The sequence below is a fragment of the Salarias fasciatus genome, chromosome 9 (assembly GCF_902148845.1).
Source record: "Salarias fasciatus chromosome 9, fSalaFa1.1, whole genome shotgun sequence".
Taxonomy (NCBI): Eukaryota; Metazoa; Chordata; class Actinopteri; order Blenniiformes; family Blenniidae; genus Salarias; species Salarias fasciatus.
Genome location: NC_043753.1, coordinates 9,501,013 through 9,629,370, shown reverse-complemented (window position 1 = coordinate 9,629,370; position 128,358 = coordinate 9,501,013). Strand labels below are relative to the sequence as shown.

The following is a 128,358-nucleotide window of genomic DNA, read 5'->3' as shown; positions in this document are numbered from 1 at the left end:
ACCATGAAAACTTTTTTTTTTCATTTTTCAATCACCGATGGTCTTACTATAGCCTAACCTCCTTAATAAAGTGAAAATTATCAAAAAAAATTTTTTTTTTCATTTTTACCAACCAATGATCTTACTATAGCATTACCTCCTCAATGAAGTGAAAATTATGAAAAAAAAATTTTTTTTTCATTTTTCACTCACTGATGGTCTTACTATAGCCTTACCTCCTCAATAAAGTGAAAATTATTAAAATATATATATATATATATTTTTTTTTTTTAATTTTTCACTCTCCAATGGTCTTACTATAGCCTTACCTCCTTAATACAGTGAAAATTATGAGAAAAAATTTTTTTACATTTTTTTTTTCATTTTTTATCCACCGATGGTCTTACTATAGTCTTAGATCCTTAATAAAGTGAAAATGATCGAAAAAAAAGTTTTCAGTTTTCACTCACCAATGGTCTTACTATAGCCTTACCTCCTGAATAAAGTGAAAACTCTGAAATTTTTTTTTTCATTTTTCATCCACCGATGAGCTTACTATAGCATTACCTCCTTAATGAAGTGAGAATTATGAAAGAAAAAAAAAAATTTTTTCATTTTTTTATCCACTGATGGTCTGACTATAGCCTTACCTCTTTAACAAAGTGAAAATTCTGATTTTTTTTTTCATTTTTCAATCACCGATGGTCTTACTATAGCCTTACCTCCTTAATGAAGTGAAAATTATGAAAAAAAAAATATTATTCTCATTTTTTATCCACCGATGGTCTTACTATAGCCTTACCTCTTTAGAAAAGTGAAAATTCTGAATTTTTTTTCATTTTTCATCCACCGATGGTCTTACTATAACCTTATCTCATGAATAAAGTGAAAACTATGAAAAAAAGTGTATTTTCATTTTTCATTCACCGATGGTCTAACTGAATAAAGTGAAAATTATCAAAAACATTTTTTTTTCATTTTTCACTCATCAATGGTCTCACCGTAGGCTTAAATCCTCAATAAATTGAAAATTATGAAAAAAAAAATTTTTTTTTCATTTTTACCACCCAATGATCTTACTATAGCATTACCTCCTCAATGAAGTGAAAATTATGAAAAAAAGAAATATTTTTTTCATTTTTTATCCACCGATGGTCTTACTATAGTCTTAGAGCCTTAATAAAGTGAAAATTATCATAAAAAAGTTTGCATTTCTCACTCACCGATGGCTTTACCTCATGAATAAAGTGAAAATTAAAAAAAAAAAAATTAATGTTCACCTACCGATGGTCTTACTAACCTCTTTACTGAAGTGAGAACTCTGAATTTTTTTTTCATTTCACTTTTCATCCATCTTACTATAGCCTTACCTCATGAATAAAGTGAAAATTATGAAAAAAACATTTTTTCATCCACCGATGGCCTTACCTCTTCTATAAAGTCAAAATTATCAAAAAATGTTTTCATTTTTCACTCACCGATGCTCTTACTATAGCCTTACCTCCATAATAAGGTTGAAATTCTAAAAAAAAAAAAAATTCACTCACTGACGGTCTTACTGCCATAATTAAGTAAAATGTATGAAAAAAAAACACTCACCGATGGTCTTACCCTTGCCTTACCATCGAAAAAAAGTGGAATTTATTAAATTCATTAAATTGTGTCACATTTAAAACTGATTGTTCAATATGGAAGTTTGTATCCGCAATGTGATGAACAAGATTCAGAGATTTAAAAAAAAAACAGATAAAAACAAAACATTTTTGTTCATTTGCCTGTAGATTCCACAGGTTTTCTTTCAGGAAGTGAAGTCATGTTTTTCTGGAGAGAAAATGAAACCTATCGCTGCCTGCCACCATGTTTTATGCCGTTTGACCCAACAGAGTTGGACTCATGTAGTTGTTTATTTGTGTTTTCCGGATGATAATTCAATACAGACTCACTTTCAAGTGTAAGACCGCAGCAGGACCTCACAGAGTGATGGACGAGCCCAAAATCCAGAAGAGTCCAGCAGGATGCGAGTCCTGTCTGACAGTGAAACCAGATATTAATGGTGTCAGATGTCTGCTTTTGAAGATTACATTTTAAATATTTAGCGTTCATTTGGTTGTTTAATGAAAAATTTTTGTATTTGTGAACTAAGAACTGAACATAGAGTCACTTTTTAAACGTGCAGGTTGAAATATTTTAGGTCACCGACCCAATCGAGCCTGTAGTCGTATGTCGCATTGGACAAAAGCTTCTGCTAAATGAAATTGTAGAATTGTAATTCCACTTTGTACCACCAGACGGCGTGGTGAGGCAGTTGAAGCATAACTTTACCTGCATTCAGTGTAGAAAACCACTTTTTTTCACTTGTATAAAGAGGAAAATATGTCTTCTCTGCATGTTGGGAGATTAGCAGGGTATATTTTTGTTTGGATTTTTTTTTTTCACGATTTTTGTTTTTTCAATAAAATAATCTATAAACTTCATCATGTTTTTGAGTGCATCTTCCAGTGTCTGTTGGTCAAACTGCAGTGTGTCCAAAAAGCTCAAACTGGAGAAAAGAAAGCCACATTTTTAATGAGATATTTTTATGAAACCGTCAGGCGTGTAAATAAAGCTCCAGATTGTGATCCAGTCACTCAAAAATGTGTTTTCTCTTATTGTAATCCTTAAAAATCCTCTCATTTTCTCCAGAAAGGCCTTGAACACTAATTAAAAGGGTTGAGTCAATTATTTTCAGCCACTCTTCAGTGTCAGCGTTCATCTCACATCTGCCACTCATCCTCTAATAATCAAAATGTGATTTTTTTTTCTTTTTTTACCTCCGAATCCGATTGGCTGTGGAGCAGATCTTAATTATAGATTGTCTAATTAACAATTTCCTAGGCTGCGTTGCCTCTGGATTGGAGGTATTATTGACTATCTGACAGGTGGAGTTATTCAGAGATTGGAGGGAGATGGTGCCAGCGTACCTGTGAGCCAGAGGAAGGAGGCTCAGCACTTATCTTCAGGCTTCTGTCACATTTTTCTGGTAAAAGTTTACATTCACCGCCATAACTTTGGAGGAAAGAAATGAGGTTGTTGAATTTATGATGGCAAAAATACACTTTTTTTTTTTTTTTAATCAATGAAGACAATATAGTTTTACGTTGCCACGAAATGCATGAAGGAATGAGTAAAGATAGTACAAAAAATTATGATAATCATGTCATCCACAATTTGAAATATTTACAATTTTTTATTCGATCTGCATTTTAAAAAAAATTAAGTTAGTAAAAAACATTTTTACATTATGAAATGTAATCTAAATTTCAAGAAAGCATTCAACATATTGTACCATTTATTGTAGCTGTGGGCTATATTATAAATACTGATAAATAAATCGTAAATATGCAATGTAAATTCAATTGGCATGTAAATCCAGCGAGCTGCAGCCATTTTTTGCAATTTTTCTGAAATGTAAGAAGGTAAAATGTAAAACTAACAAGAAGAAATGAAAAACCAATCAGATTTTTAAAGATATTTAATTGTGTCATATAAATATTCAGTACAAAATATCACGGTTTACAAAGCAGATCGATGGACGGCCGGTGACGTCGGGGCCCCTTTAACTCACTACCACAACCTCTCCGACTGTTTCTACACTGACATTGAAAACTCGACTGCTCAACCACATTGTCACCAACAGAATATAGCGCGGTGGAGGGCGGGCCGGGGGCCGGCCGCGTCTACACATCAACAACCACAGATCTATTGTATCTGGAGGAAAACGGGGGGACGGCGGTGTCGCTCCATCTAGCCTCAGCTTTAAAAAAAAAAAAAAAAAAAAAAAAAAAAAAAAGGGAAAAACCCAACATGGCGGATGAGTAACGTTTCCTGTTATCTTAGCGGAGTGCGGCCCCGGCGCTCGGAGGCAATTATATCCTCCAAAGGGAAACACAAACACGTCTCCGTAATGGCGATACGCTGACACCCCGCATGAGGACGGAAAATTGTGACGACTGAAGAGAGAGAGAGGAGAAAGCTTTCGGTGAGTGCTGCTGTCATGTCGATTTCCATTTGAGACCTCACGTCATACCTTGAGGCGGAGAAGCAGTTTTCTTAGAGTGAAGGGTTTTTAAACCCATTAAATGCTTATCGCGGCGACGCCGCCGCAGTCTGGAATGGCCACTTACACAACGAGCATTCTGGCAACAAGCTAATAAACAAAACGAGATGGACAAAAAAAAAAAGAAAAGAAACAACATATGTATAAACAATTTCCCAACCTTTGTTTCTGTTTCCTCAATTAGCTTCAACAGGCTTGGAGAGATGAGAAACATGGCCGCTGGTCCACGCCATGAATGAAAGGTGAAGCTCATGTTACCAATTTTTTTTTTTTTTCTTTTTAGTATTGATATCCTGTATCTGTCCAACCTCGGCTCTTTTCAAAGCTTTCATGAAGTCTTAAAAGTGCCCTCGGTGACATTTTTTTTGTAAAAAAAAAAAAAAGAAAAAAAGAAAAAAAATGAGGTAACTTTAAAATACCACTTTGTACCTGAAGATGGTGCAAATGAGCCAACCTGAAACAAAACGTGATTCCAGGAAACTGATGAGGAGGTTGTTCATTGTTTTGATGTCTACCGTTATATTCTAGTAAAAAACAAACCAAAAAAAAAAAAACACCCAAGTAATAATTGTGAATGATGAAAATTCTTCACATTCGCAATCCTGATAAGCCTTGTAATTCCACTTTGTACCACCAGATGGTGCAGTGAGTCACGACATCTACCTTTACAGTGATTAAATGCCTCTTTACGCTTTACTTTCACAGCTGTTGATTTACGAGGTTCTAAATAGCAGTTTGTGTCGTTTCTTGCCAGAAACAACCTAAAAATAATAAGAATCATCAAAATGTATCACGTTAAACAAATCAGCTGGTTGTGGCCATCATAAACCCATTGTACCTCAAGATGTTGATTCTACTTCATTGATTCCACCCTTTTGCCTCTAGATGCAGTTATTTCACAGCCTGTTTTAGCTTGGATTTATGCCTTCTCCTCAATTCAGAGCCAAAGAAAACCTTTAAACAAGTAGCTTGTTACACTTTCAGTCAAAAACAACTCCGTAGAAAAACTTGGTTTATCAGCGCACTGCAGCCTTGTAGTACCAGCTTATACCACAGAGGGTGCATTCAGTCACTGAAAAGACATTCAATTCAAGAACAAAAGTAAAGTAACTCAAAACGTTAGTAAATCAGTCTAAAATGTTCTCCCAAAACCTTAAATATTTTTCTTTTTACAATGTGTTAATTAAAGGTGCTGTCGGCAGGATTTTGCTAGTCATTGCTAATTTTTCTGTGTTTTCTTTGGATTAAATGTTAGAGTATCCATTGATAATCCTTTAGGAGTGTAGCATAATTGCACTACCGCGAGGGCGCAGCGTTTCCATCTGTTTCTGTTCTGAGCTGAAAAGGAATCTCGACAGCTCCAGGTATCTTTGACCAATCAGAAGAGCCCCTGAGGCTTTAACCGTGATTGGTCGAGGGGTGTTCGTCTCACGTTCTTGTGGGAGGGGCTTAACTTGCGTAAGGGCGTGATGTCAGAGAACAGGATTGGCTGTGCTGGGTTTCAAATTGCCATCTTAGATGGGTCAAATCGCCATCTTGCTTAGGTAACCCTAAGCAAGATGGCGGAGATGCGGAATCCTGCCTACAGCACCTTTAAAGCGCCTAGTTAAGAAAAAGATTTTTTCACACTTTTAAGATAAAATTTTAAAGAATAATCTACAAAATAGTTACATTTTTGATCTTCATGTGCAATAAATGTGGAATATTCAATGATGAATTGGATAAAGCTGTCAGAATGACTCACTGCTACCACCTAGTGCACAACGGTGACATTACTCAAATCTTTAATTTGCCCATTTACAATCATTTTTTTCACGTTGTTTTCTGTCTCTCTCTTTTTTTTTCCCCTCGGCCTTTCTTTTTAAAATTTAAACGCCCTCCTGTTCTCGCCGCGGGGTCTGACCTTCTCTCCGAGCCGAGGACACACCTCCGGGTTTAAGAACCTAATTCCACGGCGCTCAAAGGTCAGGCGCCCCCTTGATAAACATCTTTATGGAAAAGGCTGCTCGTCCCACAGGAAATCAGCCGCGCGGAGCCCGAACATTGGCCGGCGTACAGTCTGAGCGCGATAAAAAGGGCAGGCGGGGAGCAGACTGCGGCGTCGCTCAAAAGGAAATAACACTGCCGTTTCTTCGCTTTTTGGCACATTTCTCTCACTTTACTGCTGCGTTACATTTTTATACATTCGGCTGAGCGCTTCTGAGGACACACACAGGAAAACAACTTCACTTCAGCATCATTTCTGATGTTTAGAGAAAACACCGAGTGAAGCTGAAGGTTTTTCTACAAACAGGCATTTGGGACACATGAAAGGGAAGAAATCTGAGGAGGATTTTATGGATTTTCATGTATTTTGAGATTAAAGTTCACATGTTGAGGGGTAAAGTTTAATTTAACTTCAATGTTGCGGTTCAAATTGCTGAAATTCAAGGTAAAAGAAAATATTCTAAATATTGAGAATGAACCAAATAAAAAAAAATGACATCAAAAGTCAAGCTTTCAAAGTCAAAATATTAAAAATAAGGTGAAATATTGACAATAAAAATCTTAAGTAAGAAGCAAAGATATTGAGAAAATGCTACAATAGTAAAAAAAAAAAAAAAAAAAGTAAATTGCAGGAAATAAATTGGCAATAATAAAAAAAAAGAATATAAGTTGGAAACTGTTTTCGATAAACTTATGAGCAAATACAGTATGTGAAAGAAAATGCAATAAAAAAACTAATGTAAAGGTAAAAAAGAATTTTAAAGAGAATAGTGCAGAGATGTTGATTAAAGCCAAAAAAGTTTCCAAATTTAAATCTAAATGACAAAAAAATTAAATTCTATATGTACTTTTTCATAGTTTCGAGAGACAAATCAAACCAGGAATAATACTGTAATGCCATGAAAGAACTTTAAACATTCACATACAATTAAAATATGAGTTCAAATGAAACCAGATTATTATTTCACTTAAGTCAATGAAGCCAAGTGTTTAAATGAGTCTGAATTTTGAGATTTGACTGAAAAAAGAAAGAATAAACAAATATGCAGAATGAAGTTTAAAGTTTGAAATATCAGTATTAAAAGTGAAATATTGACAATATTGTCAATCAACTGTATTTTTCTCTAGAACTTCAATCTTAAAATACAAATGAACAGTTTTTTAACTTTCCTCCGTGTATTTCTTGCCCTTCATGTGACCTTGCTGCACATTTCTCTTGAAGGTTTAGTTGTTTTCGTAATTCAAGGCAACTCTTTTGATTCGTTTTGCAGATTTGCTTTGTTTGCATAAAAGTTTCGGTAGAAAAATCTTTGAAGAAAATTTCGACATCGTCAGACTCCGACTGGAGGTTTCCATTTGACCTTCGACCCCTGAAAACAATGAAATGTATTTTAGTGCTAACTCCCCATGATAAGTTGAAGCTTTCGTTTGTTGTTGAGTTCGTTGGATCTTTCCCAGAATTCTACGTAATCTGACGTGAGCGCGTTTGTCCAACAAGAACCAGTACTTTCCCCGGTGGAGCCCGTTAGCCCGCTGGCTGCTAAGGAAGTAACACTGCACCTGGACATTCAGCTCCTAAAGGAAATATTTGGTATTTCACGAAGCGATGAAAGCGACAGGGTGGGGAGGTTTCTGGGTCGTTTCTGTTGTGAATTTGAGCTGCAGATCCCACCGTCAATACTCTCCTCTTCGCTTCTTCACTTCAGTGTCGTATGTCGGTGGTTCCCAACCCTTTCTGTTCTCCGCAGAAGACGAACACTGGCGGACTCATCCACTCTCATTTACAGACTTTACAGGTGTTTTGACAAATCCTTCAAATCATGGACCCTGATATTTACGCCCCCACTGTCCCAGAAGGCTTCGCCAGAGCACCGTTCAGCGGGATCGCCTGGACGAAAGGCTCTGACTCTCCTTTAAAGTTTCTGATGAGCCAAAACGTTACGGTGGAGACCTGACACCACCGCCCTGGATGGCTGGTTCTAACAGTGGTTTCTCTGAATTCAATAACACACTTTGCCAAAACATGACAGTGAAGCCAAACACTTGTTGACACTCAAGAACCTACGAAAGAAGCGACGGCCTTGAAAATGAAACGTTTCCTAGCTATTCTTCACACTCTGGTCTGGTTTTCTTGAACATGTGGACATCTAGTTTGGACGGCAAAGCTTGGAGTTCCTACAGAGGTTCCCGGACCACACGTTGGGAACCCCAGTCGAATGCGACCACCCTCAAAAACGAGTTTCTTTGACTTCCCGCAGGCTCAGACTCGACTCTGCTTGAGTGTTTCCTTTGAGGCAACGGGAGCTGAAAGAGGCGGGGAAGATAGAAACTCCTAGAAAAACCCAACGACTGTACAGCGTATTGTATCGTAGTACCGTACATACACAAGCTAAGATAGAACTCACAATATGCAGCATGTTTTTCTTTTTTTTTTTTTCTATTTTTTTAAAGTCCCAGAAACACTGAAAAATACATAGGCATATTTCTGTTGGTTTACAAAACTGCTCGTTCCACATGTCCATCACAGGCAGCTTTGGAGAAAAAGTAAAGAAAACAAAGAAAAGTATGGGGATAGATATATCTGGGCCTCATGTACACCCCCGTATACACACACTTTAAAACAAACCAAAAAAAAAAAAGAGTCTCGACTCAAAGTTTTGAACTGTGCCCTCGCCAAAACGCAACTAACACTGACTGGACGCACAAAGCCTACGTGTGGTCACCAGAGGGACAGCTGTGATCGAAGGCGGCACTTGGACGAACGGCGCTCGTGTTGTCTCTCCTTCCCCAAAAAGTCTCACCCATCTTCTCTCTCCCCCTCCCCCCCTCCTCCTTTCTCCGCTCCCTCCCGTTAGGAATCCCTGTCGCTGTCGTCGCCGCCGTACATGTCAGCCAGTTTCTTAAAGCGCGGCCCCCACTCGCTCAGGTAGTTGTAGTCCTGGTCGCCCTCGGTGGTGGCCGACTCCAGCGAGCTGAGCGACTCGGCCACCGAGCCGCTGCCCTCGTAGGCGTAGGTGGCCAGGGAGTCGTACGGCGGCGCCGTGGGGTCGCTGTCGTTGTCCTGCAGCCGCTGGTTGATGAAGTCCCGCACGTCCCCGTTATTGTCCCGTGCCGGCGCCGGAGGGGGCCGCCGCACGGGCGGGTAGAAGGTCTCGGGGACGATGTCTCGCCGCTGCTTGCTCTCCTCGATGGCCTCCGGGTTGCGCAGCGTTCCGATGTCGAACGCCTGCGTGTCCTCCTCGCCGCCGCCCTCGTCGTTGTAGCTGACCACGTTGTCCCTGACGTCCTCCTTGGAGATGATCAGAGGCTCCTTCTTCCTCTGCCTCCTCAGGGCGGCGAACAGCACCACGATCACTACGGGAACACCAAGAGAACAAACAGGAGTTTAAACCACCTCGCCTGCTGTTGACTCTCCTCGTTCTGAAGGCCAGCCAGGGTCCGTCGGGAATTGTCGATGTTGCATGAGTGTTCACTGATGTTCAGGGACTTTGTCTGACTTTGTAGAACAGGCTCTGCTGCCACAAGGATGCATTATGTATCTCTGCCTCCTCGGGGCCACTGCAGCTTAAGAACATGAAGGAAGCCCGGCTTAAGAGCCCGAAGCCGGAGAAACACGACCTCTGAACGGCTGCCGAGACGCCTGAGTGTCGAGTCAAACGCTCACCTCCCTCTCTGGGTTAGTCAGATTATCCAGCTGGAAAAATCCGATCCTGGCATAACTACCACTGAAAAAATAAAATAATGTTCTCAGAGCAAATATAAATGGGAAAAATAATACATCCTTCCTCAGAAATCAGAGGAACATCTGGGCCACTGCACATTTCAAGACGATCTGCTTAGCATTTTACCTGCTGTCAAAAACGAAACAACGATCAAAGTTTGAAGCTTGGCTCTTCTTGAAGTTCACGTTTGTTCAGGTTTTCAAAGTAAGACATATTATACAACTAAATGTCTGCAAATTTTCATGAAACATTTCCACAATAGATGCAACATAAAGGCACATAATTTCCCAAATTATCACCTCAGTCAAAGTAATCTAGGAGCCGGTGGTTCTCATGCATTGTAACTTGTTCTCTAAACAGTCTTTCTTTTTTTGTTGCTTCTTACTCCACATGAATAAAGTCAGCGTGCCTCAGGGTTCTTTCACACCAGCGTAGCCCGAGGACTCGCTTCAGTTCAGAAACGTTGTTCGGTGGCGGAGGACGACGAGAGTCCTTTTAAACCAGCCGACTGGAGGACACGTGATCGACCGCCACCCAACGACATTTCTGAGAAAGACGGTAGAACCCCGTCGGAGTACCTCTGATGTATATTAGAAAAGAATACAGAAGTCTGAAGGCACGATAAGGTGCCTGTAATTTCTACAATTGGTGCCCCATGGTTGACCAAATTGCCAAATTATGGCTCGCTATTTAACGATAAAGACTTTCCCTATAAGCTTTTCAGACCAACAATTTCAAGTTGAAGCAAAGTGAGACGTGAGGCAACAAAACTCAAGTGCAAAATGTATCTGAGGTACATAATTCCCATACAAGGTAAAGTCTCCCATAAAGAAAACAGTCAAACCATTGGAATGAGCAGATTTCAATGAGAAAATGTTTTAATGTCCATGAGGTTTTTTTTGTGTTTTTTCATCTGAATGCAATTAAAGACATACTGTGTCGACTTCAAATCGGAACAAAAGTCCTTTCTGGCACAAATTAATTTGACCTTCCCGGTAGTGTAGGTGCGGCTTTTAAGACCTTTAGTAAATGCTCATAAAGGTCTCAACGTGACTCCTTTCTTCTGTGCTGGATCCACGAGGATGCAGAAATGGTATTTGCACATTTAGTTCATCTTACTGTAGAAGTCTGCAAAGTTTCTCTAATCTGCTTCATGCTTCACAAACTGTCAACGTATCAAACAACCCCGTATCAAACTGCCTCAGCTTTAAAACGAGGTCCTGATTTGTCCGAAAGAATGGAGCAAATTTTACTGAATGAAGTAATCAAGGCTGAAATTTTCTTGGGTTATTCTTCACCATAAAACTTTTGCAAAAGGTGTCCCATGGTTGCAAATTTGCCCCATTATGGCTCGATATTTAACTGAATAAAGACCTTTGAACTGAAATGTTTTGTGAAATCAAATGTATTTCAAGTGCTTGTTTCTCCAAATACGACAAAGTCTAAGAATAAAAACAGTCAGACTTTTGGAAGGAGCAGGTTTTGATTAGTGAATGTTCCAAACATGAAGGCAGTGCCTTGAACCAAACTGCAGGGTTTCGATGATTGTGAAATCATGAAAAAAAGGCCCGTTTGCCAAAACGGGCCCACAAGTGGCCCCAGCCTGGTTCTCCACTCCACCAAGCAAATTACGAAAAGTTTCAAGAATATAGAGAATTCTTTCTTTTTTCTTCTTTTTTTTTTAAACAAATTTTTTTCAGAAACACACTGAGTCTTCCAAAGGACCACGAGGATGCAGGAATGTCCATAATTCCTTCATTTCCGCAGCAGCTTAGCGTCTGTGACCGAAAACGCAGGGAAGCAGGGACAATATGTGCGAATAACATTTATGCGTCCCCACGGGTGGAGGGAATCGGTGGAATCTGGGCCCTGGTGGGTGCAGCCGGCGCCGGGGAGTAAAAGGTGTTACCGGATCTAATCCTGCTGCACTGGGCGGCACTTTGATGTTAAAATCTCTCTATCCTGAAGCGGAGATGTGGGTTACGGTGAAGCCAGGATCCCCGCTCAGCCAGCCGAGATGCTGCAGATCTTTGCTGCTCAAATCAAATTAAGATGACAGCTATGGTCACCGGCAGAATAATCCGCCTACAGGAAGCCCTGAATCAAATTAAGGAGTGAAACACAAAACTGTCTCTTTAACACCTGCGAGAAGCTTCTGAGCGTAAAATCGGATTCCCGGTTGAGTCTCTGTGGTGGAGAGAAGAAGAAGAAGAAGAAGAAGAAAAACAAACGCCGCACTCACTCAGCAGGATGATGACGCAAAGCAAGATGGCCACCAGGGCGCCAGTGCTGAGCCCCGCCCTTGCCGTCAGCGCCTCGGCGTTGCACAGCTTCATGTTGCCCTCGCGGTCGCAGGTGCACACACGGATGGTGAGCGTGTTGGTGCTGCTCTGCACGGGGAGCTCGCCGTCGGAGATGACCACGGGCACGTGGTACACGCTCTTCTGCAGGCTGTTGTAGCTGTTCCTCCGCGTCACGATCCACGCCGTGTTGTCTGCACACAGCAGCGGAGAGAGCCGCGTGACGGAGCGCCGCGGGACGCTAGAGCGCCGCCGGCGGGCGCCGGATCTCTGAGGCCTCACCTTTGTTGTCACGCACGGAGAAGTTGGCCTTCCCAGCAGCCTCCTGGGCGAGGCTGAAGAAGAAGCTGTGTCCTCCGGGCGGCTCGTCGGGGTCCGTGGCGCTCACCGTTTGGATCCTCTGCAACCACACACACACGCGCACACACACACACACACACACACACACCAGTTATTCATTTTAACACTACCAGGAAAAGTCTGTAGATTCACACCACAAAAGTTTATTGCAGCAAGAAGAGATTTCAAGAAAGTCTGAATTTCTTTTGCAGTCTGGCAAAACTTTTTAACTGTCTTCTAACTTCAGGAAAGCATCTGCTGCAGTTTACACTGAATCTGTACACCGAGGCAGATATGTGAAATTTGACACTACTGGAGCAGGTGCAAGCTCAATAAAGATCAAAGTGAAAAGATTTTACTACTAAACGTCAGAAAGAATGACAAAAAAAAAAAAAAAAAAAAAACTGACATCAAGGCCATTAAAGGTAAATTCAAAGGCACTGTTTTTGTGTTTGTAATTTTGCACCAGCTTCTTAATTGTCCACACATGTTGATGAAATTGATGAGAACATATATTAGAACTATTTCTGTATTATTTCTGTGTGTGTGAGTGATCATGCCTGTAATTTGGCACCAGACTCATTCTCATATACATTATATTGTTATACATACCATAAATTTGTAGTGTGTGAAACAATATAATATATAATCATGTAAAATGAAGTACATATATTTTGGTGCTTGTAATAGATAGATATTCCATTTCTTTTCGTGTGTGTGTGTGTATGTCTGTATTTTGACTTCAAGCGCTTTGTTGAACACACAAATTAAATACAATGATGGTTTAAAAAAAAAAAAAGGAAACAAAAGACAAGGCCCCTAATTTACAACACAAAGCTTTAATACAGCCAGCGCTATCAAAGCGATTCCATTCTATTTTCTGGTGATATACATCATCTGCGGAGCTGTAAATCATCTAATTAGATACCAGCAGCACAACCTCATTAGGGTTTGGTAACTGCTTCTTAATGTTAACACCAGCCGCTGTGATGAATAACCTCACAGTTAATTCAGTTTGAAGGGATGGTTTGATTCTTGGGGGAGTTGTTAAAAGGCAAAGAGTTAACAAGCCAGAAAATACCTCGAGAGCTCGTTCAGTAATAAACAGGTGCAAAGATACAAGAACTGCGACGACTGGCGAGACGTCGAAGTGACGTTTTTACATCCCAGACTCGGTCTTCGGCGTGGATGAAAGCGCCTTTCTTAAAAGCAGTTTTAAGGTGCACGCAGTTGACAGAAGTAAAGTTTATGGACTCTTTGTGAAAGTGTATGTGCAGTTTTACAGATTTATATGAGCCTTACTGTTAACCAGCCTGGTTGAAATTAATAATTACGCCCTGTTTGAGTTACATAATTTTTCGACTTTAGCACATTTTGAAACTGCTGTTTCCTGTTTCACCATTTTTTGTTTGGATGTATCAGGTCCAGTTTCTTGAAGGCAACACGGTGATAATAGAGTCTGCCCTCCAGTCCCAGCTCGGGGCCTCGTCACTCGTTTCTCTGAGCCCCGCTGAGCCCAGAACGGCTGTATTTGCCTCTGATCTGAGTGTGGAGACAAAACCTGCGGCTGATTCTGCAAGTCACAGCGAAACCCAGAGACTCGTGTCTGCATTTGTGTGCGGCGTGTCGCAGCGTTTAGCGTTTTCAACTAGAGACAAGCGGCAGGCAGGCTTACAGCCGGGAAGAAGACGCCAGCTGCGGCGGTATTGAAAGCAAACCGTGTTTAATGCGGCTTTTCCTTTTCTAACCTCTTCACAGCAGAAATAAAAGCTGCCATTTCAAGTTTCACCAACTTAAAAAGTGAAATGTGAACCTCCAGAAAGCAGCTTCTGCCCTCACGTAGCTGAAAGCACACCTGAGAGGCTTCCAAAGTCTCCTTCCTAATTACAAGCTGCACCGGGGGAAGTGGAGATGAAACCATGACGACGGCTTTGTGTTTGGTAATAACCAACCTGATTAGCCTTGGCGTTCTCGCAGACAAACGTCTCGTAATTGGTGGCAAACGTCGGAGCGTTGTCGTTGACGTCCAGCACTCTGATGTACACGGGCACCTTGCTGAACTGTCGCGGGTTGTCTAGGAGACACAAGAGGTGGACACGGAGAATTTACACCGCTAATTATTTTTTCCTCTGGGTAGCAAAGCGCATATGTGCCGCGTTCGCTGGCGTTACCGAGCGAACCGCGGCGGCTCAGACTGGTCGATCGTGCACGTGCAGGTGAAACGTGAGCGGAAATGAAAAGAGAAAAAACAGCATGGGTGTTGGTCTGTGACACGATGCCTCCTGCGAAGAGATTGTGTAGTTTGTGAGGCACTTAAAACTACGAATAAATCCCTCATGAGATCATGGAGGATTGTTCTTTGTGAATTAAGCTAAAAAATAAACCTCTGTCATTTTGGAGGTAAAAAAGTGAGTGAGGCCTCTTTTGTTATGCGTTTAAGTGATTCTTAAGAGTCGGAGAAGCTACCAGCTGGACATTCACGGATTACAGACGGCAGATAATCCGATTCATGAGACAGAAGAAGATGAGACGTGGACGGGGCCGTCGGCGCTCCGTCCCGCCGCCGCACTCACTCGACTCGATGGCGACGACGGTGATGTTGTGCCAGGCCTTCTCTTCCCGGTCCAGGTCCCGCTGGATGAACACCGAGCCGTTCCACGCGTGGATGCTGAAGATCCGGTCCATGTCGGTGTGTCGGTCGATGGAGTACCTGCGAAGGTAACACGCATGCAGATGTTCAGATTTCTTTTTTTTTTTTTTTAATGAAACAGTTCATTTTTGGGATGTCTGCAGGTCAAATGAACTTATTTTATTTTTTTCTTATATGTATTTGTAATTCTGTATCAGCCTCATTGTCACATGCATTGTTAAACACAATGGATTAATAAAAAATTACAATACATAAGCTGATGTAGAGACGCTTGTAATTTGGCACCAGCCTCAATATATCAGTATATCAAATCATATAAAGATATAATCTATTTGTGAAGATATATACAAAAGAATCAATAAATAAATAAGTATGTTGGGTAATTTGGCATCAGCCTCATTCCTCTGAACTTCAATATATTTGTATCACTATGGATAACACCATTACTGTGTTTCAAGGTTGTTTTCCTGTTTTTCATCTGGCAGGTGTGATGGACAACTCTGCACTCTGTCATCATTACCTTTTTTTATATTCCATTCATATTTCAACACAACACATTTGCTACGAAATCAAAAGGGCAACTTGGCTGAAGGGAACAAACAGCGTTCTCTACCTTCACAAATGAGGCAAAGAACAGGAGTTTAATTACACTCTGAAAAGAGGTCGGTGTGCAGAAAACGTTTCCTCAATTAGCCTTTGGTGTTATGCGAGCGTATAGAGTTTTAGGTTAATGTACCCGGGTTGGGAACATATCTGCCTCTGAAACATCTGCTGCATGGATAAACACCTCCAGAAAGCAGTGGAACAAAAAAAACAAAAAAACTTCCACAGATTGAAAACAAAGCTGTTAACAAGCACAGGTGCGAATAGAAATGTACGGACATACACACTTTAAACAATTAGTCAAGAAAACTGTAGGAACTTTTCTGTTCTTTAATGGAACATTTAGTTTTTTTTTTGGCCGATCTCCAGATTCTTGTATGATTTTAGTTCAGCTTCTTCACTGATTTCTTTAGAAAACTGCTGTTAAACTTCACTTTGCACATATTTCTTGTCAGTTTATGAAAATAATTAATAAATAAAAACCTTACAGATAATGAGGCATGCTGGGAAAAGAAACTGTCACCTCTGGTTTCTGGAAAAATCCCACAACCTTGACACAATCGTGTACTTGTATCGGTGATAATTCTCGTGCAATGCAATCACCGTGTATGAAAGAGACCGATGGTCAAGATAGTGAACTTATTTATCAACCTTGTAAAGGTGTCAATACAGCTTTACATTCTTGTGGAGAAGCGGAGGAAGAGTCTTCAGCCTCACAGATCGTCCTCAATAGCGACACAGCATTAACAGAAAACGGCCCATTTTTCTGGTGCTTTTAGTAAAGTGAGAGTATTACCACTGTTTTCTCTGCCTTTCTCCTAAACACACACACACACACACACACACACACACACACACACACACACACACACTCAGAGCCAACAGGTTATCCAGTGGTGTTGTTTTCCTCTGCCTTCCAGACTCCTGTGATACATCAGTGTGATTAATGGAGTAGCAGGCATCGGGAGGGCCGGCGTAAGAGGAAGGAGACCCCCGAGGGGAGACTATGAACCAGGTGGGGGGTGGGGGGTGGGGGGGTGGGGGGGCTCTCAATGCTCCGCCGCACCGCTCTCCTCTCCCCCCTGCTTCGCCCCTCCTTCCCCCATCAACCATTTCAGCGTCTTTATCTAAATGCTGCCTGCCTCCCGCCTCCTCCTCGTCCTCCCCGCTCCCCCCACGCTCACCGGGACCGACAGTAACTCTAACCTCGTTAAATCTCGCGTCAGCCGTGGGCTTTTACTAATTGCTTTTCTAATATTCCCAATAATTCAGCCGGCCGGGCCGGGCCGGGTCCCCCCTCTCGCACCACCACCACTCCCCTCCCCCCTCCGATCTGATTAATGACGGAGAGATAACAGCGAGCGCTCCGTCCTGACCGGGCATCCACAAAGTGCTGCTCTCAGCAGGCCGGCAGCTGGCTGCATGCGAGGCCGGGCAGAAGGACGCGCAGGGTTACAGAAATGTTAGTGATCAGCGGGACTGGGACATATTTCCCTTTGACTCGCTGCAGACGCTACATGAAGACCCAACAGCCTTTGACCTCCGATCACAAGGAAAACGCTCAAGCTGCATCTTACATGAGCCGGACTGAAAATCGTCCAAATCCAAGCACTTTTTTTTTTTTTTAATTAATCTGCAGCTCAGATTCAAAAAAGTCACCAAACTTGCAGATAATATGTTTTACATTTCACTTTAACTCTTCTCCAGACTCTTTATTATACTTTATTTTTCAGTTGTTTGGTTGGTCATGCAAGACGCAGAACTATAAATGCATCTTCTGTAATTTTTCTTATTCTTCTTCTTTACTTTTTTATTGAGATGCAAATTATAGTTACTATGAAGGGATTTGTTAAATGTAAAAACCACAAACTGATTTGTTATTTAACCTCGTCATGCAAACTTCTCACGAAGAAAACTCCAGCAAAACCAACAAAAAGCTGAGAAACGTGACAGTTACTTCTACCTCCAGTACACACAGTAATATTAAAAAAAGTCAGATATTGAATGTGATCTTGGAAAAAAAAGAGCTAGAGGCTCTCAGTGATTGCACATTTTCCTACAGTTCAACAATCACACAATCAGAATAAACCCACTTGTCCCTGCCATCACAGGGTGAACAGAAAAACCTTTTTGTTACCAAGACATGAAGAAAATTCTGCCATATTTTTAATTAAATATTGACTCCACGGGTTAACTGATTCTCAAAATAGTAGCGGGTTATTTTTTCTGCTCGATGACTCATTATCTAGTTGTTGCAGATTGATTTTATGATCTTTCATCGAATAAGGAGGCTGAAATGTTTTTTTTAAGGCCACGTGTTGTCCGTCGACTTCTTGTTTATTCATTTCAATCCTAACCTTATTAAATGTTTCATGCAAGACATTTTAGAAAAAAGGCTTACCTTCAATTAAACACATACAGATTTAGTCAGCGATCCCAAAACTTTTTGGTGGTATGGTGTTAAAAAAAAAAGAAGAAGGTGTTTTTCAAAATAAAACTCAATGCAGACTCATGGAAATTTAATTGCACACTTTCAAAATAAAAGTTTTGAAGCTCAGTTTTTACTGAGTATTCAACTCAGTGAAAACTCTGCTGATTAATTCACTTTGGTTCTCGTGCAGACCTCCACTGCTCTCAGAAGACACCAGTCCTACCCTGACTGACGAGCTAACGGCTAACGCTAAAAAGTCCTTGTTGCCGTGACAGCGACGCCCGTGTTTATTTGTTCTGCTCACGTCTCCACGGCACACAACACTTTCTCTTACTTAAAGACGTGTGTGTGTGTATGCATCCCCCGCTGATGCACGTGTCAGCGTGCGTCGTATCGAGCTAATAAAGATAACCGCCTCGGTGAGTTCCTCATGCCAGGCAGCCCCCAGGCATCCCAGCCCCACCTCCACCTCCTCCTCCTCCTCCTCCTCCTCCTCCTCCTCCTCAGCACGGCTTTAAATGCCACAGGGTAGCTACCTCCTTGATGATGGGCGATAAAAGAGAATGATATCGCATTTGACACCTGCAATAAAGTGGTGGAACTTCAACCTTGAGAGGCAACTCCCTCGGTGCATCATAAAAATGAAAAAAAGTCGGGAGTCGGAGTGGAGGAGCAGCCTCGCATTCGGCCTGCCGTTATTCCTGTTTCACCGAGCACTCGCATAATTTTGCATCTCGGGGTTGTTTTGAGTGAACTTCTGGCACATTCCGGTTTTTAGTAGCAGTTTTGAACAAAGCATCGATGTCAAGGCCTCGGTATTTCAATGCTGTTTATGTCGAGGGTGAGTAAAATACAAAAGCAGAGCGTTATTTACAACTGTTGGCGCTTTCACCCACATATCATAATAAAGTTAACATTCAAAAAAGGAGAAAACTATATTGACTGAACGGAGAAAGAAGCCGCACTCAACTCAAGGTTCACGCCGTTGTATCTCCTTGAGCTTTTCTGTCTCTTCCTTTCAGATATTTACCATCTGTGGCCACTGAGGCTGTAGAAAACGGCTTCGTTTCATGTTTCATCACAGAACAATTCACATTCTGATGGTTGGCGTACATATGGCTAATAATCTGAACACGCTGAGTTGCACGGACACTTGATTTTTGGATTTTTAAGGAGTTTTCAGACCGCAAATTGACATTGTGCTCCAACCACTCGGGTTTACTGTTTTGTTTAGATCTTCAATTCCAGGTTGATGCCTTGTAAATAAACATTATTAGGAGCTAAACCCGATGAAATGATGAGGTTTGGTTTTTCAAAAGCAGTGACCAATTTATTTTTTTTACAGCCTCATGACTTTTGGATGTATTTTCTTGAGAAAACTCACTTCACTTATGTATTGAAAGTAATTTAATTTTGCTCCTGATCAGATCATTGAAATCAATGTAACTAAACTGGTGAGTTGGGACTCTAAAAGAACATGTTCAATTACGCTTTTTTTACTCTTTTTGAAGCAAGATTGGCAAATTGGAAGTAATCTTGCCACACATTCTTTCAATAATTAACCACAAATGCAGAGATGCTGGTGTCAAATTACAAATACTGCGGTGTGGTGCTGCTCAGGAGATCAGTTGAGGTTTGCCTGATCTGAGATCAGCTTGTCATAGATCTCTTCATATACTTGTCTCTCAATTACAGAAGAAAAGATGAGGAGACTGGAGTTGAATTATAGGTGATTGGCCGATTTGAACCGGGTCTTGTAAAGTCTACAGAATAAAGTCATGCCGACTTGCAACATTGAACCCTTTTTTGTTTGATATTCTTAGTTGATAACTGCAGGAAAAAACGAGGAGGCTGGTGTCAAATTACAGTGTTGCATGATAGCTGTTGGTGTAGATTTGGTGGGAACACCCATTTTGATGCAATTTTCATTTTTTGTTTTTTTTCTTTAAAGAAAGCTCTTCAGCACCAACAACCAGCCGGATGAGTCTGCCGTACCTGACGGTCCAGTTCTTGTCGTCGGGGTCGGACGCGTTGACCGATCCGATGATTTTGTTCCGGGGCGCGTCCTCCCTCACCTTCATGGTGTAGCTGGAGTGCTCGAACACCGGAGGTTCGTCCACATCCTCCACCAGGATCTTGACGGAGGCGTCGTCCCTGAAGGGGCCCTTGGCGTAGAAGCGAGGGTTGATGTGGACGTTCTCCACCTGGATGCGGAGGCTGTACTGACGCTTCCTCTCGAAGTCCAGAGGCTGCGAAAGGAGGTGAGAAGACACATCTGTGGTGCAGCGCAATGTAGGAAACTTCCAAAATCTCGATCGATACTGAGACAAGAGTTTTCACTTTTAATGTCAACCTTCTGATATTAAACGTTTTGTTGGGTAAGTCGTAACATTTTGTAGCAACCAAAAAAACATTAATGGCCATGACAATGTTGGTCATTTTAACTGTAGTAAACTCATGGAATTAAACAGTGGACATCAAAGTTGACAAAAAACAGGAATATGTTACATTTTCTTGCCTCTAAATCTGAACAGAATTGTTTGCCGATGACATAATGTTTTTATTCCGATTAATATTTCTTAAGAAACAAGACAGATTTTGATTTTAATGATAGTTTTCACAGTAATTCAGCTGATTTCCATATCAGTTCATCTATTCAACAGAAACATTGGCCATTTTTGGAAGATATTCGATTTCAATTTTAGCTGTAGTTGTAGCTGTAATAAATGAGTTGTAATAATACTAGCTAGAGTGACGATTTTAATCATTCTAAAGATGGAACCAAACACGAAGCTCTGCTGTTCATCCCAAATGCATTTTCCTTATGAATGAGGCACGATGTATAAGGCCTACTCTACTGTTCAGCTTTCCGATTATATTAGATTTATTCCCAAGAAGTTTTTTGACAACAAAAGCAAGCACATTTTTTGTGTTTAGTTTAAATTTCCCACGTCCACAGTTTGACACACTGTAACTCAACATTTGTTTTCTGGAATTATAAAAAGCTCCTCCATTCACTCAAGCAGTTTTATCCATAAAAAAACAAAAAAAAACAAAACAAAAAAAAAAAAAAACACATTTAAGGATCCATTTGTACGCGGCGGCATGTTTGACTGCTGAATTCTTACAAAAAAATAATCTCCATTTTGAGCATACTACCATATTTAATTTGGGGTCAGATTGTTTTTTGTTTGTTTTGTTCTAAATTCACTCATCTGAAAACCTCTAATGAGCTGAAGGGTCTCAGTGTCTTCTTCAAGGACACTAACAAGCCCGCTGATGGACACACACACACACACACACACACACACACACACTGCTGAATAATGTGACATTTCAGGGGAAAATTAACATGACAACAACACAGATGAGCAGATTGAGGATCAAAGGCTGGAATTTTAACACATTTTTTCTTCAAAAGACAAACTTTAAAGGGAGAAAACAAAAACCTCATTTTTTTCTTGTAAAAGTAAAAAAAAAATCTTTATACCTGTTTTAGTGAATTATGTGAATATTGAACTAATACTAAACAAATACAAAAGTATAAGCAGTATGTGTAATTACAATATTTTAAAGTAAAACAGTCAATGCTCAAACTCCAAATAGTCATGTGACCACATCTGGATGCCAAATGTCTCTGACAATTAAAGTCTTGGTCTTGACTTGGTCTTGGACCATTAAAGTCACAGTCTTTTCTTGGTCTTGTCTCTAAGTCTTGGTCTTATCTAAAGACACACATACATCAAACGACCGCTGGAAAACGATCAGCTCACATCTAAAGGCAAGTATTTTTAGTCAAAGCACCTCAGACTGAGATTTTACAAAGACTTGTCATAATATCAAACACATTTCATATCAAACACCTTTGATATTATCCCAAACCCACGACTAGGAGGAGACTGGTATGAAACTCCAGTTAAAATCCTAGCTTCACAAAAGTGTTTTTTGTTTGGGAATGTGAAAATCTTTTGCTGTAAGTCCAACTTTAGTCTTGGTCTTGTCTTGGCCTCGGACCCTTAATGTCTTGGTCTTGACTTGGTCTTGGACCGTTCAAGTCTCGGGTTCAGTGATCGTGACTACAGGACTAGTTGAAACACATCATGAGTCACTGATTTGTGCCGCCGAGGCTTCGCTGCAGCAGTGTGTCTGTGGCTGTGAATGAGGGGGACGAGCGCACTTGACTGGGACAGTTAATTAGTCAGTTCAGAATTAGGGCACGCTCGCACCGCGCCGCACACGCTCCCTCCCACGTCTGCGCCGCATCCACTCCAGCACCGCCGCGGCTACAAAAGGCAATTATGTCATCTCCCACTTAATGACGGCGTGATGGAGGCGATCGATCGAAAGGCAGCAGAGAGGGCGCTTGATAAGGCAACCGCCAGATACTGTTGAATACATCAAACACGCCACAGCCGAATGCTCCGATCCATACCCGCCATCAATATTTCTGCTTTGGTCTCAGCTGAGAGGAAAGCTGGATCTCACTCAAAACAGAATGCACTGGAAGTGTGGGCAAGTGGAAGTTGAAATTTTAATAACTCTACTGTCCGTCTTCTGCCTGCCTGCCCGAGCATATGGTAATAAAAAGTTCATGTCACTTTTTTTTTTTTTTTAATTTTTCCCAAGTCGAGTTCAGCTCGTTTGTTGGAGCAAGAAGGTGAAACTCACATACAATAAAAGGCCAAAACTCAGCGTTTGGAAGTAAAATTACACTTACTGCTTCAGAAACGTGCTACTTTTTATTTGAAAGCAACGTTTATGTTGCTTTCAAATGTTCCCCCATTGAGATGTTTAGTTTAAAGATTAATTCACTGACTGAGTTACATCATTTAGTGGGAGGAAGATGCTCTACAGTCTTTTTTTTATGTGATCCAGTCAAGTTTGAGAAAACACAATTATATATTTTTTTTTAACCATTTTTCTGATTGTGCTGATGACAGAGTGGATGCTAGATCACTAAAAACAAAGAAACAAACAAACAAAAAAAACATCATTTGAATGACTGCTGTTTTTTATTATATTAAAACAATTGGAAATAAACCTCCACAGACTGGCATCTTTGTGACTATGGGGGCTCTTTTTGTTGTGTTCAGAGTGTTTTAACAGGTTTTTTTTTTCCTGATGAATAGATTGATGTTCTCTTGTTTTCTGCTTGTCTGTTTTCTCTTTGGATTAATTCAAATCACCATTTAAAGACAATATCTTGTTTATTTTGTTTGCTGTTTTGAATAAATGCTGACTTGCAGAGGAATAAAATCTCACTTTCATGGACGCCGGGGTGTACTTGGGAATGCACAACTGAATGATTCTGGTCTTTTTTTTTTTGCTTCCTCCAGAGAGCGTATTAGTTGAAAAATAGTGCACGCAGTAATGGATGAAGCAGCAGTTAGCTGTGTGGGAAAGTATTTCATAAAGTACTTTGTTTGACAAACAACTCCTTGACTTTGTTTCACTGCTCTATAAACAGAAAGCGAGGTGGTTTGCAAGTGTTTGCTGCAGCTCTATACCACACGTGCGTTCATCGGCACTGCTATTGGCAAATGAACGGAAATCTTTAGGCATCACATGAGTTCGATAATATTTAAAAGGGTCAATAATGACGTGTGCACCTTCAGCAGGTTGTTGTGTGTAGCCCCTGCTGCTGTATTGATTCAAATGTAAACAGATTTGTTCCATCAGGTGCTCCTCAGCCACATGGACTCTGTCAACACGCTTTTTTCATTTTTTTTTTAAAAATACATTTAATGCATTTTTCGCCCAGAGGGGGTTAAAAAACAAAACAAAAGCAACAACGTAATTGCCATAATTTCTTTTTCCCTGGTCTGTGTCTGCGAGGTTTCCTCCAAGGAAGCTCCAGGCCGATATAAACATCCACCAATCACGGTGTGAAGACACGATATGCTAGAGGTGCTTCTTTACCCCCCACATTTTTAACAAACTGTTTGGACTTTAACACCGAAAACAAAAAGGATCTTCGTGAGTTCTGCGTCACAAACAAGCACATGTGCCAATCATGTCATGCAAAATAGTTAAAAAAATTAGCGAATTCTATAAAGAAGAACTGGGAAAAATTCAACTGAATAATTATGGAGAAATCTTAATCTGGAAAAAAAATGCTAGTGTTCCTCATTTGCCTTAAAAAAAAGAATATCTCAAATGATTGTTTCGAATGTATTTTCTGTGCTGTTCTGCAACGAACAAAACACGTTTGGATCAATCGAAACAAAGCAATGAGGAATGACAGGTCAGAATACGTAATGTGCTGCATCTCCATCCAACCAAAGACCTGCACAGCGACAATGTCAACTTCTAATGAAAAAAAAAAAAAAAAAGAGCAAAAACTGCCTGTGTTTGAGCTCCTTTTTTTGAGCTTTGGGTTTCCAGAAGGCTAAGCTGCTTTTTAGAAACAATGCCAGACAAGAGACAAAAAAAAAAAAGGAAAAAGTTCTTGTCCTGATTATATGAAAGAGACGTTAAATCCCCCGAACTGTCCCAGTGACATCCTAAAAGGCATCTGAAGCTGGCAGCGGCGCAGCTTTAGTCTCATTTTTAGCTTTTTCTCCCCACAATCCATCAATCTGTACACATCTTTGATGCCGGTTTATATAACTCAGGGTCGAAGGGCAGCTGATCCCAGCTATGGGTGAAGTCAGGATACAGTTTGAACATATTCTGGAAATTTCGAGTCACCAGATCAAACCTGCACAATGTAAGGGGAAAACAAGCACACTCAGACTGGGTATTAATGTTGAAAAAAATCTGTCAGTTCAATTTTCAAAGCGCTAAACTTAAGGCACTTTAAAGAGATAAACTCAACAATCCACATGAGTGGACAGGAAAAACTCCTTTTTAAGAGGAAGAAACCTGCAGATTCAGACTCAAAAGTCACAGCTTTCTGCTGTTTTGGGGTTAAAGGGCTAAAAAGAGAGAAAAGAAAAAAAAAAAAAAAAAAAAAAAAAAAAAGAGAGAAAAGGACAGAACAGCAGACATATTGTGAGGAGGGATTTAAACCCTGGTTCAAATAGGGTGGAGGGATTATTCTATTAGTCTATTCAATTCAATGTTGCACATTTTCTATAGGTTAGAGTATTTCCTACACCTCAGAGTCATCCATATCTCTTACTAACGACTTTATGGTCCAATCCAGGGCAGAAAAAGCACAGCCTATTGCCTATGGAGCAGCTCACTATTGCTTATAGGGCAATAGTGGGCTGTAACGTAATGACCGGATCAATACTTTTATCAGCTTCTAGCATCTATATGAAAGTGGACACTGTTTAGAAAAAGAAAAAAAACTCAGACAATTAACTGAAAACGGGAAAAAAAAATGGCTTTGGGAAAAAGAGCCATCCATCCCGCTGTGGAAACTGCACTCCACCTCATGTGATCCCATTAACCCCTCCAGGCCCTCCCCTTCCCATCAACCCCTCCTCCCCCACCTGACAGGAGACCCCCAGGGGAGAGGCCTGACCTTCCTGAGCACAATGACGCCCTCCTGCGTGCTGCGATTGGTGGTGATATCAAACATCCCGGGGCCGTCGCTGCTCATGATCCGGTACTCCATCTCGGCGTTCTCCCCGACGTCGGCGTCCATGGCCCGGATCACTCCCACCGTGGACCCCAGCTCGATGGACTCGTTCACTCTGAACTCATACAGAGCTGCAAGCAAAGAGGCATGCGGTCAGTCTGGGTAACACCAAAAGATGTGCACGAGTGTATGTTTTATTATCGTATGTGAGGACATGCACTTATCTCAGACTGAGGCAAAAAAGACATTGAAATGCCCCTGAAAAGTGAAATATCACAACATGACTTTTCCTTTTTTTGGGTCAATAAACTTCGAAAACACAGACTTGTGGAGTCCTACTTGCATTATGCAGTGAACTATGCCTTAAGACTAAAGTTTAATGTTTAATTTTAATGGTAAAATATGAATAAGATCCTGCAAGATTAGGGCTGTTTTGTTTATAGCTGCTGTAAAAGTTTTTACACATTCACAACATTTTGTCATGCAGGGGCAAAAATCCAACCTCTGTGAAATAAAAATTATAAAAAGAACACAGGTTCGGATTCAGAAAGTCATCGTTATTTAGAGTAAGTTAATACAGTATTCCCCAGAGACAGAAAAATTCTTTCTAATTTTTTTCTCATTGTTATTTTTTGGGGAATTTCTGTCTTTTTGGGAACAAATCGGAACTCCTCAAAACAAAAGTCATCACATTTATTGTTTATTAGATTTAAGTTTAGACTTTCAGTAGTTACAGGGTTTTTCCTTTCCTGTAGGTGACCTAAACTTTATGACACATTAACTCAAGAGGACTCGTATGGCTGTGGTCGCAAACACTGATAGCCTCATTAGGGAAATTCAAAAATTTTGAGGTCAATCAATATTTATGTTCAAAGCATTCTTCATCCAACAAATGAAGCATAAAATGCTGTAAATGATTTAAACAGAGTGTTACTGTGCGCGCGCGCGCACACACACACACACACACACACACACTTAAAATCTATACACGCTTCCTCTGGCACATCATTGAACATTTCAACATCGCCTATCATAATATGCAGATGACACACTGCTCTATACATCAGTGTCAGTGAATGGCCACAGCCCCTTAAACATGCACCATTGGATTTAACGAGCGGATGTCTCAGAACGTTTTACAGCACTTGTGTAGCTCAGATATTTAAATATTGTATTGTTCTGTGTTATAAAAAATAAAAAATATAAACAGAGCACTAACTAGTGGTGTGGCATGAAAACTACAGGGAAGCTTTTCTGAAACTAGTCAGTCGTTGGCACTTTGATGTTGGAGGGTTGGGGAATGAAGTGAATCAACGAGGAGGCCTCACATCCAGCAAGCTTTCTGTGTGTAGGCGTGTGTGTGTGCGTAGGTGTATAGGGCCATGACAACCAAGGCCGCATCCTTGGTATCTCTTTTCGCGCCACGTTCCCATAAGTGGTGATTCCGTTTCCTTCGAAAAGATTTTCTTAACCTGCAATCGATCGATTGGGAAAGCGCCGCTTCACACAAACACCAACCCAACGCCGACGCCCGTCCTGACAGCCGGCGAGCGTCACAGCCCGAGAAATGTTTTATGACCTTGTTAGTGCAAAAAGAAAGAGTGTAAGTGGGTGAGTCAGAGAGCAGGTTTACAAGAGAGAGTGAGTCAGAGCCAATCAGAGAGTGAGAGCGAGTGTGTGTGTGTGTGTGTGTGTGTGTGTGTGTGTGTGTGTGTGTGTGTGTGTGTGTGTGTGTGTGTGTGAGAGAGAGAGAGAGAGGGAGCATTAGATTTAGTGCTGCAACATTTGTAGATCGGCTCTCAAACATCTTTCATTTCCCAAACAGACACTCGGCCTCACGCGTTAAATCGCCTACGAGCGCTATTGACGAACCACTTCAAGTTTAGGACGCCACATAAATTCTCGGCCGATTTTCACAACATAAATTAATTGCTTCTTCCTCCTTTTCTCCTTCCTTTCCTTCCTTTCTTTTCATGTTTTAGTAAGATGATTTCCCGGTTCGAGGCGGGTGAATTGATGGCTGCCTGTCGGCCGCGGCGTCCCCGGCTGCATCTCGTATGCTTAAATAAATAGCCGGACCGCAGGAGGCAGCGGGTGTGATATACACACAGCCTGCGGAGACAAACGGCACTGACACACTAATAAAACATGCTGACAGTGTTTTGGCAACGCCTGACTCGGCAGGTCTCGGTGACGCTGACACTTGCCTCCAAACACACACACACACACACGCAGAGAGGCAGGCATGCTGAAAGGCACCACAAGGAAGCTTCCCTAGGCTAACAGGTATTTAGCATTGGGTGGAAAAGAAGAGGCATCACTCCGGCAGACAACAATGATATCGCTTCCTGACACTCTGCCTCCTCTGGGTGTCCCATTACAATATCTCTTCCTCTTTCTTCTTCTTTCAATCTACCCCCCCACACCCCCACCCCCCACCTCCATCACAGGCTGTCTGTTCTGTCGTCTGCCTCACTCTTCGTCTTTCTTCTTAAATCTAACCCCCCCCCCCACCCGTCCTGTCACCTCCCGGTCTCGCTGCTCATTCATTGGGGGAGGGAGTCGAGATGACGGTGACCCCCCCGCCCTCCCCAACAAGCTCACCCCTTTGCCTCCCTCTGAGCTGGTATGGTGGATTCAGCGTTGTGCGCACGCGTCACTAAGTCGTACAGTTTTTTTGTTCTTTGTGTGTGTGTGTGTGTGTGTGTGTGTGTGTGTGTGTGGGGGGGGGGGGGGGGGGGGGGGGGGGGGGGGTTGGAAGTTGAGCCGGGGGTGGGAACACGGCGACACCGGTAATCTGTCAATCCGATCTGGCTCGGCGCCGCCGCTCTGCCAGATGCACGAGAGGGAGACGCAGCGCGTTGGGGGAGGGGTGGGGTGGGCGTCAGAAGAAAAGGCAGGGACTGAACCAGGGTAGGTAGGGAGTCAGGAAATCAAAAAGATTGATGAACAAGAGAGTTACAACAAAAAGAAAAGGGTTGTGTGTGTGTGCGTGTGTGTATGGGGGGGGGGGGTGAGCTCACCAAGGACAGTTTAAACTGAGAGAGTGCCGGTTTTATGAAGTAAAAGGCAGCAGGAGAAGGACTTAATAGTGGGAGATAGACAAAAGGGAGAGGAAGAGTCGGGGAGATAAAACCCAGTGAATGTACTTTCTTCATTTAATAGGGATTACAGAGCTGATCTGATGCACTTTGCAGGACCCTTCGCTCCGTCATGTGGCTCTATATTTAATTATTCCCTGCCTTTAAGAGGCACAAAACCCAGAGCTCCCTGCGATAATCCAAATTCATTTTGAAACTGACACCAGATGGGGGGGCCGCCTGCCTCGCCTGGCACCGCATCGCACTGACAAGTGGCTTTCACACGGGCCGGTGGTCACTCGGCGCCCGCCGCCAGAAGGACCGCGGCTACTCACTCTTGGTGAAGCGCGGCGGGTTGTCGTTGACGTCACTGAGCGTGATGCTGACCGTGGTGGTTCCTGAGAGTCCGCCCATCTGCCCGGCCATGTCTTTGGCCTGGATCACCACCTGGTAGTGCTCTTTCACCTCCCGGTCCATGTTGGCCAGGGCGGTCTTAATCAGGCCTGTGGGGAAGCAGACGGGAGATTATTTAGATTTATAGCACTCGTTATTTGCAGGTTTTACTTCGTCTTTATCACGTTGAAGACCGAGCCGACATCCGGTTGGAAAAAAAATTGAGAATAATGACACATAAATCATATTTTTTAAAGAACAGCTTTTACAGTCGAACCACTTCTGTGAGCTTGCTCGGAGAGAAATGAGCCGCAGAGGAATCGTAAGCCCGTTCTTTTCTCTCCCGTCCAAAACTGAAAACACTTCCTGAGGTGACCTCGGCGGGTGAAAATCCAAATTCAGTGCGTCCCTTTTTGACAAAAGGAGTTTTCCTTTGACTCATGAAGACACTGTTCCCAATGATCGATGGACCATGAGAGGCACCACAGACAATGACAGATCATGTTACTGCTATGCCACGTCTTGTCAATCGCATAGTAAAAAATAAGAAAGTAATTCCAAAAATATTTCTAAAAATTAAAAAAAAAAAAAAAAAATTCTTATAATATATTTAAAAAAACATGAAAATATCTACACGTATTGTACATTTTGAAAGGTGAGAGTGGTTTAAGTCCTGAACTATAGCTCATTTTATGTCAACTATTTCCCAGTATTTTCACATTAAAGCTAGGGTCGGCAATCTTGGAAAACTAGCATGTAGCACGAATGTAGCATCTCCCCAAGGCTCCGCCCAGCTCCCACCCCATTGGAGGACTTCCAGTTGGCAGCGAACGCACTGGACGCGGAAGCGCCGCGCGCACGGGCGCGCGGAAACGCCACGCACGGTGTTTGTGATCGCCTCCAATGTTATTAACTTTTCTGACTGCCCGCACACAACGCGCATAGGAGCGCAGCGCGCCCGCTCCGCTTCGTTCTATTTTTCACGCGAGCCATGAGCGCCCAGAGCGCCTTGGCAACGCGCGCGCGCTCTGAACCAGGGCCAGTGCAAGCCATTGAAATGTACACGCAGGGGGCTGGTAGAACGGCGAAGGGATTTGATTGGTTCCGTAAGAGCGGTCCGCGCCTTACGATTGGTCGGAGTTTTTACTGTCCTGTGGTCGCTACAGTGGTCAAATTTTTTCTGCACCTTTTTCTGTACATATAATGCATTGACTTCTCCCAGGGGGCAAGGAGCATTTCACTCAGTATGACTGAAAGTGCTTTTGGACAACATCGTATGCCCTAGCTTTAAATGTGACTTACATTCAAATTCCTTTTACGTTCCTGTCAGGATCACTCAGGCTTCATTTACCTGACGACATTTACAGTCAAACAGAATCATTTTGACACTGTTGTCACATAAACAGACAACCAAATGCAACAAAATTTTGCATTTTAACCTGAAAATGTTGGAATTTTCATGGTACTTGGTTGGAAGAGACAGCAGCTCTGCAACTTTTTTTCTTTTTTAAGTCCAACACAAATAATGAGCTCACTGAATCTTATATGACTGAGTATTATATGGAGCTAATTCCACAGGTGCACCGGCCACATCCGAAAGAGCAGAAATCACTGGGCTCACCTGACACATTGCTAAAAATAAGTGTCTGCATCAGCTGTATTGAATTAATGATATTTCATTTTTTAGGACTCATGCATGAACAGGCCAGATAATTAAACCACTAAGATCATTTTATTACTGAAAGGTCAGTGCACTTGCTCTGTATGCGAAGCAGCGCGGAGCTCAGCGGCCGCCCAGGAGAACATTTCGGTGTCTGCTTTCCGATGATTTAGACCAGCGAGTGGACCAGAGAAACCCTCCCCCCCCCCAAAAAAAAAAAATTGCCGTGCATCCTTTTAATTTTCTAAGAGCAATTGCATTCGCCGTCGTTTATCTCCTCCTTTTGGAATTAAGACTCCGCTGATGTTCCGCCTTTCAAGTGCCGTGCGGCTTGCTTACTTCTCCACTCCGACGTGTCAGATCTGCAGTTTGGAGTCGGGACAGGGAGCGAGTGAAGCGGTAATTGGCAGCAATATTCAAAAGGTGCGCCTTTTCGTCTCCCATCAGAGTCGGTCTTAAATCCTGTCTGCTATTACACGTTTGAATTTGAAGCATCATAAAAGAGGAGCAGGTAGGAGGAGGAGGAGGAGGAGGGAGACAGACGTAGTGGAAAGAGAATAGAGATGAGAAAAATAAATTTCACCCTAAATAAACTGCTTTGACAAACTTCACCACTTTCGGGCTGAATAGATGAATCATTGCATATCAAACAAAGAGGAAGGAGGGAGAGGCTGACGTGGCCTGTTCAAAAAGTCCTCCGACTTGCTCTTTTTTTTTTTTTTTTCTTGCCTCCCTCGTACATAACTTCGCTGGAAACAAACAAAATGCGCACAAAGTGAAAACTGAAATATTTACCTCACCGGCTAGTTAATAGAGCAGTGTCTGCCATTTTTCAGCCTGCTGCATCATTTCACATCACATATTGGTGAGTTTTGCATTGACATTACGATTTGGAATCAATACTCTCAATTAACAGTGCTCTTTCTCTTGCCCCCAATTTATACATCTGAACTTTCCACCAGCAGACTTTCAGAACCAGAGTTGTTGATTGTGCTCATTTCTCTTTGCAAATTGATGAAAACTTTCACAATATTTGTAGAATGATTGAAATTGATCATACTTCTCTCTCATATTAGAAATGATTTCATTTCAAATTTGAAAAACAAGTTTCAAATAGTTATTTTAAACATAATCCATCACAGTTGTTCAGTCTTTGGCGATTCGTGTTTATGTGGCATCTGTTCAAAAGGGCACAGGCAATCAACAGCTCCAGTTCATTTTTTTAGAAGTTGCATCTAAACTGCACAGAAAAGTAAAGAAAAGTGTATTGAGAGTCTGTTAAAGACCATGCATTTGTGGGATGAGCATTAGAGCTGAGTGTGTGGGCTGTGAAATAAAACAGCTCCCCATCGCCTTTATGCCCATTCACACTATTTAAAAAAAGAAACGAGCAACCTTTCCAGTGGTATCAGATTTATTGTGACTACAAAGAAAATAATCTCCCAAATGCACGTTTCCTCACTTTCTGTGGGTAGTTTTCTATCTGCAGCTACCTTTGTTGTCTCTTAATGACTACAGCACACACACAAGAGGAGGAGAGGAGAAACAAATCCTGCTTATGATGCGATGTCCAGGCATGTCTTTGTGTAAGAGGGGATGTCAGCTTACATACCACATGTGGGATAAACCATATTACTGTTAATCCCCTCTGCTAATCTGCAAATGGCTTTTTTTTGTCTCTTTTGTTTAAACAAAAAAAAAAAAAAAAAAAACCAAGACAGGAGCGGGATGCGTTCCAAAGCGCACATTAATGATTAAAAGTGGCACATTTTTTGGAGGGATTGGTGATTTGCCGCTCTCGACTACAAATCCCCTCCTCTCCTGACAGCGCCGAGAGAGAGGCAGACGTGGTCGGTGGGGAGGAAGAAAAAAAAAAATCGCAGCATTCCAGGAGTTATCTCCAGATGGATTGCTTTAATTCGCTTCCCCCGTCTTTCACTTTCCCTCCTCTATTTCTGCCCTGCTAGTGATTTGTTGTGTTTCCTGCTTCAGCCACCTCCAGGAGATGGGTGTAAAACCTGTTGCGTCAAGCTGTCGGGTTACGCTCGTAGGTGGAGAGTGCAGCGGCTGAAGCATCGTTAGAGCTCCTCCACTCTGGGAAGAGTGAGGAGAGCCGTGCACATTACTGGAGATGCATGGCACTGCGTGGCTGCGGGGTGTGCAGGTTTTTACCCAAGCAACACTTACCGCGGAGAAATGATGACCTTTGCCATTTCTTATGACACATTTCTTCTTACTCTGGTGCTAAATTTAGATTGAACACCTCTACATCAATAAGTAAGAATCTGAACATTGATGGTGCGAGACTGACAGCAGGTTTGAGAACTTCTTTTTTTTTTTGCAAAAAGAGATTCTGAAATGTCTCCTTAAGCTGTGAACATGAAGGCAGTAAATTAATGGATGAATCAATCTGCAAACTACACTTTAGTATTTGTTCCTTTATTACTTGAAAGTTGAAAAATCTCCCTAAATCAAATCATTTTGGTCCAGAATTCAGCCATGAACATGTGTGAAAGGTTTCCAGCAGTGTAATTATTACTACCGTTGTTTCCTCGCTTCAAGCTCATAAGAGAACCTTTGATGGCCACGAAATTTACAAGAATTGGCTTTGTATTGTCAATTATCTTGGAAGAATAAGACTTAATTTAATGATTTATAATTTAGTCTGGTGTCAACTTACAAGCGTCTATATGTCTGTCCGTCATATTACGTTCATATAAAAATTACCAATCCATCCATCTTGCATGAGTCATGTTCTCATCCTGTTTGTATCATTGTATTTATGTTTAGGATCTAAGACCGTTTTTATGAGGTGATGAGTATATGTCTCATGTATATTGATGGGCATTAAACATAGTCGATACTGATTTGTATGTTCTGATGTGGAGGTTATAACAGGTTAATAACACATGGAGAAGCCGGGGCGTGATAAAATAAGTTCATACTTACTCTTTTGAATGTGTGAATTATGTCTCTTGTTTGTAGCTTGTTTGCTTGTTCAGATCAATTCAATTTAATTCAACCCTGACATATGGATAATCTCAACAAATTCCAGGATGAAAAGTAGGCTAATAAAGCTTAAGTTTGTGAAATAATCTTGATATGACTTAAATATTCATGGAAGATGATCAGACTGCCACATTTATTTCAGTGAAGAGGAAGTAATAGTTGAAAAGTAGACAAATATGAACAACACTGATATCTGGGGACTGAAGCTATTACGCAGAGTTTTAGACACTGACCGGTTTCGGGGTCCACAGAGAAGTATGGCTGCCCCTCCAGGATGCTGTACACCACCCTGGCACTGTTCCCATAGGTGGCGTCGTCCGCGTCGGTGGCCGTCACCTGAATCACCGAGGTGCCTGAGGGAGGGAAGAAGGGAGATTCATGACAATGATTTAGATCAACTCTACAATGAAATTGCTTGCTGGATAATTGGTTGAGCTGATGCACCTTCTGATGAGGTGTCGGATCCTTTTCCAGTCACGCTCATGCATGCAGAATGTGACTGATCATTTCTGTCCCTTTGTGTTACCCAAGCCGATCTTTACTCCTCGGCCACTTACACCCTCATACGTGATTGATTTTCGCAGGTAATCGATCAGCCCTAATGTATTTTTCTAAGTATACCTCCCTAAGCATGCAAGCAGCACCAACACAGGCTCCTCGCACAAACCCCAAGAAACTTGAGTGTATCCGACGATCTGGGGGTGTCTAAGAAGCCAAAAATCTGATAGCAGGCAAATGAGTGTGATCCATTTCTCTCTTCCAGAGAAGCCGAAGCCCTATTTCAGTAGAACAAAGGGAAACGGTTAGCCAAGTGCTACCTCCCAAATGGCGCCTTGCGGGGCCAAGTGTTGCCTCATTACATGCAGAAGAAAATTAATTGAGTAGAAATATTTAATGGCAAAGAGGTATAAATATAGAATTGTGCAACGCGACGGGATAACGACCTCGAGAAACTTGATTTGATGTCAGTTTGAGATCTGGGTGTGCGGTGGGGGCGACAGCTTTACCCTTTAAAATCATTTGTTTGGGGGAGGGATGCTGTAGTGAAAAGGAAGAAAGGAAGAATGGGAGGACCGAGAAAGCAGACAGAGAATAGACCACGGCTGTCTGATTTGGTGTAAGTGACAGTTCGGGAGGATTCTCAAGCAAGTTCACCGAACCTTGATCGCTAATACCTTTAACTAGGGAATTAGACTCAAAGAGGCTTTTCTGACATGGCGGCTTTTAGAAAAATATCACTGATCCACATCAGCCCATCTCATCTTTGACTTTAAGCTTTTGAGAGGAGAATCTTCTGACAAACAAGGCAGGAATATATTCTCTCTGTGCTCATCCTGGGCTGGAGTGAATTACCCCGAGTGCAATCATTCAGTTGTCAAAGTCCGGAGAGTCCGAATGTCAGGGCCGTGAGAATCAAACTCGGAGTGTGTGTCACGTTTTTAAAGGGCCGGCGTCTCAACGCAGTCACTCGTGAACACATGCTCTGCCAAGCGGTGACATCACACCTCGGTTGTTGCCATGGGCACCCGTGCTGCCCTCAGATAAGTGCCGGCCGCTCTCTTGGGGTTGCTGAACCAAGTGACAACTCTGTCACATGTCCGGGCCGCGAGACCGATGTCCCCCTCCCCGGTCCCCGGAGCCCGGCGGCGAGCAGCTGGGTTCACCCCGTGCTTTTCATGCAGGTATTGATCAGGAGGCTTTTTACATTGTTGATCTATATTCACGAGGTTCTCGCTACGTACGGAAAGTACACGGCGCCGGATTAAAGTTTGAGCCGCAAATGGAAACGTCACCTAACAGAAACTGGCGCTGCAGATTTAGAGAACCACAATTACTCAGAGTGGTGACACAGCTGACAGTGCTGGTAATTAAATTAAATACTGTTTTAATAAGATGCAACACCGTATTTAAGAGATTATCTGCACCGCAACAGTGGCAGACACACTTTACCTTGTTTATTCGACGGCCATAAAACAGCTCCCAGTCTCTCTCATTTAATTAGTCGGCCCTTCCTTGTTGAGTTAACATCATTATTATGATTGATAAAGTCCCATTGATCCACTAAGGCTGGCATTTTAGAACGTCTCTATCCTATTTGAATTGTAATCCTTATGATTCAGCTCCTTGCACACACAACTGATTCGTCTGAAGTGTTTAATAGTGTGGCGGACGATAAATAAACATGTTTTGTGTGGAGTTTAACTGTGTGGAAACTCAGAAAGCAGCCAGTGGGAAAATTCAATTTTTTTTTATGCCAAATGCATCGCAGTCTAAATTTCATGTGATGTCAATATGAGGACTGTTTGTGTTTGAGACGCACCGATGTCGGACATTTCCGGGACGCTGGCGATGTAGGGGTCCTTGGTGAAGCGCGGCTCGTTGTCGTTGATGTCGTGGATCTTGATGATGAACTCGGACTCGCCCTCCAGCGCCTCGTTGGTGAAGCGGTTGATGGCTTTGGCGTGGAGGAGGTAGAAGGCCTTCTCCTCTCGGTCCAGCCTCTTGGTGGCGTGGATGTCGCCGTTCTTCTCATCGATCTTGAAGAGGGTCCCCGCTCCGTCCCCGGTGAGGATGTACTTCACGCTGCCGTCGCCTCGGTCTCCGTCGGAGTGAAGCTGTGGAGGTAGAAAAAAATCGTCTTTACTTGCGTTTAATTGGCACTGCACCAAGCCTAACAGAGCAAACAAGAACATTCAAACCTGCTTGCCTTCATCAGTGTGGAGTCTGCCCATTCTGCCTGATCCTTTATGGCTTTCCTCATACACTCTACAATTCCTCTTACAATTGAATCTAATTTGGTTTATGATTGAGTCTAAATTGCTCGGCAAGCTGTGTGATTTTCTGTTTCGTTCTATCCAGAATCAGCTCTGATCAGATTTAGCTTCCTCTCCCAACTTGATTAAAGCAGGTAAAGGAGGAGGAGATCTGTAGGTAGTTCTGCTTCTTCACAGTAGGAATATTTCAGGGCTGAAAATGCAAGTCTGAAAATCTGTGTGGAGTTTGATAAATATGTCTTTGTATGTGAAATTACAAAAACACTGAAAACACAAACATTAACAACGGGAGTACATGTATGACAAGACAACCATGACGGATTGCTGTTGTGACTCTAAACAGCAAAACCTACGAAGACTCTGGAGGCAAACTGTGTCCATATACTCATGTATGTGCAGAGGACTATTTACTACGGCCGTGGTGCACATGTACAATGGCAGCATTTCAGTACAGTTATGTTTTAATCCTTTTCCGTGAAGTGTTTTCAAAAAGAAAACCTATAATTTGCATTCTCACTGACTCCAGGCAGCAATGTCATGTAAACAGACACCCAAGCTGCAAAGGAAATGGAACCTTAAGCTCGGTAATTGGTGACTACAAACTGACCTTGTAGTGGACCGGTGAGTCTCTACCTTGCTTTTGTAGCTACTTTCAGTTGGACGCCGTCTCAGCTTTGACACTTTTGTTGGAAAAAAAAAAAACAGTAATGAAAGACAGTCCACTGGAATGTGATTGCAGGGAGTGTAGTGATTTGTTCCATCGCCTTAGTATCAGAATGCTCGCCAGTTTTCATGTGCCTGCATGTGTGGGTTTACTCTGGGTATTGCAGCTTCCTCTCAGAACCTCTTCGGTAATTGGTGACTCTCAAGGAGGGAATGTGTGTAGAAGTGGTTGTTTCTGTCTCCTCCACTGTATAACATGCCTTTTGCTGTGAGCAGGATGGGCTCCAGCTCCTCTCAACCCAGATGTGTTTAAAACAGTTACAGAAGATGGATGGGTGGCTGATTGGTGGGATCAGATTGGATGCTTTTTCTTTTTTTCCCCTGCGCTTTCGTGGATTTTCTCCCAGTGCCCTGGCTTCCTCACACAAGCCTTGAATTGTGGGAGCTTGTTAGGTTAATTGGTATCTCTAAATCGCCTGTAGGTACGAGTGTGTGATTGTCTCTGTGTTAGTTCTGTGTTGGAGAGGGCATACTACAAATCTTCTGCGATCCCTGCTTGGATAAAAGCAGTTTATAGCATTTTCATGTTAATAATTTCCACTTTGCTGCTCTTTATTGGTAATTTTCATTTCCAAAGCGAGGCTTAAACTGTTGCTTAAGAGAGCTTGCACCTTTGCTATAATCAAGAGCCTGATCTAGTAAAAGGTTGCATGCATAAAAATGATATTGTACAAACAAACATGTGGAAGCTGATGTACTAAGAGGACACAGGATTGAATCTGACAGGTATGCAAAATGCAATTAACATGTTTGCTTTCATGAATATGAAATATCTGCTGTTTCCCCCATATTAGGCAAAACTGTGAGAGATGTTCATGCTAATAGATTAATGTACAACAAGCAATTGGACTTCTGCCTTTGTTTTTAAACAGTCTGAAAAACAGATTCAAATCAGCTGTTATATTGGTGACAGTCATTTATTCAGCTGGCTCACCACGGCTTCTATTTGCAAATTTATTTCAAGGCATTTTCTGCGTTTTTGATTTTGTGACAGAACTATTTCTCAAATTCAGATTTATTTGCTGTCAGACTGTAATATGTTTGATACCATTCGTCATCAACACATCCAACTCCACAGTTTTCTGCTTCCATCTCTCCAAACAAACCAGCGTGAGAGACATTATGTTTCTAGCAGATCTTTCTGCAGCACACAATACACTAATCTAAAAGGTCTTGATTGGTTGTTGCATTATTCATGGTGTTATTCTAAGCATGCAGGCTGAAATCCTAACTGACCAATGATTTAGAACGGTAATTGCCAACCTTTTCATCATTTTAAACTTGGACAAGTTTCTTTTCTCTGAAGATAAATTCTTTGGGTTTGCACATCGTCTTGGGAAGTTTGGTGCTAATTGCTTCTATGAATTGTACGTAGCTCTCTTGGCACAGATTTCTGATGTGCTGCCATCACTTGTCCTGCTGCTTACTTTTTAAGCTTGCCTTTGTGTATATTACACATGTAATGTATACTAATTCAGGAATTATTAAGACAAATCAAATAAATGTTTTACCCATTATAATCAAGAGGAATTTGGGACCCTCCATGAACCTTTGACAGATGCGGGATCAAACCTGCAGACAAACTACCCGAAAATGCAGGCATTTCCGTATCAGCGTGAGCAGAGAGGGTGGAACGGAGCAGATACTACCGCTGCTGAAAGTGGAAGGGTGAAAGAAGAGCGTCACCGTGTGGGCTGCACTGTTTGACTGACAGCCGATCGCTGTGATGTGCGGTACAAAAACACATCCCGGCAGTGAACACTTTGTACCGAAAGACGTCAACAAAATCAAATTTCAAAGCAGAATCACAGTATTTCTGATGCACCGCGACATATCTGACCAATCTGGGCCTCTGGCAAACAAACACTGACAGCTTTGATAAGTGTGTTTGGTGTTATTTAACAGATTCGTATCATCTTTGAGTAAACTGTCATGGCGTTGTGATGATGATACACACCGGTGGCTTCACCTCACCTCTGTGAAATCGGCGTCCCGCCGCATGGGGTGAAAACGCACCGCTTGAAGAATGTGGCGTCGGCCAGCATTACAACGTGCAGGTTGTCACGCTCCCACCACCGCGGTGGGCCACGGTGGCATTTTCGCTGTGCTGTAAAACAGAATGCCAGTGGGTCGAAGTCTGTGAAGTGGCAGCATGAGTGTGCGCACGTCCGCCGCCTGCCAATCCCCGCGATGGATCAGCAGCACCAGCAACATGCCAGGAGACCACGAGAGTCCACTCGTCTGGTGGAAGCTTCTCATTACGATCCGGTCTCTCTCGCTCTCTCTCTCTAGCTCGCGGTTGATTTTTTTTTTTTTTTCCCCCTCCCACATGAACAGCAGCTTAGCATGCTCTGACATTTTAATTCCACCGCCAAATCCCCCCCCAAACATATTTATCTCAGAGAACTCATCAAAAGCTTGTCCAGTCGTTTCCCTCCAGCTTCCTGCTGCTTTCTTCCTCGCCTGCCCACTTCTCTTTCCCCAACGTTTTTAATAGCCGTGGACATGGTAATAATTGCAGGGGGAGGTAAAGGGCAAAAGGAGGCCGCATGTTTGTCGACGCGGGGCCATGATGTCGAGTACGATGCACGCCGCTTGAATGTTTACCCCGATAAGTGGGCGTAATTTAGAGGTCCGTTATTGACACCTCGTTAACCGCAGTGAGTTTTCGTTTCCCCGCCCTCGGAGCACAAGTTGCAGGCTGTAGCGACTCGCGGCTGCGGTGGCGGATAGACTGAAGGGGGGGAGGTATTGTGCGGCGGGTCAGGTGGGAGCACATTGCAGAGTCTCCCTTCTCATCATATATTAAAAAGCTTTTCATCCCAGGTGCTCGGAGGCTTTACTAATTCATGCTGTTTTATCAGGGGGGCAAAGCTGGCACATGCAAGACGAACAGCTTTGTGGATTAGCATCTTTAACACTATTTTGTTCCTCTGCTTGAATGCTGATTCAAAAAAAGAAAAAAGAAAAAAAAGACTGTGTTCACTGTTTTTTCCTTTTTTCATGGGGAGCCAGCTGAGTGCATTGAGGAATTCTGGTATCTTTGGATTAAAATCTAGAGTTTAGCTCTGTTTCACTTGAATTCTGGTCAAAACAACTCTTGTTTTCTTTTGTTTATTTCCTCTGTCTAACCAAGCCAGGATAATATTCTGCAGAATTTTTTTTTCTCTTTTATTATTTGTTTTCTCTTCTGCGTTACAGTACATGCTTCCAAACAGAGACTCAGTTGGCTGAAAACAATCCACTTCAACATTATTATCTTTCCCCCGCTGTTATAGCTGCAATGTCCTTTCCTATGATTGTCTATCAAGCCGCCTATCTCTGCCGGCATGACAATTCAGTTAATAACCGTTGAGTCCTCTCCTTTCGCCGGAGATGTGAGATAGACAGTGTGACATATGCTGTGTCGACTGTCATTTCTATGGAAACAGGAAGATCTTGTGCTAGTGAAGAGTTCCTCCCCCCCCCCCTCCGGAGGATATTACAAGGCGGCGCGGTATCGAGCTCCGGTGACCCCGGCCCTCCCAGTTGCCCACCTTGCTGGTGAGGAAAATTTACCGCTGCCCCTTCCACTCAAATTAAGAGGAAAGGGGGGAAGAGAGAAAAAAAAAAAAGAAAAGAAAACTCAGAAGGAAATCAATGTGGCAGCCCGACGTGCATTCACAATGGCCTTATAATCAATTTATATTGAAAATGCAATTAAACTGTCACGGGTTGGGGGGGGGGAGGGAGGGAGCCACATGTGCATTCAGTATGGTCACCAAGAAGCTCTGGCACATCGATGGCTCGCCTTTTCTCCTCTGCCCTCCCGCGGTACCAAATCGTAAAAAAGGCAGAGAGCATGACGCGATATCCATTAACACTGGGGACTTTTGGTCTTTCAGGAAAGGAGGAGGAAGAAAATCTCCATCTTTATCAAGTCATTCACTCCGTAATAGAGCCCCTGTTTTCTTAAAGGAATATACTGACATTTAGGGAAACGCTCCTAATGACTGTTGTCGGGTGGACTCAGATGAGGTGATTAACACTATTCAGACTGCAGGCAGTAGTTTTGCATAAACTTCTTGTTTGTTACTGCAAACAAATTAGCTTAAAGCGCGAGTGCATGTGGGTACATTTAGGTCAATACAGAGCATAAACTGCACCGCTCATGTCCTAAAGCGGTTACAATCGCATTCCTATCTAATCATGGGTCTAATTTAATCGCTTATTGGTTGAATAAATCTATCAGAATGCCATTTTTATCAGTGTATTGTGGTGTAGACTGGCCGTGTGGGATGTCTACATCATTATATTGTCTTTTGGATTTATTATTGTTCAAGATTTTACATGTATTTTATGTGTAACAGTGTTCTGAGCTTACTATATGTAAATAAATCAATGCGTTTCTTGCTGGTTTTTTTTTTTTATTAGTGACATCCCTACTACTGAGTACTAACTTTACAGATGAAATGACTTCTGAAGTTGAGATTCTAACTGATTCTACAACATTCTGCGGTGAGTTCATAATTGATTGAGGCGATTTCCCCCTCGGAGACACATGTAGATCCTGCTGCTGTCTGACGCCGCAGCTGCAAATACACTCTGAAAGTGCTCAAACAAGAATCTCTAAATAAACATGAAGTCAATGATTTGGAGCAAAACTACTGTACAAACTGCCTCCTCAACAGAGTTCTGCAAGTTATGGAAAAGTATGGATAGATTTCTAGAACTTTTTGCTTCTTTGTAAAAACTTAAAGCAACACTAAGGAACTTTCAGTTTTCGTTGATTTTGGCAGCGCCAGTGGACAAAAGCGGTAGCCTGACCGAATACTACAGTTCCCATGAGGACTAGCACGTGGCATCGTAAATTGCTGCTCCCGGTGACATGCTGTCGGACTGAACTCGCCTTCATTTGTTTCCAGTGGCTGTGTGAAGGACGGATAGCGACGAGGTAATGAATCTAAATTAATCTAAAGGTGGCTAAACAATGTTATATCGTGATGTGACGCATGCCGTAAAGCAGTCCGCACATTTGGAGCTTTTTAGTGTGCAGGGTTCCTACCACCCTCCTCACAGCTGTTTAGTCCAAGTGAAAGCAATACTGACGCCCTCAGCCTGTGACAGAGGGTCATTCAACTAGTTGTAAGTCGATGTATCATCACAAAAGATATTAAAATGTTTTATTAAGGTTGAAAAGTTCCTTAGTGTAGGTTTAAGGTCTCGTTTGCTTCACTGCGTTTTGGGTGTTTGTTTACATGAAAACAGTTACTAGAGTGGAACTTTTAGAAAAAAGCTCAAACGCCGGCTCTATAGAAATGGGGGGGAAACTTTATATATATATATATATATATATATATACACACACACACAAACACACACACACACATAGATGTATGTGTGTATGTATGTGTGTATGTATATATATATATATATATATGTATATATGTATATATATATATATATATATATATATATATATATATATATATATATATATATATATATATATATTTTTTTTTTATTTTTTTTTATTATTCTGAAACGATGCCACTGTGCATGCACACCACAACTGAGTAGATGGACAACAGCAACAATGGCGGCCTCCAGAGAGTCACGGCTCTGGGTTTACTCTCAATTGTTGCCTTCATTTAAAGCAGCCCAGAAACACCACCGAGCACAACACGCCAGACATTCAATTCAGGATCAACACATCCACGGGTGCAAGCAGAAAACCAGCGTGGCTTCTGGACGAGAACAGATGAAACCAGCTACCAGCTTCGGTGGCGCCTACAAAAGTGTCAAGTGTTAATAAGCTTTGGAGGTGAAATAGTCAGACGACTTGCTCCCATGTTCTCAGACTTCAATCTGAGCATGAACATCTGAAACTGTCCTTTTGTTGAATTTCCCGAATGTCAAAGTGCTCTTTTAAAACGAACCGTTGTCTCCGATTACTGTCATGTTTGTGGACGGACAAGGACAGCTGAGCCTACTGACGGCGATCACACAGGAAACTGGCTCTACAAGAGGATTCCTTTGCAGTAAATCAGCATTTATTTAATCCATTATATCACCAGTGACATGCTACATATTTCCAAACCTTCCACTCAATTAGTCTTCTCCATCTATCGGTTAGATTTTTTTTTTTTTTCCCTCATATTACAAGATATTTATTCCCCTCCCTCCGTGCTTCATCCACCAGCTTGAAGTGGGCTGAGAAGTGAAGTGGCACTCATCAGACATCTGTGCGTGAGAACTTATAAGCGAGCCGTCTTTGTTTGTGAAATTAATCAGCTTCAAGTGCTGCAAATGTTAGCGCGGACTCGATCTGGCCGCCATTTGCGCTTCAGTCGAGCCGGGCCAAAAAGATGGCACTGGAAATGGGCTGCTTAGGGCAATTAGCCAGTTAGCCTTTAAGGCCTCGTGTCCCGGCCTGTCGAGAACTGGCTGCCTACTACGAAGCCAGATGGTAGCCTCAGACTGTGCACAAAAATAGCCCTTCAAATGACTGTTGATGTGTAAACTTGAGATGTGCTCTCGGAGCTGCAGAGATTTAAAGGTGAAACGTAGCATGGCATGACACATTTGATATCTTTTCTTGTCTTTTTTTCTCTAATGAGTCACATGCAGAAGTCAGCGTTTTAAGTTGCGATTGTATTTTCCTCGCCAACAGTTTGTATCCAAATAGCCGGCCACGTGCAAATAACTGAAGACAAACTGTAGATATTGATGTTTTTAAGGGTCGGTCTTGTATTTTTTCCAGAAATATCACTGTGAATAAATGAAATAAAAGAACTTGCTAAATTTGGCTGAAGATTTTTTATTATTATTATTTTTTTAACATTGTTGAATATAATTCATGCTGTTTTCCCCCCTCATCTATCAAATTACACAGAATATTGTCATCACTGTACAGCCAAATTGTTTGAAATTTCAATACCGATGAACTTGGATTTTACTGTCTTTTGTTATTTTTTTTGCACCTTTGTGATAAGAATATCCACCTGAAAAGAAATGCAGCATCTATCGGCATTACAGAAATGTCTCACAGTTAACAAAAAAGAAGTTGTTTTGATTATTTGTGGGCTCAATACTGATATTTTAGAAGCTTTTTTATAGAAAATAAACCTGTATTCTGAATCCAAAATTGAAATCAAAGCCTTTCATCTTCAGTATATGTGTCCTTCAGTTATTTGAAGCAAACAATATTGTAAAAATCTGAATAACTGATGGAAAAAACTTTAATTAGTATCACATTAAAATGTCAATGCAAAAACTGAGAAATAAGTTGAGAAAGTCAAATTAAGGAGTTAGAATGTTCAAAGAAAATGCTTCATATGTTCACAATTTCAGCTGAATGTATAAAGTACCTTTTGCAATGTCTTGTGAAGATTGCAAAATTGTTTCTTTTCTTTTTCAACAAATAAGTACAATCAGTTACACAATTGAAGTTTAAGAGGCAGCCGAGAAAATCACAAATTTTACCAACTTGCAACTAAAAATGAGTCACTTCAAGCAAGAGAAAACTGGTTTCAAACTACAAGAAAAAAAGGCTGCACAATAAATAGATAGAGCACTAATATTAAAACATTTACTCTTCATTTGGTTCGGCAGGCTAAAACCAGATTGTGTGAACATAATGGTAATGCTGTCAACCAAGACAACAACAGAAAAGTGCTGAAGATCATCACACGTTCCTGCTGCCATGGTAAATGATCAGTTTAAAAAGCAGTGCAACATTTCCAAAAGGCTGCGTTTCCTCTGTGTGCATGGATTCAGAGTGTTTACAAAGGTTTCACCTTGCTGTTTTAAAAAAAAAAGTTGTTTCCAAAAGCTGCAAGCACCGTTGTCATGTAAACAGACACCCTCAGCTGATTAGTTTTCACTTAAAAACATTGTCCTGAAAGTCGGGATACTAAACTTTTGAGAACGAATTAAACAGAATTAAAAAAAAAAAAAAAGAAAAAGAAAAAACTTTTTGAGTTTAATTTCAGTTTTTTAAGTGACAGTAAAACAAATGAAAACTGAATTGAACTTACTCTTTTTTCTCACTAACAGGGCTTGAACGGATGACTTCATATTTTATTACGGAGGGGGCTGAATGTCGATGACAGCAGATTAATTAATCCCGCCCCGATAAAACCACCGGGTGTCCGAAGCAGCGGCAGGCGGGCAGGCAGGCGATAGCGTGGAGATAATTTGCGATGCTGTGGCCATGTTGGCGTATCTCGCTCAGGCATCGCTTCGCCCCTGTAACGTTGTTGGACAGATGTTTGCCGGGTCTCCTCGCCACAAGACCTCCTCACACCTTTTTTTTTTTTTTTTTTTTTTTAACTCTGTTGCTTGCACTGCAGAGCAGAGGAGCGTAATTGAAGTAATAACCCCCCTCCTCCGCTTTCCGGCGCACAAGAGGGAACTTATCGACTAATCAATAAACACTGCCAACGTCGGCTCCTGGGGGGTACAGCCGGGGTACAGCCAGGCCTGTTGCCCATATTGCTAACTCCTTGCAGCTCTGCCAAGGTGAGCAGCTGGTAATGAGGAGGGGAGCATGAGCAGGGACCAAAAACCACTCACACACACACACACACACACACACACACACACACACACACGCACACACACAAACAAACACACAAATCCCTGCACCTTTCCACTTGGCTGCCATAAGACGCCCGAGTCCTTTCCCCAGGTCGCCTCGACCGCTGAGTCACACAGAACTGGGAAGCAGATTATGTCCGTGTTCATCAGCTTTTCCCTTTTTTTTTTTTTTTTGTCTTTCCTCTGAGTTGGAGCCCGATCCTGGAGGCTACAGTTTGCGTGCGCGTGCGCGTGCACGCGCACGCCGCTGTGTTTGTTCGCATGCGGAGAGCAGCGCTCCGCTTGCTGGGGGGACTACATTGAGGAGTCTACCCACCAGGCCCAGAACCACTGGGGCTTATCAGGGGCTGTAAATACTTTATGAGATATGATAGTGCAGCACAAACACTCCTCAACCACAGGCCATTAACCATTTTCAGTGGATATGTGCCCTTTGGTAAAGTAAGAAATAATGAAATAAACAAACATCTTCTTCCCCCAGTGACAGCCCGGGCCCTCAGAGGCCTGTATGCAGCTCGCCTGCTAATGAGAGGCAGTGAGTGCACAAATACACCCCCCCCCCCCTCCTACAATCCTCCACCTCCTGCAAGAGAAAGGAAGGGGAAAAAAAAAATCATTGGCCAATACAGCAAGATTAGCAAGATTAGCAGCCAACCAGTTCCCCGACAAGACACCGCCAGACACTTCTCCTCTGCCTCATCTCGATCGCTCCCCTTAATTTCTTCCTGCTCCAACTGCCTTTGTTACGCTCGTTCGGGAAAGATAGCAATTTCATTTGTTAGCGCTCTTTGCACCTGGATGAAAAAGGAAAAAAAAAAAAATATATATATATATATATATAAAAAATAAAGGCGACACACTAAACCAGAGGGAAGATTGAGTTTAGCAAATAACTGGAGACGGGATGTTGTAATTCAAGTGCAGTTTCATCATTCTATCTTTTACTGTGTGTCAAGAGCAGCTCCCTTGTTTATAATAACCTGTCATTGTGCTTTTTCCAATTCATTTTTTTATTCTGTTTTTTTTTTTTTTTTTTGCAACCCCGGTACAAACAAAAGTGGTTTTGTTCCATGCTGCTGTTCTCTGCTTCGCCGTAATGTCACTGGCAGTGACAAAAGCGCCTCCGTCTTTTGTGCGTTTCGTTGTTGTTGTTTTTTCGTTTTTTTTTTTTTTTTTTGCCTTCCTTCCCGTGTTCAGGAAATATGGCCTCCACCTGAGGATACAGATGCAGATGGTTGTTCTGAATGTTGGGCCATGTGTTCGACTCGAAAGCCGCTCGCTCCCTTCAGGGCCTCATTCATCACTCGTACTTTATCAAGCAATTAACAAACAGTAATTGCAATCAGATAAGATCTACATACTGCGGTCCTATGTGACAACTGGCTAGTGAGCTCCACAATGAGGGAGAAGCAGCCAGCTGCATGTACCGGGAGTGTGTGTGTGCGTGGGGGGGGGTCTGCCAAGGGGGTGAAATAACAAGCGCTCAGAGTCATGATTAAGTTGGCTGCTCGGAGGTTGATGGTTTAATGGTGTCTTCAGGAGACGGGCTCGTAGGGGCCTCGGCCTCTGCCTCTCTAAGTGTGTACCATACTCAGATAATCCATTCTTCTACTGCTATTAGTCCTTTTACAAGCTAAGAGGACGAGCGGCACATCAATCACCACCCTCCAAAGACAAAGCGGTTTGATCAAGCTCCGCACTCACTTTTGATCTCCACTCGTTCTCTATTTTCTTTTTTTGTCCTTTTCAACTCTTTTTCTGTTCTTCCCCCTCCCCATTTGTCCGTCTGGTACCGTGGCGAACGTTGTAATCCTTTTAGGCCCGGCCTGAAAGTCAAAGCATCCCCCCTCGCCCCACTCTAACCCACTCACTCGCTCGCTCGCGGGAGGACGTATGTTGCGGAATCTCATTTGGTTGGACGACTCTATCCTCCGTGGATGCACGATAGGAATGCAAAGCAGCAGCCTCCCATTCAGCTCCGTGCACAAAACCGGCTTTCTCTCCCCCCCACAGCCGTCCTGACCTTGCCACGACGCTGCACAATCTCCTCAATTACAGTAGGTTGGAAGAGGAGACGGATATCTTGACTTCCGCTCCGCTGCATGTAAAGCAAGTATTATTTGGCCCGTCCTCTCGTATGCATGTGTCTCCCGCGTCCCTCCAATATTATCTGGGTCGACACCGTGTTTGCGTTTTGCTGCACAAATAGGACCTTCGGAGGAAGACGTATTTCACTGTAGGGCCAGACAGCCGCTTAAGGATGGTTTGATGTGAGCAGAATGGACATCACGCAAGCGGCAAACAGTAAGCACAAAGTATATCGGACAGCCGGCAGCACACGATGCCCCGGGATGGACGGATGGATGGATGCCTGGCAGAGGAACAGCACCCAATCAGAGCATCGTGTCATGTCAACTGCTGATGGAATTATTCCCATGATTACTATTTTTGAAGCAGCTCATTACCAGACGATCTCATGTTCGATTCTAGACTCTAGTTTACTTCAGTTTGGCCCGCGGCTCCACTGTGAGGAACCTGGGACTCATCTTTGAGCAGAACTTGCCCTCTAACCGACGCATTAAGCAAGTCTGCAGGACTGCCTTCTTTCCTATGCGCAGTATCATTAAAACCAGGAATTCATTGGCTGAAAATTAGGCCACGCATTTGTTTCTACTAAACTGGACTATTGTAATTCCCTATTATCAGAGTGTCCCATTAAATCTTTGAAAATTCTCCAGTGGATTCAAAATGCTGCAGCAAAAGTACTGACAAGAACGAGTTGAGAAAGAGATCACAGTTTTTACACAATGGCTTTGACTTGTTCTCTTCATGTACAAAGCGCTTAACAATCAGCGTCTACTGAACAATAGAGACCTCAGAGTCCAAAAGTGCCACAGCGGAACACTCAGTTCCCATAAGCACAAAAATGTGAAGTAGCACGTGTCTGACTGGAGAAAGTTGCAAAACATATTTTACCTTATACAGCGAGTAAATCTGAATGTGACAAACACACAAACAAAAAAGTCAAAGTAAAATCATCTTATAATAAAATGCACAAACAAAAGTCCTGGGAGGCCAGCTGAGGAAACGCCTCTTATCACAATAATGGCTGAGACAGTTCATACCTTCTTTCAATACAAAAACAGTGTTAACAACACAAGTGTGTTCAGAGGCAGTAAATGACACTGCGCTGTATATTAAAACTTATAGTAGTGTTTGGTATGATTGGGTGCACACACTGAATATTCTAAATATTCTTGATATTCTATTAAGCAAACATGGTAAATGGGTCGTCTGGGCTATTTTGCATGTCTGTCACACTCAATCTTCAGTGCGCTCTGTTGATAGATCATCTTCCACGGTGTGTGCATGCGTCATGTTTGCACTTTTGTACAAATGTTCTTCAGATCAGTTCCTGTATGTTTTTTTTATATAATCTGTGGCTCTCTCCTCTCTTTCTCTTATTTCTTTATCCCGCGTCCATATATGTAAAAAGAACCTTTTTAGACATTTCCTCCTGTTAGAGGGTCTTATTTTCTTTATGCTGGATGCCAGTGGCCATGAACTGAATTGATACATCTTTAGTGTTACTAACAAAGCCAACACAGGTGGTTAGAATTCTGATCCAGGAACTTCATTTTGGAAAATTTAGAAACCTTGAGGCTGGGATCTATCAGCTTTTCTTTCCTTTTTTGTGAATGACTAATATGCAAATGAAGAAATATCTGGTAAAAGTTGCATTAATTTGGAATGATGGATGTGTGTTACTAAAAGAAATAGAATGATTCCAGGCTTAATAAATATGTATTAACATGACAGCACCATAATGAGACGTTTTTCAAATGAGCAAGAATAGAAGCTTTTCAAACGTTGCCATGTAAAAGGTTCACGTGGTGTTACATTGACGCAAAACCAGGAGAGGAAAAGAAACCCATCCCTGGAGAGCAAACAAAGGCTGCAAGTTATAATTTGCGAGATGGAAGTTGTTGCTTTGTCTTTGTTGCGAACATCTTTGTCACTAAAGTGGTCATTACCGCAGTGTTTTCCAGCCCTGAGAGCCCACTCATCAACCTAACAGTCCCGGCCAGTCACCCGGAGCTTTTCTAATGACGTCTGACTTTCTGGACATGGTCCTTTTCTTTTCAGGTCCCTCTCGGCCGTGATGGGTGGTTACAGCCGAACACACCAATAACAGAACGCTTCCTTTATTCATTCGGAGGAAAGTGAGGTCGGAAATTGAAAAACTGCAGGAAGGAGCCGGAGACTGTGAGAACAGGATCGGCTGCAGTTCTATATCGCTTCCATATCGCTTTATGGTTGGAGGGGTCCGGAGTACAAGTTCCTTGTTACCCTCACAGCACAAATACAAATTCAAACTATCAGGCAATTTAGAAGCACAGTTTAACCTGCAATGCATGATTTCGGACTGTGGGAGAAAACCAATGCACATACAGACAGAACATCCAAACCAGGGGGTTTTCTTCCTTAAAAGCTGCTAATCATAGATTTGTAATACAACAAAATAACTCAAGACTCAAGTTAAACACATAAAATTGTTGAGTGGCACTCAACCACTGTGATTGATTTGGATTGGTGGAGCCAACGATTTATTGATCGTAGTCGTATGCGGCACTGAGACCTGAGCTGAGATATTGAAGATGCTGACATGAAAGATAGCGGCCTCGTGGTGATCAAAGTAGCCTGAAAGCCATGAGTTTGCAACAAGATGTGTTATACACTAGCTACAGGAGACGTTTTTTGGACATTTAACTGCATTTTGCACCAAAACGTTGCCAAGATTGTACTAATTTTGGTCATAACTGTTTGCTTTTGCAAAAATACAGACATCATCCTCATGTAAACTCTGCTCCACAACAAAAACAATTTAAATTTTAAATTCAAAGGTCATTATGGCACTATTTTGATGGTTCGTCTCACTCAAGATGAAACTGGACCCTGTGGACTGTGGGCCCTGAACTAAAATGTGTTTGACCTTCTGTGTTTCCCGTGACCTTGAGTTGGAGAACTTGGTGTGGAGGAGAATCGGGTGTGTAAAAAGAAAAGCCAAACACTCTGTCAAACATCGCGCCAACAGGTGAATCTGGAGTTGGAGCTCTTTGGTGTCCTCTGCACAAAACCTTTTTTCACTTCATAATACTCATTCATCGATGAAATAAACTGTACAATACCTTCAGTCAGTTGTTTTGCAAATTAACAGTTTTTGCGGTCGATAAGATGAATTGTGGTTCGTTTCATTTCAGTTCATTGAGCTGAATAGTGTAAAAGTGACTAAATCACAATGCATTTCACATCCTATTGTGGAAAAAAAAGTCTCTAAAGTCTCTAAACAGGATTAAATTCTCACTGAAGGCTTGAAAAAGCTTCAACAACCTTTCTGATGTGTTTTTTAGAGTTTTAAATTGATCATGTTTAGTATTAAAGAAGCCAGAAGAAGCTAGAAGTGACCAATTGTGGTGAGTGGCCCCATAAAGCGTTAAGATGCTGCACAACCATTCTTTTTGAATTTTACATCAGGCCCATTGTTTTAAAATGCATGAATTCAAAATGCCATTTGCAAGGCTTACTGAGTAGAAACCCATCCAACTGCACTCTGTGCAAAACTAACCGATTCCTGTATTTTCCTCCGTTTCAGGTGCTTTCATCGCACGGCGTATTGTTTTAATCTCCGTGTGATAATTTTTGTGTGAGGCTGCTTTTTCCACTGTTGGCGTGAAGCTGCTTTTCATCAGCGACAAGTTCTGGTCCAACAGAGCAGATGTGGTGCAGATGTTTCACTGGGTGATTTGTTTTTGTTTTTTTGTTTGTTTTTTTTTACCTTTCCGACGTACTGCAAGTCCGTCCCGGTGTACTCCTCCAACAAAAAGAACTGGTTCCACATCCAACCCCGCTTGGAGCGTCTGAGCGGCACCCCGTTGGCGTCCTCCCCCGTCAGTCCCGCGGACCCCCTCCGCCCCCCTGTAGTCCTCCGCAGGGCCCTGAGCCCCAGCCCCGGAGAGCCGAGGTGGGCCGAGACCCACAGCATCGCCAGCAGCAGGCAAACGCTCCGTCTATCCATGTCCACGCCACCGCCGGCACCCACCACGGCCTTCTGCCTGCCCCGCCTCGCCCCCCCCCTCAGCGGTCTGCGTCCGGTGGTTCGCTCGGGTCAGAGTGTCAGATCAGTTCTCATGCTGTAATCGAGCGAAGCAGGAAGTTCTCCTCAGGCTCACATGGGGCGGCGAGCGGCACCTGGAACAGGGAAACAGAGCGTCAACACCTGGAGGTGGGGGTGCGGCCGTTTGTCAAGACCCTCCTCATCTGGGTCGAGCCTCCTGAAGAGGCAGTGTCTTTGAGAGCGAAAGAAGACAAAGTGCATGAGAGGAAAGCTGCTTTCCCTCAATTGGTTTCCTTTTAAATAATCAACAGTCAATTCTCGCCCAAAATAAGCAGCGCGGTTTCAAATAAAACTCAACAAACAAAGAAATGTATGCGATAAACACTCCCTGATAGTGAGTTAGAATTTCAAGTTACGCTTAAAAAAAAACTGTGTGCAAAAGTCACTCTACTCAGAAAACCTTGATTTTAGTGGGAAATGACAACAAAGCACACTTCTCCACAACACAAACTATTCAAGACATTCTTGACCAAAAGAGAGGCCTTCATCTTTATTTTCTGGTGTGCTTCAGTAAATACTTACATAGTGGAGTATGTACAAAGATAAATAGGTGAGGGAATAAGTCTTTATCCAAGTTCATCACTAAGTGGAAATCTACTAAAAAAGTAAGTGAGTAATTCAGTACAGCCAGTAGTAGGACTGTGTGTGAGATTTCATGACGGCAACTCGTCACCCAGCATGCTCACGGTATCGCCTTCTGCATTTCTGTCATTTCAGTGGAAACAGACATCATTTTCAAAACATTGTCATGGTAAACGAGAAACTTTTCTGAAACCCTAAAACAAAAACAGAAAAATAATGTGTTTTCACTTGAAATGTCCAGTAAACATACTTACTTCTAGTTCATGTGTAACTCAAAAACAGCATTTCTTCAGTTTTTCTTTCTTTTACTAAACTTGAACTTCCAGATGATTTGCAATTAATTTCGAAAAGTCTTTCATGGGATAAAGCTTTAACGAAATGTAATTTTTTTTCATACTTTCTATTTGAAATAAAGTTTTTTCCTCTGTATAATAATCTGAATAATAAAAATGTACCAACGCAACACAAGAGTACTCCAGAAATTGATTCAGACCAACAATCTGAAAAATACTCCTCAAAAAATCCATCACAATCTGTAGAGTGGATGTAAATATGAAAAATATTGGAGGTAGAAGACTCACAGTAGTCTAATACGGGTCAAACACAGGCTTGAGACTGAAATGATAAAAGCGGCGTGTGAAGAAGAGACTCGAAATCACTCGACACTCTCACAGCCCCTGATATCCATCCATGTGAACACGTGCTGTATGTTGAATGTCAGTCACCTGATTGATGGGCGAGCGGTGCGCCGCCTCGCCCGATAAATATCACATTAGAAATTTTACACATGGATGTATAGGAGGCTTACGTCTTGTACAGCATGGGTAGAACCACTTTATCTGCATTAAGCCCCAGAATCAACATCTAATAGAGAGCGAGTCCGTGTGTGGAGCGGCCGTCGCTTCTATCTTTTTAAACAATCTGCTTCAGCACACTTTGTTATCGGACCCAGCAGAATGCCAATGGAGACCCTGGGCAATGTCAACCCCAGTTTATTACCTTAAGATCAGTGTAAAGATACCGAGCAAAATGACTGTTTGCAAACCGTGGAGAATGGCCCTGATGTGGGACGGCGGAATATCTCCGCTCTCCCGTCTCTCAGTCATTTCCTCCCCTCCCTCCCGTCCCCGTTCCTCTTGTCCGCCGTCCTCCAAAGGCCAACGCTGGCACATGTACGGAGGAACGAGAGGAGCGGCGCAGGACGGAGGTGGCGGAGGAGGAGGAGGGGGTGGCAGGAAGAGAAAGAAGGCCATGTATTATGCTTTTGTTCTCATTATTCCTGGGCGGCTGGGCGATATCCAGGCCGGCAGTGTTCCTCTGCTGGGGTTTGGTGGTGGTGGTGGTGGTGGGGAGGGTTATCAGCGAGTCCGCTGGGGAGCGTCTGCAGCGTTTCGCCGTATCGCGCGCCCTCAGAAGGCAGGAGCAAGAAGGGGAGAAGGAGGGTGGTGTTTTGGGGTGGGGTGGGGGGGACGAGACTAGACCCAATGTATGGCAGGAAGGTCTAGTCGTCTTCCCTCGCACGGTGTGTTGGGGATCGAGGAAAACGATGTCTCTGGACGTGAATTAAGTACCCTGACCTGCATGCAGGAGTGGAGCCAGACAGAGTGAAGGGAGCTGAGTTGGGGGGGGGGGGGGCGTGGAAGAAATGGAGCGAGAGAAGAGAAGAGGTGCCCGCTACAGGGAGAGGAGGCAGCAGCGCTGTCACGATACCACCGTTTCCTCTTGGATACCAGAGCTAAGTTTAGTATCTTAAAAAAAAAAAAAAAAAAAATCTGATACCGCAAGAAGTGAAGAAAAAACCATCAAGCAATGTCACAGAACAACCGCTGAGAGTTATACAAACAGATGCCTCGCTGCATCGACTGGGACCGCTTTGTAGCGACTTTTTGTGCAGGGGTTTTGATGTTGGCTGGGCGTCTTTGTTGGCTCAATAAACAAAATACAGTAGCTGCATATTTCACGACTGTGCCACTCTTGTCAAGCTGTTGGCGGTTGAAGAAAGATGCAGTTCAAAACATAATAGGGAGTTTGATACAATTGTGTGTTTCTCAGCTATTTGGTTCTGTCTGTTCAACTGGCAGAAGTTCATAAAAAAACAGCTTGACTGTCTTGTTTGCTTTCGCTCCTGCGAGCCCGTCGCAGAGTTCACCGAGGCCACGGGCTCCCGCGTCATGTAAAGATGTTTGTTGAATTGCGAGCAGTTTTTCTTAAAAAATGCCGCGGCACACCTTGCCTCGCCCTCCTTGTGTACGCGGCGAAGTGGAGAGGCTCACAGTAAACTGCAGACCCACTTTATCTATTGTAAGGAGCATTCTTCCCTCGCTCTCTCTCTCCGCTTTCCAAACGGTGGCTCGAAAATGCTTTGCATGTGGAAGAAATGGTGAATAGAAAAACAGACAGGAAAACATTCAAAACACAAAGAAAAGAAAATAAGCTGGGTTTGAGTCACAGATTCCTTCTACATAAATTGTACACAGATCCATCCTTAAGTGTGCTGACTGCTTTCGCATGGTCATCACGTTGTACATCATACACACAATTTAAATACTAGCAACTTTTTTGGCTTGATGTCTGACCAAACACCAGTCCAGCTGTCATTTATACCCTCTTTATATAGAGTAGAGTGACAACTAACAATCTGTCCATCAACTATTCATTCATCTGTTCGCTAGATAAGAGCTGCAACCAATAACCAATCCATCCATTTCATTCATCACTTCTCTATACTTTGTTCAGACTTGAGCCATACTTGACAAATCAAGAATAAATTAAGTACATTGAGAATAAAGCACCCTCTGTAATACTTGGAGTCATGGTCACATTGGGACTGATCTGTTGTATGCATTATGTGGCTTTTCACAGCTGTTCTTCACGCTGCTTCTTCATGCTACTAAAACTAACCTTCAAGGTTCTTGTAGTTGGTAAAACGATGGTATCAGTCAAGACATGCATGGATGGGCCAGTGGTTCATTAAATTGATCAAGAAACAAGAAAGAAACACAACCACATAACCTAACCTTATCTAACGTAACCAACGAACCAACCAACCATGTTTTATTTCTAAAGCACCTTTTGTACAAAAAGTACTTTAGGTCATTTAAAATAAGCCACTACTATATCAAAATACACAAAAACACCAACAACCTTGGGCTGGATGAAGAGTTGGATGGATGGATGAATAAACTGTAGGTTGAAATGGGATGGATGGATGGATGGATGGATGGATGGATGGATGTGACTCTTGTCCAGATAAATAGAGTGTCAAAGCGGTGGACAGAGGGATGATAAACAGGAAGTCAAAGGGAAATTGATAAATGACCCCCATGGGTCAAACCTCTTGGCCTGGATTGATGAACTTTTTCTCCTTAGTTTGGACTAACAGGATCCATAAACCGAGTGATGGATTGATAAAAAGACAGCTGATATTTTACCTGAAAAATGTATATAATCAATATAGGTCAATAGACTGTTAACTGAAACCCTCGTCTAGAAAAAGAAGCATCAGAGACAAGTGAAAATTCTGAATTAATTTCAGCTTCTGTACCCATATCTCTGTGGACAGAGGCGACACAGAGAGGTGAAAGTATGTTCCTGCTGACACTGTGTGAAAGGAAAAGCACATCTTATACAGTCTGGTAGTCCATCACAGTGATAACATAATGAGACAGCTGAGTTCTCATGCACACCTACAAGCAATGTACTCTCACAACAGTTCACACGAGTTTAAGGATGTCTTTGGATTATGTGAGAAAACTAGAAAAAATGTGTAAACAAGCCAACTCCTCACAAAAATACACAGAGCTTAATCATAATTCACATTTACTATGGGTTATGGTTGATATTGAATGTCATAATGTTGGACTTTATCTCATTTGTTGGATGAAAACTGTTTCCAAATAGTCTTTGGTTTGTTCTGACTGATGTACGAACGCAGCAGAAAATATCTTCAGTAGGTTTTGACTAACAGCATAACTGTCATCTTTTTACAGCTATATTACTGTGTACTGCTGATGGGATACCATTAAACGTGATGTAAGTGAGCTTTTAGCTGGTGGAAATACAACTACGATTATACAATGAGTGTTTTGAAAGCAGCATTTAAAGGGAGGTTTTAAATATCCGCACGATATTCTTCGTAAAAATGCGCTGTTTCCACCTTCGGAATTGGCGTTAGGAATGTGAGCTTGAAAGCAAAAGTAAAAATCAAAAACCTCACCTGCCATCAGCTTAAAAATGGAATGAACCCTCTCTACATTTTCTTTTTTGGGATATTTTTCATTGTACTTGCAAGCATGAATGTCCATCATCTGTATTCTTCAATGGCTTTGGAGTTTCTGAGCAACCCGGCTGACGTCTGACAGTCTTTCCAAACTTTCTCACAAATCCCAAACTTTGTGGATGCCCTCTGGATGCGGAGGCCAAAGTGGAGCGTCGGCATGCAGAACACAGGTGCTTAAAAAAGTTAGATATCAGATGTCGTTAACGTGACAACGCTGAGGGGCAAACGAGGAGAGAGAGAAGAGGTGAAGGAGAGGGAGAAACGTCCTGTCAGAGCAGCGTCAGCAGTCAGGCCGGGAGACTGGCCCATCCATTACGCTACCTGTCTTCCAGAGGCAGCCAAGGCATGCCCCGTTTTCCCCTTATGAGGCAAATTGAAGGTGGGGGTTAGGTCCCCTCTTTCTCTTTTCCCTCATGCGCTGCAGTTTATAGCACCCACCCGCACCCCCCCCCCGCTCCCCTTGCCTCTCCGCCTGCTTTGCTTGCACAGGCCCGAGCTGATATGCATTATCGTGGGGCTTTTCGCTGAAAGCCGGTCACTTTGCATGTGTCCTCTGCCTGGCTCAGCACCGGGAGGGCGAGGTGGGGGAAGGGAGGGTGGGGGCGGCTACCAGGTCAACAGTGCATGTGCTGATGGAGGCAGGTGAAAGCGAGATGGACTGTCAGGCTTCTTAATAATGCCCACAGAGAAATGGCCCGCCGCTCTTCACTTCCTCTAAACTGCAGCTCTGTTTCCCATCCAAATTTGCGAGATGACTGGATTATTTTTTTCTTCCCCCTCCTTGTTCTCTCTCCTCCCCCTCACTCTCTATTTTTTTCCCCCCTCTTTTATTTCCCTCTCAACTCCCAGCACACTCGACTTTATGAATTTACTTAATTGACGCTGGTGAAGAGCATGTGGGACTTTGAGCTATTGATTTGCTGTAGGCCTTGGCGTGGTTGGAAATACCAGTCGGTCTCTGGGGTGGACTCGTGAAGCTTTCTACCTCCAGTCCCTCAGCACCGGGAAGCCGGCCTTTTCAATAGATTTCTTCATAATGTCACTGTGGAAAGCTAATGCTTTCACTGTATGGAGGGCGCCGTCGTCCCCGAGGAGCGCTCGCCCCTTGACCACATTTGTCATACCCTAGAAGCCATATTGTACAGCTCCCTGGCCTGATAATTCTCTTGACAAGGGACCAACACCAGGAGTAAGTCAGCGAAGGCTTTATTTTGCTACGTCAAAAAATGTCACAGCTGGTTAAGAATGCTACGGTGCTACGTGCAGCCCGGTGGCGACAAAGTGCCTGCCTCTTCACATTTGTACAATTTGGGAGCGAAGCGGAAAGAGAAATGGAGGAATTTCTTACGAGCTGGTTTTTATTCAGCATATCGAGTTTCATATCTGCTACCTCAGATGCATTAGTCAGATAGCTGGATATAAGGAAGCTTTACAGGAAAAATGTTTTATGCATTTATCAGCTTGTATATCATCTGAATTAAGACCAATTCCACCTAATTGTGAAATATCAACAGTTGTCAGAGCCACTTTAAATCTCACGAGGTGCATTCCATATTTTAATGACATTCTCAGCAACTGCACTGAAATGGATGGATTTGATGCAGCCATGAAGGCTTTGTGCAAATGCCGTCTGCATTAATAACTGTATTGCTATGCCAAAACACAACCCCAAAAAAGGACCTCAAAAAGTCCCACCGACTTACTAAAAAAACTGTCTTCTTCTTGTTTAGCAGTGATGATGAAGGTCGACATCATTTGTCTTATTCCAAAGCAAAAATGTAATTGGACTCTTTATTCAACCAAATGATAAACGGACTTTCCATCAAGAGTCGCATTCATTCCTTCAGCAGATACTCACACTGCAAGGTGCTTGACCTCCACTGGAAACATCCGGGCATTCAGCGTCTCGCCCAAGGACATTCTGAACTATAGACAGGACGTAATGGGGAATCAAACTGACAACCTTTTCAACAAACTGATCCAAACTGACATATTCACCTTGCAACCAGTATGAATAATGTCAAAAAGAGGTGACTTGTCCGCATTTTCTCTCCATTTGTTGGGTTACATGGAATCCGATTTACGTGATCGACACCACGCAATCAAACTGTTCCCCGAGTCACTCTGTGAGTGCAGTGTTGTTAAAACTGCTGGCACTTTAAAACAAAAACTGTAAACACGGCTTGTAATAATCTATAATTTCCCTTTGCAGACAGGCGGAGTGGAACAGAAGTGCACAACTGCGTCAAAGAAAGTGTCATGGAAACAGCTGCAGCTGGCAGCCATCTTTTCAGGAGGTACACATTGTTGTGGCTGATTTTGTTGTGTTTTTTTGTGTTTTGTTTTTTTTTTTTTTTAAAAAGAGCCACAGGTCTCGTCTTCCCGTGTTCGCTTTCTCCAGGAGCGCCATCGTCATAATGAAGGTGTGTAATAGAACATGACACCATAATTATATTCTCCCAGTTAAGAGGCAGTGTTTACAACCAGCACAAGGCTGCCTGCCTTTATTTCCTCCCTCCTTGCTCTCTCTCTCTCTCTCTCTCTTTTGTCTCGCTCTCTCGCTTGCCCCGTCCTCACTTCATATCATGTGCCATTTAATTGCATTAAAAAAAAAAAGAAAAAAGAAAAAAAGAAAGACGCTTGATGAAAAAATGAAAAAAGTAAATTGCTTTAAATTGCCTGTCACAGATTGTGTGGAGTCGCTGTGGAGCAATAAGACCGATGCATTGTGGTGGGCGCTGGGTAAGCATGATTAATGTGTCTGCTGCCAATTTCTGAATGCACCCACGATTCCACGCTCAAAGAATTGCCCGGGATAACATTTTGAATCAGAACAATTAGTTATTAAATGTATCTATTGGCTTTATCGAACGTACCACCGTGCGGATAGAGACGGGGACAACGTGAGTCGCACAAATGCATTCATCAATACGTATCGGATCTGGATGGCTAATGGCCTTTCCCGCGCACGTGTGCTGCGGCGCACAATGGGCCTGGGTGGCATTTGGGGCTAATCTAGATTAGGTCTCTCTTTTTTTTTCTACCTCTTCCACTTCCTAGTCTTGTTTTTTTTTTTTTTTTTTTTTCTTCCACCCTCCCTAACGAGGGATATGAGCGACACGGCAAAGCACCCTATCGCGCCTGTTGAGCCGAAGACTTCCACTGCAACCCAGAAAACCCCCCGGGGTGCAATTAAAAGTGAGAGAGGAGAATGTCAGCTAGGGAGAGGGGCGAGCGGAGGAGAGGAGAGGGGGGGATTCAGGGGGAGGAACGGTTGGGCACTGGTGCCACAGGTAACGTGGTCACGCTACAACCCACAGAGGAGGCCCTTAAAGGTTGCTAATGTGCGGAGGTGTCAGCAGACGGTTTCTTCTCCGTGGCCTCCATGCTTCCTCCTCCTCCTCCTCCTCAGACTCACTTTGTTAGGAGGAAGCCGATTCCAGATAGGTGTCAGTCACCCACTATGTTACACCTCGCGCTTGGAGAAATTCACAACCGAATCCTTGCACCGGCGCACTCGACCCAAATCTGGAACCCCCCATTTGTCTTATTGCCCATGTGGGTTAGTGGTTCACCAATTTATTTACCTTTTTTTTTTTTTTTTTTTTTTTCACAAATGATCCAAAAATGGACTCCAATGTGTCTCGCCCTTGCAAAAGACAGCAGATACAAAAATGACCAAACAGGGAGAAAAAAAAAAAAAAAAAGAAAAAAAAATTACCCAGATCCTTGTCAATACATATTGATCTTTTGTTTAACTGAGAAACACTGTCTAGACACAGTGTCGCATTGTCTTGAAAACTAACTTCCTTCCAATCTGAGGCACAGACGCTCATGTGTCACAGATTAAGGCGAGGAAATTGATCACTAAAAAGAGATTTCAGACAGATGGGGGTATATTACCACCGAGAAAAGCAATAACAATAACACAAAGTGCACAGATAGAGGAGGGGAGAAATCATTAATAAAGGGGGGAAAAAAAAAACAAAAAAACGCTGGTGAATAAATAGCTCAAAGTCCACGGTCCAATTGGGATGCAAAGCTGAGGCTAAATTCCTGACTCAGGGCTCGAGTCAAAATTAGGATTCAACCTACAGCACTGGAATAACACTGAGATTTGGTTCACGCCTCTGTGAGCACCCTTTCTGCTTCCAAATAGCATATTAGCTTCCCTCAAAGACATGTTGGAGACTTACCCTGACCGATATCATTGGAGTTAACCCTTCCAAACCAAGCCTATTTTCTTCTTTTTTTTTAGGCTTGGGCTTGAGATTCTGTGTGAAATCTGTGCTTATCTGTTGTATAGTCCAATGTGTGTGTGTGTGTGTGTGACATAAAGTGTCAGAGTCCTGCCAAAATCAGGAAAGGATGCTGCTGGTACATGGATTTTCAGTCTCTGGCAGTTTATTTGGCTGGTGTCGGAGTTGTGTTTCAAGCAGGGGTGTCAAACACATTTTAGTTCAGGGTCCACATAAAGCCCAATTTCACCTCTCGTGGGCCAGAATGATATAAACCAGTGTCATAATAACCTAAAAATTTACAAATAATAGTTTTACTTTGTTATGGTGAAAGTACAATTGTCAAAAATATCTATATTACAAGCATAACATGACAACTATTTCAACACACAGCGGATTTTGATCAAAATTTTGGAGTAAAATATAGTGAAATTGTGAGCCAATTCCGGCCCACAGGCCTTATGTTTGATACTCTTGGTTTAAAGCGTGTAAAGCTTTCTCTTGTAGAAATATTAATGCACTGGCTGTGTTGTTTGTGGCAGTCCTTTCAATCTGATGAACCAATTATGAGGCTTTAGTTTGAAACAGTGAAAGGACATGATGGGAAGCTTACTTTCAAACTTTTATTACAATAAAAAAAAAAAGGTAAATATGTTATGATTGCACGGTATATGAAACATACAGTGAAAACATAGCATACTTGAATGAAATCAGGAAGATGATTCTGTGAAACCTTTTGTTTCAGAAGTTTGAGACATGATCAGTTAAAAAAAAGTAAAACTTGATCGTATTTGATTAGCTTACTTAGACATTTGACATGTTCAAAGATACAATTTTAATTGGAGAAATGATTAATTATGAAACTGAAGATTACCTTCACACATTAAAATACTTTTCTTTGCATATTGAGATGTTTTTAATTTATGCAAGTCTATACTGACTGAGGGCTTATTAATCACTACTGGCATAATGTCACTCTGTGTGAGCCATGGGCTAAATCACATAAAGTTACACTAGAATTAACATGTTAAATTAGCAAGTAACTGGCAATCATGATTTATATTGCAAATAGGAGTAAATCTCTCGATCTCTGGAGTTGATATAGAAACATTGGTTTCAGTCTAATTCTATCACTATATAGTTTGAACAATTACCTGTGCTAATATAAAAAGATGATTCACTTTCCAAAGCTATAGTTTCCAGGAACTGTTACTGAAGTATTACACAGATCAGCTTGTATTAATAACTGTGTTAACATCCACCAGCAGATGAAGTGTGATTAACTAGTGGCATGCACTGTTTCAGGCCTGTTTTACATGAAAAAGTTAAAATGCATCATGTTTGCGTTTTTTTGTTTTTTTTGTTTCGAAATGTTCTGCATTTAGAAATTGTTTTCAAAATGTTCTCCGTTTACACAGAAATTCATGAATTACTGAAATCATGGCGTACCACTAGCTGTTTGTTTTATTAATGAAATAAACATTAGCAAACAGACAGACATTCACATGGACTCAGACAAAGTTGTTTAGCTATTACGGATGACTCAACAATAAAAGCACCACTAAAAAGCTTCACTTTGAGAGCTGAAAGTTGCATTTTCGGTTGTTCCAAGCTCTGCTGCCCTGTAAATGGACACCCAAAGCACAGCGACAGTTTTACATTACAAAACCACTGAAGTTGGTTAAATGTCTCTTGCAATAAAGTTATAAGTTGCATTAGCTAATGCTACTATCTATACTAACTTTCGAAAAACAGATAAAAATGTTAACTTAATCCACATTAATTTTGATCATCCTGTTTTCTCAATGTGGTGTCTGTACATCAAAGAGCGTAAATAAACCACTCGTTTTTTATCTGAAACAAACTGTTTGCTGGCCAAATCAAATCATTGTAAATCAACGTCAGGAGAAGTGGACAAGTCATCACAAGGTAAATGCTAATTAATAACTGATAGACTGTACATTTGCACCACTGTTGACGTGTTTGCTTCTGTGTGCAAGAACTTTACAGTTGGTCGAGTGATTTGACGTTTGAATGCAAGGAAACAACTAGAGTATGTTTTCATTTTAATCAAGAAAAAAAGAAAAGAAAAGATTAACAAGGTACAATGTAGATCATGTGGTTTAGGAAATCCCTGATGGGACATGACTGGGATGTGGGGCTGCCTCAGAACAGACGACAGTGATCCAAACAAATTAGCTGGTACTATCGCTGTCAGGCGCGGGGTTAGCCCTCAGCCTTCATCCCCGGCGTACCGCTCCACAGCTCTCTGCAAACACATTACCTTGCCTGGCTGCCCAAATGCATACCAAATAACCCATATAAATCATACAATCTGGGCCAAGTCAATGAGAAGCTATTTTGCCTGTTTTCTACTTATTTCCACTGTGCCATCATTCAGCAGAGCCCACATCACTCAGTCCGAGGCCATCGCCGGAGTGGCCCAGTTTAGATCCCGCAGAGGGCTCCTGAAGTAACCATTCCACTCCCACACTTGATTTTCTGTCTCCACAGTCTGGACTAAATTGCGGGTTGCCAGCTCTCCACGCACAAACTGCTCAGTCTTTCAGCTCACTGCCTTTTTTACCCCCCCTTCCCCGCTCTCTTGTCACTTTGACAAAAACAAAGATGGGCTTCCATGAACTTGTAACAGTGTTCATAGCTGTGTTTACCATGGAGTGACAGAGCAGCTGAAGAGGACACTCTCATCACATTATTCTAAAGGGTCTCTCAAAATTCGCCTAAATGCACGATGGTGGCATAAATTCTTTTTTTCTTTTTATCCCAGCTCCGCTGCCAAATAATGATTTTCAGCTGTGGAATATGGTTTTGAACTATATCATAAACAACAGAGACTCTCACTTTTTAGCAAGCGTTTTCTGATTCCACTCCGGAGAATTAATTGACTAAATGGGAGCTTAAAGTCATTATCTCCGCTCGCCAGTTCTTCAATCCTGTGCTGGGGGCTAATAAATGGAGGTTTGATTTCGCTAAATGTCCTCCCGAGAAGATTAATAACGCCCGCTACCCCGGTGGCAAACAGATGTGGTCATCCTGGCTCGGCCGGGAGAACAAATAGGCACGAGACGTCCTCGCTCGCACAAAGAGCAAAGACATAATGGCTTAATGGCATTCATCCGGCGACGCGCTCGCAGATGAGACATCCTCGGTTGTTTGCTTTCCTGTGTGTTCACCAGGGCACATGTTTTGTCACCGGCGGCCGTGTGGTCTGACACAGCTCTCCTCAGAAGGGCTGACAATGGCACGGGAGGGGAAGGGGGAGGGCGGGGCGGGGGGGAGGAAGGGGAGGCTGAATGGAGGGGCTGCCGGCTTCCTGCTTTCCCCGCCATGGCCTTTGTGGTGATACGCTGGTGGTTATGGGAGCCTCCACCGTCTCTATGCAAATGAGTGTTTGCTTCCCAAGTGTTTGCATGTCTCGTGTGCAGTCAAGCACAAGCGTGTGTTTCTGTGTGTGTGTGTTGTTGCTCTGTACGTTTAGCCCCATTTAGTCTGAAATAAAAGGCCAAAAAAGGAACAATAATCTCAATATACCCATAATTAAAACCTCCAAGTCATCCATCAATATCAGGGAAGTTCAAGTTTCTCTTAAAGCATAAAAAACAAGAAGAAAAAGTTCATAAAGATCAAAACTGAGCACAACTATTTAGCACATCATCACCAAAATATATGGTTAAATCTATCTGAAGCACAGTGTAGAGAAAGTAACAACCACACACTCTCAGTTTGGGCTCACCATTCAACGCCACATGACTGTTCTTAAGACTACGAGAAACAAGAAACCCACAGCAAGCGCCCGGATTCAAACCCGCGACAATCTCGCTGTGATGCAAGAGGACTAAACACGGCTCCCAAAGTAGATCATAATAGGAGGTCTATCTCAGAATTGTGTGGCATAAAAGTTTGAAAGAGGCTGGATGTGTTAAAATAGCAATGCTTAGCAACAGTGGCCATGGTTTTGTACCGATTATCACTTTAGAGGGCACTCGTTGAAAAAGTTTACTTGACAAAAGGAATGTGTTTCAAGCACGTGTTAGGACTTTGAGACGCGTATGAACCACGAGTGTGTTTCCGTGGTTGTGTGTGTAAGCGAGACACACTCCAGCCAAGAACAGTTTCTAAAATGGGATGCTAATCAGTCCTAATATCCTATGATTTAATGTGTAATTGGCAGCAAAAAAAGCTCAATTTGACTTACCCAAAGCACTGGGAGTTATTGAGTTATTTGAGAATACGCATACAGTCTTTTGCACAAGACAGAAGGATTGCAACTTGCGGACTGCATGGGCTGCTGTGATTGTCCACTGATCCAGCAGAGTGATTATGAGCTAGTTTATCATTTCATGACACAGCCTACATGTTACCTTGTGTTCATTTTTCATTTTCTAGATGAACATGCTGATAAAGTGCGCTGGATTAGTGATACGATATCTCTTCATTCCCCCACAGCATCACGTTAAAACTGCCCTTTACTCAAGTAAAGGGGGTGGATCGCTGTCCGAAGGCTCTGTAGCTCTGACTAGTGGTGGGCTGCTGTTATTACAGGTACATAATGCCACATTCTTAAACCAGTGAGGTCAAAAAAAGTTGAGTTGAAGTTAAAATTCAAATAGAATTGATCAAATAAGTTTAGTACTGCGCAAAGTCGTTATCAGGAAGTCAACCCTTTAAATTCCAGTTTGATCGTTACGGTGTCTTATGACACCACGCTGTCGCTTTCAAATGAATGATGCGCCTCCAAAAGCAGATGCATTGATTGGACGACACGCAAAGGTCAAACTCGGTGCAGTGAATTGAAAATCAGCGGAGGAGTTGTGTTCCCACGTTCCTCTCGGCATCCCCCGCCGCGACAATTACATGAGAGGGAACGGGGTGGAAGCACATTTCCATTCAGGCGTATATTGACTGTAACAGCGGGTCAGCGGTGAGACAGCTACAAACACAACTGTCACACAACACTAAATAATACATAGAGGTAAAACAAAGACATCACGCACACATCTAAAATATGGCCTTAATAAAAAGCTGTTTTCCCCTCGACTAAGAGTAATGACCTTTCCTGGAAGCTCACCATAAAATAGCGTGGCGGCAGATAGGGGAAAGCGGTTTTTACAATATTAACAGAGGAAGCTTCGCACGGGCTCAAAAAGCTGCCGACGTGCAGTGATACTCCAGCTTTTGACTCTTCCTAAATTGGACGAAATTTCTCTCAAACTGCATCCAACTAAAACCAGCGAGGCATTCGAGTGTTAAGAAAGCCATTTGTCATGGGCAGGACTTCTAGCAGGGTATCAGCTCAGCCTTGGGACACAAAGAAAAAAAAAAAAAAAAAACTAAACAAATGAAAACAGCACAAATTGTGTGAATCCCTTTCAAGAATAAGCCCCTGCATTTGTGATGGCATCGGGATTCAAATGACGCATATAAATCCGTGTTTGTTTGGAAGGAGATTTGAAGGGATCGTGCACAGTTGCCTGTAAACGAGGGTCTTTCAGTCCAATCAAAAGGATTCGGGCATCCTCCGAGATGAACAACATACGGCCCTGATCTCCTCTGACCTTAACTGTGACTCATGTTTATTTACCTCGGCTAGTTACCCCTGAGGGACGGCTGGCTCATCACTGAAATGAGCGCCGCTGATGGCTTGGGGTTTTTTTTATTGCCACTCCCGGGAACGAAGGACTCTAATGAACAAAGAAGCCTGATTGATCCGAGTTAGCGTTTGATTCCCGAGCACTGCCGAGACACACGACTCGGTACCCCCTTGAACTCTACACATCTTTAATCACGCTCACCTTTTTCCTCATGGTCGCCGTGGCTTCCAGCTTATTTTGTAATTACCGAGCTCCTCGGGGGGAGGGCTGGGTCCGCGCGACAACAGGCCGCGGCCATAGGTCACAGAGCGACACTGTAGCCGGCCATATGGGCTCCGGGTGCAGGCGGTGGGTGGACGGCATCACTGGAAACTACCAGAATGGCCGTATGGGCAGATTGAATTATTTTGTAGACGGTCTTATCGAGCCATGGCCACATTGCACTGACGTTTTCACCCCAGTTTCTATTTCCCATTTCACACCTCGACTATTGCCAGATAGGATATGTTCAGCCACCTCGTTTTACCCCAGATTCACCAGTCAAAAGAGGGTATACGGCGTTATCTATCACCACCTTACCACCCGCGGCACCCTCCCCCTCCGTCGGCCCCTAAACCCTCTCCTCCTCCTCCTCCTCCTTCCTCTCTCCTCCCCTCCTTTAGCTGTTGTCACCCGAGCAGCAACAGCATGGTGTTATTACAGATAAACAATCAATACTGCATTAACGTGTCCGTGGAGGCTAGCTGGCGTTAAACAGGCAGACGGGGGACAAATAATTCAACCCAATGTCACGGGTGGACTTCAGATCTTCCTCATGCACGTGTATATCTGAAACATGCATCTAAAAATTCAGGTGACTTTCTTTGGCGAGGCCCGGCCATCATTTTTTTTTTTTTTTTTTGTGTTTGAGGTCGCCAGATACGTTTCTTTTCCTTCCTCTCCTCAGTGGTCACAGAATGAAACTCCACTGCATTAAAGAAGTAATACCCTACTTTATAGCAAAGGTGACCATGGATATTGGAGAGCAGGGACCCATACGATCGATTTGGAGCGAGGAATGGAAATTTTAACATGATTCCCAGCCAGGCATTTTAACTCAGGAGTATTGGAGGCTCTCTTTTTTTTGATGATTGCTTCCAATCCAACGGACTGCTCCATTTCAAAAGGCTGATGACGTCTTTATTTAAGGGAAAGGGCAGCGAGTCAGGCAAAGCAAGGCCAGGCCAAGCCAGGCCGAGCAAGGCGAGACCCCCCCCCCCCCCCCCCCACCCATTGCTGTGTGGTCCTTTTCGTCTTTGGTTAGCTTGTATGCAGCGAATTTGCATCTACATTCCCAGAGCTGCCATTGAGAAAAAAAAAAAAAAAAAGAAAGAAAGAGGCTTTTTTGTCCAGAAGCTCTGTGAAAAAATGAAAACAAAGGCGTTCTTATGAGGAGGCCCAACAAATAGTCTCTGCCGCTCCCTCTCTCCCAGACTGGAATTAAATACTCTTCATTCCACCCTCATTCATTAGCCCCCCACGCCCACAACCTTAACACCATACGGGGCGATGAAATACTTCGCGCACACACAAAATAAAGGAGTTGGACTTGGCTGAATGATTGCCGAGACTGTTTACTGATACTGCTGCTCACTCTGCTTTATTACAGAGTGCCAAGCTTTCCATTACTGCAAAGAGAGAGGGAGAGAGAGAGAGAGAGAGAGAGAGAGAGAGAGAGAGAGAGAGGAGGGAGTGGACCGAACAGAAGGGAGAAAGAGAGAGAGAGAGGGAGACTGCCAACGTCAGATTAAAAGAAGAAGAGAAAAAATAAAAAGGAAGAATGGCTCGGTTGATTTACACCTTCATTACTCTCCCCTAACTCTGCTTATTGCAAATCATGATGCTGCTTTATGAGCTGAATCCTCTATTACGACAAGGCCGGGAAGACGGCGCTTTAGTCCATAAAGCAACCGTACAGTAACCGCCACCCGGCAGCGCCCGGCACACTCATCCCGCCGCTGTCCGGGCTGCCACCGCGGCAAGGGAAGCGAGACGAGGAGCCCCAGAGTCACCGCCGAAGCTCGTTCCGGTGCACGAGCCCCCTGCGCCTCTTTTGCTCGCTTGCTGCCCTCCCCCCCTCACCCGTTCCCTGGCCCGCTGCCCGTGGACAACACTCCCCGACTTTCCTCTGGCATCAGGATCGGGCGCCAAAGGCAGTTCGACTTAGTGAGTGCGACAGCTCCGCAGCTCAGTTTTGGAAGGAACTCGTGGCGAGCGTTCAATGTAAAGCGAACGCTGCCGTATTTAAGTCAACAAACACGCGGTGAGCCGGAGGAGGGTGTTTACTGCCTCACCGACACCGCGAGAGGAGGTGCTACCGATGCACGGAGCCGTTTCGGGAAATATGTGTGTATTTAGATAGGAAACCCAACTTTTATTTATTGAACCAAGGGGAGGTCTTCAGAGCACGTTTGCTCTTTTTCTTCCAGTGATTGAATTCTTGTGTGTGGCAGGCACATCCGGGAAGAAACGCTGGAATAAGCCGAGTGCAGGACCTAATAAATCAGGAGATAGGCTGAGGCGTGCAGGTGAACACAGGTGTCAGTGTACCGATGTAAACAGGGCGAGGGTGCATGAGACACACTGGATGGAGGGTTTGTTATGTGTATGTAACACGCTGCTCCGGCCTGGCCTGTCTGACTCCCATCTGGAACTGGGTTGACAGAAAAGTTGACAGATGCTTCACCGACGTCCATTATTTATGAGACTGAGGAGATCCACACTGCATTTCACAAGTGTCTGCCTCTGCTACTGTAGGTCGACGTCTGACATTGTGTTCTGTGTGTCTGCCGTGTCCATGCGTGCACACTCACCGCCTGGAGGACGGCGGGGGAAGGGCGGCGAGGGGAGGGGAGGGGAGGGGAGGCTGTCGCTGCATGCGCACGTCCGCCGCTCATGTTTGCCAATTAACTACGCCGGGTCCGAGTCACCACTCCACCTGCCTCTGTGAGTCTAACCCTTGACCTCTGGAGTGTCACTAAATCCCTCGTAGATGCCGGGGCCCCGCAGGCTCCGGCGTGGACGAGCACTCACCAGCACACTCTTAAAACCCACTTAGAGGCTTACAGCTGGGAGGCCCGACCACCAGATTGAATTAAGGCTTTGATTAATTGAATCTGGTGGTGAGTAACTTGAGTGACTGATGTCTCGTAGGACCAAAGGTCTAGACACAATGCTTTGGAATAAAGCTATATTCATTCATTTTCAGTGACATCACAGGCAGAGCGCCTCGGGCGTGGATGGTTGCCTCTGATATCACTGCTTGGAGTGCCGCTTTAAGCCCGATACCACCGGCAGCGGTTCTGCCGCCGCTCCTGAGAGCGTCCGTGTTAATGAGAGGCACCATATAATTAATACAAATGGAATGTTTAATGCAATTTTTCCATTTCAAAGAAATTCCCCCGGCACCCTTCCCAAACAACGAATTCAACTCTCTTGCATTGTCCTCGGGCAAATAATAACCCAAGTTTGGCATCGCCTTCATTAGATCAAACTCAATTACTGTGCAGGGGCTCGGAGCTCTTTGTGCACAGGGTGGACTCGGAGGCTGCCAGACTCCAGCAGCAACTTCAAGGTCCTCTGGCGGGTCCTGCCCCATTTGTCTTTGACGGACAGCAGCACCAAAGCATAATCGGAGGCCTGGGAGACCTGTACACATCTGTTTGTCAGTTAGTCATGTCACAAACGCAGTGTTTCAGCTGCTGCGGGTCTTGAAGAGTGACCTTTTCTCAAAGTAGGACAGGTTCAGTCCCCCCCCCCCCCCCGCCTTTTACGAACACACACACAACCACACTGTCTGAGAGACGCCCCGAGTATTATCCAGCCCGAAACAGTAGCGCGGCGTTATTACTGCGTGTCCCATGCTGCTGCAGAAAGCTTGTATTATGTCCTTCCCCAAGGAATATATAGTGTCCCGGAGCAGTACACAAGCTTTGATTCGACAGGTAGCTTTGGTAGAGGTCTTTCTATTTCTCTCGTTCACAATGAAGCATCCTAATGTTTTGAGAGGTAGCAGAACAATGGCAGAAACCTCTCTTTTTCACTCCGGGGATTGAAAGCAAATAGGGGACCTTTGCGGATGTGTTTGCCTGTTCATTTGCAGCACCTTGGAATACAGCTCATCTGGGAAAGAGAAAGGGAAAGACAACTCACAAAGGCATCCTGCAGGACAATAGCACAGTGGAGGAAACAGGCGCACAAAAGAGTCCAGATATCATTCACAACATAGACAGGAGACCATTATCCACAGAAGGAGGGGCCCCCCCGTCTGAAGGCGACAGGTTTGGGAGACGGAGGAATTGTGCCACCAAGACAACGGCCTCCCTCAAGCCGAGCCCACGAGGACAGGGGTTTTTTTTTTTTTTTTTTTTTTTTGCAGAGCCAGTGGCCGCTGGGTTGAGGTGTTGCACGTCGTCTGCAATAACCTGGATCATTACTCCTGGAGGCTGTTAGAGGGGAAAATCACATCACTCCGCTTTCACCGCTGCCAAGAAAAATTGACACGCTAAAAGTCACACACAAAGACGCACCTCTGCATGCGCTCGCACGCACAAAAGGCCTCCGCAACCAAACACGAGCGTTATCACACACCCGCCATCTATCACTACACTGTCGCTGCTGTCTCGGGTTAGGATGGTGTGTGTGTGTGTGTTGGGGGGTGGGGGCGCACTGACATACCACACCATCCCAACATGGTTCCACCGCTGTTGCCTGAAGCTGACAGCTTGTACTGCGGCTGCCTTGCTGGAGTAAAGTAAGCATCATTATCGCCTCCTCTCGCCATACCTCCCTGTACTTCTCTCTCGCTCAGAGTCTCCCCCCACCCGACCCCCCCCCCCCCCCCCCCCCCCCCCCCCCCCCTCTTTCATCCGCCACTCGACCCTTTCCCTTCACTGCCTCCTCTGTCTTCATTGTACACCAGTCAGGCGCTAATGCTCCTTGTCCTGTGGCTGGACTCTCTGATCTCCCATTACCCTCTCGTCATCCCGGAGTCAATATTTCCCACCCCCTTCTTCCACCCCCCCACTCTTTTGCCTTCGCCAAAGTCTCAAAAGTCAGATAGACAGCGTTGCCCCCACCCCTCCTTCATCCTCTTCCCCCGCCGTCCGCCCCCTCCGTGCACTTTCTTGCTCGTCTTCCATACACTTATTAACTGGCTGTCATGTTCAGCAGCCTTCCCCCAGACAGTGTTTAGCGTTCCTCAGTCCACTTACTGCAGCCCGAGTTAAGCCTCTGGGCTTTGCACAGACAGGAATCCAACTAGAGGGGGAGAAAGGCAGGACCCGCGGACATGATCTGTCTGCTGCACTCACTCACTCACGTACGCGCTCCCTCCTCTTCCAGCCTCCTACAACACATGCAATGTCATGCAAGACATCACCTACAGCAGTTTTTTTTTTCCTGCTTTTTACTGTATTCCTGTGTGCAACAGCCACTTATTTGACAGAAAATATGTGAAGTATCGTTTACATCACCGCAAAGCCAATCTGAATCAATTCCGTCATTCATGCTCATGAGCCTCATGCATTTCAATCGCAGATTGTTCAACGAATGAATAACATTTTGCCAATATACCACAAAATATTTGCATTTTCAGCAGCGGGCGTTCAATAAATGGCTTGCAATATAGAAGATAAATGAGGCAGAGAGATGTAAAGAGCCAAAACTGTTGTAGTAATATATTAAATTGATGTTGCAATTTTGACCATCGCAGCAGCCCTGAATCCTAAATAACACAGATGATACAAAACTGCAGTGCAAATGACAGAAAAAACTGGATAGATGTATAAAAAAAAAAAAAAAAAAGATTGAAATAGTATATTACTTCCGCCTAAACTCAAAGAAAGTGAGATTCATTCAGGATTAGAGAAGGAAATTTGGGTATTTACCGGAGTTGATGTGTCTTTCTTTTTTTTAAGTCTGTTTTCAGACTTTATTCGAGTCTCATGTGTCATTTTTCTACTTAAGAAAACCTGAACACTGGAGGTTTAAGGTTCTTCTCAAACCCTGGACATAATAATATTTACTTCTAAACTAAAGTACAAGTCAGTAACCACTGGTCTGACTGACATTTTACTGCAGATGTTTAATTCAGTTTGTCCAATGAGGAAACATGAGTTTAAGAATCTTTTTTTTTTTCTTTTCTTTTTTTAACCAAAACTCAACGATCAGATAACCAAAGGAGAGAATTTGATTAATGGAGCTTAAAATTTTAAATTGTGTTTGGTTTCAAAGTAAACTTTTGACATGTCAGACATCTGAGAGCAAATTTACAACCTTTCTTTGAGGCACACTAATTACTTTATATTAGTTTAATATGTGAAGTTTGGAGAAAAGTTTTGAACGACATGAGCACTCTTTTACTGTTGCGTTTGGCCAAAGTCCTTGAGTTGTGTTTCTGGTTCGACCCGGAGGTTTGTAAAATGAATTGGAGTGTAAGGACCTTATTGTTCTTCAACTTGTTCCTTATGTAGCTCCGCAGATGTACATTTAAGTTCTCCAAAAGACCCCAAACATAGCAATGAATTGGATTAATAAATTCAGAATTAACTTGAAATGGATAATTATTCAGTACTGAGTGCATGTCGAGCAAGCAAAGTACTTCACAGTGTTCGGACAGACTGTTTTGAATGTTTAAGTCTTTATTGTGTCTTGTTCTCGCTGCTGCTGTACAGTCGTGTTAGTTCCACCTCAGGCATAAATAAAGTTTTTGGAATTTCTTTTGATTTGCTTTTCTTTTCTTTTCCAGGATAATCAAGGTGAAATGATGAGAAGCCATTAGTCTAAGTGACTTTATCACTGTAAAGTCTGAAGACCGACTTTATTATAAGCTCTAAATGTTTTTGAGCGCTTAGAGGTCATTTTTCTATATATCTATTAAAAAATCAATTAGCAAAAGCTTTCCAAGATCTAATTCAGATTTCTTTTTTTCTGAGCTCCAGTATGTAATGACTTTGGCTCGTAATATCGAAATGTGACTGTGTGAGCACATTTTTGCCGAAAGTTGTATTTTCACCCCTGTCAGTTAATCTGTGTGTCAGCACGGCGTCTGAGAAATCCCAAGTACAAATTTCCATGAAATTTGGTAGCGGGATCGGCCGGGAGCCGAGGAACGAGCTGATTAGATTTTGATAGTGATCTGAACCTGTGATTTCCACTATTAGATGATTATTGTTTTCCACCCTCTCACATATTGGATATAGAGATTTAATTCCAAATCTAATCCAAAAGTCTAACGGCGCACTGGCGGGGTCAAGGAATCGATTTCACCTTAAATTCAGGCGAGAGGGGCGGGGGGGGGGGGGGGGGGGGGGGGGGGGGGGGCGCTGTTGGGTGTCCTTGACGGTGGGCTCCCACAATTTTTATTACTCCTATTTTTGATGACACCCATCCAAAAAAAAAAAAAAAATGAGAGGAATCCGGCTCCGGAGGCTCGACTCAGCATTGTGTGATACCGCCACGGCGCTGGATTTGTCATCTGCCCCCTCCGGTTCCCGGCCTCCCCCGTCCCGGGGCAAACGGTGTAAGAAATGAGACGTGGCTGCTGGATAGACTTTCATGCCCCTGCTTTACCAGTGTCATTTCCGCAACTCTGAAATTGTGCCATGGTCTACGGGGCTTTGTTGTAAATCACTATCTCCCACTGTCAGACTGCAGTCTGCAGCGCTCCGCGGACGCCTGGCTTTCTGCTGCCTCCTGGGTGACTAATATATCTTGTTAAATTGTGCTGAGAAGCGTGCGGAGAACTGTACACCTTCCCCTCTTTGTACCGGGTTTGTTTGCCACTGTGTGTGTGTGTGTGTGAATCTGCGAGTGTGTGTTTGCCTGTGAGTGTACATTTCGTGGCTGAATAGGTAGGTGGAGGATGCTACTTTTCTTTCTTTTTCTTTTTTTTTTTTTTTTGCTGTGAGGAAATATGTTCGCTAAACTCCACAAGACTGCGGAGGCTTTGTTGGTAATTCGGTTAGACTGCCGTCCGGCCAGCACCACGGCGTCGGGGAGTTGTGAAGCTATCTCTCAGCCACTTCATAATTAGAAAAGCCGTGGAGCCGAGCCACAGTTTGAGGGAGGGGGTGAAAAAGCTGTTGGCAGACTGCATTATTCAACATTGGCAGCAATTTACTCCGTCTCCCACCCCTAAGACACCAATCTAAGTGATTTTGTAGTCGCGTCCGTCCTAGCGTGCCATACTGTAAAGCTGGACTCTTCTTTTATCAGCAATTCCGAGTTCCACTCTATCCACTGTACGACTGCAACACATCTCCGTCCAGATACTCAGGAAACAGATTTTCCGACTATATTTCACTGTAATTGCTGTTCCTTTACTCAAAGCAGAGATAATTACCCATTGTTAAGTGAGGTATAAATTGTCTGATCCATGAGTATTTATCTTCTCAGCACACAGAGAGCTAAATAGGACTTTTTCTCTTTTTTTTGAGGAAGGGGGGATTTCGAAGGCTCTCCAGGGACGTTCAATTCTCCTGGCTAATGTCCAGCTCTCAAATCCCCTCCGCCCGAAACCTGTCGAGAAGCAGCCTCGCCGCGGCTTAACCGTCTTTTCTTAAACTCCTGGGAAAGAAATGAAATCAGGAACACTCAGTGTTGACCTTCAGAGGGCAGGTGACGGCTGATGGCCGGCCGTGCCGATAGTAATTTAACTGGAAACAGACGTCACGGTTCTTTTTTAACCGACCCCCCCCCCGCGGTGTGTTGGTGGGTGAGGAAAGAAAAACGTGTCCTGCCTTATTTTCGTTTCTGCGCAATTACGGTTGTGAGTGCTCCATAAATAGCCGCCACTGAGGGGAATCTGTCTGATTAGTGAGGAGCCGTTATGAAGTCTCCATTGTTGCCCTGCAGAAAATTTGTTGGTCATGAAAAAAATGTCAACATGTGAGACGGTCAAGGGGAGGGGCTCCAATCGGGAAACAAGCCAGTCAACAACTGATCACTTTCATCAAAACTCTACACAGACAGATCAAGATGGGGGATCAAACCACTAAACTTTACAACTGGAAGATAACCCGCTCTGCCGACTGGGCCACAGGTGCACCAAAGTCTACAAACCTGTTGATGATTTTCTTCATAGACCATTTAGTTTGAGTTTAAAAAGTCGGGATATCACAATAATGTCAAGTGCTGCTTATAAAAGAGACTGATCGGATTGAGTGAAGAAACTAATAACAAGGACTGAAAATGTAAAATAACTTAGGCTCGGTGTATACAACAAAACAGACATCGTTTTCAGAACATTTCTGTGTGAATGTGAAACTTTTATGAAAAAAAAAAAACAGCAAAAATGATGCGTTTTCACTTGAAACGCTGCAGTGCAAACAGGGCCTGAATATCTGATCAACCCCAGGCTGTTGATCGACCAAAAGACATTAAAAAAAAAGAAAAAAAAGATGACATTTTGGGAACATCAAAAAGATCAACTACAAGACAGTTTACTTTTTTTTGTTTTCTTAGAATCGAGAGCAGCTACAATAACAACTACAACGACTGAACATATTGATCTATGAATCCATTAATCTGCTAAAAATGCCCATCTCTATTTTCTGGAGTCTGCAGCTGCAACACATCATTGTTCTCATGAAACTTTCAATTATTTCCTGAAATAACCGATCAGCTACGCAGGGTATAGGAAGTGTCAATATATGGCATAAACCATGTTATGTATTGTTCACAACTAAAGGTGGGAGTCTACAAGCCTGAAAAGCAATCAATCAAAAATGGATTATCAGTAAATCAACTAATTGATTCATCAGTAACATGTTGCAAGCGCGCCATATCAGTCGATGTAAGCACATCTGGAGCTGCAAGGCATACCGGTTTTCATTATTGATGCATCTATTGATCATTGTTTTGAGTGTCAAAAGTGAGCATCAAGTCAATTAGTCCTTCTAAAAGTGCAAAATTCAGCCTGAAGTTTTTGTGTTTGTTTGTTTATTGATGAGTTTAAATCAAGGCTGGACTAAAAAAAGCTTAAACAAATAATAAAATGTTCTTTGAAACAATCAGCAATCCATCAGAGATTGAAGCTCTGTCATTTTAAAAGATACAAGATGTGCTTCTTTTCAAAATGGATTAATCTATTGATCGCTTTCTTTCATTTTCTGTGTTTAACATCACTTTTTTCTCAAGATGTTCCAACAAATGTTGTACTTTCAGTGCAATCTGTTCACGATTTCCTGTGTTGAATTAAAAATGTCAAAAAGCAGAAAAATTCTAATTAGTGCGAAGAAAAGTGGAAAGTTTATCCTAAATTGTGCAGTTTTGTTTTGGGAAACACTGTAAACCAAGTCTGGAGTTCAAAAAGAATTAGAAATCAGATTAAGAATAAGTCAAAGGTTGCAACACACCCAATTTAAGCAGTAAGCAACTGAAGGATTGCAAGACAAAATTGTTGTCATTATTAAAAAAAATCTGCTTTTTTTTTTTTATTTAACGACTGACTGTTTGCAGAGGAAAATGTCAAAATATGACAAAAGAAATCAATTAAGACTAAAAAAGTGCAGATAATTCATTGAATATACAGTTAATTAATAATGCTGGAGTCAAATAAACACCAAAAAGCAGCAACAACAGTAAAAAAAAGATTAATGTATGATGAAAATAAAAAGAATTTTCTAGCAATTTGCTGTTTTAATAGACAATTCTATGTCAAAAAACTATGTCCATGTCTATTCTATGTCTAAAACTAAGACAAAACTATGTCTCACAGTGCAAACACATGTATATTTTCATGACTGAGGACTTCAGTAGCAATCCCGTGTTATTTAAGATTCAACTGTATGGTTGCAACAACAGTTTGCTGTGATTACTGATGATTTTTTTTCTCAATTAGCTGATCCCAAAATGTAACAAAAATTTAAATTAGAACTTAAAAACTTGCAAAACATCTCAATACGTGTGCAGTTTGAGTTCCGAACAACAGTTCACTGTTGATGCCAAATGAGTTTAAGCGTTAATTTTAATGTGTTGTTTTGTTCTGCACTCAAAAAGTAAGCATGAGATTAAAAGAAAAGAGAAAAATGGACTGATGTTCCTCTGGTCTGCCAATAATCTAGACAAAGTTTTAAGGGAAAATTATCGTTTCTGCATTTTCCTTCTAGAAAAGTTTCACGTTTGCATGTCAGGCCACGGGTTGATGAAACTCTGAACAAACAACCGAACGCCACAGAACATTTCACTTGAAGACATGATAAACGGGGTGTCAATCTGCTCAAGACTGCATTTTAAGAAGAAAAACCCACTTGGCTCAGAATGAAAGTTACAACTCCAGGTGTGTTTCTGGCACGTGAAGAGAGAAAGAGAGGGAGAGAGAGAGAGAGAGAGAGAGAGAGCGAGAGAGAGAGAGAGAGAGAGAGGGAGAGAGAGAGAGAAACAACCTTCGGAGAAATCCCAGCACACTGGCAACACAAACAACGTCATGATTTATTATCACTTCCTGCAGAGCGTGACTAATGCTCTCAAACAATCAAGGTGCATCAACCCAACTACAATGCCCAGAGGTGACTGCAAACACCAACACACACACACACACACGTTCGAGGCGGCGAGTGAGCATGCAGGCTCAACAAATGTCCACAAGTTCACAAAAAAGGAGGAAAGATGAAGGGAGGAGGAGGAAGAGTGGGATGGGGGGGGGTAAAGCAGGCAGCAGGCCACCGAGATGTGATTTTATTATCTCCAGATGCCGCCGCGGTGACTGAGGACTCGAAATGTTCAATATTACGAGCGGGGACACATCAAAACGATGCTGCCCATCTGGAGCACAAATAATGTAATCAGCTCGGGTCAGCGGCCACGGCGGGCGGGCGGCGGGCCGGCCGGCGGGCCGGCCGGCGGGTAAGCCCGCCGCCCCGTGACGTCAACACAGGAACGGGCCGCAGTCTGGCTTTTTTGGAGCATCCCCCTAAGCTGCTGCTGCTGCTGCTGTTGCACATGACCCATGCAGGGAAGTTGGTAGAGAAAAAAAAAAAGATGAAACACGAGGGGGGCTGTCTTTTGTAATCCCACCTCTTTTTTTTTAATGCTGATGGCTGTGATGTGTCTATTCCCCTGCCTGTCAAATCAGTTCTGCAGCATTACTTTTAACGTCTTCATGCCGGAGCGGGCACTGCAGAAACGCACGCACGGCGATGTGAGAGCTGCATGATCCTCCATGCAACACACACGCACGCACGCACACACGCACACACACACACATGGAAGGGGACTCTATTTGCAGAGGCTTTAAATATTCAGTACCTGCCGTGTTTTCTGTACGACTTTGATCAGCCACAGATTCAACTCTGTCCCTTTCATCTCTGAACTTCAAAACCAGCATGTGGAGAGAAAAAACCTGGACCACAAAACCAGACAATCTCTTTTTTTTTTTCTCCCTTCTACTTCTACTTCCACACAAGCTGCTCACTCAACACACATTTCTACATATAAAATAATATCAAAACCAAGACGTTAACCCGGTGGCTTCAATTTGATATCAGAACAAACACTTTAGAAACACAAACAAACAAACTCCAGAGATAGTTTGACAACTCCTTCAAACAACTTTCTTGGCTACACATTCCAAACACAAAACAATAAACACACACACACACATTGAACAATGCGCACAGAGGACAGTGAAACTTCTCCTGTCCTGTCAACACCTGCATCTTTTCAGCAAAACAGCAATCACCCCTTCTCCTTGTTTTCTTTTTTTTTTTTTAAGCCACCCCTTGCATTATTCAGTGAGGGCATTAAATATTCACAGCCACATCACTGATATCATCATGTTGTCAATAACGCTGGAGGACATGTTGTTTGAGAAAACTTGAGTCAACTCCAAGAACGCAAAAAGGGAGGAGGGAGAAGGAGAAGAAGAGATGGAAAAAAAAAAAGCTGAAATAAAGAAGAAAGAGGGGGGGTTGCGTTTGAGCTGATGATCTCGGAGCAGCAGAGCACCGCGGTGCGACTGCAGGCGAGCCGCAGATAGACGAGCCATCCGCCGCTATCTGAGCGCGCTGTCCCGCCTGCATCGATCCGCATCCCGCGGATCCGGAGAAAGAAACATCGGTTCTGCGAGGATGCGCGTTGGAAAGCACGGCTCTGGCGCACACGGGAAATAAATAAAGAATGAAAGATAGAAATGTGGAGAGGGAAGAAATAAAAGGCTTGTATAGAAAGGTCCGTGCGCCCTGCGGGACCTCTGTAACCAGGAGGGGCGCGTTATCACACCCCGCTCCGATGAATGAGAATTACGCACGGGGAAAAGAAAAAAAAAAGAGGAAAAGTTAACGATCCCGCTGGCCGCGCACTGACCCGACATGCAATGGTTGTGGATGCAAATAAGTTTCAACTCATTTCCATTTTTAAAAACACGCCAAGTAGAGAAAGCCCCCTCTTTTTTTTTTTTTTTTTAACAATAACCTCAACGAAACAGGCGGAAAACGCGTGAAATACGCGACACGTTATCCAGAAACAGCCACAATGCGATCACTAATAATAACAGTAATATGAATAATAACGAAACAAACCGACTCGGGTTGCTTGAAAACGCCGCAGGAAGAAGTAAGTCAGCCCCGCTGAACGAGCCACAAATAAAGGAGATGATCTCCCGCACCATGCACAAGTTCCGAGCAAAGCCTCACCTGCTGAAGTTTATTCTAACACGAGGTTATTTCTTCTTTTTTTCGGAGCCGCGTGTATCCGTATTTTTTTCTTCTCTGTCTTTCTCTCTCTCTCTGTCTCTTTATCTTTTTTTAAATTATTTTTTTTGGTGTTGTTCCACCTCAACTGCGCGTCTCAGTCGCGCTGCATCACTTCTCCGTGTGGATGTCAGGGAGGCTGAGAGAGGCTGAGGGGGGACTCAACCCTCCCATTGGCTGCCATTCACAAGTCCCCAGCAGGAAAAAAAAAAAAAAAAAAAAACGGGGAGGACACACACACACACACACACATGCACTGACACACACACACGTCCACGCAAAACAAAAGGAAGGAGACGGATGACGGGAGGAGGAGCGCGCACGTTGCGCCTCCGTCGCGAAGCGCAAGTTTACATGTTGGTTTTTCTTTAATCCGATTAAAGAAGTCAGGAGGCAGACTGAGTTACAACCACTCCATGCATTTTATTCCCCCGCCTCCCCTCCTTACAACCAGGTGCAAACAACAATAGCTCATTAAACTGGAGCAGGGGCGGATCTAGAGAATTAGATCTGTGCCACTGTGTGAATTTTTGAGCAGATACAAAAAAAAAAAAAAAAAAAAAAAAACCTACAAAAACTCAATTAACCAAATTATAATCTGTGCTGAAAAAAATGTTTTATGCTTTCAACTGTTCACTTTAATGCTCAGTCCATGTTTGGTTTCATTCCTAAATCTACCAGCAGCACCAACTGGAGACCCGGCACGCCAGCAATGTCGTTTTCATCATTTCTGCCGTTTCCGTCGACAGTCGACATGCACATCGTTTTCAAAGTGTTGCTTTGTAAACGGGGAACTTTTATGTGTTGTCCCTTGAAGCATTGTTGTGTAAATGGGGTCTAATTTGCTTATGAGTGAAAAACAAGAACTGATCTGCGATCTGTCCCTGCTCTCCGTCCTTATGTCAGGTCAAGAAGCAGTCTGATGTTAAACTGTGCACCACACACACACACACACACACACACACACACACACACACACACACACACACACACACACACACACAGGCTCCAGTCTGCAGCTGCAGGGACATTCCCATCATAAACTGACTGCATCCAGACATCAGGCTTTCTCCGGGGCCATGCAGAGACACATGTGGGTCTTTACAGTCCAAGTCTGTTATTTATTATTTTATTTTCTCCAGACGTGCTGTTCGCAGTACGATGGCTGCAGACCAAAATACAAATACGTGCACACCTCTGGCCCAGGAGTGGAGATTCTCGGGACTGTAAATCCACATTGTCTCAGTCATTCATTTTTCACCGAGATTTTATCAAACAACTCATTCATGAACACGCATTAAAGACCAAGTATTTTCTCTGCTTTGTCTCCCGGTGGACTGGTGGAGCAGTTCCACAAGTGGCCATTGGGGGCAGAGTGAAGATCTCACATGCCACCCCGATTATGTCTTTTCCTCAACATCAGCATGAGTGCGTCCTCCTCCAGCCACTATACTGATATCTGATGAGCATGAGCATTTTCGATATCAGACACCTGGGGGTATCAAGACATTTATGCCAAATCTATTTTTCCTCATATGTGAACCATAAATAAACGTTAGGCAGATCATAAAACACTGCTTTTATAGATTCTCAAAGTTAAATACAAGTACAACCCCTCAAAAGTGGTTTTCGACTGTGATCCAAAGCAAAACCCCACTGTGATGAAGTCAGATCTTTCTGAAGTTGCGGATTTGGGACCTAACAATAAGTTACATTGCCATATTGTGACATATATAAAACATAGGTTTTATTTTTTTTCTGCTTTTTGAATGCATTTAATTATAAATATATGAGGGTAGTTGTCACTAAAACTCTGTATCAGTTGTAAAAATACTTTTTTGTCCCATTTACATCAAGACTGAATCAGGCCAGGCAAAGTAAACATGACTCAGATATGAGGAACTTTGCAATTGACAAGCCAAAGTGTGATGGCTTTACATTTGGATCTGATTTAATGTGACTTGCATGTGGGAAGCAGCGGTGGAACCTCCCTTCCCTGCCATTTCTCAGCGAGTATAAAGGCTTCACAACACTCTTGTCCTCTCTGGAATAATTCAACATGAAGTTGACAGCTCTGACTTTGGTAGTTTCTGATCTGGACTTGGTTTCCTGTGGCGTGTGCGTAAAAGAGAGGGGAAAAAAAAGTGGATTTTTTTTTCCCCACATGTCACAAATAAAAGTGTTTCATTAATCAGAAACACTGTTTAAATGATTGTTGGGATAATCCAGTCCAGATCTGTGAGGGGGTTTTTGATCTGGACTCAGTTTAGTGTGGTCGACATGCGAAAACACACCACATATTGAATAAAGATTTCACATACTTGAGAGTGAGTATTCAGGCTGAGATGTTTAACATGCCTTCGGAGGATCGGGAGACGGTGAATCTGCTGCCCGGTGCTGTTTATTAAATTTTCCCTTAACTTTCCCCTTTAATTGCCAAATTAAAAGCAGCAGAGACTCGGCTCGACGCCGTGTTAAGACTCGTCGATGCCTCGCCTGCTTGAAGCTCAACTTCTGCCGCAGCTACTGCGACTTCAAACTGAAAGCATCCAGAGTGCAATATCTCAGGAACTCCATTAGCCCAAGTCGACTGAAGAATTTCCAACATTACACACATATTTTTCTACACTTACAACCTTCTCCTCGCCTTACAGGCTTAACAGGAGGAAACATCAGCTTACATAAGTATATAGAGGTGTGATGTAGATTATTTATTTTGTGTAAATGTATTGAATGAAATTGAACGCTGCCTTCTCAGTCATTCTGAACGGTGTTGTCATGTAAACAGGGCCTTAAATTTGTTTGCGACATGCAAACGGTTCGTAACAGCAATCAGCAGGATAGATCCCGCCGCTAGTGGCCGGTAAATCTCACACAGAACCGCTTTAATCCGGAGGGTCCATTGATCCGCTGTTAATGATGTCGGATTCCTTTCTGGAGCGGGTTAGAAGTCAGATGTGTTTATGGGACGAGCCTGTAAACTGTGGGGGAGGTGGGGGAGGGGGGTGGAGAGTAATCAAACTAATGCAGCTCATAAACCTTTTATCCAGTGCTGTGCCTCCACCAGATTACCAACTCTAATCTGTTAAATTTGATCTCTCTCTCTCTGTCTGTGTTCCTGTTTGTACACGTTATACGTATCTATTAAACACACTTTTGCATCATTTAAAAAAAACTAACTTTTTTTGCTGACCATTCAGTGTTGTGAGTGTAATTTGTCTTTTTCTGATAGATAGTGACAATCTTAGCAACATACACATTTTTTTTTTTTGTAAGAGCCACACGTGTGACATTTTCATACATTTTTCATGAAAGGAAACACTTCTGAAAACATCCTGTGGTGTTCTGACATGTCACACATGAATTTTTAATTGGATTTTTACAGAGTGTTGTATAGTTCGACGTGCCGTCTTTGAACTTGTTAATGCCTTTTTTTTGTGTTTTTTGCAGATGACTGACGTAAAGCACGCATGCAAAGCCAAATAATGATACTTGTGTGTGTTGTAGTGTCACAAGTTCACATGAAAAGAACAAAAATTTAAAAAAAGAAGCATGTTTGAATGCGGAAAACAATGAGTTTTCATTACTGCCAAGCTGTTCTCGATAACAGCGGGACCACGTAACACTGGGAGCTGGAGGCAGAAGGTTAGAGATAAGGCAAACACAGACTGAGGCAGAATCCAGAGAGGAGACGGGGTCAAAAGTACAGAAGAGAAACCGACTGGCCACAGAACGCTGGGAAACAGACAAAAGCAGTGACATAACGACCTGACAAGGGAGCAGTGGTGAACCGAAGGCAGACATACCACAGGGCTGATTGGCTGAAGGGGACCAGGTGAGTTTAGGAGGGGAGGGATGGGTCAGGGCCGGTGCTGCTGTGACAGAAGCGTCTGAAACAAGAAAGTCGGTGAGTCAAAAAGAAACACACACGGCTCAGATGTTAAGTCAACAGCCACTTACAGCCATACTCTTATTTCATGTCCCCAATTTGCCCCCATATTTCAGACAAATCACGAAAACGGACATACTGACCAACTGAATACCGTTTGTCTGCTTTCTGAAGACATCCCATTGACTTACATTCATTTTCTTAAGATTTACACTGAAGTCACCCTGGGGATGGCTTTTCGTGCCGAAGTTAAAAAATTAAAAGTGAATGAACAGATTTCAGTTCCTACAGGAGAAACAGATACAAGTTCATACAGACATGCACCAAACAGACTCAAGAAAAGAGAGGCAGCGTGACAGAAGACCCAAAATATGACTCCCTTCAGGCAGGACTGACCTTCATGAAAAGTCCATCCTGCATTTAATCAAAATGTTTGTCCAAGCGCGAGATTTAATTGTCGCCGAGGTACAACAAAAGTGGACACCGTAATCGCAATCACCACTTTAATGAAGCTGCAAAGTGACGAAAACAGCTCGGTGTTATCTTATGATATGACCAGATAATGAAGTTAAAGGCACAAATGAAGAAAGTATGACTGGTGGTGATGAGGTGATGATTAGGTTGTGATGTTGCCTGGTGTAAAAATGGAGAAATAGTTCCAATTGCACGTGGAAGATCCACAGGACTTTGCGGATTATGAAGGCACTGAAAAACACAGTTCACTCTTTTATCGTGTGCCCACTGATCATTTCCAAAACACTTATCAGAGCTTAAGCCAGCTCCAAAGCATGTCATTCCCAATGAAAATGCAGCTCACATAGCATGTGCAATATGAAGATGGAAGTGGAGGTCTGCAGGCGTTCATGGTTTCACGATTTCATTTTTTACCCCCCTTCCTTCCAAGCCAAAGACCCCACGCTGTGCATGCGTTACCACCCATGCAGTGTTTGTGTCATGATGACCACTGGCTGCTGTTAGATTCATGAGTTTAATCCCTGGAAGCGCTCCAAGCATCCACTTTGCCGCCGTCCTGTCCTCTCAACCAAACATCAAACTCTTGCCTATAGCGCAAAATGCAGCGAGCCAAAGGGATGTCTGCATTTGGCATCATGTTCTATCAGGAGATCAGCCCGAGATGAATAACCGCTGCCCTTGACTGCATCATTGCTACCGAATGAGCTTACATTGCCTCAGTATTTTGGTGCAGTTTATTTAACAGCCTGCCTCTGTGGACATATCACAACAGCACTCTGCAAACAGAGATTCTCTCCTGATATGACACATCCTGCACTTGTTTTATCAGAGGGAAACTGCAGAAGTGTGGTGCTTTACCCTGTCGTTCTTGCAGAAATGGAACATTGCATGCGTGTAAAACATGCCGCCGTATTAGAAGAGAAAGTCCGGTTATTCATCCTCATGTTATTCTGCAGGAGAGTGACATTTATAGGGCACAGACTTAGACAAGAGATGCAGAGGGCAGCCTCTGTTGAAATTTGTCCCGCTATATTATATCTGACAGCGGAGACTTGGAGATTGGTCAGAGATGGAGGGTGGAGGCGAGGAGAATCACCGGCTCTCTTAGCTTTTGTGTGTACAGACATCCATATTTCATTAATCTGTGTCTCACCTTGCCAGAGTCTGTGTGAAAATGACAATAAAAGTGGAGGACAAAATGAGCTATGGTTGCACCGCGGATCCAAAGGCAATGAACCCAACAAGGCTGATGTTCAGTCCCACAGGCCTACAATCTACAACCAGCTCCTCTTTCACTGACACGGCTGTCATCTGTTCTGTTTGGGGTTCCGCAGTTTTGCCTGATTAATGGTTATATTTTAGCCTTTTGGTGATTCATTTGCACATCCAAGTCATTGCAGTGGGAAGCAAAATAATGACCAGAGAAAAAAAAAAAAACAAAAAACAGGAAGGCATCTTTACACAGTATGATTACCACAATGTACTCTATGTACTCAAAGAGAATGTAAAAACCAGTGTGACAGCGAGGCGGACTAATTTAATGGTTTTCGGACAATAACGAAGCCAATGAAAGCTCATTTGAAGCAACAATGAATGTTTTTCGCAGTGAAAGCATTGAGTAATCATCTCTGACATTAACACGGACACGGCCAGCGTTTGTTTGGGCTCCACTTTCACTCTCTTTTACACTTTCTATTTGTGTTCCAGTGCTGAAGTGATGGGATCGATGTCTACAGAGGAGCGCTGGAAAAGAGGACCAGGGTTAGATAGCACGGCGGTGATAGCTATCAACAGTGAGAAGACCAAATCTTCTCGCATTCTTCCATTTTTAGAAAACTTAAACCTTACACTAATGCAAACACAAACGTGTGTTCACTTTCATGGTGTGAAATTAAGTCGACTTATTTTATTACATCTTTAATTTTGAAGAGTGAGAGTTTCTCCTCCGCTGTGGCAGAACCTTCACGCCCCCTTCTAAAAAAGGGAAATCAATAGGTCTCTTTTTAGCCACAGAGTCCTATAAACAATCCCAGGAAAAAAAAGAAAGAAAGAAAAAAAAAGATCAATATGCTACAGGAAAGTGAACAAGGGAGCACAGACAAGCCAGGCGCCCGTGCACCCGGTATCACAGACATCCCGGTCTTCTTCAAACAATATCAGATGCTGTTTTGTTCTGTGGGGCAGAGATAAGTTTTCATCAACATAGTTTTGCAGCTCTTGAGAGAAACAGAAATAAAAACTCAGTGTCTGGAGCTTTTTGGCTCAGAGCTACTTTGTGGCATTAATTTTTTAACTTCTGGTAAATAACGTAGCTACAGTAACAAAACTCGCATTGCACAGTGAAAAACTGTTGTGCTGCTACTCTTAATCAGACAATTTGTATTTGAGCTCTCAGCGTTTTTTTGAGCTCTTGTTATTTTTATTATTATTTAGCATCATCTCCAACACTGAACCCTATTCATGCCAGTTTAAGTAATTTTTCCATTTTCTGAAACAAACGTTTTGCAAGAAAAAAAAGATAAAACATTTAAAAATTATCTGATTTTATCTCCAGTTATTGCTTTGTTTCTGAATCGGAGTCTTCAGTATAACAGGATGGCTTACAACTGGACATTTTGTGATTTTAAATAATTCATTTGTTTATTTACTAGAAGCTTTATGGATTGGTTGCAAAAAATGGTAAATGCATGCATCGTTTAAAAGGAGAAAAATGTGTTTTTATTGGAAGTCTTTGGTGCCGTTCTTCAGGCTATCAATTCCTCCCTAAGAAAAACATCTCACATCGCAGGAAAACAGTGAATATAGTAAGAAATACTAATGTTCATTGAAGATCCCAAGTCATCATCAATTTTCACGGTGAGATAAAACCCGTAGCCAAAGTTATCTCAATAAACACACATCTATATGTTCCCCTTAATCGGCTGTAAAGGTAAACTGTGAATCTGCCTCCAGTCCAACGTATTTGTCATTTCCGAAGAGCGCTCGATAGAAAAGGGAGCGTTCCAGTCTGGGGCTTGTTTACGGCACACTTTAGGAGCAATTATCTTTGGAGGCATCAACTTGAATCAGCGCACTGTTTCCACTAACTCACACTTAAAACAGCTGATGGTCACAAGTTTTCCGCCGCATGGTGGATTGTTTTCTCAAACGCTCGGGGGTCTGACCTTAACATCGGTTCGACACGGCTATATGAAGCGCAATTCCTTTCACTGCTGACCAAGCTGCCTTTTCATGGTAAATAAATAAATAAATAAACAAATGAAAAGGTGGGAGAGGAAATAAACCTTGTCCTCCGAGTGTCTCCGTACATTTACAGCTCAAACTTTGCAGATACCGGCGGAGGCAAAAGTTGCAGCAGATGGACGGATTAAGGCGAGCTCGAAAAAAGGTAGATCCAAATTACGTTACGGAATCACTTTTTTCTCCCCCGAACGCCACGGGAAGAGGTTTTGAAACACCTTCCCCAGCCAAGGCAGAGTTGAAAATAAGGCCCAGGCAGGCTGTCACACGGCTATTCACACTAAGTGTGTCTCTTCTGCTGCTCTAATGACTGTGGAACATGTGACATTATCTTTGGTACATGCACAAGAGTAAGAGCACTGCTGCGAGGAGCTCTGCATAACTTTCTGTGGAGCGCAATTAGGGGTTCATACATCCTGCGTATCCTTTCATTTATAATTCTGCTATAGAGCCGATATGGAAGAGGACAATATGTACCATAGTAATAAGGAGACTGCGCTGATAACACTTGGTTTGCAGGGAAATAGTCAGTGTTAAAGGTTTCAAAGGCGTCTCCAGATAAACTGCGGTCAGCTCCACGTCCGACTGATAACGAGATGTTTTTAAGGGGCTCCCTGAATTCTGCTTGAAGCGAGGCAGCAACTTTGGAGAGAAGGGACTCTCTCACATTAAAGTAAAGTTTTAATTCGCCAACTACGGAATGGCGCTCTGTTGAAGTCAGCGCTATCAGGAGTTTGGATACAGATTTCTTTGTGGAGCACGGCAGCTGTAATCACAGTTCAGTCAAAAATGGATTTAAATACAGTCTGTGACTTATGGAAGCCAAAAAAATGTTCAGTTTTAATGCAAAAGATACCAATAAACAGCTGCTACCCGATCTTTCCAGTTAGCTTGGCATGCTACAACAGGGATTATGATTCTCTCCTTTATGGCAAATGTAAATATTAAAGTATATTTCTCCTTTTCATCCTCATAATGAGTTTTCAGGCACCAGCTTACTCTAATATCAAGCAAATTGTCACAAAAATCAAGAGATTAGCCTCCAGTTGACCTAGTCTGAGAAACTACTTTATTATAATTCAATATTTGTTATAAAATAAACAGTTAACAGTTGGAGACGAACGCTAACTCTGTCTCAACTTTTCCTGAAAGAGTTGTTTACCTAACTGTTTACCTCAGTGCTAATGGAAAAACGCTCAAGCACAGTTTATTCCACTAACCACTTCACTTAGGCCCCAATTGGACGAGAATATTTTCAAATGAAAATGGAAAACTTGGATGTTCGCATGTCAACAGTGTCCATAGTCAGAAAAACCGGGGTAAATGCAACTTTCCTAAAAGTAAGTAAATAGTTCTTCTTTATATACTTCTTTATAGACTACATCTTAACTTCCTGTACTTGCGCCTTCAGATTTAAGTAAGATTGTGTCAAGTAATATTTGATTTAAGTTTCTTAGTTTTTGCTTTAATTAACAAAAGGCAATGTGAGCTTACTAAAAGCACGATGCTTTGCCTCAAGCTAATATACTGAGTAATAATCTCTGAAATAAAAAGCAAGCGTTTACCCCATCTGCTCTTTTCTGCACAGTGTGCCAGAAAATAAAGCTTGCCATTGAGTCAGCTTCATCCGCATCAACAGGGAAATACAAATGGTGGATGTTCTCTAAATTTTGCTCAAATTTCATTTCATGAGAGGAAACTAAGCCTGGTCACAGTGTCATATGGAAACGTCTCTGGAGGACTATTTTGAGCTGGAGATTCAGTCATGTGGTTATATAATCAGACTGACTCAAAATAAGCCTTATCTCCATCATCAAACGGGGAGGCAAAACAATCTGACAGTGTTTTCATGAAACTTCGGATGTGAATAGAGCATGAACTTTATTTTCTGTAGCATTTATGTTTTTTCATTTGCAAAAGACTTTTTCAAACTTAGGCCCCATTTACTACCTTAAAGCTCGTGTCCGGAGTTTTGAAAGAGATAGGGTTTTTTTTTTTTTTTTTTTTAATCTAACGTCTCGAGGTCCCGCTCTCCCTCTGCTTTCATGAGCGACCCCTTTAATTGTGCACGCTATTATCCGTCGGGTGAAAATGAGAGCCTCCGAGTCCTACAGCATCCTACATGTTTAGCTGTTTACGGTGGATGTTCAGCAGACAGTGGATATATCCGAGGTAAGCGGGGCGGCTGCTGCGTAGCTAACTCTCCTCTGCCTGGGCGAGCGGCCGTGCTCTCTGGCTGCGTGCACACTTTGATTGACGGCACGACAAGGCGGAAGCTCGAAATCTATTGGCTGAAGCTGACCGGCGCTTTTTCGGATAACATGGGGGTCTATGAGACGAAGGCGGGGCTCATAAATACATTTTTATATTGCTTTATGCTAATATTATATTATAGAATCGAACCAGACGAACACATTTAAGCTCTGTTGAAAAATGATACACACGTTGGAAACGAACGGAAACTCCGGACACGAGCTTTAACGTTTTCAGTCAAGTTTTGCTTTTCACCCAGAAATGGCAGAAATGCTAAAAATGATGTTGTTAGCCTGCCAAGCCCCTCGGGGTGTGGTTGTGTATCTTTGTATCGGCCTGGGAGTCTCGCACATGTGCAGTAGCAGCATTTCAGAAAAAGCTGCTTTCCTCCATGTTTTCATTTTTGGAGACTGAGTGCGAGCATTTTTAAAAAGTTGCAGTTTCAGTGATTCTGAGCACCACTGTCATGTAAACGATCTCCCAAAACTTCCGTTTCCACTTGAAAATGTCGTCTTGTAACCAGGGCCTGTCCTGCCTCACACTGAAGCAGAAGGGGAAAATTCATTTTGTAAGGTCCAGCTGTGGATTCAAAACCATTCAGTGGTCTAACTCATATTTCCCTGGCCTAAAATGAGCATTTAATTGATCTTCAGTTAAAAAAAAAAAAAAAAAAAAAAAAAAAAAAAGGTTAATTATTTTGTTTTTAACTGTATGTGAAGGCAATAACTGATCAAATACCACCACTGAACCTCTTCATATCATGAGGTTTGATTTAGTCACACAGAGAGAAGATCGTTCTGTCTGCTCTCATTTCGCTCCTCTATCCTAACAGGGAAGAAAAATGAGAAAGGAAGACTTAGGAATGGAAGAGCACTGCTGAATTTGATATCCTCCACGGAGAACCGGTGCCTCAAAGGGAACTAACATTCCTCTACGATGGATTTATTTATGAGTAGCATTTCAATTAAAATAGCCGGTAGAAATGTCCTCTGAAGCGTGTTTTTTCTTTCTATCCTTTCACAGGCTACTTTGAGTACACTTCAGAGCTTGTACTTTTTTTCTTTAAAAAAAAGAAGCTGAATCAGTACTTACACTATTACCAGTTTTTCCACATAAGTATCTCCACTTCTGCTTAAGTGAAGAATGTGTGTAGTTTAGTGTCAACTTCCACCAGTGCGGGCAGAGCGGCTGTGAAATGTTTCAACATCAACGTAGGATTGACTCTTTCATTTGATGGTCTTTTTTATGCAGCTCTGTTTGTCTTTTTGTTGTCATTTTCAGTCCATTTGTTGCAGGAGTTTCATACAGAAGTCTTTTTGTTTGTTGGCCTCAGATTCTCACTCTTTAATTTGTACTGTAAACATTTTAAGCACCCTACTTTAGCAAAAAGTAAATGTTCATGACTTAACAAATGCAAGTTTTCCATTAACCTAATTAAAATGCACTGATTAAAATGCGGCAGTTCTCCTGCAGTTAAGCATGAAATCATGCTGACGATAAACTAAAAAGGGATACAGTATTTCTTTCCTGGCAACTTTCAAGTTTTGGTAAATTATAGTGAAGAAGAAGTTATTGCTTTTACTAAAATAAAATACGGAATGGTGTGCTGGTTTTGTTGGCAACCTCAGGAACTCACATATGATTGGCTCTGGCACCAGGAAGTGTGACGGTCTAACCCCGCCCACTTGGAACTCGCATTTTGAAAGAAAATAACATGACAAAGACATTGCTGACATAGACAACAGAATATTTAAAGGTAATGTGACTTTTTTTTGTGTGTGTGTGTGTGTGTGTGTGTTTGTGTCCCAATTGCGTCTTCCGGACTGATTCGCTTTAGACTGTCATTGACTCAAACTCCAATTACAAGACATTTTTAAGTGAAATGGGGAAACTTTTGCAGCTTTTCAGGTCTCACAACGGTGCTCAGACCACTGAAAAGGCAACTTTAAGGACAACAGCTTCCAGTGGACTGATATAAGAAGTACTTCATTTTCAGTCTGTCTGCTGTCCCCATGGAAACAGACACTGTTTTCAAAAAGTTAATATGGAAACATGAAACTTTTCTAAGACAAAAACACAACAGCGATGCCTTTGCTTTTGAAATGCTGCGTAAACTGGGCCTAATTTGCAACTTAAGCACTTTAATTACCCGACTTTAGAAAAAAAAAGTCTTCACTACTCAACATGAGATTTTCCACTAACCTAAAACAAACAATGTTAACATGGCATAAAATTACCTTTAAATTTAACTAAATAGGCAATGCTACATCAAACATTTAGATTTTTACAGTAATTTTCAATTTTTGTGCCAGTTAGGTTGGCCAGTGAGTTTTAGTTGTAAGTTTTACCCAAGAATCAAGGACTTATAAGAAACTGTTCTGTGTCTTAAGTTCATTTTTTTTTTTTTTTTTGTGGCCTATTTACGTGTCCCCATTTGACTCGCTTCAGATTGTCATTGACTAATTTCCACTCTAAGTGTAAGTACCCTACTTTAACAAAAACTAAGTGTTCACTGCTCAACGAATGCGAGACGTCCATTAACTTACAAATTAAATGAAAAACACTCATTCTAACAATACACAAGTTCTTCTTCACTTGAGTCTGAAATTACATTAAAGATGAATTAAATAAACAATGTTGATGGTAAAGTTTATATTACAGCATTTCATTACGCAACTTTCAACTTTTTGTGGAACCGACTGACCATGAAGTTGGTTTTATTAAACTGGCTTCTGCATGGTGTCCATTTTCTGTGTCCCCAATCGACTCTCCTGAGATTATCATAGTGTTGTATGAATGTAAATAAGCAGATTAACTCGGACCCTTTTTCTAGAGATACTTCAGTCGGTTGTTTTTTTCTATTGTATTGATTGTGATTAAAGCATAGATCAGATAGATCGTGTAGGGTGATTTGAATACAAAACGTGTGACGCGGAATAATCTATTACATCTGTAAACAACGAAATGTTTTATATTCAACGATGTGGATTCAGCATTTAGTCAATAAGCAGGGCTGTCGAAGACATTTTATTTGAAGGGCGACGCTAAACCCAATCTCATCTGGAGCGGGTCGGACCTGCACAACAGTGAAATAATAACGTATAAATTTACACTTTAAAGTTTTTCTTTCTTGTGGTGCAGAGTATATAGAATCTCAATCTCAACATAAAGCCAACTGCCAACTTTGAAAAGTGTTATTGCAAAACACAGTGAAAAGTCCCCGCCCCCCCCCCCAAAAAAACTATTAACTATTAAGAGCAATCAGTGTCCTCAGATAGTGAGTTGAGCCAACTCATCAGGTTTTACAGTGCACTGTAAGCACTTTAAGTACCCTATTATAGTAAAAACAAAGTCTACACAACTGAATGATGTAGGTTTTCCATTAACCTGAATAAAATAAACCAATTCCAACACCATACGAGGAGATATTCGGTATTTATTCTGTTGTTTGAACGACACAGTGCGGCGTGGATCTCGAGTCGCTGTTTGTGTCCCATTTATGCGTCCTCGATTGACTCTCCTCCGATTGCCATTGTCTAATTTGCACTGTAAGCACTTTAAGTGCCAAAAAACAAAGTGTTCACTACTCGACTGATATGAGATTTCCATTAACCTAAATAAAATGCATCCATTCCAACACTACATGAGGTAACAGGGGCATTTTTTTTTCCCCCGGCTAAGCATGAAATTACGCTCAAGATAAACTAGTTAAACACTGCAAAGTTTAAATTGCAGCATTTATTTGAGCAACTTTCAACCCCTTTTTTTTTTATTCCCCCCCTCAAAGTATAATGACCAGGGAGTTGTTGTTTAATCTAACTTGCAGCATGCTACAGTGCCTCCATATATACAGTGGTTAACATGTTTTAATAGGACCTTGGCATGGGCACCTAAGCATATACTGAAGCCAATTAAAGCGCGGATCAGCATGCTAACACCCAGACAGACTTAATGCCGCTTCTTCTTTGCACATATTACTAATTTGGAAAACTGATAAGGTCTTTGCTCTTGTGTTTGGCCCCTGTGTGTACATAGCGAACATGACAATATGGCTTCCTGTGGTAATTCCCCAATAATGAGATGACCTTTTCCAGTTTCCAAAATACCCTTTTCAACTCGAGCAGGAAATTATTAGTAGATGCAATTTTTCCTAAGTGAGAAAAAAAAAAGGAAAAAAAAAAAACCCTCACATGGCAGGGATTATGATGTGTCCGTGGTCGTGTCTTTTCTGTTACCGCTCTGAAATATTCTCATCGCCCTCCACAGAGTTGAGATTGGTGTTATGCAGAGCCATAACTGCACCCGGCCGGCTCCTTGCAGATTCCCTTCCTTTCTTTTTTTCTTTTTCCTCAGCATAGTGCAATAATCAACATAATTCACTGGCAGCCACACCTCATGCTGATCAGCAGATTAGTCGCTGGGAATATTTTAAGGGCTTCTCAGCAGCTCCAAGGGGCCAGGAGACTAATTTATCCCAGATCGCGAAACCCTTCCACTGGCAAACGTTTAGACTCCTAACAAAGAAATACTGCCTGGATGTGACTTTTCTGCTCAAACGAGTCACGCCGAGGCAAATCATCTGGTCTCAATTGTCATGTTTAGTGAAAAGCTGATAGGAAGACATAAGAAAGCGTCTCCAGTCCACGAATCACAAGTTTCTGTGCAGAAAGGAGTAAGTGCTGCTTGTTTGTTTATTAGATAATTTATAAAACAAATATTCATATTTAGGCGGAAAATCATAAATGTAAACCGATTGTGACTATAAAACAGTATAATTGTGTAAATCTGTAAATCTTCAGTGATGAAATAACTGACTTTGAAGAAAGTGTTCACCATTTCCGCATCTCACTTGTTGGCGAATTAAACAAACAAATGACAAATATCAGCTTTTATTTCTAAAGCTGTTTAGCATAAGAAATGACTGCTTTCCATTAAACATAGATGTAGAGTTAGGGTTAATCGTAACTGATCGTCCCAGACCTGAAGTGGCTTCACAGAGTGTCAATATGATTACAGTTAAAGGTGCTGAAGGCAGGATTCAGCATCTCCGCCATCTTGCTTAGGGTTACCTAAGCAAGATGGCGATTTGACCCATCTAAGATGGCCATTTGAAACCCAGCACAGCCAATCCTGTCCTGTTTTCTCTGAAATCACACCCTTACGCAAGTTAAGCCCCTCCCACAAGAACGTGTGACGAACGCCCCTCGACCAATCACGGTTAGAGCCTCAGGGGCTCTTCTGATTGGTCAAAGATACCTGGAGCTGTCTAGATTGCTTTTCAGCTCAGAACAGAGACAGATGGAAACGCTGCGCCCTCGTGGTAGTGCAATTATGCTACACTCCTAAAGGATTATCAATGGATACTGTAACATTTAATCCAAAGAAATCCCAGAAAAATTAGCATTGACTAGCAAAATCCTGCCTACAGCACCTTTAAGTCATGGACCAGAGCGCGGCAGAGGAAGGCGGGGGGAGGCGGGGCTTGCATGCCACAATCTATGAAATACTACAGAAAATGGGAAAGTCAAAGATTAGAAAGACTATAGAATTTTTCTAGTTTTAGCACCAGCAACCAGGATAAAACACTTCCAAAAGAGAAAAGTTGAGGTTTTTTCAACGCAGTAGGTTTGTGTTGGTCTACTTGTTTTTGTTTGATGGATTTTTGGCTAGTTGCCCACAGACAGTGTTTCAGGAGGGGGAACAGTTTGACTGTTTGACTTTGTTGCTTTTCAGTAATTTTTCATGGACTTTTGTGCCTCTGACCTCTGGCCTGTTGCCACCGGGTTTGATGAAATGCCGAAACGATGAAGTGAAACACGACGTCGACTCAATCGAATGCGGCAGTTACATCTAATTAACCAAATGCAGACATCCAGAACATGAATGCACAGTGCATGAAAGCCTTTCTGCAGCTAATCATTTGCAATATTTGTATTGCAAATGCTGAAATCGTGATGGCAATGCATTAGTGATAAATCGTGCATCTATAATTTTGACAGACTTTATTGCATATTTCACTGAGTGCTCAATAAATGTTATAAGAGAGAGAGAGGGGAGGGGGGGCGCTCGCACTTTGAGCCAGTTCTGTTATGCTGATAAATAAATCGCAGCGAAGCAAAGAAGGATTTTAGACGGTATTTTCAGGCTGATTTGAAGACAGGAAGTCAAAAAAAAAGGGAATTCAGAGACGTACTTCAAACCGCGTTAACAGCTAAAGGGAAGGGCGACGCTCAGGGAGTGTATCAAACGCGGGGAAAATTGCCAAGAGGAGTTTATATTTGCATGACACTGTGACACCCTGTGTTTATTAGCATGCCAGCTCCGCTTTAGCATCCCGCGTGGACAGAAACCCCTCCCCCCCAATCCCTCCATTTAACCCACCCCGCCGTCCTCCAGCCGAATCCTTTCCACCTCTTTAGCGTCGGGGCCGAGGCGTCCGGGCACGCTCAGCGAGCGTGGCTAATCAGCCGGGCTGAGCCGTGTCCTCTGACGGGGAGAAATCCTCCTCTGCAGATGAACCGGTGGCGCCTCCGGAGGAGGTGTGCAGGGCCAGCCCCGGGGAGGAGGGGTAGGGGTAATAAATTAGCCACACATAGAAACCGCTCTGTCATTTTTCCTTTTTTCCCCCTCAGATTCGGCAGAAAGCGCACAAAACGTCCCGTTAAACGATGCTAATTCCACTGCTTCCTGGACATTTCCGAAAGTGTGTGGGTGTCCTTTCACCATCTCTTCATGCATATGTAGAGGTATACATTCAGCAGTTCACGCTTTAAGGTGATATTCAAAGCCTAATGGTCCCCGTCCATGCAGATGCCCGGCTCTGCAGGTTCCTGTGGTAATTGGTGCTAACATCTAAAGACTATGCAGGCATAAAGCATCTAAAGATACAGCTCCTTTCCTTTGCAGCAAAGGCAGAAAATGGATCCTATCAGAGCATCAAGAAATGAAAAGGAATATTAAAATTGCAAGATTAGCATTTTAACATCACATTCAGGCAGAGAGAGCAAATGAACAGTGACTGCAGGAGATTAGTTGTTCTTCTTTTCTTATGTTTTTGTTTTTTTTTTTTTTTTTTTTTTGGTTTCAAAGTGAAAGCATGGCGGCACACTGGGAGATAGAGGCATCTAAGACAACACAGTGACCCTTGGTGAAGCAATGGGGAAAAAAGAAAGGGAAAAAAAAACCAGTGTACGTTTTGACGGCATCATAAATCACGAGGCTCATGGCAGGCAGCCCAATTGTGCTGCGAGGGCAGGTTGAAGCTACCATCATCCCTCCTCCTCCCATGTCCCCTGGCTGTGTCTGAAGAAAGAAGTGGAACGGCGAAAACATGTCTGCTCTCTTCCCCCATCAGCGCTGAGATATCTCGGTGGGCACGAAGGGGAGGTTAGGGGGGGTTACAGTCACGATACAGTCACAATGCCGTGATGAAGTACATACAGAACCAGCTGATTGCTCAGACCAGGCATGTAGAGAGGAACACTGAAGTGTGTTTTTACTCCTGCCCGCCGCCAACCGTGGCAAGTAACTAAGGCCCGCTTTGCCAAAGTGTTTTCAAGTGCAGACGGAAAACTTTCATTGTTGTTTTGAGGTTTGTTTACATGAAAGGTTGCGAGGCTAAGAAGTCATTGTTGCAGATTTTTTTACCTTAAAAGACGGTGATACTCTCGAGTGTTTTCCAGTTTTAAAAAAATGTGCAGTTTTTCTCTCTGAAAATGTTGGTTTCATGAAGTCTGAGTGGCTATCCAATCAAGCTTGTGTGGATCCGTCCGAACCTCCATCAACAAATCAGTCTCTGTCAGTGCGTTTACATGGGACTTCTAATTCCTGCTTAAATCTGAATACAGTTTAATTCCGCTCTAAAATGATCTAAACACCTGAAAACTTTGTTCGGAATTAAGTTTAAATCCAAATAAACCAGCTGGTTTATTCTCCTTCAGGAGAAGAATTATATTTAAGTTAGGCGCAACCTCATTCCAGTCGTTCTGCGCATGCTCCGCCGTGATGACGCAATATTCCAAGATGGCGGCCCACGGACAATTTATTTAACGGGAGACGGATGCATAACAATGCGGACATTTTCAAAGCTGTAAGTATCTAAGTGAATCGAGATAGAAAGAAGAGAAGAATCGCTGCCAAAATGCTTTGTTTACTTCCGGGAGACTTACGTACGTCACGGTTGCAGCCCTCCTCAAATCAGAACGCTTTCCTTCGTTTTTCCCATGTAAACACCAAGCTCATGGATAGAATTCGGCATTGTTTCCTTTGGAATAAACCGATGCTGAAAAAAAAAAAACACCCAGGTAATTGTGTTTGAATGACTGCTGATCTGTCCTGGTTTCATCCGGCCTTCAAATACCAAAGCAAAATAATATTGTGGGAAAGTAACAAGTAGTAACGTATAAGATACAAAAACAAGATATTAGAGCCCAATATGACCAATAATGAAAACACAGAGCATCCTGGTGTGGCCGCAGCACTGCAGAGAGGATCACTGGGACGCCACTGACTCTCTGCAGAGTGTTCACCACCGCAGTCTCAAAACTCAAGCACCCCGCCCAGCCCCAGCATGCTGTTCACACCTCTGCTGTCAGAAGTGTGAAATGCAGGACTGCCAGACTCAAAAAGTGCTTCATCCCCACCGCCGTCCGACTCCTGCACAGAGGACACAGTCGCACACACTGCTTCACAAACAAGACACAACACACACCTGATGGCACACATCCTGCTGCTCTGATTACTCTTGTTTCATTTGTACATAAACTCTTCCTCACATAACGTGCACTGGTCTTTTAAATGGTTTTAAAAACCTGCACTGCTCCTTTACTCATTGTATATGTAGTATTTTATTCTCAATGTTGGCACTAAAACATTTTTTTTGTACACATGACAGTGAAACTGGAAACTAGAAATATAACTTGGCTTTGCAAGAAATTCTACTTTATGGAAATATTGGTTATTGGTTCCTTCATAACTACGTACATCCATATTTCCATCCTTCAATGAAATGTCAGTTTGCGAGTTGTTTTTATTTTCTATTTTTTCCCCAGTTCTCACAAATGAACCAATAAAGGGTTAATAAAGTTTTGTGTCTCTACAAAATTGAAAAATAAAGTTTTGCCTGAATTCATTCCAGAACTTGCTTTTTTTTTTCTTTACTTAAAAAAAAGTTGTCTGTACTTTTATGATGACCAAAGTCTACTTTCACACAAGTATCTGTACTTGTGAGTACTTTTGCGAGCTCTGCCTGTGGCCGCTGACGGGATCTGGCATGAAAACTTCTCTGGAAAATAACTCTTCCACCATTTACTGCATCTGGGAAATGCAAAAACAAGCAGAAAGCAGAGAACTAAAGGTTTTCGTCCACAGTTGCCCTCAGGACACATTAGTTTTCCTGCATTGAGACGGGGCATTGTGCGGTGGTCATGGTGGTCTTTGAGGGGACTGCAGTGGCCCATATGACAGACTTTTTAGTGTCTTTCTTAAAGAAAGTTTGAAATGATTAGACTGGCACCACAAGCTTCTCAGTATGGTCAAAAACACAGGAACACTGAAGGACTACCAGATATTCAAAGTTAGCGCTGTTGAAAAAAAAAAAGCTGTCAGTCACTGCGCTTTTCTTGTCTTTATTTTTTTTTTGACAATTCTACACCTATAAAAGTTCAATAAATCCAGGAGTTCAGTCACAGACAGAGTTATGGAGGGATCCAAAGATTCCTAGGGGTTTTTTGAAGCCCTCTGGAGTTTAAGGCGTAAAACTTTTAATTTTGTTTTAAAAATCAAATTGTCAGCCTTTAATTAATTTATGTCACAAATTTAAGTTTGTTTTCGTTAAAAGTGCATGACTTATTTATTTATTTATTTTTAATAAAAAGATACTTGGCAAAATGTAAAAAAAAAAAAAAAAAAAAAAAAAAAAAAGGCAGCACGGGAGGCAAAAGATGAATCAGTCAACAAGAAAAAAGAGTGTACCAAGAGAGTTCCATAGAATATGGTTTCATTGAAGCAGTGGATGAAACTGGAGAAGAACTCATCTATTGCAGCGAAAAACTGGCAAATGAAAGCTTGAAAATATTTGAGCTGAAGAGACACCGGCCCATCAAAAACTCTGACTCAGAGAGTTCACTCTCAGAAAAAAGAAGTTATTCTTATATTTCACTTTTTTTTTTTTTTTTTGGAATTATAATTTACAATGGCTAAAAATTCGGGTCGTACCAGAAAAAGATTGGAAACCATTGCTTTACATCATCAATCTCTCTCATATCTCACGTATGCAAGGTCTTGGGGTCCAGGAACATTGGATTTCAGTCCAGATGAAACAGGGAATCAACCCACCAAACTAAGAAGAGGGGAGATTCAGGAGAAGTTGGTGTGTGGGTTTGTTGAATCATCTTTATCCCCAAAAGTGGAAGTCTTCCTTCCGGCTTAAGTGAGGACAACAAACATGGTCAGCCCGGGTTGCAGCTTTGGTTAAGATGACTCCAGGGAGCATGGACAGTGGGAGGAGGAGGAGGAGGAGGAGGAGGAGGATGAGGAAGGGGGGTGTCTGGATGCTTTCCGTCTCTTTCCCTTTTCCCGCTCCTCATCCTCCCCACCCTCTCCAGGAGCTGTCGACGTGGGCCGTCACTGGGAATTTGTACATTCAGTCAGAGGGAAGGATTAGGCCTGAGCTCAGCCACAGATGGACTTAGACTGCCCCCTGTTAATAAATCCCCCTGTGATGCTGTATATTCATCTGGACAGGTTTTTTTCTTCCCCCCCCCAAAACATGAACACAGCTGCATGCTAATCTGACCGTTGTGAAAGTTACAGAGAGAGAGATGACAAATTGAAAGCGGGCAGAGCGAGGAAGAGGGGGGAGAAAAAAAACGCAGCCTTCTTCTTCTTCTTCTTCTTTTTGCATAATTTGGTTCCTATTAGCGACATCATTCAGTGGGTTTTTTCAGATGATAATTTGGAAATCTGGGGTTGCGGCGCTAATCCAGCGGCATTACACTTTACCGAGGGATTACTGAGTGACAACTTCAAGTGAAACGAAAGATGTAAGGGCCTCTTAAGCCGTGTTCCTATTAAAAGCCACAGTGCGGCGTGACACTGTGGCAGGCTTCATTGCACACTTGCCAACTAGTTGGGGATATATATCCCCTGATAAACGCTCCAACGCTCATAGGGATTTCTTCATCTTTTTCTTTAATTTTATTTTTTATTTCTTCAGCCTCTACATTTTCAAATTATTATTTTTTTTCTCTTCATTCCTCGACCGGCTTTTTCATATTTCTGAGGATCCGCTTGTTGCGGTTGTTTGGAGAGCTTAAACTTGGGATAATTCGAAGATTTTTTTTTTTTTTTTCTAACACATCGGCTTCTCTGATGCGACTTTTGTTCAGGAGTCACCTGGATAAAGTGTTAAATGACTTCACTCCTCTGGCAGATAGCAAAGTTTAATGAGTTTTACCTTCCTCCTTCCCACTCTCAAGTCTCACAAAGGTTAGAACTTTTTAAAATCCTTATGGCAATCATAACCCAGTTCAAATGAGTGTTCTCCAGAACAAATCAACATTTCACCGAGGTGCTGAAACTACAGTCACTGGAGATAGCGGGGCTGCAACCTAAAACCTTGGTTCAGAGCATTTCGGTTCGGATTCAGTCTCTTCTCCCGGAGCGTTTCAGACCAGGAGCTCTTTACATGTCAACATTTTCAAGTGAAAACTGAAAAACTCTGTTCATTTAGGCTCCATTTACACAAATACTTTGTGACTGAAAAAAGTGTCAGAAAAGTTTTACGTTGACATGGCAACATTTTGAAAACAATGTGAGTTTACAATAAAATGGGATGCACACACACACTGAAAACAATACGCTACAACCACTAACAATGGTGAGTACCCGGATATTCATATGGACAGATAAGTAAGTTGGATTGATAATACGGGTGACTCTCAGTAAGTCCCATTAGAATCTGGACTGGGAGTCATGACACTCTGGAGGAAAACACTGTTACTGTCCATCTACTTGTGCATGTGCAAAAGAACTACTTACTTTGGCCGTGGTGCTCATGAGCAACAGCAGCGTTTCAGGTTGCGTTTTCCCCTGTTTACACAGAGTATGAGCTTTTTCAAAAGTTCCACCAAAGAAGCTTAAAAAAAAAGTTGTGTTTTCAGTGACTCTGAGCAGCGTAATCATGAAAATAGAAACTCGGTATCCAACTAAGGTTTTCCGTTTAAACGGAGCCTTATGCGACAACGCTGTTTGGATGTTCTAAAAGGGAAACTTTTAACCAACCAACCATCCATCGTGATCTCAACCAGGGTCATGGGAGCTGGAGATGATCCCAGCTGACTGTGGGAATTAGCACCACCAGTCCACCACAATACAAACACAGGCAGTCACACTTCACACACACGCACACACTAACACTCCAACCTGCAGGCAATTGCGAGTCACTTATTAACCTCAAACTATTGTTTTTAGATGGTAGGGAAGGAAATGGAAGGCATTCTCGCTGCGAGGCAATAGTCTTAACCACAACATCACTATCCGACCTGATTCTACCAATATATCCTCTGTCTCCACTTATTCTCTATTTATCATCCTGAAGAGAGAGTGAGAGAGAGAGAGAGAGAGAAAAAAGAAAATAAGACAAGCAGAGAAATAACCACACGCATGCTGCAACTTTCCCGGACACTTCAGAGAAAATAATACTCAATTTAGTGTAATTCACATAATGGTTTATGTTTTTGAAATCCTCTTTCTTCTCCTTTTGGTTTCCTGGGTGAGGGGAGCAGTTACTCCGTAGGCAGGACTGGAAACATAAAATGTCTATATCATTACATTTTAACTCTCCGTACACTGCTGTGGCGTATGACACCTCCTGGAAGTGTCGCTGTGAGGAGGTGAGGACAGGAATAGAAGAGGCTCTTAACTCCATGAATGAGTAATGTGTTAAGTGTTGGTGGGACAAGAGCTGCAACGCTCCAACAATGCCGGGTCTTTATCCGGCCCAAACGCGCTGTATTGTGCTCCTCTTTCTTTCATGGGTCTGATAGCATTAGCTTCAAACAGCGCAAAGTCTTTCAAACGTCATTTACGCGGCAAATAAAAGCATGTCTGAAGCCATTTCGCAAAGTAATTGCTTTAAAGCAAGGTGGCCTACAGTATAAAAGAAGAGCTAGAACCCGACCGCCACGTTATGTTGTGGGCAAACAAAGAGATTCAAATGATCAGTTATTGATCTATTGAAAAGTTTAATGCCTATAGTACAAGAAATTGTACTATAGGCAGAAGATATTGAACTTTTCAGCCACTTTTAGAATAAAATACCACCAACACAAATGTAAATAGTCATATTTTACAGATAAAAACCACAAATTCCATAAAATGCATCATTTTTAGTCATGATGTCGAGGCGAATGAAACCCACCTAACCACAGATCCCGAGGTTTCATACTGACCTAGCTACACATATAAAGAGTACACAAGAGAGAGCAGAAATGGATTATGGAGACATACCTGACCTCAAATTCATCATTTCAGTTATGAGTTAGCTCACATTAGGGATGACTCTGTTTTTTTTTTTATTTTTATTAGTACGCAGAGACTGAATCGTTGGCTGTTTCTTGTTGTTCCTTCTGGAAGTGGGACTTTCCCAACGTTCCAAATTTTCCAGCTGCATGACTGTATCATCCCATTGACCTTCTCTGCTTGATTTCATGGCTCAGTGGTAGATTTGTTTGATGACTAGCTTGTTTATTTTCTTTTTATTTATTTCTCATGTTGTTCTCACAGCAGAATCAGGGATAAATTCCCGCAGGCGGCCATGTTGCTTGCTTGTTTTTGCCACGTGAACGTCTCAACTCAGATTTTTTTTTTTCCCAATCCCCTGCAGCAAGAATTCAGTGTAAATCCATCAGTAGCATGTGGTAGGGTTTTTTTTTTCTTCTTTTTTTTAAATACAGCCTTAAGTGTTTAAAGTTTGGCGGGTGTAACAACTGTGAGTAAGTCTGATTTTAGAACATATAATTATTTTACAAGGGCACGGTGAATGGATGCTCGAAAGCAGCAAATGCGTGGTATGTGGTAAATTACCTTGTAAAGTAATTAATTTGGGAATAGCTCTGCCTTGTATTTTACCCCCCCCCACACCTTTACAGAGTAAACAGAGAGATGAGAGAAATCGTCATTGCTTCCCCGATATCTCCGCATGGGGTGATATGGGTGTCCTTTGGCTCTGATGAAATGAGTCAGACTCCTATAAGCCATATGCCGAGATCAAAGAGACGCACAGGAGGGTTAAAATGTTTTTTTTTTTTTAAAGATGAAGAAATACATGTTTGTCGGGGTTGTTTTTCCACGGCGGCCTGAATACGCAGCCGGTTCACGACACATCGCCTCCCTCTCCCGTCTACCGACGGGATCCCTGGAGAGGGACAAAGTAACTGTTCAATCCCAGGTAATTAACTTCACCACGACCCAGGGAACACTCGCACCAGACACCACAATCCTTTAAGCACAACACTCCATTAGTCATATCCCACAAGGCTTTCCAAATGGCAGGACAAAAAACAGGGGCACGCTGTGGGCTCATTCTGCCCATATAATCACCGACACACACAAGCAAAACATATCTATTAGCCCGGATCTTAATGAGAGGGTGTGTGTCGTACATACAAAACAAGCTGGGCTGATTTTGGGGCTTTATCGCTAAGGTTTGGGAAGGTTTTCTCTTTGTTCCTCCTCTTCTTGCCAGGTCATTTTTTTTTTTTTTTCCCAAGGTGTACATATAAAATAAGGCTATACCTTCAGTCAGCATGAAGCATCAAAACATAATGCAGATGTAGTGAAAAAGAACAGAAGGCAGGCGGTGCTGAATCAGGTCCTCGGTGGAAAATGGACAGGTGCTGTTTGGTTGGGGCAACGCATGAGGAGATTCCTTAAAAAAGTACAAGAGAGATGCTTATTAGCTGTGGATTTTTGCAAGATCTTCCCTCATTATATTCTACACATCTATAGGGGGGAGGAATCACAGGGCGAAGGCAGGTTTTTACTCAGAACACGGGAGAAATTGCCTTCTACGGTGAAACTTTTAAAGATACTCCAGGTTTTTGGACAGTGCAGTGATAAAACTTTACATTACTTCCGCCAATTATAAACATTTAAGAGCGTTCATGTGATTTTAGAGGAGATTTCTTTCTCCCCCTCGGCTGTCTTTCAATGGTTTCATCCATGTCAGATTGAAGGGAACAACTTTAATGAACCCCTTGACGTGATTGTTTTTGAGTTTTCATTTCAGGAAAGTTTATTTACATGGCATTGCTTTAAAAGTGATGTCCGTTTAGATGGAAAAGCCATTCCATCTTGGGAAGCATTTTCAAAAATTTGCATATTAATCTGCTCAAAAGTTTTCCAGTTTCAATTGCAAACATCACATAACTGGGGCCTTGAACAAGACCTCAAGATGCTGTAGTCTGTTTTCCTCTTTTCTAATAGTGCAGTTTAGTTGTCAAAATTACAAGTACTGTAATTTACAAAATGTACATTCGTGCGGAGTGAAAGTAATATTTCTTAAGTATTTTTGACAACTAATATTTTCAGATATAATTTCAGGAAAATAGTTGTACCTTCCCTTTGAGCTTCAGTGTCCTTGTGAATCAGTAGAAGTGTGTCAAAGAGTAGGAAACCGATCTCAAGTAGCTAGAGCAACAATTTAAATTGTCTGGGCATATTTTACTTCCACTTTTTATTAGAGACACCTTTTTATTTTTCACAAACTGAACACAATACTAAAATATCGTGACCTTCAAAGGCGAGTACAGTCAAACTCTCCAAAGACTGTTAATTTAGTGGATTTGCAGCCACGGCGGAGCGGCATTATAACTCATTTGGAGTCATGTTTCTGGCGCTCTGGCAAATTTAACACCAATATTCCCACTTTCTGAGCTGTTTTGGTCTCTTATCACCTCACGGGGGACATTTTTGGCTCTTTATCCACTAACTGCTACACTCTGTTCACCAATTAGTGGTTTGGGTAGCACTATGTGCACTGCGGTTTTTTTTCTTTTATTTTTTAAAAAATTCTTATTAAATTTAGTGAAAACATTTTTCCTGGAGAAGAGTAAAGTTCAAGTTTTAGCTACAAGAATAGCCTGAGTCTATTCAACAGCACTTTGAAATTGAGTTAAAAGCAAAATGTTGTCTCTGTTAATTCATAGCTAGCTATATTTGTTTGTTTTTTAAGTCTTTTTCTGTGTGCTGTTACCTTGTTGCGGTGGAGGAACGTGGTGGGCGTGCCTGAATCACCAAGTATTATGGCGGCCTTGTGTCCGATGAAAAGGTTGAGTTAAGATAGTGAGGGTTAGATAAAACAGTGTAAAATAAGATGGAAGAATGAGCAAAGATTGACTATCTTTGCTTTTCCCCGGACAATTTCAGCCACTTAGTCTTACGAAATCCATATTCTGTCTCAGTCTTAATTTATAAAGAGCTCCACCACTGTGATAATACAGCTCTGCTTTCTCTAAAACAGTAGGACGCAAATCCTTTTAGCCTTTACACAAATATAACATTTAGCCTCGATATCGCCCATCCCCGCGTGGAAAAATAAGCTTTGTGGCTTTCTTTAATTATGTGCAAACAACTGTTAAAGTGCAAACAAAGTGTGGAAGACACAAAGCCTCACAGACCTATTTGCAGCCATTCCGATAAAGACCGGCTGGCACAAAACAAGGCGTAGGTTGATAAAAGTGTTTTAGTTCAATACAGTTAACACAATCAAAGTGTCTGCACAGAGAACACCCCCCCCCCCTTCACACACACACACATACATACCTCCGTGAATCACGACTACATAATGTTTAGATCAAACTCCGTTGAAAATTTGCTTTCATGCAAACGAACAAAAAGAACATGGTCAACACTGCTCGATCGGTTCATGTCAGATGTAACGTCTCAGCTCTTTGTCACATCAACCAACAAATCAGATATAAACGCAGCCCATGTCCCCCCCCTCCAAAGTGTAAAATAGAATTTCATCCAGTCAATAAACCATCCGCAAATGTCAAAGCGGCTTGAATCAAACAGCTTATTGAAATTTCAATGCGGCTGTATGGGTGTCTCTAATGAGGTAAGAAAAGGACAGTGTTTCTCTGACTGTGCTTCAGTCTAACCAATTATCAGACTTCCCTGCTGCTGAACCATGGGAGAAAGTCCATAGGTGATGGTGGGGAGAACGAGGGGAAGCCACATTGTTTAAGCGAGAGGGAACAGATAATGGACTTCTCCGGCCCAACCCCCACCGACTCGCCGAGCAGAGACTGAGAGGGTGGTGTTTCCAGCCAACAAGCCATCACTGCGCCCCTCGCGTGTGATTTGACTGTACACGTCAAAGAGCGTTTGATTGTCTTCGGGAATGTTTTATTCATCGGACGGAGGTTTGGATGGAGCTTTTGATTTGCTGGCCTGTCAAGACTGGAGCAACTGTTGCGCCTGTGTGCAGTGAATGGCATCATTCCTGCTGAAAGACAGGCGGAGGAATCAGCTGCTGGTACAAATATTTGCTCGGTCATCACAGTCAATTTTGATGCATTTTGAGAAAATCTTTTCCTTAAATTCATAACACATCACTCAGATCACAACAATAACCAACCCTTCAATCTGAGACTTGTTGAAGACCTGATGAACGCCCATTTTTCTGTTTGAGTGAGTTGGGTTCTGCAAGCTTCTTTTTCTAGGGATTGCAGGCGGTCAGCTTAAGAAAGAAAGTTCAGAAACACTGCTATATAGCATCTCATGCATCCATCTTCTGTACCACTAAATATTGGATTGGCAACAGGATCCTAGATGATTCCAGATTTTCGGGAGGAAAACTCATGCGAGGAGAGAACATGTAACCTCCATCAACCGTTAACCATGTTTATGTGGTCATGGTGATTTTATTTAATTTCAAGAGACTTTTATTGAATCTAGTATAACAGCATGACAGAATACCCATCTCTCTGTTAACTAACTGCAGAAAGATGAGAAACGCCTATAATTCTTTAAGTTTGTGTAAAATCAAAGTGAAATTTGCAAAGGGTTGATAGCAGGATCTACCCCAGCAGATGATGAAGTATCTTTAGCGCCGGGGTGAGAAACACTCCTCCTCACGGTGACTGAAGCTCCTTCAGACAAAACACATCAAATAAATGTATTTTAAAATCCAACTAAAGTAAACCTGCCAAGTGTTTCAGAGTGAGCGCAAGCTCTTCTAATTGATATTGGATGCTGACTTGACTTCTAATGAAGACATTACTTTTTAACACCTATTTTTATATTCAAGATTATGTCTTAAAAAAAAAAAACACTGTTAGTTTTAAAGTGGAAATCAGGAAGGTGAAGTCCTTCTAGGTCTACAATGTTCAAACCTGCCTTACTTCCAGTGTTATGCTGTTACACTGCTGTGGAGACTCTGTAACTCTGTGCTAATTAATGTTTGCTGTAGGACGGCATCGCCAGTCATCAAAGTGAGTTTAACACTGTTTATTTCCAGAGCTGTTTTTACACCACTGAAAGGGAGACATCCGGAGTCAATGCTTGAAATAAGAGTCAGAGGAAAGTCAACACTTATTACCTCGAGAGAGCGTGAGCTGTAATAACAATGTGAGGCAAGGGGGGAGATGTACAAAGAGTAGTGGCATTAAATATTAAATGTATACATAAACAATTTTCCTACATGAATCCTGTAGATTTCATCCATTTGTAACATGCTCTGTGCACAGCAGATGTTTAACAAATTATGTGCTTATCTTCAAATCCTTTAATATTTGATTCACTTGGATAAAAAACAATGCAAAAAAAAAGATTGATTATCATGGGGCTCATTGCAAGCATTTGAATATGCATTTGATGTAGTTATTCTGCTCCCTTTTAGCAAAATCTCCTCCAATCCAGGAGCTTTCCTTTTGACTAATTCTTAAGTCCTTTTTCATTTTCTGCTGCAGCACAATGAATGTGAATGTGTGAGCATTTGTAAACACCAGTATGCGCAAAGTCATAGACAAGCAGGGGCTGAAGTGTGCATGAACATCCACCAACGCACACACAAGCTGTGCTCCCGTTCTGCAACCGCGCCGCCAAGACAAACTTCCACCCTTATTGCTCTTGGCAAATAAAGCGATTGTGGTTCTGATTTTGACGAAGTGCGGCCGTAACTGGGAGAGAGGCATCGGGGCGCAGGCAGCCGCACAGACGGCCGCGGCGCTGATTGAAGGGAGGATGGACAAGTCGCGGCAGCACCGTCCGCGGCCTCGCCAATCTGTCATCCGATTGTCGTCCTGCGGGGCGCCGACACGCAGCCCAGCCGGCCCACGAATCAGTCATCCCCCCGTTCCTCCGCGACCTCCGATCGGCGCCTGACTGACAAAAAGAAGCAGGGCCGGAGAAGACCCTCTTTGATTCTTGGGTGACCTGCAGCGACCGCTCAGGCTTCTGGGTCCACCACCCGTCTTTTCAGGTGCTTTTCCACTCAGTTACCTTGAACAGGTGAGGACAATGTCATTTAAACTCAAGTGGCATGAAATAGCTGCTCTAGAAAATGCTGGTTACAGCTTTTCTCTTTCTTTTTGTGCAGCACTGTAGAAAGAATGACACCCAGACCGCATAAACAACCTCGAACACGAGACTTTATCAGCATGAGGAGGCAGGTATTGGCCGGCGTTTCATCATACGCCGCAAGCTGAGCACAGAGAAGATGAACCGAGGGCGAAGCTCGCTCGCTTCTCTGTGTGGCGCTAACTGCTATTAGCATTGGAGCAGGTAAAAGGAATCTGCTGATCATCAGCGACAGAAACGCTCCGGGGAGTCGCGTCGGAGTTATCTGCCTGACCACCCACCTCTTACCCCCCGCAGGATCCCGCCGAGTCTCGAACCTGGCAGCATGACAGGCTCCCCAAACTTTGCCCAATTAACGAGCCACATGCGAGTCCATGTGACTTTTGTTTACAGTCAGCTTATAATTGGACTTTAAATGAGCCAAATGCAAAAACTCACGGCGGTGAACCTTCACCGTGACGCACCGGAGAATAACTCAACCTGCCGGCGCGTCGTCGACGCGTCGTACGATGAATAACATCCAGACGCCCCTCATGAAACGCTGATCCAAGGCAGAATATAAAGAAACAGGATAGTGGGAGATGTGATACAGAAAAGGGCACAACAATTTCTTCCAAATGCCTGGAAATTGGATGTGATGAAATGTTTGCGCGACGGAACCTCGACCGTCGTCCCACTCGTTTCAGAGCAGAAATGAAGCCGTTTAGTATAAGCAGTGTAAGTGCTGCCTTCCTCAAGAGGTTTTTATCCCATCTTTACATAGAAATACATAGATGGGATGTGATTCGGAGTAAAAGTGCTGGGTTACTTTTCAGGTTAAAGTTGGATAAGTACATAGATTTAGAATGAAGCATTTAAAGATGACTATTTTGTAAAAAAAAAAAATGTTTTACTGAAAAAGTAAAAGGGACACTCTCACTAAATAATATGGGTTTTAATTTAAAGCTACAGAGCAGGCATCACAGGTACAAGTTCATATTGTAAAGAGGTAAAGCTGCTCTGAGTTTTGTCATAGACTTGGTTGGTTGAGTGGGACGTCTTTAATGTTAGTAATTTGAACCCCGTCTAACTCGAGGCCCTTGTGCAAGTTTCTGAAACCCTAATTGCTCCTAGCATGGCATGCATGGCCACATGCGGGTGAGTGTTACCAACAACGTAAAGTGATTGAACACCTCTGAAGCTGTCAATATGAACTATTTTAATGTGTTTTTCTTCTTCAAATCCAACGTTTACTTGTAGTGCCTTCTGGGAGTGCTCAGAAACACATTTTCCCAGCAGGAAGTTCCCAGCTGAACGTTAATTTTTAACTATCTGGAAGTGGGATTTTCCTCACTGCCCGGTAGATCATTAAGGGACCGTGAGAGCTTTGTGGCTGTTGAAATTAAACTTCCAGAACAGACATAAATAAATAAGCAATTATATTTAAAATTGAAGTACACGAGGTACAACATTATATAAATGAGGCACGCAGTATAGAAATAAAAAAAAAAACCAAAATATATATATTTAGGGTTTGGAAGCAAGTTTACTAAAAAAAAAAAAAAAAAGTAAATAAAAAAAGGTGATATCATCTTTAAAGCTAATAAAGCAATTAAAACAGAAGCAGTCCATTTGACCCAGGAGGGCAAAATGTGAGCAATAAATGGGAAGAAAACACAAGAATTCAAGAAAACCAGAAAAAAACTATTTTTAGAAACTATATCAGACCACCAACTGCTAGTCCTGGATTCTAATCTATGTATGCGCAGGAGAAAAAACACGTTTAAAGGCTCATGGGGGCAAAATACAAGTTGGGAATCACCCAAAATGAGTAAATATTCATGCACACAGTCCGACACTTTCCCAAGAAGCTGAGTCCAGACGTCGGGCTGAAGGCCTTCACCTCTTGTTCATGGCTCTTTGACAGATTATGACTGATGAAGCGAGGGAGGTGAGAAACCTGGCACCTCGCTGACAGCGCCCTCCATCCTGGACCTGTCAGTGTCAGGTAACCATTTCCCAGGTGCCACCTTCAATTACTTAGGATATTGCTAATGATTATACATTGTGTGTGAATGCAAATGCATGCCAAGAAGTTTCATGATATAAAGCCCGAGTCAGTCGTAGCATGACTAATGATGTACCGAATGAAAGGTGGACTTCAATGAATGTCTTAAAGAGCAGAGGAGATTTTAATTACTCATCTGTCTGGCTGCCTGCGCGACCTTCAGTCAAGACCTGGACAGAAGTCAATTACAGTGATGATGTGCGATCTCCGTATCCGGTCGTATGCCATGTGAATTGGCCCGTCCTTGGAAATGGCAGCTTGTCAAAGGTCATTACACGATTAATGTGAAGGTCCAAGGTGTGTGGGGGGAAAAAAAAAAGAAGTTTGAACTCAGGATTCAGTGATAATGCTGTTTGACTAAAGCATGAAGCAGATATTTTTTAGATTTATGACCCTCACTAAGGCAGTTGCGTGGCGTGAAAATAAAGAAACCTGGTCATACAGCACTATATAATTACCCCCTCATACATTGATTTTCTAATCAGCCACCTTTTGTCTAGTTATTGCAGTGTTTTGAGTGGAGCAACAGAAACAAACACGCTGACTCTTGGCGGCGTCGCCACCCACAGCTGCACGGGGAGAGAGCTGTTTTACTCAGGAAGTCGGCCGCTTGAAGTCTATTTGTCTTTTGTAATTACCATTCAATAAAGGAAAACCCTTGGTAATTATCCTTGGCGCTGGGTGAAACCAATCATTGTGAGTTAACATAAACACAGACACATTTTTACTTGGAGGCTGTTTCGGAGTCCACTCGCCGAGGTTGCCGCTCTGAAATCAAACGCAGAGGTGGAAGCCGGGCGGCCGGGCCCCATCTGTGCCCGTGACCCCCTTGGAGAGCAAGGTTAGCGACCCCATCCCGGAGTTCAGAGCAAGAGGGAATGTGGCCAGGGTGGCGAGCCCTCGCTGAGGACCGCATCATGTGCATCACTGGGTAAAGGACCGTCTGGGTCAACCGAAACAGGAAGGCTGGGGGCGGGGGGGCTCGCTGGCCCTTGTGATGATGGCGGCACGTGGCTTTAATTTATCGGAGTGGGGATGCGAGTGCTGGAGAGGATTGTTGCTTTTCCCTGTTGGGTTCAATAGCAGTAGCATCCTAGGTATTCATTGTGCAGTGGGCTCAAGCACGGCCTCCTCCAGATACATTTGAATTAATTCAATAAGGTTCTATTGACGAAGATCGTGCACAAAGCCTGCTAAATTGCACGCTGACGCAAATAGATGTGCTTTCAGATGTTTTGCAGGCGATCCACTAAGAAATTCACATGCAACACACACAAGTTTATGCTATTGCTAGAAAACTAGCATTAGCTTTAAACCCATACTGTCAGGGTGAGTTTACAGAAATATGCAAAATGAAACAGCAGTTGGAGACGTTTGTCGGACATTTGATTGTATTTTTGCACCAGAAGGTTTCATGAAATTGGCTTCATGTTGAGTTTGTCGTCATTTACAGTTGCATCCCGCATACTTTGTCACAACAAAGAAAAACCTTAAACTTAAGAGTGACTGCATGAATCCCAAACAACACCTGGATATATAAAATTGCATGAGTGTATAATTCAGCATCTTTGGATCCTGTGTATGCAGGTATTTGTGTTCGGTAGCGCTGTGTATCCTGTGCATCTTCCCCTCTGCTGTGTGCGTTCCAGTGGCTGTACCTGTGATTGCATCTCTACGCTCGTACGCCATAGAGATACAGGCATTCCTATACACGGAGCGTCCACGGGCAGCGTACAGAATGGCAGAGCGTTCAGAGAGAAGCCTGCACTGAGAACTACCTTTTTTCCTCCGAGGCGTTTCCTATCAACGCAGATTATTCGCAGCCGGGCCTATAGCTTTCATGTAAATGTCAGTGGCAAAGGCATGTCAGGGAGATAAAAGCCCCGATAGTCGGCCGGCGTCAAGGCACATTCAACAATGCGGGGGTAGGAGTAGAGCGCACGGGATTGTGTATGTGTCAGAGTCAGGTATTGACGGGTGCTGCACACTGAGCGCCGCAGCATCCCTCTGTACAATTCGCCTCTTCCACCTCCGGTCTGAAGTTTATCTCACCTCGGCTGTCTTCTGTTTAAGATGAACCGGGGAGTTTTTGATAAGTTCTAAGCTGAATGACACCCACTGGAGGCTAAAAGTCCTGACTCACAGTCGATTTTAGGCACCTTAACCTCATCCTTTGAGCTTTCCGAGTTGACTTTGCTGAGGTGAGCTTAGGGATAAAATCTACCAACTGGTCACGACAGATAAAACACCAGCAGACCGGACACATTGCATGAAATGAATAAAATCTGTGTCTGGATTGTACAGTATTTCAGAAATTTTGGAAAAAAAAAAACACGAAGAAAGAGATTGGGGGGAAAAAAAAAAACACTGGGAATAATTTTCTCTTTTGATCCTCTTTTGTTTTTGTTGGGAATTGCACCTAAAAAGACTTTCAGCCTGGATTAGACGTCGGTGTTACGATAACTTTTGTTGATTGTCGAGAAAACGATAACAGCAAAGTCACCCGGAGTAACTCAGTGGGTGCAGAAAACTCGATCACTTTTCATCATGGTGACAGATGTCAGCCAATCTCCAACTGAAAATTGAGTTTTTCAACCAAAGATCAAACTGTGTAAAAGTATATTTGTTGGCGAGATCAAGGAACTTGGGTCACTGCTTGAAACTGTCTGCTGTTACGAAGAAGTTGCTGCACCTCATTGGTAACCATTTAACAAGATCCTGCATAAAGTGCACGTAATCACACGCTCATGCAAATAAACTGTGCTTTCAGTTTTGCATGCGTCCTGCGGGTTATTTACTGCGGATAACACCATGAGAGACATCACCAGAAAGCACAAGCATTTAAATGAGGGTTTTGCATGCATTAGATCAGCTCGTTTGGGAATGGTTTTAGTTCCTTGTTAAATTGCTTGTGGTCACCGTGGAGTGATTAAATGGAGCGCTGAATCTCAAGTTGGACGTGTCGATGTGGGGAGGATAGAAAACACTGCAGAGCTACAGCAAATAAATACGCAATATCAGGCACGATCAGCCACAAAAAGCTTGAGGTATGACATAGAAAAGCTCTTTTAATAAGTCGTTGGGAACCAGTTGTGACTCTCTTCATGATAAAAGTAGTTGATTTGCATTTCAAACATGGACAAAACAGCCATGACGCAACAATACAAACGCTCTGAGAGATTAGTAAATCACAGTGTGTTGTATATAATCCATCAGCATAAAGTCCAACCATGAAGTGGAACATACGCCTGCAATCAGACACAATCCTCAAGTGTTACGCAAACAAACGAATCAGAAAACATAACTTTTAAGGACAGTTAACAGCCAACAATTACTTTGTTTTGTTTTTTTTTTTCTTTAAACTGACATACGGAATCTTAAGCTATTTCTGCTACTGAAACTACAGTCCCAACAGAACAAAAGTGACAAAACCGTAGTTCAGAAGTTGCTCGGGCTAGCTTAACACAAGGCAGGTCACAGTCAACAGAATGGGATTCAGCACGAGGAATTCAACTGTGTTCCCAGGACTTCAGACGCAGGGCTGATGGGTCATGGAGCCGCTCTGAAACCTTTATTAAGCCATCCAGACGGGGTTAAGAGGCTTTCTGCTCGGGAGCAGGGAGAGGGGTTGTGGAATGACACATCCAAGCTAGACCTTTAGCTAGCTGCATTTTGAACAAAAGTACCGAGGACCTTTAAGTTTCTGGAACTGAAAAGGCAATGAATGTAAAAACAAGACGCCTCCGATCCAGGGAGGTGCGACAAAGACGACAAAGTCCTAAGTCATACAACGACACCAGAGAAGAACCACCATGGTTTGCTGGTCTGTGAAAACACAAAGGAATCGGAACATTTTCAAAAAGTCGTATTGTCATTGATGATGAGCGGACACCCAAAACATAACAAAAGTTTTACATTTTCTCTTAAAATCATAATGTAAACTAGGCATTACAAAAAAAAACCAAAACATGTTTGGGATAAAAATCAGCCTACCTGTAGTGACTCATACTTTTCAGTGGCAAAGTTCACTCATTATAAATGTTAACAATTACCATTGTATGGTTAATGCATTTGTGTCATGAGCAGCAGGGCTAAAATCCAATAGATTTTTTTTTTAATATTATTTTATAATTTTTATGGTGTTTGGAAAATGTAAAACTGCAGACTGATAGAAACTTTTGATGGACAGCAGGCAAATGCATAAAAACATGAGAACAACAACATCGAAGGGTGGAAACAAGACAATACTGCTAATTAGGTTCCTGGTTAACACAGAAGTTGGCATGGCAACCAATAAAGCAGCAGAAGCCGCTTTAATGGCAAATATCAGTGTGGACCGAATGCTTTTTGACTAATTAGATTGCATAGGTTGCTGTGTGAGCGGCCGTGTGCGTTTTATGGAGATGTGCAAAAGGACAGATGAGGAGTTTGATTCGGTCCGACCGTGCGGCACATCCGGCCGGCGGCATTAACGTAAACACACATCCTCCGAACGCATTTTAAACACCCTTAAAGAGTCCGAAGGGGAGGGAGACCTCACCTCTTACAGCCTCGACACACTCACATATTTTCCTCTGCGAAAAAGATGCCAGCGGCATGAAACAGGGAAAAGCTGGGGAAAAACAAATAAAACAGCTCCGCAAAACAAATGTTTATGAATGATGAATGAGAGAGCTTTTAGAATTAGAAGTGGTGCTTAATAAGGAAGCTCTTTCCGCGTGTTCATCAGCACCGAGGCCAACAAAACTTTACTTCACCTCATTTATCTTGAATAAAATCCCCCTCCTCCCTTCCAATAATCATAATTGTTTAAAATTGGTGGAAAATTAATCTGGCAACACGTCCGTATGAATAAATTCTGTCATTATTACCTCATAAGGGAACTGAATGATGGAATTTACACTGCATCGTAATCCAATCAGCTCATTAATTCACACAAATGTCTTTTATTCCGCTGTTGCAGAGGAACATGTGTGACTGAATCAATATCACACCCAGGCCTCAAAGACGCGGTGTTTTTCACATCAAATTATCGTAGCGTGAGTCCTGAACAGAACAATGCAGACCAAAACTAAACATTCATCTCTGTCTCATTAAAAGCCCAATCTGCATTTATTTCTTTTGTTTTTTTTTTTAAAGGATATTTCAAGATTCCTTTGCTTTATAAATGGGTGGCACAGTGCTGCAGTGGTTGGCACAGTTTCCTTACAACGGGGAGTACAGGTTTAGCTTCTGTTGTATGAGGTTTGCATGTTCTCCCTGTGTTTGCACTGGCTGTCAAAGTTTGACTTTATGGCAGTGACACAAAATAGCATTAGCATCCAGAATACCCACGATCCTGCACATAAGCATTAATCCTGTCCATCACATTTAGCATGCTGCTGGTTATTTAACATGTTTTCTTATTATCATTAGTCTTCAAATGCCTTTTCTTTTCAAGAAACCCTAGCATTCAGACTTTAGAGCATCTTCCTCCTGCGACTGATGCAGCTTCAGGTACACCTAAATTATCATATCATCAGTAAAGCACAGTTACGTATACATTGATAAAATGCATATATATATATATATATATATATATATATATATATATATATATATATATATATATATACATGTACAGAAATGAGGAATGAAACCCTTCCTTGTATCCTCCATCTCTCAACATTCGGTTAAGCACAGGCGATAAAAGTACTTGGCGGCTAAATTCCTGAGATACAGTGTGAAGGTCAAGAAACAGCTAAATTTTACAGGGAACTGATGGAATACAGAGGAGATGAAGCTGCTTCAGCCTGGAGAGAATCTCTCAGTAACAAGAATTCTGGGGTATTTCTTATGATAAACAGCAAAGGGCTAAGGTTTGTAGCAACTCCCGAACAATGTCAAGGGATTCGAAGGTTAGGGTTATTCAATCTGAAAACCATGCAATAATTCCATCAATGTCTGAATAGGCTTTTCAGGCTTGGCTCAAAAGACAGCTGGAAGTGTGTCGTGGATGAAGGTACAATGATTGTGAAGCTAAGATTCATCAATACTTGATAAAGAATCAATGTTATATCATCATCATAAAAGGCAATTTGTGGCCTTTTTTGAAAGCTTTATAGACAGACTTGAAAGACTGATCTGCTTTCATACAGCCTCTGAAATACAGAACGCAGGCAAATGTCAAGACTGCATGACAGAACTGTATTCTGGACGGCTACTACTCACAACTGACTGGAGGCATAAATACATAAATTATCACTTGGAGCCGGACTGAAATCAGGCTAAAAATGTGATAAATAATTGGAGGCAGAATTTACAAATCCTGCAATGTCAGTACCAACGTCTATATGATACAAAAGGAAATGTCATCGCAACCTTTCATCACAATAAAGCAGTGATTCAAAATGCAGGTTAAAGTTTAGCAGGATTTGTCAAATCTTTGCCCAAGAAGGCGACTGAACTGGAATCACCCCTGATCATAACAGTACAATAATTAAGAAAATAGGGCTATTGACAAGAGGGGATTTTTCCTATTGTCAGCTACAAAACAAATGGAGTAGTGTCTATTGTTCTAAGGACAACGAGGTCCAGTGTCTCCTTAACCCCCCTGTGTTTCCATCCACGCAGAACCAGCCTGAATCCTGCAACCTACAATCTCTGTTAGAAAGACATGATGGCTACCAGATGTAGCTCGAGCTCCACCAGTGCGTTATTACGGTTTCCAGAGCAGCTGGTGTGTAGGCTACCATTCTACAGCATGGGCTTTGTTTGTGAACATGTGAGTAGGAGTGTCTGTTGAAAGGAAAAAGATGCTCCAGCAAAGATGAAACGAATTGTGCAGATTTTCATCTTTTTTTTTCCCTTGATTTCATTGTACAGCTTGTACAAGTTTTATGCTAAAAACAATTTGAGCAATATTTTGTATCCTAAAAATGTCTCCTACCTCACATTAGTTTTTTTTTATTGATTGTAGCTTTAAAATCGTGTGGCACCACTCTGTTTTCCTTCATTTCGCTATTAAAAAAAAAAAAAATCCTTTAAATAAGCCACACTGTACAAGAACTAGCAGAGTTATCATGGCTGATTTGAAGACGTCTTTACTTATTGATGGAAAACGATGCTGTTAAGATGGAAACCTTTCACAATGTGGCTTCAGCTGCAGTGAAGCTCAGAGATGTGTCACAAAAGGACCTCCTTTGTCATTCTGAGATATAGCAGTGGAAGAAAAAAGGAGGACAGAATCTGTCATTTCCAGGTAGAGGGGTGTTGAGGCAGAACCTATTCATTTTGACCTACATAGGATGGGTCGTCTGGAGCGAGGTTAACGCTCCAGCACCCCTTTCCCGGCGTCATGGGATCATTAGTATCCTTTGCTGTTGTACCGCCGAGCTCTTTTGATGCCCCCCGTCTCTGGTGGAACTACACTGGGGGGCAGCCCATTTTCCAGGCCCTCTTCCTCAAAGTGGCCATTTCCATTTCGGAGGATCACTCTCCTCGGCTTCCTCGGCTTCTTCTTCTTCTCCGTCTCGCTCTCTGGTTGAGTGCAGTCGTGTAGAAATGAGACGAGGAGGAAATTGGAGCGGGGTCAGCGCTCTGTGTCGACGGCGACGCTCTCGTCCTCGCTTTGGGAATCTCCACCTCCGCAATAAGTGAGCCACACCGCAGGAAGATTAGAATATATTTTAACAATGCAGGGACTCCACTCGAGGCCAAGGTAATGGAGGAGATGACAGGAAACCCGCGGTTTGGCTTGGCAATAGTCCGCTAACAGGTGGTGCAGAAAGTGGCGGCGTGTCACTTGATTCATTATCCAGCATGAAACACAGCATTTCAAGTGGATTTGCTCATTTTTACATGCTGCCTGTAAGCACTGCGTCCATAACTGGCCATCAGCCACAACATTAGGACCCCTGCCAAATATGTGCAGCCTTTATGGACCAACTTCCTTGTCCAGGACATCCTCCAGATGCTGGGTTGGACTGAGATCTCATTGAGAACAACTTCTCAAACCTTTCTCAGCTATCTTTCAGAAAAAAAAGACCATCAGCGATTGCTCTTTCAATCAGAGTGAAAATGGTCTGTGACAACACTCAGGTAAGGTGCTACATGTCAAAATGTAGTTCCTCACACGCAATATTATTCAATCAGACGAGATCACCTTCTTCTGTGTGTATTTTTTGCCATTCACAAAGGGGTCCGTCACAGTTTTCAGCTCTGTAGGATCATACTCAAACTGCTATGCTGTCAGTTCCGGCAACTTTCAAAAATTAAAATCTCTATCAATTTCAGCAGGATGTTGAGCTACAGTAGTTGGAGCAGATCACACATGCTTCAATCGGAGTCAGTGATTTTCCTTCTTTATATCAGTTCTGATAATTTATGTCCACTGCAGACTGGAAACACATCAGATGAGCTGCAGATTTGGAAATTCTGTGATCCAGTTTTCGTCAAACTCAAGTTGTTATCTGATCCATTAACGTGAGCAACGATAGAGGCCTTCTGTACTGTTTCGTCAATCAGTGGTCATAATGTTATGGCTGATCAGTGTGCAGAAAGAGTCCCAATGAATCTATAAGATCTGAATTGCAAAATACTTTGTCTTTGTTCATGGCGACAGAAAATATTGATTTATAGACGACTGCAAACCACAGCGGTGTCCACATATCCGTTCTGTGTTTACCGGAGAGTCTTTGGCTACACGTGGAGACATCTTTCACAGGGGACTGCCGGAGAGTTCGCATTTTTTTTCTGTAATGTGGGTCTGAAATTTCTCTGCGGCTTCAGATTGACTGCGACATTTGAGAATGTAGGGCAAAACAAGGTCCTGAAATTTAATAAGCTGCCGCAGTTTTCATTTGCATGAATGCCACTGGAACTGACTGGCTCGGCCTGTCCTTGCAGCTTTGTAAAGGTTTTAATGAAAGCAGAGGTGCCTTGCTCAATCCATTTCTACACCCATTATCCGTTTATTTTCCCGAAGACCAAATGTTAACTTGATTACACGTAATCTGACAATGCCCGCCTCTAATTTCTCAGCCCGGCTTTCTTCGCCTGTGTATTTTTCCGAGCTTGCATCGCTCCACGCTCGTGTGCTTCAGAGCGCCAGTGTCACTGCCTCAAAAATGTTGTCTTCATCTCTCCCTTTTCAACAAGCCTCTCAGATTTTCTCCAGCGCTGTCTTTTTCCCCCCTTCTCTGCCATTTCCCCGGCTGATTCGGGGGCTCTTTGCAGTTGTTCTGTCTTCCTCGCAGTCTGTCATTAGGATCTGGGGTTGAAAAAGGCGACATCTTGCAATCTAATTGCACACGCTTATGTTGCTTGAACAGTACGCTCTAACCACTCCTCCTCTTTTGTCTGTCTGCCTTTTACTTCAGACGAGTGTGTTTTACTCGCTGCGCTCAGTACAGAATGTTTTCGTATTAAAAAAAAAAAAAAAAGCACATCTACAGTACGTTCTGCTTGCTGCTGCTTGCCGACACAAATAGCCGCAGTCTTCCAAGGAATTAAGCCCATAGTGGGTAATTCTGCAGGACATTAAAGGCAACATTAAGTGCCGGTGCTGAGTAGCTGACCTTTACACAGCATGTCAAAAAAGGGAAGGGGAGGACATTCGTTCTTGGCACTGGAACATGTCACATTTCGTCTCGTACCCAGAAGTCAAGTTGGCTATGCGTAGGACTTCAGCGTCTCCGAGGCCGGAGACTTCTCGTGCGTGGCAGATTGCCCTGACCGATCAGGGGCGACTCCGAGATCCTTCTTGTCATTTCCAGTCAACACAGAGGAAAGGGAATGTGTTGATTTTGATCTTCTTTTTCTGCAAAGAGGCTACTCCGCATCAACACTTCTTCTTTTTCGGACTTGTTCACGCTCTTTGAGCATATCAATAAAGATATGTGGGCTCCCAACAGCGTGAAGGCTCACTGAGGCACTGTGCACACATGGAAATGAACCTGTCTGTTTGAAACAATATTTTAACTCAACATTTTTATGAGAACTTTTTTTTCTAAGTTAACATGCAAAACATTTGTTGGAAATGAATTGGAATCAATTACTCAAAATTTGAGATTCATTATAAAATAATCTTGATCCAATAACAGAGAGATGACTGTTATTTAGAAGAACAAATGTCAACACACAAGCGTCATCCAGTTTGCATGCAAATTGAAATAATCTGACAGAATTTGAAGTTTGTTTTTTTTAAGTCAATTACACCCAAATACATTTCTGTCTAAGCCTCTAAGCCCTGCAAAGTTTTTTTTTTTTTTTTTTTTCCAGATAAGAGGATACCAGACTTTTCACAAAAAGCTGTAACTCCAGTTTAAACCCATCCTACTCTGACTGCTTTGCTCGGGAAGAGATCTCTCTGAGTGGGTGAACGAAATTGACATGCTATTATTAAAAAAGGGCCTTCTAAAGCGTCCCACACTTCACTGTAACCGTTACCTTCATCTCAGCTGCCGCTACTGTGTTTACCTGCTCAGCCATTGTGGAACTAATCACAGTCAATAAATAGAGCTCAACGGAGGGATTTGACAAATTCAATGTTGTCCTGTTTGGTGAGCGGATGCAGCATTTTTTTCTGTTTGCCGTTTCTCAGCAGCTGTTACAGTAGGAAGCCCTTCATTCCCCCACACAGCGGGGCTCTGCTGGGTGGTTTCATTTACATTTCGTAGGAAGGAGCAGCAGTTATTGATCAAAACTGGGCAGGTAACATGAGCCGAGAGGGAAAGAGAAAGAGCAGCGCTGAAAAAAAAAAAAAAAAAAAGATAAAAATCTACCTGCTTTTAAATCAGATCACCTGCAGCACTGAGTGACTGACAGGTGATCTGTGCAAAGTGCAGCAGAAACATCAGAGCGATGAGGACTCAGCAGCTCGGTTAAAAATAACAGAAGCCTGAAGACTACCACGCTTTCTTCTCAGAGCCTAAGACACTAAGGAACCCATCCAGTATTTTTAATACATCTCCTCCTAGTTTGAATTGCGCGTTTATGGCTCATTTGAGGAGCTACACAGGCTTCAAAATGACTGTTTATGTTGTTTTTAAAGCTGTAAATCAACCCATAGGCTGTGATGTGACCTGGAGTTTCTGCAGCAATTCTAAAAGTGGAAAATAAGGTTGGATTTAAGGCAGCACACACAGAATACAGACAATGGATGTTCATTTTGTTCTCGAAAAATGAGTTGCTTGTTGAAGTTAGATTATTTTATCGACTCTCACTCATGAAAAGAAGACATTTTCTTTCGTTTTCAACTTGAAAATAACTACATTTGCAGCTTTTCAAGCTGTAAATAGACCCGTTTATTATATCGTGACCCCAATAATGACGGTAGTGACTATAAATCAGAAGGCTGGGCTTTGTGAATCTTGTGGTAGATGGATGAATGACACACATACGTTCCTTCAAGACGCTGAAACATGAACAAGTTCTACATTTTCAACAGCACTAATGGTAATTTCACGATCATATGCAATCGATCAGGATAATCCCAGCTGTAAAATACAGGGTTCAACTTGCACGTAAGTACAGATTTACTGGGGCTTTGATGCTTCTTTGTCAATTAACTAGCCAGCTTTCATTAGGGCATCCCAGATGTATCAGCTTGAAGAGAAGTGTTGTTTTAATAAAACACTGAAACATCCATTAAATGAATTAGAAACAGCAGCTGCTTTAGTTTTAAAAAAAGAAAAAACCTGTCTTTCTAGTCGTTTTTCCAATTAGACCAGTTATCTTTGAGAGCCCTGTTTTAGCTTAATAATGGTAAAATTCTAAATAGAAACCCCCAAATCAGCTTAAATACGTATGTATTCACATTACGAAATTGTAATGGTGCGGTTTCCACATTTTGGCTCATCTAAAGACACTGCATTCACGAGAAAGTCGAAACATCGGGACAATACAATCACATGTAAATGCAGTTTTACTCTCCAGTGGTGTAATTACCTCCTGTGTTTGGATGTAATTATGTGTTGTAAAAAAGACGGGTTACGCATTCACATGTGACATCTGGGAGTGGTGGCGGTGGAGGGGGGGGGGGGTTGACTTGGAGGATTCGACATGTGGAAGTACCGGAGTGTCGCACGAAGGACGAACAACGGCTTCTCGTTAATTTTCCTCTGTGATGCTTCGCGATTCCCTGATGTGAGAAGAAAGTGGTGGGAAAAAAAAAAAAGATATATCCCAAACAGAAGCCTCCCACTCATTGTGACGGCGCAGCCCTTCAGGGTCTCTCCCTCCCTCCCTCTCTCTCTCTCTCTCGGTACATTGGTGCCTCGGCAGTGTTGATGTGACACTCGGCTTCCATTACATCCCCATCAGAGAGCTTCTGCCCACTGTGTCACTGAGGAGGAAATTACTGCTGACCCCCTCACCCCCGTCTCCTACCAGTCACAAGCTTCATCCAATAGATGGAAAGACAGATAGAGACACACTCGGGTAAAAAAATAAATAAACCAATTTGGGTGATTATTGTTTGGTAACTCTAAGTTATGTCGAAAATGAAGCGGGCAACACTTGACCCACAATGAATAAATAACTTCACAAAGTTAAAATGTTTATTTAATTGAGGTATTTTGCTTTCTTCTTTAAAGACAAGTCCTTTTTTTTTTTTTTTTACAACATACACTTTGTTATGTTTTGAAGCTGTTCTTCCATCTTCATCAGAAACATCAGAAGGCAAAAGAACATTGTCGAAAAACTAACAAACTAAAGGCATAATCAACTTCATTCAACCTCTATTTAACTCAGTATAACCCTCACAAGAAACTGGCTGGCTCAGTGGCCTGGCTCAGTGCTAACTTGCGTAGCAGATTAGTGAAATAATTCATACCCTACTGCGCAAAATGTACCAATTCAGCTACATCGCTAGCGCTCGCCAATGTCTGCTACCTTTTTCAGTAGAGTAAGCTAGCTCAAAACTCTAAAAATGTTGCAAGCTAAGTGCTAATTTGAGTTTGAGTAATACGATGAAAAGAGTTTTGCGGGGTATTCTATGGAACAGATCTATTTAACAGCGTTCCATATAAATGTTTGAAGTAGCCAGTTTGCGATTTAGCACCAAAGATAGCAGTGTGGCCGTTCATCTAGTACTGAGGTGCGCTTTTCACTCTGGAGATACGTCTGACTGATTTGTGAAGACAGGACATTTTTGTGGGTTTTATGTCACTTTCCTCGATTCTACGACTAAATTATTAAACGCAGGTTGAACAGGAGCTTCCCGAACAGAGCGCTCCTTGTTTGTGCAGCCATGTGGATCTAATGAAACAATGTTATCTGAAGGGGTGCGTGGCTCTGGAGGTGGGGGGGGTGGGGGGGGGGGGGGGGGGGGGGGGGGCGGTTTGTGTGCTCCTGGCAGGGGGCCACATGTCCTCTCTTAACATTGTTTTACTGTTACATTCTAGCAATTCTGATTTCTTTTATTTTTTTTTTCACCCCCCAGACTCCACAGAGAGTTGGCGGCTGGAAAATTCGGATTGCCTTCTATTTTTGGAGCACACCAAAATGACCTCTAATTTCACAGTTTTATCAAAGCACCAGAATATACTTGTGGGCGGGAAGAGTGAGTGAGAGAGAAGACGACAGAGGGAGGGAGGGAGGGAGGGAGGGGGGATGAGATGAAAAGAGCAAAAAAGAGTAAGGTTAGATCTGAATTACTGTACCGCTTTTTAAAAGGGGGGGAAAAAAAAAATCCATCGCTAGCAGCATCGGTAATGCAACACCAACCGCTTCCGCAACAGATGTGGAGCCGCACAGCCGTGGCTGTGTGCCGTTAAAACAGGCCTGTCAGCTCTAGCTGGGATGATGAAAGTCTTCAGAACGGGGCGAAGGACCACAGTGAGGCGTCGGTGGAAGCTCCTCCATATGGAGGCCATGTGCACGTGGGCTATTCAGCCTGATATTACAGCAAACTAGTTTATTAGAAAGAATCATTGTTTTCTCCTGGCGATCGGGTCGCGACGCACAAAGCAAGATGCACAATGGCAGATGAGTTATTATCAGCCCATTTCCAGACGGTCCTTCTCCCCACAGCTGCAGCACACAGTACCAGGGCCCCGTCATTGTCCGGGAGTCAGGTGCAAGAAAGGGAAAAATCGTGAAATTAAAGACAAATCAAATTCCTCTCCTGAGAGCTCAGCTGCTCGGCAGGAAGCTTTACAGATCTGCCTTTCATTCTGCGCTCGTAATTTGGCGCTCCCTCCTTGAATCTTTCTCCGGAATAAATTCACGGGGAGAATTCTTTATGTTTTTTTCTTTTTTTTTCTTTTTTTCCCCCTGGGGGGGCAGGTGAAGATTTGCACTTGAGCATCAGACAAGACAACAACATAAATAATGTACTGGAGTTCAGTTGTCGATGGAATTCAATTCCAAATGTATTTTATAATAAGTCTTGTTGGAATTACAAGTTTAAACCAGAAACGTTGTGGAATTCAATTTCACTTTCGAACATATACGATATAAACTAACCATTGATTTTTTTTTTTCCAATAAATCCATTTTATCTCAGTGTTGTGAAACTTTTGCTGCATTTTGGATGTTTTGGTTTGGCAACCCTTGTGCTTCGAGCCACTAAAAATGCATCTTTTTGAAAATGGCTCCCCTGGTCGAATGCAGCAGCAGTTACTTTGCATGTGCACCACGGCCTTGGTGAAGGGCTCTTCTGCACATGCGCGAGTAGATGGACGATAACACAATGTCTGGCAGTACTTGATTGTTCTACTGAAGTTAAGAGTCACCCGTAAAAACAATCCAACTTGGTCGTCTGTCTATACAAATGCCCGTGTACTCCCCGATGTTAATGTTTATAGCTTATTGTTGCTTTCTTAACAAAAAGAAACAGCACCAACTAGTGGGCTAAAATGAAAAGTGCATAATTTTCATATAAATGAACATCAGTGAGTTTTCACATTAAACCCTGTTGTGTAAATCGTGCCTCAAATAGGTGGCTTAAACAGACAGAAGTGGCTCGATGTGGCCTCTGCACTGAAATGAGTTTGGTACTGATTTATTCAGTGGAAAACCAAAGACATGCATTTAATCTTATCTGTATTGAAGCTTGTCTCAGTATATTCCTGGCGGTATACCCAAAGGTAGCAAGCCTCCCCTTGCCTGCTCCCCTTCATCTCTCTGCAGAACTTGTTCGACTGTTAATTATATGCTGCGTGCAGCGACATGATGTTTATGTAATTATCCTGTTTTGTATTCAGAAATCAAATCCGAGCGGGGTTTGGAGAAGTTTGCGAGAAAAAAAAAAAAAAAAAAAAAAAAGGGGGGGGCCGATTCAAACAGTGACTTTGTTTTCACAATAGTAGCGGTGGGTCCGGTGGGGGTGCTGCTGCTGGCTGCCTTTATGGGATTTTTGTTGGCTGTGCACGTGTTCTTGGAGAATATTGCCGGTGATTTTTTAAATATGGGGCTCAGCTGTTTTTGAAAGTTATAAAGGAATGATAATTAACTGGCACTGTGGCCTGGGAGTCCATTGTCAGCAAATGCAAAAGGTTTTTTTTTTTTTTTCTTTCTATATTTAAAGCAAGGAAAAAAAACCCTGCACTGTGTGTCCATGGCTGCAGGATTTACTATCTGGAGGTATGACAGGATATGTTGCTGTGTCACCTCCAGACTTAAAAAAAAAAAAAAAAAGAAAAAAAAAAAATGTGCACGATGGGGGGTGGGTGGGGGTGGGGGGGAGGTTCAAAGCAGGAAACCAAATCCCACCTAGCGGGTCATCTTCGCCCGTGATCTAATATGATCTAATCTCCTGGTTTCGCCTCCTCCGGCGGACACATGGCCAGACGTGTCGGGGATATTGGCTGGTGTTTTTCACTCGAGGTGTCTTCCCCAAAACTGGGCCTGGGACTCTGATGAGCTGAGGGACCGATCTATTCCCCAGGTGATTCTGCCTCAGATTAACTCTGCCGACTCCCGTTTAGCACCACAGCTGATAATCTCGCGCCAGAATTGGTGAGTGTTGGAGTCGGCTTGTGTTTTCTTGGGTTTTGGGGGGAATTCAGTTTTCTCTTTTTCGAGGTGCATTCCTTGAGAGAAAAATAACTTTGTGTTATTTTTTTCCATCCTGATGCAATCTCAAAAACTATTTTTCCTCCTTATTTTTCCCCCCTCTGAAAGTGGAAATGACAACTCTGAAGACAGATGAGAGCTTTTTTCTTGCAATTGTACTAAAACAAGGACACAACAGTATAATATTCCATCAGGAGAACAGAGATTGAAACGCTGCCTTGAATCTCTGGTCTCAATTATGTGCTGGAGAGAACTGGCACTTCTCTGGATTTATTTTTGTGTGGAGCTACGACTGTAATGGATGGAGGTGTGGCTGTGTAATGGATACTGTAACACGATGCGAGGCACGTCGATTTGCATGGCACCTTTGAATAAGGCCTTCCAGATGATGATGATATTAATC

At 42.6% G+C, this 128,358-nt stretch overlaps 1 protein-coding gene across 3 annotated transcripts; it reads right to left on the bottom strand.

Moving 5' to 3' along the window:
• Positions 1–8,856: 8,856 nt before the first annotated feature.
• On the bottom strand, positions 8,857–80,699 carry LOC115394204 (cadherin-6-like). Of its 3 annotated transcripts, none has more exons than XM_030099420.1 (12): positions 80,413–80,699; positions 51,690–52,102; positions 36,097–36,391; positions 34,010–34,129; positions 29,050–29,217; positions 25,578–25,765; positions 20,102–20,355; positions 14,996–15,132; positions 14,375–14,496; positions 12,366–12,483; positions 12,026–12,277; positions 8,857–9,415 (listed from the first exon to the last, which is right to left on the bottom strand). In XM_030099420.1, exons 2-12 carry the CDS (start codon positions 51,927–51,929, stop codon positions 8,913–8,915), a joined length of 2,397 nt encoding a protein of 798 aa, XP_029955280.1. In that variant the 5' UTR covers positions 51,930–52,102; positions 80,413–80,699; the 3' UTR covers positions 8,857–8,912. The 3 variants fall into 3 exon arrangements, with proteins under 3 accessions (XP_029955280.1, XP_029955279.1, XP_029955281.1); XM_030099419.1 differs by lacking the exon at positions 80,413–80,699 and adding an exon at positions 62,390–62,402; XM_030099421.1 differs by lacking the exon at positions 80,413–80,699 and adding an exon at positions 53,656–53,699.
• Positions 80,700–128,358: the final 47,659 nt, after the last annotated feature.

Bases quoted from the DNA above. Each gene is read 5' to 3' on its own strand.
- LOC115394204 (XM_030099420.1), bottom strand. From the start codon at position 51,929: ATGGATAGACGGAGCGTTTGCCTGCTGCTGGCGATGCTGTGGGTCTCG. The intron at 36,392-51,689 runs GTAAAAAAAAAC...CTACCTCCACAG, and splicing joins ACTTGCAGTACGTCGGAAAG to CTTCACTCCGACGGAGACCG. The intron at 14,497-14,995 runs GTGAGTGCGGCG...TGTGTCTCCTAG, and splicing joins CGTCGTCGCCATCGAGTCGA to ACAACCCGCGACAGTTCAGC.